Here is a 144,179-nt window from a genome sequence, read left to right as displayed (position 1 = left end):
CAAAGCTGTGTGTCGGCATTGTTCAACTATAATTGGTTACGCGGCTGGCAATACATCAAACTTGCACACTCATTTGAAAAGGCATCACCCGAACGTGAATATCACCGGTTGTCACAGTTTGCTTTCTCACTCACCTATTTTCTGCATTAACTTTCCTTAGTCACCTGGTAGTCACACCCTGTCTCTCTCTCACTCTGTTGCACCCATCAGCTCCATTAGTATTTAGGCCCACTTCACTTTCACCTCAGTGCCAGATCGTACTTTGCAGCATGCCAGTCTTTCCCGCATTACCCTTCAGATTGCTCTCCCGGTTTCGACCCTGCCTGTCCCTGACCAGCCTGCCTCGCCTGCTTCCTGACCCGTGCTGTACCTGCGACTCCCGTCCTGCTTTCTCCTGGAACCCTCGCCTGTCCCCGACCAGCCCTTTGCCTAATATCTGCCGTTTTGTCTCCTACCAGCCTATTGCCATCAATAAAGCTGATTACCGACTATCCCTGGTTTCCCGTGTTCTGCACTTTGGTCCTCAGCTCGATTGTGACAGAACGATCTGGCCAGAAATGGACCAAGCAAACACCGGGTCTCCTAGAGACCGCTTTGAAAGGGTTGAGGATGCCATCCAAAGACAGGAGGTCACGATAGCTACCTTAGCTACCGAGACCCACCAGACAACCTCAACCCAGGGACAAATGCTGGATTACCTTACCTCCCAGATGCAACAGATGGGCGCCACGGTACAACAGCTAACTGCTACCATGGTTGCTACCGCCCCTCCGCCCGCAGCTCCGATACCCGCTCCAGCCCCGGGCCCGACGGGATACGCTCCGGAGCCTCGTGTGGGAACGCCGGAACGCTACGCTGGTGAGCCGGAGGGATGCAGTCCTTTTCTCACAAACTGTTCCATATTGTTTTCACTGCAGCCCCACACCTTCGCCTCCGAGGCGGCTCGTGTAGCTTTCACCGTTAATCATCTGACGGGAAGAGCCCGGTTATGGGGAACTGCAGAGTGGGAGCAGCAGACGTCAGCCTGCGCCTCTTTTGCTGCATTTTCCGCGGAGATGCGGAAGGTGTTCGGTTCCGTTCGTCTGGGTCCCGACGCTGCCGGGGGTCTGCTGAGTTTGAGCCAGGGTTCCGGCACGGTGGTGGATTACGCTCTTGACTTCCGCACCAGCAGCCGCCGCAGCAGCTGGAACGAGCCGGCGCAGTGTGACGCATTTCTGAGAGGATTAGCGGATTATATGAGAGATGAGCTGGTTTCCTATGATCTCCCTGCTTCCTTGGATGGGTTGATTGAGCTCACCTCTCGGATTGACAGACGAATCCAGACCCGGAGAGGAGAGCAACAGACGCGAGCGGCGGGCCGCTGCTCGCGACAACAACTTCCGGTTTCTGGGAGATTTCGACTTCCGGTTTCGGCGGAGAATTCCCATTCCTACTCTGACTCACGGTACGGGGAGGCCGAGCCCATGCAAGTGGGTCATACCAGTCTTACCTCTGGGGAGAGGGAGTTACGTCGAAGAGGTAATCTTTGCCTTTACTGTGGTCAGGCTGGACATATGGTTTCCCGTTGTCCGGTAAAAGGCAGAGCTCATCAGTAATGGGGAGTATACTGGTGGGCCAAACCTCTGAGCTGATGCCCAATCTAAGACCCTTGTGCCATGCTCAACTCCTCCTGACAGGCAAATCTCAGGCTCTGGCTGTTTTTATCGACTCCGGATCAGATGTCAGCATCATTGACGAGGAGCTCGCACTACAGCTGGGCATCCAACAGGTTCGGTTGCTCCAGCCGGTACCGGCTAATGCTTTGGATGGTCACCTACTGGGAACAGTGACACACCAGACGACGCCGGTACATATGCTCATGTCGGGGAACCACCATGAGACAATCCAGTTTCATGTGCTACGGTCCCCCCAAATCCCTCTGATTTTGGGCTATCCGTGGCTCCGCCGCCACAACCCAAACATTGACTGGGCAACTGGGTCTATCTTAGGTTGGAGTTCCTCCTGTCATCAGGTTTGCCTCAAGCAGGCTTCCGCACCTCAACTATCTGTGGATATGAACCTGGTTCCGGATGTTACTGGGGTTCCGGCAGAATATTTGGACTTTAAGGAGGTTTTTAGCAAGGCTAAGGCGACATCTCTCCCACCTCATCGGCCCTATGACTGCGCCATTGAGCTACATCCAGGAGCAGTTCCACCCAAGGCCCGGTTGTACTCGCTTTCGGCACCAGAGAGGAAGTCCATGGAGACTTCAATGACTCTCTGGCTGCAGGAATTATTCGTCCTTCCACATCACCCGCAGGAGCAGGTTTTTTTTTTGTGGCGAAGAAGGACAAGACCCTGAGACCCTGCATTGACTATCAGGGCCTGAACGACGTCACGGTGAAGAATCGTTATCCCTTGCCACTCATCTCGTCAGCATTCGAGTTACTACAGGGGGCTACAATCTTCACTAAGCTGGATCTATGAAACGCGTATCACCTGGTACGAATCCGTGAGGGGGACGAATGGAAGACCGCCTTCAACACCTCTTCAGGACATTACGAGTACCTGGTGATGCCATTTGGACTTACCAATGCCCCTGCAGTTTTCCAAGCATTGGTGAACGACGTACTCCGGGACATGTTGGATCGTTATGTTTTTGTTTATCTGGATGACATTTTGATCTTTTCAAGGAACCTCAAGGAACACGTCCATCATGTCCAGACGGTCCTCCAGAGACTTCTGGAGAACTCGCTGTTCGTCAAGACGGAGAAGTGCGAGTTTCGCACTTCCTCGGTCGCCTTTCTCGGCTACATCGTGGGTCAAGGAAGTGTGGAGATGGATCCTTCTAAGGTTTATGCGGTTACTTCATGGCGGGTCCCTGATTCCCGGAAGGAGCTGCAGCGTTTCCTGGGATTCGCCAACTTTTACAGACGGTTCATCCGTGGCTACAGCACCGTGGCTGCCCCGCTCACCGCCCTGACCTCGTCCAAGGTGACGTTCCGATGGTCCCCTGCAGCCGAGGAGGCTTTTCAGGACCTCAAGGGCCGGTTTACATCGGCTCCTATCCTGCAGGTACCAGATCCTGCTGGTCAGTTGGTGGTGGAGGTGGATGCTTCTGACGTTGGGGTGGGGGCCATCCTGTCGCAACGTTCTGGGGAGAACCAGAGGCTCCATCCCTGTGCTTTCTTTTCGAGGAGATTGAGTCCGGCGGAGAGGAACTATGACGTGGGGAATCGGGAGCTTCTAGCAGTCAAGTTGGCGTTGGAGGAGTGGCGACACTGGCTTGAGGGGACAGAACAACCATTTCAGGTTTGGACCGACCATAAGAACCTGGAATACATCAGGTCGGCCCAAAGACTGAATCCCCGACAAGCCAGGTGGTCGTTATTTTTTACCCGGTTTAATTTTTTCCTCTCCTACCGCCCGGGCTCCCGCAACGTTAAGGCCGACGCTTTGTCCCGGCAGTTCGAGAGGGGGGGAGACAACTGGGGTATTCCGGACACTATTCTCCCTGCTCCTCGGGTGATCGGCGTCCTCACTTGGGAGATTGAGGAGAGGGTTAAGACCGCTTTGGTGGACCAACCCGGTCCGAGTTCTTGTCCTCTCAACCGTTTGTTTGTGCCTCAGGTTTTGAGGGCTGAGGTGCTTCAGTGGGCTCACAGATCCAGACTTTCCTGCCACCCTGGAATTCAACGTACCAAGGGGAGGGTTCTAGAACGGTTCTGGTGGGCCACGCTGGAGGCTGACACTCGGGAGTTTGTGAACGCCTGTCCTGTGTGCAATCGGCACAAACCATCTCATCAAGCGCCAGCGGGACTCCTTCATCCATTACCGGTTCCACGTCGCCCTTGGTCACATATTTCATTGGACTTTGTGACTGGTCTACCACCGTCCCACGGACATACTGCCATCTTGACGGTGGTAGATCGGTTTAGTAAGATGGCTCATTTCGTACCCCTGCCTAAGATCCCGTCAGCTAAGGAGACGGCAGAACTGATTCTTATCCACGTTTTTCGCATTCACGGACTGGCGACTGATGTGGTTTCTGACCGGGGGCCCCAGTTCACCTCTGTGTTTTGGAGGGAGTTTTGTGAACTGATCGGGGCGACGGTCAGTCTCACCTCCGGGTTCCACCCACAGGCCAATGGCCAGACCGAACGGAAGAATCAGGAGATGGAGACCACTCTCCGCTGCATGGCTTCCGATCATCCCACAACCTGGTCAAAACAACTCCTGTGGGTGGAGTATGCCCACAACACCCTCATCAGTTCCGCTACTGGTCTTTCCCCTTTTCAGTGTGCATACGGTTTTCAACCCCCATTGTTCTCTGCATTGGAGAAGGAGGTTACATGCCCGTCTGTCCAGGCTTTCATCAGACGCTGTCGGAGGACTTGGAGGCAGGCTCGAACAACTCTGCTTCAGTCTGCTAACCGGTACGCCACATCAGAGAACCGCCGACGCACCAAGGCACCTGTGTACCACGTAGGCCAGAGTGTGTGGCTTTCCACTCAGAACATTCCCCTTCGGGTGGAGTCTAAAAAGTTAGCACCCAGGTTTATTGGACCCTTCGAGATTGTCAAGGTCATTAACCCCGCAGCAGTTCGACTGAGTTTGCCCCGGAACATGAAGATCCATCCCACCTTCCACGTTTCCAGGATTAAACCGGTCCGGGAGAGTCCTATGATTCCCGCCGCCCCTCCACCACCACCCCCTAGGATGATCGATGGGGGCCCTACCTACACCCTTCGTCGTCTACTCCGTTCCCGTCGCAGAGGAAGAGGGGTTCAATATTTGGTGGACTGGGAGGGCTATGGTCCCGAGGAAAGGCAGTGGATTCCTGCTCGCCATATCCTCAACCCTCAACTCATCCGAGACTTCCACCTGCGTTACCCGGAGCAGCCTTCTAGGACCCACACTCAACCAGGCGTTAAGCCAGGGGGCATTCGTCCGCTACAGACCAGAGGCTTCGTCGAGGGGGAGGGGGAAGCGTCATCAGTCGAGGAGGACGAGGATTTCCAGGAGGGAGAAACCGAGAGAGCATTCTCAGATGAGTATTAGCCTTTCCCCATACCTCCACCTTCCACCATTTGTCTGTAAGGTTTTTGTCTATTCTTCTTAGATATATATATATATATATATATAGTTTGTTTTTGTTTTTTTCTCTTTTTCTCCTAGAAATGTTCTTAGACGTCAGGAGCCGTCCATTAAGGGGGGGGTTCTGTCACAGTTTGCTTTCTCACTCACCTATTTTCTGCATTAACTTTCCTTAGTCACCTGGTAGTCACACCCTGTCTCTCTCTCACTCTGTTGCACCCATCAGCTCCATTAGTATTTAGGCCCACTTCACTTTCACCTCAGTGCCAGATCGTACTTTGCAGCATGCCAGTCTTTCCCCACATTACCCCTTCAGATTGCTCTCCCGGTTTCGACCCTGCCTGTCCCTGACCAGCTTGCCTCGCCTGCTTCCTGACCCGTGCTGTACCTGCGACTCCCGTCCTGCTTTCTCCTGGAACCCTCGCCTGTCCCCGACCAGCCCTTTGCCTACTATCTGCCGTTTTGTCTCCTACCAGCCTATTGCCATCAATAAAGCTGATTACCGACTATCCCTGGTTTCCCGTGTTCTGCACTTTGGTCCTCAGCTCGATTGTGACACCGGTACCAAAAGACTGAAGTGCAAACCCAACTCCCACTAGCATTTAAGCCTCCACCACTCGCAAAAAGTTCGGACCGAGACAAAGCTATTACAAACGCCAAATATCCTTATGTTGCCATGTTAGCAAAGCGCTACCTGGCTGTATCTGCTACCTCTGTCCCTATAGCAAGAGGGTGTTCTCCACACAGGAGACATTGTTAGTGCCAGCAGATCTGCTCTTTCGGCAAGCAATGTGGACAAGTAAATTTTTCTTTAAAAAAACATGAAAATACAATGACAAGTAAGTCCTAATGTCAAACTGGCTGCTTAGGTACTAGTAAGAACTGTACTAGTACAGTACGGTTCAAATACAGATTATTTCAGTTCATCGAAATGCTGCACCTTAATGTTTATTTTATTATATTTTGTATTTATTTGAGTGAATATTCACAGTTTAATAATAATTAAAAACCCAAAACTAATAGTTTATGTTTTGTGAGTACTAGTACAGTAAACGTTCAAATACAGATTACATCAGTTCATCGAAAGGCTGCACCTTAACTGAGTGAATACATTATTCACAGTTTAATAATAATTAAAAAAAAAACTAAATATATTTATGTTTTGTGATAATGTTCTGCTGTACCGAAAACGTACCGAAACCGTGACCTAAAACCGAGGTACGTACCGAACCGAAATGTTTGTGAACCGTTACACCCCTAATAGGCGCCCATATTAAATGTCAGAATTTCCCTGTTGTAACGAGAATGCTACATGATTTTTCATCTACAACCATCACAAAAGGTCAAATTTGCCTAATAAGCCAAATGAATGTGTATGCATGTACAGTTGCTATATTTATGCTAGCGAGCAAATATGCACTGGCCTTGTGTACCTGTGTGCATTTGTGTTCAACTTATTCTGACCAGATACTACAGTCATTCAAGCTTTTTCTTCCATCCCTTGTCCTTTCTGTGATCCTGTTGGATTTATTAAGGTGAATTCAACCTGTTTTGTCATGTGTGTGTGTGTATGTGTGGTGTGGTGTGTGTGTGTGTGTGTGTGTGTGTGTGTGTGTGTGTGTGTGTGTGTGTGTGTTGTTGTGTGTTGTGTGTGTGTGTGTGTGTGTTGTGTGTGTGTGTGTGGTGTGTTGTGTGTGTGTGTGTGTGTGTGTGTGTGTGTGTTGGTGTGTGTGTGTGTGGTGTGTGTGTGTGTGGTGTGTGTGTGTGTGTGTGTGTGTGCCGCTCCTAAACCAGCTCAGTGGCCTTCCTCTGACCACACGCAGGAGACGTGATGTGACCATTTGATTTACTGTGACCCACTTAAACCGAACCCTCAGCTGCTGCGTCCTAACTTCACTTTACTAAATTCCTTCTTAATTGAACAGACAGCTCAGCAAGAGAAGAAACAACAACTTTCAAAAGGCATTTAGGCAGGTTGTTTATTTACACTAGAGGTATGCTTAGTCACTGGCTTAGTCATCATACACATGACTTCACCCCAATGACTTCTGCCCAGAGCAGCCTGAGCACTGGACTGGAATCACTCTAACAGTCAATGGCAGACTTATACATCTTATCTAAGCGATCAACAGTTTGTCTTCATCTGCTTATTTATTCTGCTAGTGAATGGCATTTGGAGAGATGAATGACCTGTGATTTTCAGACATAATTACGACATCCATCTGAGGTTTTCTGAGCTGTCCTTGGATATGCCAGTTCCTCCTCAATGATTGGCCACAGGAATCCCAGCTGTGAGATTACTGTTGGTCCAGTTATGGCAGCTTCTGCTTTCCAACTATCCCCACAGGCCGAAAGTGCTGATTCTTAGTGCTTTTACAGGAAAACTTATTCTCTCTTAATCGCAAAATGGTCTCCAGATGCCTTCTTTTTTTTTGCGCGAGTCAACCCCATTTTGATTAATGTGATCGGGGAGCGCTGAATTTGCTGGCAGCCTCAGAGGTGTCACCCAACACTGCTGAATTAATGAACACAGCTAATTGTTTGTTTATGATTTGAAATATTAATAACATTGAATAAATGAGGCCGTCAGTTGAAATCACCATATGGGACAAATATGCGCTGTGGTTGGTGTAGCTTCGTATCACCATTAACAGGAACAGCCTCGGCTACTCGGCATTGGGACGTTTAATAAATGAGGCTACATTAGTCGGACTTTGATGCAATTATATTACTCCCTTAAGAAAGAAAACGGTGTCCATTTATAATTAAAGAAGCATGCATTGTGTTTTCTGGGAAGTTTTGAGGGGTAAACACATGAAGGAGGAAGCTGCTGGAGATGGCAACGAAGATAGGGGCTTCTGTTAATGAGATGATGAAATATTCAACAACAGCTTGCTTCACATTGCACATGTTCCCTTTATCGTATGTATGTCGTAGAAAAACAAAGAGATATGCTACCAGAGTTACATTTCCATAGGGACCTTGAATACTAGAGAAAATGGCCTTGGCGATTGCCATTAAGTATGATTGCACTTGAAGTATCCTCAAGTTTCAAGCGGACAAGTATTCCCGACTCACTGATTAATGGACTATTATACAGTATGTTCTGCTCTAGAGCCACTTAGAGGACAGCTCAGGGTTTCCAGGCATTGGGATAATGAGTGCAGACACCGTACAGTGCTTGTGTACGAGCCCCGGAAATCCAAAGCAAGTGGTTTTGTTCAAATGTTGCTGTTTGGAGCCTCGTCAGGATTCCCTGCTCTCTGCCTCCCTAAAGCTGCAAGTTTAAAGAGGATGACGCTGAATCTGCAGCCTAAATCCCCTCTCCCTCATGGTGCAAACCCCAGGCAAAGTTTTGTTTACGCCGTGCTTTATCAGTGATCTGGAAAGCATTGTAAATCCTTTGCATCTCCTCTTTCATCTCCGTACAGCACCTTGATCCTCTATGCGTCATTAGCGCTGCGGCAATAATGAGAGAGCGGGGTGAAGAATTGCAACCTTCTGGTGGGATTGCTTTTGTACGGTGTGTGCGTGTGTTTGTGTGTGGATGGGGGTGTACAGGCACTACTCATTATAGGAAGACTTTATGTAAATCCAAAAGCCTCTGTTGTTGTTAATCTTGGTGAGGAAGCGATACCCAACATTTTATTGTGCAGCACACCGCCCTCAAAATGAAATAAGATGATGAACTTGATTATGGCTGATAGTGGGGAGCAAATAGCCAGGTCTGAATTATTCTCAAGCATCTAACCAGTAGCTTTATTATTGTATACTGCAGAATGGACAATCCTCTGGAGTAGCAAAACAAACCTATATATAGGTTTGCAGATGTATGGGGGGGAATACTTCCCATTTTCAATTATTCTCGTCTTTTTTCAAAACGTAAGTTTCCTCTCTGGACACATTCGAAATTCTCTAAAACCTGAAATGTATTCAGTTGTACTACTTTCATTTTTTTCTTATTTAAGTTCTCATTCATAACACTCCGTTCGATGTCTCACTATGGGATGCGCCTCAACGCGTATGCAAACAGAAGCATCAATCTCATTACGCCAATCCTGATTGGCTGGTGATCTTGACGTCTACTTCAGGGAATCCACCCACCCTTTAAGTAGCTTGCGCCATAACGCAGCGTCATTCAAACACCTCTTCTCGCTTCAGAGCACATCTCGATTTATCAGTAACCGGGCTAGCTTAACGGTCCACAGACTGAACCCAAAGCTAACATTCGGTCGACGGGCGCTTGCCTGTTACTTTTTTGCTTTACAAGAAGACTGAGCAATATTAACACACCAGTTAATATTGTAATCTGCCTCACCATTTCTTTCTGTCGAAATAACGGTAAGGTTTGATTTTTTCTTCAAGCTAGTAACATACCTGTTGCTAGTTTGTTCTTCCCTCCACACCGACACCACGGTAAAGAGGACGTTCTCTTTTCTCCCTCACACCAGAGGTAGTCAGGGACTCGGAGGCTCGGCTATGCGGCTGCGGGTTTAAGATTTCAGGCACAGACTCACACCAGGTCTGCTCGTCCTGCCTCGGGCTGGAACACGCCCGGGAGGCTATCGATAACCCCGGCTCGTGCGGGCATTGTACCCGCCTCACCATGAAGAGCCTCCGCCGACGGTTAGCACGCCAAGCTAGCTTGTCGGGACAGGACCCCCTCATGTCCGCTGATTCGCCGGCCGGCAATCAAGACATGGTGGCATCCGCCGCAGAGATTGAGCCCCGCGCTGTGTCAGACTGGGGCTCAACAACAGCGACAGCCGCTGAACCGGAGCCCCACGCCATTTCAGGCTGGGACCCGGTGGCGGCAAGAGCTGCGAGAGCGGAGCCCCGTGCTGTGTCAAGCTGGGGCTCCCAATTGGACCTCACCATGGTTCCACCCACGGAGGATGTCCTGGAGTTGGACTACATGGAGGACGAAGAGGATACCTCTGAGTTCCTCCTGTCTGACTCGGATGAGGATGACATCTTCGTTTCATCGGCTCAGGCTGCAAAGCCGGGAGCGATGTCCGCTCCCCCGGGCGAGAGCACACCAGCTTCGCCGTCCTAAGCATGGACTTGCAGGCCGTGTGTTAACGCGCTGCGTCCAGGCTGGACATCCCATGGCCTGAAGTGGCAAAGGAGAACTCCAGATCTCGCTACGAGGGGAAGAACTCGCCCCAAGCAGCGAGGACGAAGAGGCAGCTCCTTCCAGAGAGACCGTCCCTTTAGCAACAAGGCCCCAATCCAGGGTGCCTCCTCCCTGGACTGTGACGGTATGGAGAGGCTCGGCCTGCTCCGCATGCCGCCCATGGAACCGCTGGTGGCAGCCCACCTCCAACCGAGGCTGGCTTCGACACCGAGCAGGAACCCCATGCTATTATATGCAGCTGCAGAGTGAATGTATATACATCCAGGCTGCAGTCGAATAGTCCAGAGATCAGCTCCTAAGTTCTAACCCTATCGTCTATTCCTTGACCTCTGAGTGAAACGTCACGGGGTTAAGGGATAGTGGACAGGAGAATTCAAAAGGACTTAGGAGAAGAGACTGCGGTACTTTAGAGAATCCGAATGCACTTTCACTATCCGACGTGTTTATGATGCGCCAGCGGACGTCATTGTGTGCGTCTGCTGCTGTGGGGAAACTATGGAAACTACAGTTTTCTGTACAGCGGACTACAACATGGATGTTTAATAAGAACGAGGGACTGCTGTGAACTCATCTAGAGACTCTGCACCGTGCTCTGATGCTGCTGCTTTGCTTTATGAACGTAGACAACAGAGAAACATATTCTTCATGACCAAAGTTGGAATTGAAATAAAAAAGGAAAGTGAAACTTATGCTCGTCACCCTCTCCCTCCCATTTTTGTGAAACTGCTACATTCGAGTTGTGCGCTAACAGCAATAGAAATAAATGCGGGCAAAGACGTTTTAATATTACAATTTGAGAGCATACACAATGTTTAACCGATAGCAGCGTCCTTAGCAACCACATTGGCAACAATGAAAACGTTCAATCTACAAAATGTTCTGAAGTAATCTTCATAATAACTAGCAAACTAAGGATCATACAGATCCACTGCACAAATAATCTGAAATAACAACTCATATTTCTCGCTTAAAATGACATCAAAACGCATTTTTAAAACGTTTGTCTACAGGATGTGGGTGGGCACATTAGGAGGCATTGGGGGCATTCATTTAGCTATACTCTTTTTCATTCTATAAGCTGTCTACTGAGAGCTATTAAAACTCCATTAAATTAGCATAAGGACATGTTAATTTAGAAAATTAAGAATGGGGCTATTTGCGGCCAGCAGTAATAGGGGGTCTAATGTAGATTGGAATAATGAAAATACATCAAATAACTTGAAGCTAATCTAGGAGAGTATAATACGACACTTGCAAACCAAATGAGATCTGACACACCGCTTGACGTGCTTGACTATGGTGTCACGGCTCCTGAACCTGAACCTTTTGATCGCCCAAGATTTGCTTTGTTGGAGAATTTGACTGATAGCTTTTTAATACAATACTGACATTTAAACACTTGAGTCCCTATAGGCGCATTCACACCGCAGTACTTTTCCCACAAAGGTTCATGAGAACTTAGTTCATGAGAACTCTTTAATTCTCATGAACTAAGTACAGATCGCGTTCACACCGGAATAAGTCCCTGGGGGAGGATTAGGCAAATGAAGCCGCTGACGTCACTTCTTCTTCTTCTCCTTTGGGTTTACTGGCAGGCCGCAAACCACTTCACGGCGTATACTGCCCAAAGCTGCTGGGACTCCCAGCACAACTCCCTCATGTGTAAGCATCCCAGTCGTACCACCAGAATGGCTGACCCCATGAGCCCCAGCAACCGCAGACATGATCTGAAGAGAACATATTTGCGTGGCTGGAAATGAGCGAGGCAAGCCCTGAAGGCTTTCACTCTCTCTGCTGACAAGCGGGCTGTAAAGGGCACCGAATTCAGGCGTAGGCCCAGGAAGAGTACAGTCTGGGCTGGAGACAACATGCTCTTTTCTGTGTTTATTACAAAACCCAGGTCGAGCAGGTGTTTTACGAGGACATTCGTCTGCGTAATAGCCTCTTGCTCCGACTGTGCGAGAAGGAGCCAATCGTCCAGATAAGTTGCCAGGCGAATACCCTGTTGTCTCAACGGGGCTATCGCGGCTTCCGTACATCGTACAAACACTCGCGGGCTGAGAGACAGACCGAAGGGAAGTACTCTGTACTCGTAACAGACACCCTGAAAGGCGAACCTCAGATATTTCCTGTGTGGGTAATATACTGGGATGTGGAAATACGCATCTTTCAGGTCGACTGATGTGAACCAGTCGTTTTGGCGCACGAGACGCAACAGAGATGTGTGAGTGAGCATTCTGAATTTGTATCTTTTGAGATATTTGTTCAGAGCTCTCAAATCTAGTATAAGCCGAATTCCGTTCCCTCCCCGTTTGGGAACGAGGAAATACTTGGAATAAAAGCCGCTCTGACTCTGTTCGGCGGGTATTATCGATATAGCCTTCTTTTCTAGTAGCGAGAAAATCTCTTGCTCTAGAATATGGGCCGACTCTCCCCGGGCCTGTGAATACAGAATGCCCGAGAAGTGAGGGGGGGTGACAGCGAATTAGAGCCTGTAGCCCCGTGTTCAGAATCTGTGAGCATCCTCCACTTTTCGCTTCTCAAAGCGAGTGGAGATGTCACAGGTCTGTCGCCTGCCCTCAGTGTCTCTATTTGTTGTGTTATGGGGCCCTCTAGTGTCTGAACATGGTGGTACCCCAGGTTGACAACCCCGGCCGACACTGCGCATGCGCGTGGCGGTGGTGCCTTCACAATCCCGTCTATTGTCCGCCTTTTGAGAGAGGCCGTAGCCGCTCTCAAAAGAGGGGCAGACGACTTATTGTTTTTATTGTTTTTCTTTTCATTTTTATTGACTGCGCCCTTGGCTTCAAGCCTGGAAACGACAGTGGAAAATGATTTATTTTGAAACAACAATGATGACATGTGTTTGTGTGACTTAAACAAGCAGCGGAACTTGCTGTCTTTGATGTTAAGTCCATTTCCCTGATGGCACGAACTTGAGGATGACGTTCTGGCATCACTCGAGGCGGCGGGAAGATGGGGGCATGGTGGCAAGGCAAGGCAAGGCAAGGCAAGGCAAGTTTATTTATATAGCACTTTTCAACACAAGGCAATTCAAAGTGCTTTACAAAAAATGAAAGACATTAAGCATTAAAAAAGAAAAGCTAATAAAATAAACATTAAAAGAAAAAATACATGGATAAAAGTTACAGTTGATATGAGGTTTCCAGCTGATGTTGTGGTCTAAAACCACACCAAGGAACTTCATTTCATATACTCTTTCTATGTTTATGTTATCTAGTATTAATTCCACCTGTGGATTTGTTTTATGTTTGCCAAATAACATAATCTTTGTTTTGTTTATTTTTAATGATAATTTGTTTGTGTCAAACCAATTTTTTACTTTAATAATTTCTGCTATTATTACCTCCATTAGCTGTTTCAAATTGTTACCGGAACGAAAAATATTAGTGTCATCTGCAAATAAAATAAATTTCAATATATTTGATACTCTGCAAATGTCGTTGATGTATATTATGAACAGCTTTGGACCCAACACAGACCCCTGAGGTACTCCACAAGTTATGTTCATGTATTCTGATTAGGGCTGTCAAGTTAACGCGTTAATAATGCGTTAACGCCAAATAAAATTAACGCCACTAATTATTTTAACGCGATTAACGCATGTGTATTTTTCTTCCTCGGCCGCCCCGTAGTTTCAGAGCGCATCGAGTTTAAAATACCATCTACAAGCTGATGCTGACAGCCCCGCTCCTGCCGCCCGCTTGTGGCAGACCACACTTCCAGGCTCACCGGCAGGCACCGACTGGCCATCGGGAGGACCGGGAGGGTGCGTGTATGTGTGGCCCGAGCGAGCGAGAGAGAGACCTTACGTGCATTGTTGTTGTTAGCATCTGGTGCTAGCTAGCTGCGCTAACGGATATAAGGAGCTGTTTAAATGAAAACAGAGGAGCGCTCTATCCACACAACTGCGCCGAGCACTTGACTTTATGCAGGAAGCCAGACAGTGGGACATTGTAGGAGAAGTCAGCACACTCAGCTCGGATAGTGCAACATGATTGCAGCGTCCAGGCAGCTCCGGTTCGAGCATAATATGCCTTGAGTTGCACATAGATCCAACGATCCATCACACACACACACACACACACACACACACACACACACACACACACACACACACACACACACACACACACACACACACACACACACACACACACACACACACACACACACACACACACACACCATTTGTATTGTATTGAGGCGAATATTTGTAATGTTTAGAGGTTGTTGTGTTTAATATTCATGAGGATATTTGTCATTGTTCAAATGATAATAAACATTAGCATAAAGCATATTTTGATAAGAGTATTACAAACTTGAAAATGATTCCTCTAAGGTACATTTAGAACAGATAAAAAAATGTGCAATTAATTTGCGATTAATCGCGATTAACTATGGACAATCATGCGATTAATCGCGATTAAATATGTTAATCGACTGACAGCCCTAATTCTGATTTATGTTCACCAATTTCAACAAATTGTTGTCTGTTGCTTAAATAATCTCTCACCCAGTTTAATCCCACCCCTCTGATGCTATACCGTTCCAGTTTTGTCAGTAACATATTGTGATCTATGGTGTCAAATGCTTTTTGTAAGTCTATAAATATTCCCACTGCTTGTTTTTTATTGTCCATGCAGTTTTCTATTTCCTCACTTAATTCCATTAGTGCCATAGATGTTGATCTATCTTTCCTGAATCCATATTGACTGTCGTCCAAAAGCTGATGTGTTTCCATGAAATTGTCAAGTCTTTTTGAAAAAAGCTTTTCAAGGATCTTGGAAAACTGAGAGAGCAATGAAACAGGTCTGTAATTTGTGTAATGGTGTTTATCCCCAGTTTTATATAAATGGTATAACTTTTGCTATTTTCATTTTATTTGGGAATTTACCAGATTGGAAAGACAAGTTAAAGAGATGTGTCAATGGTTCTGCAATTTCTTCAATAATGTTTTTTACGATAATCATATCAATATTATTCCAATCGGTCGAGGATTTGCTTTTACATTTTCGCACAGTGTCTATGATTTATTTTTCTTCGACTGGTGTGAGGAAGAAAGAGCTATTGTTTTCATTCCAGAGGTCTGTATCTTCCCCTTTAGTTGTTTCTATGATTTTAAGTTTTTCTGCCAGATCTGGTCCCACATTTACAAATAATTCATTAAAACCATTAACCACATCTCCTGTATTATTAATAACATTATCTTTGTCGACACAAAACTCAGGGTAACCTGAACTTTTTGCTCCATTTCTAATGACACTATTTAATACTTTCCATAAACCTTTCATATTACTCTTATTATTCTCTAATATTTTATTTCAGTATTCTTTCTTACATATTCTCATAATATTGGTTAATTTATTCTTATATCTTTTATATTTATTTTCTGCTTCTGAAGTTCTATATTTTATGAATTGTCTATATAGTGTATTTTTCTTTTTGCAGGAATTGTTTAGGCCATTAGCGATCCATGCACTATGAGTTTGTTTGTGTCTCTCTCTGCATTGTTTCACAGGACACTTTTTGTCATAAAGTGATTTAAAAATGTTTAGAAATTCATCATAGGCCTTGTCAATAACATCTCTCTCATATACTACCCTCCAATTCTGATTTAGTAATTCATTCTTAAATGCAATTATGTTATCTTCAGTTCTCAATCTTTTGTATTTGAAATGGCTGGCGACTTTAGGTTTCTTAGAACTGCAGTGATAGACAATAAAAACAGGTAAATGATCACTGATGTCACTATATAATAGTCCGCCTACTGCATTGTTTTCCATAATGTTTGTGAATATGTTGTCTATTAATGTAGCAGAATGAGAAGTGATTCTACTAGGTCTGGTAATTTTAGGATACAAACCCATACTGTACAATGTATTGATTAAGTGTTCTGTCATTTTATGCTTATTTGGATTCAACAGGTCAATATTGTAATCCCCACAGATGAACATAATTTTGTGTAATGATTTAGTAAACATGTTTTCTACCCTATCTGTAAATGTGTCAATACAGGTTCCAGGAGCTCTGTATATACAGCTCACAATAACATTGTAGACTTTTCCATACACATTTCTACTGTAACACATTCAAACAAATCGTCAACAGCTGTTGTCATGCTCTCCACCACCTTATAGTTCATTCCTTTATCCACATAGATTGCCACACCCCCTCCACTCTTGTTCCTTCTGTTTGTATAATTCAGTTCATAGCCATCCATCTCAAAGTCCACACCTTTCTCACACTGATCCAGGTCTCTGATGATGTTGAATGGTTTCTTAAACTGACTTAGATATTCTTTAATGTTGAAGAAGTTGGCATATAGGCTTCTGCTATTGAAGTGGATAATTGATATGTTCTCTTCTGATTGACACGTTACATTAAATTGCTCTTCTGTGAAATAGTTGCAGCTGTTGTTGATATTGTTCAGTAAGTTGTTTTCCGGATCAATGTCATGACCATGTCCTGTGCTTTATGCTCTGTATATGCAAAAGTTTCTAGTCTTGATGGAGATATGTGTATATTATCTGGAATTGTCATGGTAGTGTTTTATTTTGTTACCATGTCTGACATCTGAGCCCTTAAGCCGTCTTCCCTGTTTTAGAAGTTCAGTTTTATGTTTTCTGTTGGCAAACCTTATTATTATTGCCCGTTTATCAGTTTTATTTCTCCGTGGTAGCGGGTGACAGGCCAAAAAATAAAGTAAGACTGATTTCTTACTTTATTTTTTACATCTCATTAAATAGATAAAGGTGTGCTCTCTCTCGCTCTCTCGCTCTCTCTCTCTGTATCGCTCGCTCACAGAGTCTGTGTGCTCCTCCGTGGCAATGACGGCTTACGTTAAAAAAAATATAATATGTCATGTCCCCCCTGTCCCCAGTGGAAATTACGCCATGCGTATGTGTGCGTCAAGTGCAATAAATATATATGCAAGTTGCAACACACACACACACACACACACAGTAAAACTCTGCCCCTCATGTGCTGTATAGGCTGGCATGAATAGGCTGTGTTCAATGGGACTGATGTGTTGTGTAGATTCTGCCAGAAGGAAAATCACGGTCAAACTCTTTATGAAGTGTTGAGTGTCAGGGAATAATTCTGTATACATGTTTGCCTTTTGCCCTCTGACGCAGATGCCCAACTTTGAGCAGCCGCTATCTCCCTTAAGGAGGGGCTGCCCAAGCATTTTGTTGTTGTTACCAGTTTATGACCGGGCAATTCTCGGCCAGAGATAGTTATTGTTGTGGGACACCTGGAACACATTCTTCTCGGGGTGTAGATGACCCCGAGCCATAAGCAAGGCAAGGCAAGTTTATTTATATAGCACTTTTCAACACAAGGCAATTCAAAGTGCTTTACAAAAAATGAAAGACATTAAGAAAATGGCATTTAAAATCAGTCATTAAAAAGAAAAGCTAATAAAATAAACATTAAAAGAAAAAATACATGGGTAAAAGTTACAGTGCAGTCTAAGATATGAATAGTTCAATTAAAAGCAGCGACAAAAAGAAAAGTCTTCAGCCTGGATTTAAAAGTAGTCAGAGTTGTAGCGGACCTGCAGGTTTCTGGGAGTTTGTTCCAGATATTTGGAGCATAATAACTGAACGCTGCTTCTCCATGTTTAGTTCTGACTCTGGGGACAGAAAGCTGACCAGTCCCTGAAGACCTGAGAGATCTGGATGGTTCATAATTTAGCAGGAGGTCAGAAATGTATTTTGGGCCTAAACCATTCAGTGCTTTATAAACCAGCAGCAGTATTTTGAAATCTATTCTTTGACACACAGGACGCCAGTGTAAAGACTTCAGAACAGGAGTGATGTGATCCACTTTCTTAGTGTTAGTGAGCACTCGAGCAGCGGCGTTCTGAATCAGCTGCAGCTTTCTAATAGATGTTTTAGTGAGACCTGTGAAGACACCATTGCAGTAGTCCAGTCTACTGAAGATAAAGGCATGGACAAGTTTTTCCATATCCTGCTGTGACATTAGTCTTTTAATCCTAGATATGTTCTTTAGGTGATAGTAGGCTGATTTAGTAACTGTTTTAATGTGACTGTTGACACTCAGGTCAGAGTCCATGACTACACCTAGATTTCTGGCTTTATCTGTTGTTTTGAACATTGCAGACTGAAGCTCAGCGCTAACTTTTATACGTTCTGCCTTGGCTCCAAAAACCATTACCTCAGTTTTATCTTTGTTTAATTGGAGAAAGTTCTGACACATCCAGTCATTGATTTGTTCAATGCACTTACTCAGTGTTTGAATTGGAGCATAGTCTCCTGGTGAAATTGTTACGTAAATGTGTGTGTCATCCGCATAGCCAGTGTTGGGAAAGTTCACTTTCTACATGAACTAGTTCAGTTCACAGTTCACACATTTTAAAATGAACTAGTTCAGTTCATAGTTCATAATTCAAAATGTTGAACTAAAGTTCATGGTTTCAAAAATGAACTAATTTATAGTTCATAGTTATTTTTTCAATACGTTGCTGCGAGCTATTATTTGTCTCCTGTACGATGTTAATGGGCCATTTCAATTTTTACAATATCCTCAGAGGGCCGTACAAGTTATTGACCTCTGCTTAAAAAAACTAAAATCACAACTCATTCATTTCATTCTGTGCAAAGAAAAAGCAACCTCTTAATCCAGATATCTCACCATGACTCGCGTATGCATGCACGTGCAGGGTGTTGCGTGACCACCAAAACAGAAAGATAATTTATGGACACAAGATGTGTGCAAATGTATTTAGTTTCCTATCCATGTGAACATGATTTAAGTGGGGGGGACCTAACCTCCTCTAGATGGGTCCGGGGGGCATGCTCCCCTGGGAAGATTTGTTGCACTTTGAGAGCAACATTAGGAGATCTATGGACACATCTCTCAACACCCAAACACAACTGTAAGCAGATTTTCTTTTAATTTATGGATATTTGACAAATCACTACCCTTTCAAACTGTATTCTTCTTTATTAATAACTGTCATATAGTATTTTATACCTGTTATATCATATAAAGATGTGCCTTTACCTCACTGGTTGTAGACAAAGCTTCTTATATTCGTTAGCATAGCTAGCTAACCAGATGCTAATGATAACAACACAGTTATTGACTGTATGACAGATGAGCAGATCGCCACTGGGCTTTCAACTAAAGACACAGACACGCAGAAACTGCGGCATGTGTATGGACTTATCGGTACTGCAATTTCTGAAGTACTTGAGTGGCGTTCTGGTGCTCTCCGTCAGAACTGCACCCCTGTCAGTCGAGACCTATATATACAGTCTATGGTCGAGACATATACCACGTGATGACACGTTAGGCTCGTGTTGTGTTGTGTTCAAGGACCCTGACCTTGGCCAGGAAAAACAGGCACTCGCTTGTTTAATTTTTTTGCGGTCTAGATTTCTTTCATTTTTTTATTTTTTGCGTGTGTTTATAAATTACCTCGAGGGTCGTACCAAATTGTCTCGCGGGCCGTATACGGCCGGAGGCCGGAGGTTCCCCACCCCTGCCGTAGAGTCTCACTCTGAGCGAGTGCTGCTGCAGCTGCTCTCGGCTTCGTCCATACTAATTCATTCATTCATTCAATGCTCGCCGGTTCCGCGGTTCCACATTGTTTGTTGTGAGGAGTCTGATATATTTAGTATATTTATATTTTAGTGCGACAGCCAGGGGTGACAGGTGCGTACGCGTCACAGGCAGCTTGCTGTTGCCAGATTGGGTGGTTTTCCGCATTATTTTGAAGCCTGTTTACGGTGTGTTTTAACTGGGTTTTCGGCTGAAAGGCATATGAAATCTGGCACACTTTTGAACGCCGTTATAATACAGTGCTGAAAATGAACGCAGTTTTGAACGCCGTTATACAGCGCTGAGAATGAACGCGTTCTCAATTACGTTCATCTAGCGGAAATACAGTACGTTCAGTTCACGTTCGCCCAAAATATGAACGCGTTCATGAACGATCGTTCATTGAACGCGTTCAGGTACATCACTGCGCATAGCTATGGTAACTTATGTTGTTGTTCTTCATGATCTGAGCCAGTGGTAGCATGGAGACGTTAAAGAGAAGAGGCCCCAAGATGGAGCCTTGAGGTACCCCACATGTCATATTTGTCAACTCAGATGTGTATTTACCTATAGAAACAAAGTTGTTTCTGTCCTTTAAGTAGGATTCAAACCAATCTAGCACTGTTTCCGAATGTCCCACCCAGTTTTTCAGTCGGTCTAGTAATATGCTGTGGTCAACAGTGTCAAACGCAGCACTGAGATCTAATAATACTAACACTGAAGTTCTGCCACTGTCTGTGTTTAAGTGGATTTCATTAAAGACCTTTACAAGAGCAGTCTCAGTGCTGTGGTTTGGACGAAAGCCTGACTGGAACACATCAAAACAGTTATTTAAATGAAATAAATTACTCAACTGTTGAAAAACAACTTTTTCAATGATTTTACCTAGAAATGGGAGGTTTGATATGGGCCTGTACTTGTTCATTACTGAAGCTTCTAGATTATTCTTTTTTAAGAGCGGTTTAATGACTGCAGTTTTCAGGGCCTGTGGAAAAATACCTGAGTGAAGAGATTTGTTTACTATATGAAGTAGATCTGAGGCCATGCAATGAAAAACATCTTTGAAAAATCCTATTGGAATAATATCAAGGCAGCAGGAGGAGGACTTCAGAAGTTGAATAATGTCCTCTAGGTTTTTATCATTAATCTGATGGAATTGTGTCATGGTGTTTGAATTGATGTTAAGTGGACACAGAGACAACACATTTGCTGTACCTGATGCAGAGGCACTGACTGCTTGTCTGATTTTCTGAATGTTGTCAGTGAAGAAGGAGGCAAATTCATTGCACGCCCTGGTGGATAGAAATTCAGAGGCAACTGACACTGGGGGGTTAGTTAGTCTGTCGACGGTAGCAAACAAGGCACGTGCGTTGTTTTTGGTAATGATGTCAGAGAAGAACGATTGTCGTGCGTTTTTCAATTCCAAATTATAAAGGCCAAGTCTCTCTTTATAGATTTCAAAGTGAACCTGGAGATTTGTTTTTCGCCACCTACGTTCTGCTTTTTCGACACTCTCTTTTTTCTGTTCTTACGGTCATGGCCTTTCTCCATGGAGATATTTTCTTCCCAATCACTTCCTTTACCTTAGTTGGAGCAATGGCATCTATAACATTTTTAATTTTTGAATTAAAATGATCTACTAGCTCATTTACTGAGATGTTAGCAGGGGCAAGTGTGGAAGAAATATTCTGAGTAAACATTTCCCTAGTATTTTCAGTTAAATATCGCTTTGTGGTTATCTCTTTTTGATTCAGTGTCCTCAGCTGTTTAATCTATCTATTGAAGAATGTTGATTATTACACTCTGAACTAGTTAAAACCTGGAGCTACAGGAGAGTTCTTCAGAATTGATTGTGGCATCTCAACCGACTGGTCAAACCGTGGCCTGTGACATGTCTTGTGAATTCTCCAGCCGACGCTCCAAATAAACCGTCAGTATTTGCCATCAAAGCTCCAGCTCTCCTCGTGTCTCTCTTGCGCCTTTCACACCAACACGTTTTCAGCTCCGGCTCGGAGCTGGAGCCTGAAAAGTACCGGTCTTTCCTGTTCACACCGCAGTGGCGCCGCCTCTTAGCTCCGGAATCCGGTTCACTTCCATCTCCAAAAAATTGTCGGTCTAGATGCAAGAGCTTCGGAGCTAAGAGGCGACGTCTCTCTTACGTCGAGGCGGGGGCAGGGGCAGATTCGCCGTTGAAGTAGATGCTGAAGACCACAAAGAAGTCTTGCATTTCGCATGTGATGTTTGTAAAGTTCCAAGTAAAGTCGTCCCTTGTAAAGTCGTCCCTTGTAAAGTCGTCCAATGCCTTCCATTTCGTTTCGTAAGAGGATAACCAAAGCGAACAGCGCTTCAATACAATCGGCCATTGTTGTTGTTGTCGATGTGAGGGATTTCCGCACGGTTTGGATTTTATGAAGCAGGCACGTAAACGGTGACGTCATGACGCAGCAGCGGCAGCTCTGGGCGGTGTGAACAGAGCGGGAGCAGAAAAGGGAAACCGGAGCTGAACCAGAAAAGCTCCCGCTCGGAGCTAGAAAGGGAAAAGCGCTGGTGTGAAAGCCGCATCTGAGTCCTGTTTCCAATTGCTACAGAAGTTTCCCCCACAGTGAGGTGCTGCTCCACATTGCTTTTCTTCCCGACTGCAACGCTGCTCTCGCAAATCAAGCAAGAACGTGATTGGTCGATATTCATTGTGGGGGGTGGGGGGGGAGGGGTGTTAGATAGATATAGAGTTGTAGTAAGTAGATAGAGTTCGCTATGATTGAGGTTTCGTTTATGCATAGGGTAGATTCTTTTAATTACATTTCCTTTCTTATTTGTGTATTCTTTACATTTTGGATTTGCTTGGTGAGCTACTTATTGAGGGCTTGCGAGCTACCGGTAGATAGTATAAGAAATGTGCAGAATTTGACAGTTTAATGGTGGAGGTACACACACATATTGATAGATGTCTTGTAATGCACTGTTGAGGAACCTGCAATCCAAGTTTTTCATTCATTGCATAACTACACCGTAGTTGTGTATATGATATGTCAATAAACCTTAGAAAATCTTGAAATCTTGAAAGGGATGTGCAAAATAGCTATTATATACATTTTTTAATTAACTATTAGTAGAGAATAACGAGTAATGAATATGCTTTATAGAGATCTGCAGATAAATGTTTAGTCTTCTCAAGCACCAACAATCAATAAACCTTTGAAAATCTTAAAAGGGATGTGCAAAATAGCCATAATATACAGTCTTTAATTAACTATTAGTAGAGAATAACGAGTAATGAATATACTTTATTACTCGTTTCCATTCATGTCAATTGCAGATACATGTTTAGTCTTCTCAAGCACCAACTATAAAATATCTCTCCTGATTGTTGGCACTTGACAATCACCTTCCCTGAATTTTACTCAGGTGTAACTAAAGTCTGATGTAAGGGTTGTTTATATTTCATATCATTAATCAGAATCTGCAAAGTAACTAAAATAAAATGTAGTGGAGTAAAAATACCAGGTTAACCTCTGAATTGTGGTGGAGTAGAATTACAAAGTAATAATAAATGGCATGTTTTACATGCAGCTGTATATTACTTGGGATCAATAAAGTATATCTTATCTTATCTTAAGAGGATCGATAACTACTGCCTTATTTGCAAAATGTACCTCCGAACCTTGACAAGTGCATGTTTCAAGGCTTATCAATTAACCATCCATAGGAATCCCGAACCCAATAAAAATACCCAATATTAGCGGTGTGTGTGTCTGCCCAAGGACAATTTAAGGTAAAACCTAATAGAGGTGTCATACATAATAACCTAATACAAGTAAATGTAACAACTACTACAGTGCAACAAAACAGGAATATTAAATGTGGTCTCTTAAACATAAGATCTCTAGCATCTAAAGCAATATTGGTAAATGATTTAATATCAGATTATAATATTGATATATGCTGTCTCACTGAAACTTGGTTGAGACATGAAGAATATGTCAGCATAAATGAGGCCACTCCACCCAGCCATATCAATACTCATATTGCTCGAGGCACGGGCCGAGGAGGTGGAGTTGCAGCAATCTTTGACTCAAGTTTACTTATCAATACTAAACCAAAATTAAATTATACCTCCTTTGAAAGTCTCATTTTTAGTCTTACGCATCCGACCTGGAAAACTTTGTTTATTATTTGTTACAGTGTACCGTGCACCAGGTCCTTATTCAGAATTCTTATCAGAATTCTCTGAGTTTTTTTCAACTTTGGTTCTTAAAACAGATAAAGTAATTATCGTAGGTGACTTTAATATTCATGTTGAAGATGATAAAAATAGCCTTACTGTTGCATTTAACTCTATATTAGATTATGTTGGTTTCTGTCAGAGTGTAAATAAACCAACCCACTACTATAATCACACTCTCGACCTTGTTCTGACTTATGGTATTGAAATTGAGCAACTATTAGTCGAACCGCATAATCCTGCTTTATCCGACCATTTCTTAGTAACTTTTGAAGTACTGTTACTAGACTACAAAGCATTAGTCAAAAGCTCCTGCAGCAGAAACCTATCTGTTAGTGCTATAGCCACATTTAAGGAAGAGATTCCACCAATACTTAACTCGATAGCATGTCTGCATGTAGGGGAGGAAACTTATACAAAATGTACACCACCCCAAATTGATCATGTTGTTGATAGTGCTACAGTTGCGCTGCAAATACAATTAGACTCTGTTGCTCCTTTGAAAAAGAAGAAAATAAAACAACATAGATTAGCTCCATGGCATAATGCTGAAACCCGCAAAATAAAGCAAAAGTCTAGACAACTTGAAAGGATATGGCGTTCCACTAAACTTGAAGAATCTCGTTTAATTTGACATATTACTCTCAATGAATATAAGAAAGCACTGCGTAAAGCTAGAGCAGCCTACTACTCTTCATTAATAGATGAGAATAAGAATAATGCAAGATTTCTTTTCAGCACTGTAGCCAGGCTGACAGAGAGCCACAGCTCCATTGAGCCTTCTATTCCCATAGCACTCAGTAGTAATGATTTTATGTGCTTTTTTAACGATAAAATTGTTACTCTTAGAAACAAAATTAATAACCTCTTGCCTTTGACCAGTATAGTGTTATCAACAGCTCCCGGAAACGTAAGTTCTAATATTACACTAGATAGTAAACTAGAATGCTTTTCAGCCATAAACCTTGAACAATTACATTCAATGATTCTCTCTTCTAAACCATCAACGTGCATGTTAGACCCAATTCCAACTAAGCTGTTGAAGGAAGTTTTTCCATTAATTAGCACTTCTTTATTAAATATTATGAATATGTCTTTATTATCAGGCTATGTTCCACAATCATTCAAAGTAGCAGTGATAAAACCGCTTCTTAAAAAGCACAACCTCGATCCAGAGGTTTTAGCCAACTATAGACCTATTTCTAATCTTCCGTTCCTCTCAAAAATTCTTGAGAAAGTGGTCGCAAAACAGTTGTGTGATTACTTAAAAAACAATGATTTATTTGAAGATTTTTAGTCTGGCTTTAGAACACATCATAGCACAGAGACAGCTCTGGTTAAAGTCACAAATGACATTCTAATAGCCTCAGACAAGGGACTTGTCTCTATTCTTGTTTTGCTCGATCTCAGTGCTGCATTTGATACTATCGACCATGATATCCTATTGCAAAGACTAGAGCACTTAGTTGGCATACAGGGAACTGCTTTAGGCTGGTTTAGGTCCTACTGTATGCAGACATGAGAAACATGGAGTAAGACCAGAGAGACAACCAAGAAGTGTGACGTGAAGGGGTGTCGGTTCATTCTGTTATGATCACTGTTAAGATCGCGGAAAAGGTTGGACCCAAATGCAGACTACAAAAAACGGAAAAAGGTTTGCAAACCAAAAGCAAGCTTTATTTAAAAGCTGATAACAAAAACATGGCATAAATCAAAACGGTGGCACAGGAAAAACAATAACACAAAAACTGACCGTGAGAACATGGAAGAAGACCGGAGAGAAAAACATGAAGCGTGACGTGACGTGACGGGAGGACAAACAAACAATGAACCGACAGTGGAACACAGGAAGAGACAAGACTAAATACAGGGAGGGGTAATCAAGGAACAAGAAACAGCTGGGTAAAGGAGGGAGAAACACAAGGGCAACAGGTGAACACAATCAGACAATTAGACACACCAGGGAAACTAACGATAGGGAGGAAAACACAGGAGAGGCTTCTCAATACTCAAATTTCCCCTCCTCGACTCCTCGACTCCTCGACTCCTCGGTCCTCCGGTAGTGACCCGGAAATGAATTTCAGCGCGCCATTTTGAAGGACGTCTCATTTCCCTAAATGCACACCGAGGACCGAGGATCGAGCGTCGAGGAGGCTCTCTGGAGGAGCTATAACCGAGGATACACTGATGGTTCCTCCACGGCTCCTCCGCGGATGCATTTCCGGGAACGGTGGAGGCGTGACGCACGGCCGGACTTATCTCAGCCAATGACAGCTCTGCATGCAACCCCTGGATATTATTTTAGAAACTGCTCTCATCGCAACGCGATGTTTACAGTGAGAACAGCTGTGAGGCCCGTGCAGAAAGCAGAGCAGTGTGTATAATATATATCACTCAGTATAACAGACCTACTCTCTTTATTTGCTTTAGTTTAGTAGATATCTACAAACAAAGAGTCGATATTTTTCTAAGACCATTTAGTGCTTCACATAATAAAATACACAATGGCTGTAGCCTGATTATGCGTTAGGAGCTGTAGGTGTGTGTGGTACAGTGTCGGTGCGTGTTGTACAGTGTGTGTGTTGTACAGTGTGTAGGTGCGTGTTGTACAGTGTGTAGGTGTGTGTTGTAAAGTGCGCAGATGCGGCGGACAGACGGGTCTCAGTTGGTTTGGTGTCCTCTGCTTACTTTTAATACTTGCAAATACAACTTTTGGCCCGTAATTTCAATTCCCCATTTCAGCGACCAGAGAGAGGGGGGGATATATCCAGTCTCTGATTGTGTTACGTTATTATGAGAGTGCTCTCATACTTTAAATTGCATATATTTATATAAATGTATTTGTGTGTGTGTGTCTGCATCTGTAGCCTGTTATTGTCTCATTATACCGCACTCTCAATGAATTAAAAGTACATATGTGGGGGAACAATGTTCAGCTGATCTAACAGAGATTATAAAATATGACAAAACACTCGACAGCTGATGCAGCTGTTGCCACGTAATAATGAACGGACGTCGCTTTAATATGACCGCTCAGAGGAGAGGAGTTCTCATTTCTTTAAACGTCTGCTGCTTCCCCTCCTCTCTCCTCGGTTCCCCTCCTCGGTCCTCCGCTCGCATCTCCTGTGGGCGGGTCTAAGTATCGAGGAGGGGAGTCGAGGAGGGGAGTCGAGGAGGGGAAATGTGAGTATTGAGAAGCCTCTAGGGCATGGGTCGGCAATAGGCGGCCCGCGGGCCATTGTTGGCCCGCCAGCAATAATATTTGGCCCGTAATTTTGAGAATCAAAAATAAAATAATATTTTGAGATTTTTTTTTTTTTTTTTACAACATAGGACCGAGAGTCGCACATCAGGGTTTCTGTTAGCCGGTAATTACCGGTTTTTATCTGGTAACATTCATTAAAAACCGGTAAATTCAAAACCTGTTGGTCAAAATGTCTAATTAGGGATGCTCCGATTGATCGGCCGCCGGATATTATCGGCCGATATTCACTCTTAATAGTTTGATCGGTGCTCTCTATAAAGGCCGAACAGGGGAGCTGGATCTGATCGATATGGACATAAACGCGAGTGAAGTATAACCGGACCGAGAGAGATCAGATCAGCTGCTGCATAATCACCTGAAGCCCCGCCCACTGTTTAGCGCGCTGCATGAGAAACTGACGGGCTGTCAGGAGAGAGAGAGAGGGAGAGGGGAAAAGAGAGGATCCGTTTCTCCCGTGTTATTATCCAAAGTTAATGTAAACGTTTGAATAATGTACTTCATCTACTACAATTAGTTTGTTTGAATGTAATAATTATGTTGTTTGTTGTTTGTGGAATCATTTATTGAAAAATGAATCTGAAGTTTTCGATCTGTAACGATTATAAACTGAAGCAATATAACAATTACTCCCATTAACTGAGTTTTAAACATCAGCATATCCTGTCATAGTCCGGTGATTACCTGCTAACAGAAACTTTGCTACACCATTCTTATTATTATTATTATTATTGAAACATGACCGGTAAGTTTCGAATTTGTCCGGTAAAATAAATTCTGTCCCGACATACATTCATAATGTCAGCGGAGGGAGGGGAAGCGGCGCAGTGGAAGAGCAGAGCGCGAGGGAGAGCTGTCATATTCCCTTTACAAGCTTCAAACATGTATTTATCGTGTGATTTTGGAAATAAAAGTTCCATATTCTGAAAGCCAAGACTTTGTTTATTTAAAATCAAACAAAACACCCGAAAAACAAGTTTTTTACGCTGTAATTGATTTATTTTGTCCTTTAATATTTTTTAAAGGTTTTCAACCTGAAAGAATCCTAATGTGTCCTTGAAAAGTTGAAATAAAGAAAAGGAAAAAGGATTCCAGTTGTCCATGCGTCCTCTGTTGTCCCTCAAGCCTCTCAAATGTGGGCAAACACTCAAATAAATGCCAAAAACCCAGAGAACTTGACAATACTTATCAGAATAAAAGTATGTTAAATAACACTGCTACCTAGTTAATAACTCTACTTTACTCAGTGGAGGCTCGTCCATTGAGGAAAGGGAGGACCATCCTCCCTACAATTTCAGAGAAAAATTTACTTTGAAGAGAACAATAAATACACCTCAATTTAAAAGATAAGTCTGTTAAAATACAGATAATAGCCCTGGCTTTGGGACTGAAATGGGGCGAGAGAGGACGAGCCTCCCTTTGGGCGGGTCTAGCCAGAGGCTCTGGATTGGGCGCCTATATCATCAGTGAACCAATCAGCGGATCTGACTGCGCATCAGAGTGTTGATGGGGAGGTTTATCAGCGATATCAGAGTTTTTTCTGAACCGGGGAACAGGGGCGCTGCGCCCTCTTACCAAAATCAATTCCTTGAATTAGGCTTTGATTATGTTCTGGCCCGCCATCTTGTGGCTCAGCAAAAAATTGGCCCACGGCCAAACTTACTTGCCTACCCCTGCTCTAGGGAGAAGGACCAGACAGGAAACAAGGAGGAAAACATGAAACGGGGAGAACAGAACAGCTAAATAAACCCAAACCTAGACATACAAAACTAAAAACTTGACATAACATAAAAATAATTTCATACATAATATTATTAATGACTTTATTTGGAAATTCAGTTCCTTTTAACATAAACACCCATATGAAAAAGATCGGTTTGCATTTTATTAATCAAATAAGTATGTGAACATAACCAATAACCTACCATAGCCAATAACAAATAAATGTAGCTTATTTTATTATTGTGGTTCATTTATATCTTATTTTACCAGTTAAGATTTATTTATTTATGCATAAACAAGGATAATTGTGTGTTATTGTTGAGTAAATAACAGTATGTTATTTAGAAAAGAATAACAAATTAGAAGGCAAAAAATTAGGGTTAACGCAAAAAAAAATTAACGCCACTAATTATTTTAACGCGATTAACGCATGTGTATTTTTTTTCCTCGGCCGCCCCGTAGTTTCAGAGGGTGTGTGTATGTGTTGCCCGAGCGAGCGAGAGACCTTACGTGCATTGTTGTTGTTAGCATCTGGTGCTAGCTAGCTGCGCTAACGGATATAAGGAGCTGTTTAAATGAAAACAGAGGAGCGCTCTATCCACACAACTGCGCCGAGCACTTGACTTTATGCAGGAAGCCAGACAGCGGGACATTGTACGAAAAGTCAGCACATTCAGCACGGATAGTGCGCAACATGATTGCAGCGTCCAATCAGCTCCCAGTCGAGCATATCCCTTGAGTTGCACATAGCTCCAACGATCCATCACACACACGATCCATCACACACACACACACACACACACACACACACACACACACACACACACACACACACACACACACACACACACACACACACACACACTTTGTATTGTATTATTGAATGAGAGAGGTTCCAGGTTGAATTGAGGCGAATATTTGTAATGTTCAGAGGTTGTTGTTTAATATTCATGAGAATATTTGTCATTGTTCAAATGATAACAAATGATAATAAACATTTGCATAAAGCATATTTGTCCACTCATATGTTGATAAGAGTATTAAAAACTTGAAAAGTATTCCTCTAAGGTACATTTAGAACAGATACAAAATGTGCGATTAATTTGTGATTAATCGCGATTAACTATGGACAATCATGCGATTAATCGCGATTAAATATTTGAATCGACTGACAGCCCTAAAAAAATATTATATATAACAGATTTCAGTATTCTGAGCCTCATTTATTTTCCTCACGGACGGCAATATAGTACGCCCCAAGTTGTGGACCAACGTAGTTATTATACGTTTAGATGTGCCTGGGTTGGGTTATTTTCATGTTTTTGCCACTTTGGGTAAAAGATAGGACTCGACAGCCTCCTTGTTGTGGTCAAGCAAGCACTATAAGCCTATGTTAGCTGTGGGAATCAGAAATCCTTCGTGAGTCACACACCAGAGAAATGTAGAGTGTTCAGCAAAGGGACAGTGCAAATTAAAGTGAGAAAATGTGAAGTGTTATAAGACATCGGTGTTATTTTAATCAGCTATCAGAGTTTCTGCAGTTTTTGCGGACCTTCGTATTCTAACCTTGCTATTAGTTAGTTAGTAGGATGCTTCTCTTTTTAAATAAACTATTAATTAGGATTATAATCATCCAGTAGCAGACGAAAGTAGAATATGTGTCTAAGCATTTAATGAAACATAGTGATCAATATCATGTTTACTGTTCCTTTGTATATTCTGTTCATCGTAAAAAGGTTTTAAAAGAAGTTCAGCTACAGTTAGTTTCCAGGGAAGGTGTCCCTCGTGGCTTTTTAAAGCAAGCTGTCTAAGCTGTTCTGACGTATCGTCAGCTATTATCCCTGATGCCTCCCATGGGGCCGTCCTCTCTATTCCCCTTCACTGAGTCCCTGCCTCCCGTCACGTGCATGCTTGTTAAACAGACACACATATTAGTCTAACTCATGTTCCCGGGTTGGAGGCCCACAAGCCGCCAACCCAAAGCTGCTGCTTATCACTCAGCCTCTGCCCCATGTGTGTGTAAGTAAATATGAGGTGTGTATAGCTGCTTGCATAACATGTTATGCTCCTGCTTTCCCGTTAGATAAAGGCAAATCAAAAATATGTATACTTTTCCCCTATTTCTAACATCCTACCTCCTAATGGCTAAGTTCTAGGTTTGTTTGGCTTGAACTGAACAGTTTGACCCAGAATCCTCTAGCAGAGGAGCACATATACAAATATAATTGATTACAAATAGAAATATCCTGGTGAAGAAGGAATCTTGTAAAACATTCAGATATACGGTTTAACATGTTATCGCAGCAAATATTCTAAATGGCCGCCAAGAGGAATGTCGTCTTTGATCAACACACTCTCACTCCCTAAGCGTCCAATAGCGACGTTTGGTCAGTGTCCGTGGCGTCCAATTGTGACGCTCCTAGGCTCCTTCAGCGTCATAAAGGGACGCAAATAGCTTTCAACTGATTGCAATGTATTCCCATCTGCGTCGGGATTTGACGCTCATGGAAGCACGGCATTCGTTTATGCCGGCTGCCCTTAAAGGCAATGTGAGCATCCATTCCCATTGGATAACGGAGAATTTTACACCCGGAAGTAAGTACTCCTCTTACTGTCGATTGATTTTACAGTGCTATCTGCACTACTCATCGACTAAAAAACACCAGATTATCCTTGTTAATTACACAACATTGATTGGTTTAAATTGTGTACAATGCTTTTGTATTTTTCCCCTTCGATTCAGAGAAACAAATATGTTTTCTGAGTAAAGGATGGCAGAAGACACTACACTACCCAGAATCCCCAGCTATCGTTTGGCCTACACCATGTGCTCTGTTTGACAAACCCCGTTTTTTTCACCATTCATTCCGATGGCTGGCGTCTATGTCACGTGATCTTCAAATGTCTCCCTGCAGAAAAAGAAAACATGGCCGAACTTCGTTTTATTCTAGTTGTAAAATGCCTATTTTAAAGTTAGTTTGGCCATTAAAATGCGTTTTGATGTCATTTGATGCGAGAAATATGAGTTGTTATTTCAGATTATGTGTGCAGTGGATGTACATGATCTTTAGTTTGCTAGTTATTACGAAGATTACTTCAGGAAATCGCGACGTTTTCATTGTTACCAAGGTGGTTGCTAGGGACGCTGCTATCGATATTATTTCTGTTATGTTGTGTAACTGTTTAATGGTGTTATCTTTATTGCTACCCCCTTCCCCGTCAATGTATAGTGTTGGTCCACAGCCTAAACATATTAGTTTAACAAAATCCGCATCTAAAGATAGCTTACGTTATTTCCCCCCTGTGCAATTCCAGTCTCAAATCTCAGAGCACATCGTCATTAACAAATACCGGAAACAGACCAAAATAATAATAATACTTTATTCCGAGTGTGCTTGCTTTTCTCTTTGAAAGTCATCACATAACGGCATTGTAATACACGGTTCGGCTGCATTACATATTACATATCTGCCGTAGTTCTGTATTTATAGAGCCCTGATGAGAAGACAAACATGAGGAACTGAAAACGTGACGTGGATCATAAATATATCAGCCATTAAACAACATCTTACATTTCTCTTCACACAATGCGTCTCCTTGCAGTATCAACACTAATTCGGCTCACTTTTATTTTTGATCCAATTGGTAGATAGGCTGTATTTACACCATAAAGGTGCACAGTTGATATAAAGGGACACCTGGTGGTTAAAGCATGTTATTGAATTTCAATATTTTTATTATTAGATATTAATACGATCCCTATAAAGTATATTCATTACTCGTTATTCTCTACTAATTGTTAATTAAAGACTGTATGTAATGACTATTTTGCACATCCCTTTCAAGATTTCAAGATTTTCTAAGGTTTATTGACATATCATATAGGCCTACACAACTGTGGTGTAGTTCTGCACTGAATGAAAAACTTGGGTTGCAGGTTCCTCAATAGTGCATTACAAGACATCTATCAATATTTGTGCATACCTCCAGCAATGTTAACTATGTTGAAGAACTTATTTTAACTGATATTATACATAATGTATTATACTCTTATAGATGTATGTAGATATTTCATCTCCGGCCTTGTCAGGTATTGAACAATCAATAAATAAAGAACACAGAATTGTTGAATATAAAACACAGAATTTATATGATTATACTAAATGATTTTCAAATAAACACAACTGCATATTTAACTGTTACACATGCTGATGTAACGCAAATGTTCCAACTTGGGATCAATAAAGTATATCTTATCTTAAGCTGATCGATGGCTACTGCCATATTTGCACAATGTGCCTCTGAACCTTGACAAGTGCATGTTTCAGGCTTATCAATTAATGTAATGTAATGTTATCACAGGGGTCACACACATAAGACCAGCTGTTAAATAAAGCTCTTCTGACCTTAGCTGGCATGTGGGTATATATATTAATGCTGCCCATTATGGGCACCAGCAATTTTCACCCATTTATTAATTATATGTTTTAAATGTGAGTGTTTCCTTTCCCCTAAACCTCCAGGGATGTACACAGTTTAATACTGGCAACTTCTTATTATGGGAAATACGAAAACGTCTTTTAAAACTACAACTCCCAGTAGAGACGTGCCATAGAGAACATGTTGCGAAACAGAATAGCCAGCATGTGTAGTTCTGGGGACGGGGTGGGGGAGGGGGGGACGCGGTGGACACGTTCAAATCCAGTTTTGGACAGTCTGCCGTGGTTCCATCCCATTTCAAGTGCTGTTCGAGAATCGGCTTAACCCTCGGAGCACACTCTCCAATCACAGAGCTTGAGGACTATCACGGGGTTTGTCAAGAGCACATGGTGTAGTCCAAACGATAGCTGGGGATTCTGGGTAGTGTAGTGTCTTCTGCCATCCTTTACTCCTGGGAATGGACGCTCACATTACCTTTAAGGGCAGCCGACATAAACGAATGCCGTGCTTCCATGAGCGTCAAATCCCGACGCAGATGGGAATACATTGCAATCAGTTGAAAGCTATTTGCGTCCCTTTATGACGCTGAAGGAGCCTAGGAGCGTCACAATTGGACGCCACGGACACTGACCAAACGTCGCTATTGGACGCTTAGGGAGTGAGAGTGTGTTGCTTTGATGCATACATCTCTGCTGGTCAAGCGGGGTTTGAAGGCAGTCGCGTCACTGAATCTACACACATACAAGTCCCTCAAAAGCGTTGAGGTGAAGCACATCAAAACTATTCGAAGTATCAAATAGAAACTTACCCCGGGGAAGCGGAGCAACCTGTTAAGCCTGGTAGCCCCCGGGGGCAGGGGCTCATAGCCGTGGGAACATGTTTCAAATGGGGGGTGCTGTGGGGATGACACCAGGGCCGGTTCTGACCAATTTGCTGCCCTAGGCAAGATTTTGGCTGGCAATGAAAAACCTCTACAAAAGACCAATACACTACAAAAAGAGAAACGTATTGACATGGTGGACAGCTTATATAAAAATAAAGATATAACATCAGTGCTTGGCAATAGGCACGGGTTTCACACATAGACTGTATTTATAAAAGGGTTTCACATAAGTGAAGACACCTCAAGAGAATATTCAGAGCGAGGGGACATGCACGTTCCTCTGAGCTGAGTTATTGACAGATTCGAATTTCGCGGATCAATAACTCATGAACATAATGTTGTAAAAATACAAACAACATGACTTTACAATCATAGCAAGGTAGACAACGAGCTACAGAGTCGTTTTTATCAGAACAGTTCGATACGCGCCGTCATCCGAGCTAAACATCAAGAATTGGTCACAATCTGCAGCTGGAGGAAGGAGAGGAGTGCTTAGGGACCGTCTACAAACTGCAACAAAGTATTGCGAGATCTCACAAAGGGGTTTTGCGATATCTCGCAAAGGTTTTGCGATATCTCGCAAAACATTTTATTTTTTCAAATAATTTATTTTTTCTTCTCCATGTCCCCTAGGGGGCTCCGTATAGATATATTTTTTTATAGGCGCCCCCCAGATTCCTTTTTTTTAGGCGCCGCTCAGATCAGGATTCATTTTTTTTTTTGAGAATATGAAAAATAAAACGTAGGGGCGCCCCAACACTGCACCACCCCTCTCTATGTTTTCTTTGGTTCTGTCCATTTGTGTTTCGCGTGTCGCGTGCGCTCACGTCTTGACCGAGAATTAGAACTTCACTGTCACAACATGAAGCGGGGCAACCCCAACAAAAAGCCGTCTGGGGCACATTGGAAAAGGCGAAGAAAGAGAGAGGAGGAAAAACTCCAGGAAAACAGAGGTATGTCTGATGACTGTTTGTGTTTATTGGCATTTTTCAAGCAACGGTATAAAGCTAGCTAGCTAACGTTAGCTAATGATAGCAGCTGATATATAGTATGATAGAAGCTAGCAGATGAGCTGCTTTACCATCTAGCTTGATAGCTCTTTTTACACCAACTGCACTGTGTGGTTTTTCTTGTATTCATTATATATATTTATTATTATTAAAGCTATCTATTTTGTTCCATCTGTAGCTTACAAATGGTAATGGACACAAAATAAGTCTGCTAAATCATTAACTAGCTAGGTTATCACTTAAAAAATATATTTTGCATATTTGGGCACAGGAAATTATGTCAGCTAGTCTGAACTGCTCAGTATTATTGCAGATAGATACCTACTACATTATTCTCTGTGTAATGTCCAGGTGCATTGTTAAAATATCTGGGTAATCCCACTCCCACCACTGCACAACCTGAGTCTACTGTATCACTGCCATAGCAGGTGAGTTCAGTCAAGTTTTTTGTGATATTGCCTGTTGAGTTTATTAGGGTTGTGGGTAGTTCATACACATGTTCACACCTGGAAGCTTCCCAGCACAGTACCACCGTTTTCTAGTTTATTATTGCACATTACAATAGCACCTATATTACTAATAATGTACATGTTAATGTAAAACACACACACACACACACACACACACACACACACACACACACACACACACACACACACACACACACACACACACACACACACACACACACACACACACACACACACACACACACACACACACACACACACACACACACACACAGTGGGTGTCTGACTGTATCCATGCATGTTTGACTGTCTGCAGGTGAAAACGTATCACTACTACCTGTCCCAAGTGAACCTGCTGCTACACAATCTGCAGGAGAGACATTGATCCCGAGTACCACAACACAGTCTGCAGCACGTGAGTCCAGTTTATTATTGCACATTACAATAGCACTTCTCTTACTAATAATGTACATGTTAATGTAAAACACACACACACACACACACACACACACACACACACACACACACACACACACACACACACACACACACACACACACACACACACACACACACACACACACACACACACACACACACACACACACACACACACACACACACACACACACACACACACACACACACACACACACACACACACATAGTGGGTGTCTAACTGTGTCCATGCTTGTTTGACTGTGCATGCAGGTGAAAACGTATATCGATACCAATCCCAAGTGAACCTGCTGCTACACAATCTGCAGGGGAAACATTGATCCCGAGTACCACAACACAGTCTGCAGCACATGATGCCACAAAGGCAGCAGCTGTTGACCCTGCCGACTGGCCATCCATGTCTGATAAGGTAAGAACAGAGTTTGTGAGCAGAGGACCCTATCAGGCAAAACCACACTTCATTTTTCCAAAAAGACAGGATGGGAGAAGCTGCCACCACCAATACTTTTATAGAAAACTGGTAAATGGGGAAAGAATCAAGAGAAGCTGGCTATTGTACTCACAGAAAAACGACAGCCTTTACTGTTTTTGCTGCAAGCTGTTCTCCCAGAAGGAATACAAATTAATCAGTGCAGGACTAAATTACTGGAAAAATTGCCACCAATTACTGAAAACACACGAGAACACTCCAGAACATACTAAACACATGGAATCATTGAAAGAGTTAGAGTTTCGATTACAAAAGGGGCAAACTATTGATAGGACTGAGATGGCGCTTACAGACATAGAAAGGAAGAGATGGTGTGAGGTGGTAACAAGGTTGGTTGCCATCATTCAATCATTAGCTGAGAGAAACTATAGGTTACTTACGTAACCCCAGGTCTCAGAGTAACATGAAGTGAGATGTCTCACTATGGGATGCGCCTCATCGCGGAGCAAACAGAAGCATCAATCTCATTACGCCAATCCTGATTGGCCGGTGATTCTTGACGTCAACGTCAGGGGAAATCACCCCCTATAAGTAGCCTGCGCCACGACGCATGCGTCATTCAAAATAAGCACCTCTTCTCGCTTCACCGTAGCAAGGAGGGCCATCTGGTGAGACATCTCACTTCATGTTACTCTGAGGACTGGGGTTACGTAAGTAACCTATAGTTCTCATTCATAACACTCCGTTCGATGTCTCACTATGGGATATTGTAGCTCCCGTATTGCCAGACGAGCTTATCTCGAAGATCACCGATCAACCAGAATTTAACAGGTGGAGTCCCGACTCAACAAGGTGCCCAGCACTGCTCGGGCCACGCTTGGAGCGGAGACGTCCAGCCTGTAAAAGCAGACAACAGTGAGCGGCGAAGACCCGCTTGCCGCTGCACAGATGTCTTGGATGGGAGACATCCTGGACAGAGCCCAGGATGCAGCCAGACCCTGATTTGAAAGAGCTCGCGGACCCGAAGGTGCCTGCAAACTCTGACTCACAAGGGTCTCAAAGCAATAGCCTCCACACGACAGTGGGAGAACCGTTGCTTAGTAACCGGCTTGCCCCCCTTTAAGGGTTAGCCCAGGACACCAGGAGTTGGTCATTATGACAAACACCCGTGATCTGTCCATACAGGTGCGTAAGCACGAACTGGACACAGCAAATCCCGCTGCTGTTCCCCGTAGGGACTCAGCGGCTGAGGAAATGTCACAATATCCATTGGGTACATGTACAGACAGTGCATGAAAACATTACTGGCTCGCCTGGCGGAAGTCAGGGTCAGTAACCGCACTATGTTAGAGAGACCTGGTGTAGGAATCTCTCGCACTCTGAATAGTGTTAACACCCTATGAGGGAGTCTCACTATATTCAGGTTGTACCACCCACGGGCCAGGCCCATAAGGCCAAGCGCTCTGGGTGTGGGTGAAAAAGCTCACCCCCCGCCTGGGACAGTATGCCCCTGTGGAGTGGGAGCTGCCATGGCTGCCCGCACAGCAGCTGATAAATCTCCGCCAGCCAGTACATAGCTGGCCAGTGCGGAGCTATCAGAATAAGTGTGTGGCGTTGTTCCCTCACTCTTGCCAGAGTCTGGGGAATCAGAGCCAGGGGTGGGAACGCGTACAGAAGGCCCGAAGGCCAAACGTGTGCGAGTGCGTCCACGCCTAACGGTGCGTTTAGGTCGCGCATCGAAAAGAACAGCTGACACTGAGCATTTTCTCTTGATGCGAACAGATCCACCGCGGCTCTGCCGTAACGCACCCACAGCTGACTCACAATCCTTGGATGTAAAGTCCAGTCTGCATAAAGTGGTGTACCTCTGGACAGCAGATCCGCCCGAGGTTCAACACACCCGGTACGTGCGTCGCTCTCAGAGAGAGGAGACGCCCGCTGCTCCATAGGATCAGTTTGCGTGCCAGCATGTGTAACTGGAGAGAACGCAAACCCCCCTGGCGGTTTATATACGATATTGTCGTCGTATTGTCTGTCCTCACGAGGACATGGTGTCCTCTGAGAAAAGGCAGGAAGTGCTTTAGGCTGAGGCACACCGCTAAAAGCTCCAGGTAATTTATGTGTGCCCGCTGGAGGTCTCTGCTCCAGAGACCCCTCGCCGAGCGGCCTTCATAAATACCTCCCCAGCCTGTCAGACATGTGTCCGTGGTGACCACCCTCCGTGAAAGGACAGCACCCATAGGCACGCCCCGTACTAGAAAAGTCGGGTGCAGCCAGTGGCGCAGTGCCATTACGCATTTCACAGTAACCATTACCCTCCGCGCGCCATGACGCGCGGGGTTTAGTTTTAGGGCGGCCACCCAGCGCTGAAACTCCCTCATGTGTAAGCGTCCTAGTCGTACGACCAGGATGGCTGACGCCATGAGCCCCATCAACCGCAGGCATGTTCTGAAGAGAACATGTTTGCGACGCTGGAATAAAGCGAGACAAGCTCTGAAAGCTTTCACTCTTTCCGCTGACAGGCGGGCTGTAAAGGGCACCGAGTTCAGGCGTAAACCCAGGAAGAGTATAGTCTGCGCGGGGCACAACATGCTCTTCTCTGTATTTATTATGAAACCCAGGTTGAGCAAGTGCTTTACGAGGACATTTGTCTGCGTAACAGCCTCCTGCTCCGACTGTGCGAGAAGCAGCCAGTCGTCCAGGTAGGTCGCCAGGCGAATACCCTGTTGTCTTAACGGGGCTATCGCGGCTTCCGTACATCGTACAAACACCCTCGGACTGAGAGACAGGCCGAAGGGGAGTACTCTGTATTCGTAACAGATCCCCTGAAATGCGAATCTCAGATATGTCCTGTGTGGGTAATATACTGGGACGTGGAAATACGCATCTTTCAGGTCGACTGATGTAAACCAATCATCTTGTCGCACGAGACGCAGCAGAGATGTGTGAGTGAGCATTCTGAATGTATATCTTTTTAGATATTTGTTCAGAACCCTCAAATCCAGTATTGGCCGGATTCCGTTCCCTCCTCGTTTGGGGACGAGGAAATACTTGGAATAAAACCCACTCTGACTCTGCTCGGCAGGTACAACAGATATAGCTCTCTTTTCTAGAAGTGAGAGGATCTCTCTCTCTAGAATATGGGCTGACTCTCCTCGGGCTTGTGAATACAGAATGCCCGAGAAGCGAGGGGGGGTGACAGCGAATTGGAGTCTGTAACCCCGTGTTACTGTCTTGAAAACCCAAGCAGATGTTGCGAGCATCTTCCACTGTGTGCTCCTTAGAGCCAGCGGAGATGTCACGTCTCTTACCCTCTGAGACTCTGTTTGTTGTGTCATGGGGCCCTCTAGTGTCTGAACACGGTGGTACCCCATTTCAACAGTCCCCACCGTTACTGCGCACGCACGTGGCGGTGGCTTCACGGACCCGTCAATAATCCGTCCTTTGAGAGATGCCGTAGCTGCTCTTGAAAGGGGAAGGATTGACGGGCCGCTCTTTACAGCTCTAGCCGGCACTGCGTGCGCACGTGGCGGTAGTGCCCTTAAAGCCCCAACCGGCACTGCGCATGCGCGTGGCGGTGGTGCCTTCACAGACCCGTTTATTATCCGCCTTTTGAGAGAGGCCGTAGCTGCTCTCAGAAGGGGATTTATGGTTAACGGACTGTTTATTGTCTTTCTTTTCATTTTTTTGAGCTGCGCCCTTGGCCGAGGCCTGGATGCGTCAGCGAAAAATGGTTTATTTAAACAATAATGATGTGACATGTGTTTTGTGCGGACTTGAGGATGGCGTTGAGGCATCTCTCGAGGCAGCGGGAACACAATTCGAGCCGGAGAAGGAACTTCCAGCTCTGTCACAGAGGGGAGAAGGAGGGGCTGTCATGCCGCTCGCTTCTTCCTTCTTGATTGCTGGCCGAAATTCTGGGTTGGCTGCGCCTGGGCTGCGGCCGGGACCGGAGATTTTCTAGACCAACTCGCCCTCGTCTCCTGCCTGGGCTGGGGACTCGGGGCGGACTGCGACCTCTGCTGATCTGGTACTCTAGATCCAGCAGGGTTCGGAGCAGCTTGGGCGAAGGGTCGCTGTTGCGGAGGCAGCGGCTGGACCCTTCGAGGGAGACAGAGGTGGAGGGCCTCGTCTTCCTTCTTTTTCGACTCGCACCTCCTCTGCATGGAAGCGAGAGCGGAGCCGAAAATTCCCTCGGGAACGATGGGCATATCCAGCACATCTTCTTTTTCCCGGTCTGGGAGGTTGGTGAGGTTGAGCCATCTAGCTCTTTCCTGCACCACCATGATCCCCATCACTTTGCCCGTGGCCTGGACGGCGCAGCGTTGGACACGGAGACAAATGTCTGTGACCGCTGCTATCTCGTCCAGAGTGGCCGGTCCAGAATCGCTCGACAGATCCTCACAGAGCTCCGCTTGGTACGCGGTTAGCATTGAGGAAACGTTCAGAGCTCTGGCGGACAATGCTGCGGCCTTGTAGGCCCGTTCCGTCATGGTCGACTGGAATCGGTCTGTTTTTGCTGGCAGTGTGGGGTTCCTGCTCGGTGACGGGCCCATCCTCGGTAGGAGGTGGGCTGCCACCAGCGGTTCCATAGGCGGTATGTGGAGCAGGCCGAGCCTCTCCATACCGTCACAGTCAAGGGAGGAGGCACCCTGGATTGGGGCCTTGTTGCTAAAGGGCCGGTCTCTCCACGGCCACGGGGTCGTCGATAGCCTCCTGGGCGTGTTCCAGCCCGAGGCAGGACGAGCAGACCTGGTGTGAGTCTGTGCCTACTATCTTCAACCCGCAGTCGCAGAACCGAGCCTTCGAGTCCCTGACTCCTCTGGTGTGAGGGAGAGAGGCGTCCATGGAGAGGACCCGCTCTTAACAGGTATGTCGAAAAAAGTGTCCCAAACTGTCCTTTATCCGGAGAAAAAGGTAGTGTGGGTCTTTTCCTCTCAAAGAATATTACCTGGTGTGGCAATATTCTTTTTTAAATCCTTTTATCCTCCGGGGAAGAAAAAAGAATAAAAAACGTCCTCGCTACCGTGGTGTCGGCAGTGAGGGAAAAAAGCACAAGCTAGCAACTGGTGTGTTGCTAGCTTGCAAGTCAAAATCTTACCTTACTTCCAGAGGAAGAAATCGGCGAGGTTGACTATGGTACTTCTTCTGAAAGAGAATAGGGTAGCCGGCTAACGCCCATCGACCGAAAATTAGCTTGGGTTCAGTCTGTGGACTGTTAAGCTAGCCCGGCTACCGTTCGAGATGTGCTCTGAAGCGAGAAGAGGTGTTTGAATGACGCATGCGTCGTGGCGCAGGCTACTTATAGGGGGTGATTTCCCCTGACGTTGACGTCAAGAATCACCGGCCAATCAGGATTGGCGTAATGAGATTGATGCTTCTGTTTGCTCCGCGATGAGGCGCATCCCATAGTGAGACATCGAACGGAGTGTTATGAATGAGAACATGGGCCTCACTCAACAAACCCAACAATGGCAACTTCCTTAAAGAAGTGGAGCTGATGGCAATGTTTGACCCTGTAATGAAAGAACACGTTGCTAAAGTCAAAAGGGGTGCAAGCCATACCACATATCTCGGAACAAATATTCAAAATGAACTCATTGAATGTATCGGTGAGAGAATCAGTGAAATTAAGAAGGCTAAATATTATTCCATCATTCTGGACTGCACACCTGACATTAGCCACACAGAGCAGTTATCAGTCATCTTAGGGATTGCTACAATGGAGGAGATGCCACAAGTTAAGGATCACTTCATGGGGTTCCTTGTTGCTGAGGAATCAACTGGCGAGAGTTTGTCATCCCTCATCCTGGACAGGCTCCAAGAACTGAACATCCCCTTTGAGGACTGTAGGGGACAGTCTTATGACAATGGTGCCAATATGCGAGGGAAAAACAAAGGAGTTCAGGCCAGGTTACTTGAACTAAACCCGAGGGCACTATTCGTGCCATGTGGCGCACACACTCTCAATCTGGTGTTAGCTGATGCAGCGAAAATCTCCCTAGATGCCACTGGATACTTTGGCTACCTCCAAAAGCTTTTTACATTGTTTTCAGCATCCACAAAGCGCTGGGACATTTTGAAGAGCCATGTCACCACTACCTTGAAATCATGGTCTGAAACCAGGTGGGAGAGCCAGGTCAACAGTGTGGAAGCTGTGCAATAGCCTTTCATTCAGAATTTCATAGCAAAATAAAAAATGATATTAAACTAATCTTTCAACATAGTTTAAAACAAAAATAAATATTAGGAAAAAGCCTGTCTGTCTGTCTGTCTGTCTGTCTGTGTGTGTGTGTGTGTGTGTGTTACGTTCCCTTGTAGAGCTAGGGATACCAAGGGAAGTAGCGACACACCAGATAGCCGGACGAGAGAAAAAGGAGAGGAAACGGAAGGCTGAAGGAGTTTAAGTGAGGTTTTTAATCCGTCAATACGTAAGGCGGCTCACCAGCCACATTACAACACCATGGTACCATAAACAACACAACTAGGCTGGGTTGTCCACAGAGACAGGCTGCACACATGCAGCCAGACGAGAAGGAGAGAAAGAAGGGGCCTCACTGCCGTCCTCCTCCGGTCCTATATGGAAGTCCTGATTGTCGATTAGGATCACCTGGGGAGAGGCTGCACCTGGGGACAATCAGAGGGAGAGAGGAAAACACACACACACACGACCACACACACACACTATGGCACGTAACACTTCCCCCCCATAAAACACACCTTATACTGCTCACCAGCAGCCAACACCGGAGCAACACATGGCACACACACACCACTCACTGAACACAGATCCACATCGCTCTGAGCTAGGTCCACACCCACCGCTTCAGAGACGGAAACACCCACACCCACAGCACCGTCACAGACGGATGCAGAACTTAACTGCACCTCACCACTCTGTCGCATCGCAACCGGGTGCCGGTCTTTTGGCTTTTCCAGAGCAGTTGCCACCTGCTCCTTCCGAGCTACACACTCTGCCTTTAGATGACCAGGATCAAGACAAAAGAAACACAATTTATTTTTCTTGGGTCCTGGAAGAGAAGCAGAATGAGCATGTGTGGCACGCCTGTTACGAGCTTTCCGGAAACCAAAACGATGAGGAGAATCGCTCTGAGCCAAAACACCACTGTGTGATAGCTCAAGCCCTTCCTCATCCGCCATAGTGGTGGCCTGCTTTCGCTTCCAAGCTGCACAGTCTGCTATCATATGACCTGGGTCAAGACAAAAAAAACAAGCTCTGTCTATCCTGGGACCTAACAATGGAACACTGGCACAGGGAACATCATTATCAGGAGCTCTCCGAGAAGTGTCCCGCTGAGGAGGATCCCGCTGAAACAAAACGCTCCTGTGTATCAGCGCACTCTCGTCTGCCAGAGTGGCAGCCTGCTGAAGGGTAGTCACTCTCTGCTCATTCAGGTAGACTACCGTACGCTCCGGTACACAGTTTTTGAACTCCTCTACCAGCATCAGCTCACATACTGAAGCGATGTCATCCGCTTTACATGCTCTACACCACCTGTCAAAGAGGACTTTCTTCTCCCTCGCGAAGTCCACGTATGTTTGGCCAGCAGCTTTCTTTATGCCGCGAAAACGCTGCCTGTAGGCCTCAGGCACAAGCTCATATGCCCTGAGAATAGCACCTTTCACCTTGTCATACTCCAAACTATCCTCGACAGAAAGAGAAGAGCAAGCCGCTTGAGCCTTGCCGACTAGCTTGCACTGTAATAGAATAGCCCACACGTCTTCTGGCCAGTGCAGGGCCGCAGCAATGCGCTCAAAGGCACCAAAATAGACTTCCACCTCTGATTCCCGAAACACGGACCAAATTAATATGCCTGCTCACATCAAAGGAGGCAGCAGGACCAGAAGGTGTAACTGCAGAATCACCCACCACAGCTGCTTGGAGCTCTAGCTGACGCATCCGGACAGCAGCGTCTGCCTCCAACTTCCTGATCTCCAGCTCCTGCTTCCTGATCTCCAGCTCCCTCCTGAGCTGAAACTCTCGCTCACGCTCACGCTCCTCCCTCTCACACTGGAGACGAGCCATACGTACTTTTACCCTGGCATCTACTTTAGACCCCGTAGGTGAGGATCCTGCCGAAAACGAGTCAAACTGAGGTGTGGTGAAAATGTTTGCCTGTTTCGTAGCACTCTGAACCACCGTGCCAGGAGATTCCACTAAAACAGGCCGCCTCAAAACCCCCTGTTCAACTAGTCCAGCTATCAAAGTAGCCTTGAGTTCACTTTTTACCAGAGCCGAGGAAACAGAAACATGATAATGGTCAGCAACTAACCGCAAATCAACCTTCCTGCACCCGTCTAGCTGACCCACAGTAGGACTGGCCACAAACTGCTCCAACACAAAAGCCATCTTTAGCAACGGCTACTTACAAATATTATTATATATTTATTTACAAACTTCCCCAGATCCTGCCTACCAAACTTTACCTAACTATCTTCTGGAGCGTGCCGGGCTCGAGGTGACTTTAAAGGCAAACATCAGCGGCCGAAACCCTGAATCGCCTGCCCCCAACAGGGAATAAATCCCCACCCAGGATTACCCCGAAAATAAAAAAGGCAAAATAAAAAATGAGTATCCGAAGGAAGGACTGATTCAGTCCAGCTAGACACTCCCCTGTCTAAACTGAGGAAGCTGTTCAACAGTAAATAATATCACAGCCAATTCTACACCTATATACACTACTGCTCACCACCAAACACAATAACACTAACCAACAACCAAATACTCACTCTTTGTCTCAAAGATTGGACGAGCCCCCATGTTACGTTCCCTTGTAGAGCTAGGGATACCAAGGGAAGTAGCGACACACCAGATAGCCGGACGAGAGAAAAAGGAGAGGAAACGGAAGGCTGAAGGAGTTTAAGTGAGGTTTTTAATCCGTCAATACGTAAGGCGGCTCACCAGCCACATTACAACACCATGGTACCATAAACAACACAACTAGGCTGGGTTGTCCACAGAGACAGGCTGCACACATGCAGCCAGACGAGAAGGAGAGAAAGAAGGGGCCTCACTGCCGTCCTCCTCCGGTCCTATATGGAAGTCCTGATTGTCGATTAGGATCACCTGGGGAGAGGCTGCACCTGGGGACAATCAGAGGGAGAGAGGAAAACACACACACACACGACCACACACACACTACGGCACGTAACAGTGTGTGTGTGTGTGTGTGTGTGTGTGTGTGTGTGTGTGTGTGTGTGTGTGTGTGTGTGTGTGTGTGTGTGTGTGTGTGTGTGTGTGTGTGTGTGTGTGTGTGTGTGTGTGTGTGTGTGTGTGTGTGTGTGTGTGTGAGAGGGTGTGTGTTAATTATTAAAGCTCAAATGTATTGCAATAACTTCCATGTTAAAAAATACTTTAAAAAGCTGAATATTTTTAAAAGTATAACATATTTTGAAAAAGTTGAAAGTTTCCCATCATGTGTTGAAAAGGCTGAATAGTTTGATATTTGAATGGTTCCTGCAGCTGAAATTAGGCTGAAGGAGTTAAATAAATATATTAAATGTAAGTAGTAGTGATTGAATGTTTACAAACACCTGTGTGTGTAAACCCAGAGATCAAAGGTTTCCATGGTGTCTGCTCTGATGATGTCACTCACGTGTGTGTGTGTGTGTGTGTGTGTGTGTGTGTGTGTGTGTGTGTGTGTGTGTGTGTGTGTGTGTGTGTGTGTGTGTGTGTGTGTGTGTGTGTGTGTGTGTGTGTGTGTGTGTGTGTGTGTGTGTGTGTGTGTGTGTGTGGCTCCCATCTGCCCAGCAACACCATGACAACCAACTGCAGCACTGAGTCCCATAAGAATGCATTGGGGATTATATCTGACAATTTTGCCACCTGTTCAAAAACTATGGCTCTTATCTAAAAATGACCAGACCGTGAGCATCAGGGAACCCCAATGAACTGAAATATGTTGTTTTTTTGGCTTTTGTGTGTAAAATGTGGAGATGGGAGCAGTTTGTCTAAAGTGTACTTCTCCCTGCTCTGAAGAAAGATCTGGAACAATTTAACAAGGGAATCAATTGGGAGCTAGCTGGACTTTTTCTCTCTTCATGCCCTCAAGAGGCATTTTGTTTAATATTTTTTCTTAATCTTTTTTTATTTTCCAACCCAGGAGAGGTTTTCCTACGTTTTTCATGAACAAATATGACTGAGGAGTGTAGGGTTTGGGAATTATGGCAAGTTTAAAATATTTTGGGGGGAGAATTTCAGGCACTGCTGCACTCTGTTTTGAGATCAAAGCACTCTAGACTTAACGAGCTGCTCCATCCACTCTAATGTTAAAATCTGAAAAGGCCTCTCTGCTAAGCTCCAAACTAATTCCAATATCTCAAAAAGTTTAAAATATATCAAAATTCTTTTATACACGTTTTATAGCTGAAGGTATTGTGATCATTTGAAAGTTGGAATGAAGTGTCTGGCTGAAATTATGTGGAAGGAGATGCATTTGGCGCAAAGTGTAGGAAAAGTGGATTTGAAGGCATCTCCCATTGACTTCAATGTTAAAAAAAAGAGTTTAAAAAGCTGAATAATTCAAAAAGTATGCAATATTTTGAAAAAGTTGAAGGTTTACCATCGATTCCTGAACAGGCTGAATAGTTTAATATTTAAATGGTTTCTGTAGCGCCAAAGTATTGGCTGAAATAAGTTTAAGTTTAAGGGGAAGAATAAAGATTTGAAGTACTATAGTGGAATGCTGTAAACAGCATTCACACTAAATATCGTTTAAAAACTGGAGAGATAAAAATATGAATACATAAATGAATGTTAACTAGGTCAAATAAGATATGAATGAACAACACAAATAAAATAAGTTACATTTATTGACTATGGTAGGTTATTGGTTATGTTCACATACTCATTTGATTATTAAAATGTTAACTGATCTTTTTCATATGAGTGTTTTAGAGTTGTACCCCCTAGCTCTAGTAGTAATTGTGTGCTCAAAGTGCACCAGATTGAAGCATTTTACTGGGCATGCTCCCCAGGGAAGATTATTTTAAAAATATTGAAGTTAAATGCATCAATCTGGTGCACTTTGAGAGCAACATTAGGAGATCTATGGATAGTCTACATCTCTCAGCATCCATATGAAACAGAACTGTAAACATATGTACTTTTTCTTTATGGATATTTTACTAATCACACCCCTTTTAAACTGTATTCTTGTGTTACTGTCCTATAGTATTTCATACCCGTTTTTTATTTATTCTCTTATTCTTTAATAACTATAATGATCATATAAAGGTATTCCTCGCAACTACTTGTTTACATAAATGGTGACGAAACCGTTTGAGACCCACTGAGATAACCTACACTAAAGTTAACTATCTAAACACTGAGAGAGTCCTTACCTCACGGAGCTGAGGTTATACGATCCTCTCAGTCTGACAGGAGAGGAATCTCCTCCACAGCTCTTTATATCCGTTAGCATAGCTAGCTAACCAGATGCTAACATCAACATTCCACATTACCGCTTGCGCACTCACAAAATGCGCTCATGCCACACACACACACACACACACACACACACACACACACACACACACACACACACACACACACACACACACACACACACACACACACACACACACACACACACACACACACACACACAACACACACACACACACACACACACACACACACAGAGCCGAGCTTGAATGAAACACAGAGACCCAGAAGTAGTCTACTTGTACTGTACTGTATATCCAACCCAGTCTCACAAAAAAACGTGTAATAACTACGTTGGTCCACAATGTAGGACGTAGTATTTCTACAAAAACGCCCATGAAATAGTAAGATCCCTACGTTTTTTTTCACCATTCATTTCCAATGGCTGGCATCTATGTCACGTGATCTTCAAATTTCTCCCTGCAGCAAAAAAAAACATGGCCGAACTTCGTTTTATTCTCGGTGTAAAATGCCTATTTTAAAGTTAGTTTGGCCATTAAAATGCGTTTTGATGTCATTTGATGCGAGAAATATGAGTTGTTATTTCAGATTATGTGTGCAGTGGATGCACATGATCTTTAGTTTGCTAGTTATTACGAAGATTACTTCAGGAAATTGTGTCTATACAACGTTTTCATTGTCACCAAGGTGGTTGCTAGGTATGCTGCTATCGATATTATTTCTGTTATGTTGTGTAACTGTTTAATGGTGTTATCTTTATTGCTACCCCCTTCCCCGTCAATGTATAGTGTTGGTCCACAGCGCAAACGTATTAGTTTAACAAAATCTGCATCTAAAATTGTGGCATACTGTAGATAGCCTACATTATTTTCCACTGTGCAATTCCAGTCTCACATCTCACATCACGTCGTCATAAACAAATACCGGAAACAGACCTAATAAACAATTATTAAGGGAATTATATTTGCAAAGTTACTTTGTTTCCAAAAAAAACGTCACTCCTGTCGGTTGGGGGGGGGGTTATCTCACAATGACGCTTGGGGCCCCCAGTTGGCCAGTTGGCCCTGTGTGGGGTTCCTCAAGGCTCCATCTTGGGGCCTCTTCTCTTTAACATCTACATGCTACCACTGGCTCAGATAATGAAAGACTACAAAATAAGTTACCATAGCTATGTGGATGACACCAACATTTACATAACCATTTCACCAGGTGACTATGCTCCAATTCAAACACTGAGTAAGTGCATTGAACAAATCAATGACTGGATGTGTCAGAACTTTCTCCAATTAAACAAAGATAAGACTGAGGTAATGGTTTTTGGAGCCAAGGCAGAATGTATAAAAGCTAGCGCTGAGCTTCAGTCTGCAATGTTCAAAACAACAGAAAAAGCCAGAAATCTAGGTGTAGTCATGGACTCTGACCTGAGTTTCAACAGTCACATTAAAACAGTTACTAAATCAGCCTACTATCACCTAAAGAACAAATCTAGGATTAAAAGACTAATGTCACTGCAGGATTTGGAAAAACTTGTCAATGCTTTTATCTTCAGTATACTCGACTACTGTAATGGTGTCTTCACAGGTCTCACTACAAAATCCAATCGAAACCTGCAGCTGATTCAGAACGCCGCTGTTCAAGTCCGTACCAACACTAAGGAAGTGGATCACATCAGTCCTGTTCTGAAGTCTTTACACTGGCTTCCTGTGTGTCAAATAATTGATTTCAAAATACTGTTGCTGGTTTATAAAGCATTGAATGGTTTAGGTCCAAAATACATTTCTGACCTACTGCTAAATTATGAGCCATCCATAACTCTCAGGTCTTCAGGGACTGGTCAGCTTTCTGTCCCCAGAGTCAGAACTAAACATTGTAAAGCAGCGTTCATTTATTATGCTCCGAATATCTGGAACAAACTCCCAGAAATATGCAGGTCTGCTGCAACTCTTACTACTTTAAAAAGGTATTTTCTTTACTTAATTATAGGGCTGTCAGTCGATTCAAATATTTAATCGCGATTAATCGCATGATTGTCCATAGTTAATCGCGATTAATCGCAAATTAATCGCACATTTTTGATCTGTTCTAAATGTACCTTAGAGGAATATTTTTCAAGTTTGTAATACTCTTATCAACATATGAGTGGACAAATATGCTTTATGCTAATGTTTATTATTATTTGAACAATGACAAATATTCTCATGAATATTAAACACAACAACCTCTGAACATTACAAATATTCGCCTCAATTCAACCTGGAACCTCTCATACAATAATACAATACAAATGGTGTGTGTGTGTGTGTGTGTGTGTGTGTGTGTGTGTGTGTGTGTGTGTGTGTGTGTGTGTGTGTGTGTGTGTGTGTGTGTGTGTGTGTGTGTGTGTGTGTGTGTGTGTGTGGTGTGTGTGTGTGTGTGTGTGTGTGTGTGTGTGTGTGTGTGTGTGTGTGTGTGTGTGTGTGTGTGTGTGTGTGTGTGTGTGTGTGTGATGGATCGTTGGAGCTATGTGCAGCTTAAGGCATATGCTCGAACGGGAGCTGCCTGGACGCTGCAATCATGTTGCGCGCACTATCCTTGCTGAGTGTGCTGACTTTTCTTGTGGACGTGCAGATTCTCTGTCCTCCATCAGGGGGTGCTACAGCACCCTCAGCACCCCTACTTCCCACGGCCATGCAGGGGCTCCCGCAACATCTTGCAAGAAACAGCGTCTGAGGACTTCTTAACATTTAACAAACTATGAATGTGTCATACCCACTTAACGGGAATAAACTCAGCTACCTGACGATATGAACAATTTTTACCGAAACAAAACACAAGTCTAACGCAGAGCCTCTGAATAAGCACTAAGCAAAAGAGTGCGAACGCACTTAGCACATAACTCACGGTAGACATATGTTATACTTCATCGGATCTACACAAACTATATATCATATGAAAGCTGAGATTCCACAGATTCCAATGGTATCATCATCACACTGTGCGAACAAAACTCACGGCAGCGAAAGCAAGGAAAGACAACACACAACTTCACTTTACGGAGCCAAAATGGCTAATCCGTTTTACCTTTGCTTTTTTCTGATCAAAAGTTGTGTTCAAGGGAATTAACACGCATATAACGCTGCTGAAGGTTAATCCAATGTCTCTGCGTAACTTTGAAATGATTACTGATAATCCATCATCCTATTTATGTCAATAAACTGAGTTTTCATATAGAGTGTATAGAGGCTTCTCAATACTCACATTTTCCCTCCTCGACTCCTCGGTCCTCCGGTAGTGACCCGGAAATGAATTTCAGCGCGCCATTTTGAAGGACATCTCATTTCTCTAAATGCACACCGAGGATCGAGCGTCGAGGAGGCTCTCTGGAGGAGCTCTAACCGAGGATACAGTGATGGTTCCTCCACGGCTGGATTTCCGGGAACGGTGGAGGCGTGACGCAAGGCCGGACTTATCTCAGCCAATGACAGCTCAGCATGCATCCCCTGGATATTATTTTAGAAACAGCTTTCATCGCGTTGCGATGTTTCCAGAGAGAACAGCTGTGAGGTCCGTGCAGAAAGCAGAGCAGTGTGTATAATATATATCACTCAGTATAACAGGCCTACTCTCTTTATTTGCTTTAGTGTAGTAGATAACTACAAACAAAGAGTCGATATTTTTCTAAGACCATTTAGTGCTTCACATAATAAAATACACAACGGCTGTAGCCTGATTATGCTTTAGGAGCTATAGGTGTGTGTGGTACACTGTGTAGGTGTGTGTTGTACAGTGTGTAGGTGTGTGTGGTACAGTGTGTGCGCAGATGCGGCGGACAGACAGGTCTCAGTTGGTTTGGTGTCCTCTGCTTACTTGTAATACTTGTAAATACAACTTTTGGCCCGTAATTTCAATTCCCCATTTCAGCGACCAGAGAGGGGGGGGGGATATATCCAGTCTCTGATTGTGTTACGTTATTATGAGAGTGCTCTCATACTTTAAATTGTATATATTTATATAAATATATTTGTGTGTGTGTGTCTGCATCTGTAGCCTGTTATTGTCTCATTATACCGCACTCTCAATGAATTCAAAGTAAATATGTGGGGGAACAATGTTCAGCTGATCTAACAGAGATTATAAAATACAGCGCTATGACAAAACACTCGACAGCCGATGCAGCTGTTGCCACATAATAATGAATGGACGTCGCTTTAATATGACCGCTCAGAGGAGAGGAGTTCTCATTTCTTTAAACGTCTGCTGCTTCCCCTCCTCTCTCCTCGGTTCCCCTCCTCGGGCCTCCGCTCGCATCTCCTGTGGGCGGGACTAAGGTTGCGTTCCAATAGTCCATTTAGCTAGGAACCTTCCTAACCAAGTGAAATGACCCGGAAGTACGTCAGTGGCAGCCATGTTAAGTGCCGTTCCAATTCTCCAAATGAAAGGAAAGGAGGTTTCAAACTTCCTTTATAACCTCCTTTAGCTTAGGAATCACTGGACCTCCCTTGACGAAAGGAGAGGAGAAAATTCTGCCCCACAATGCATTGCAGCAGCAGCATTTGCCGTCACTCAACAGTCGGCCGTTCACGGAAACAACCGATTATGACCGAGAAATTATATCATGAATGTTACGGTGCTTATTAAGCATTTTAAAACGTATGTGGTAAGTTGCCAAAATGCTTTGTTCTGAACGTTCATCAGTATTGTAATCAAAAAGAGAAATATGAACGTTAGTTTTTACTGAAATGATCAAATAAAGTCAACATTTCACAGTCTTTACTGAACTGTGTGGAGTTTGTTAAACTTTTAAAAGATGTTTGAATGGTGATATGCACAGTGATAGATGTTAAGGACTAACGTTTATAATAAATATATTTGTATTGATTTTAAGATATGTTCATAGTTCATACAATCATACGTATTGGGATCATTTGTATTAATGTGGAGCGGAGGGAGAGGGTGACGAGCATAAGTTTCACTTTCCTTTTTTATTTCAATTCCAACTTTGGTCATGAAGAATATGTTTCTCTGTTGTCCACGTTCACAAAGCAAAGCAACAGCATCAGAGCACGGTGCAGAGTCTCTAGATGAGTTTACAGTAGTCCCTCCTTCTTATTATACATCCGTGTTGTAGTCCGCTATAGAAAACTGTAGTTTCCATAGTTTCCCCACAGCAGCAGCAGACGCACATTCATGACGTCGGATAGTGAAAGTGCATTCGGAGTCCTTTTGAATTCTCCTATCCACTATCCCTTAACCCCGTGACGTTTCACTCAGAGGTCAAGGAATAGGAGATAGGGTTAGAACTTAGGAGCTGATTTTTGGATTATCGGAACGCAACCTAAGTCTCGAGGAGGGGAGTCGAGGAGGGGAAATTTAAGAATTGAGAAGCCTCTTATGAGAGCTGTAACCCAGCTTCCGGTTTTGGGCATGCTGGCTGCGCTTCACTCTCATTCACCAATGGTAATGTTTAGATGGATTTAGGAACTCCCTCTCGATTCTATTGGCTCTATTGGTTAAAAAGAGGTGTCAATCATCAAAATCGACAGATGGGTTCCAGAGTTCTGGCAAATACACCCAAATGACCCCATTTCCCCCCCTAAACCTCTCTAAAAAGGTCACATTTCACTTGTTTTGCATCAATCTTGATACAGGGTACTTATTATATTTTATGGTTTGGATTTCTAAAGCTTTTTGTCTACTATCCCATCATTTAAGGGTGGTTTTCACTATAAGTAATGTTTTTTTTTGGGACGGAAACTATAATTTACATTATTTTACTATGTTCAATCTGAATTTACTTTAAAATAAAAACATCTATATTGATTCTGACTTTTCTACATCCAACTCACAGGTTTATCATTGCTTTGAGAAAAAAGATTATTAATTTTGCCCTTAGAAGGGAAGATATGGTTATTTGTTCTGGGAATGTCATTTTCGAGCCTGAAACCTGAAAAACATGCTTAACAGGTTAACAAACCCAAAACCCAAAACATCAGTGAACTGAACTAACTCTGCAGAACTAACAGACTGAAAGTGTTCAAGGATCCAGGCCTGTGTAGTGGAGCAGCTGGTTATAGGAGCACAAACAGCATGCTCTTGGTAAACACCAGAAGCAGGCCATTACACAGCTATTAGTGAGAAAATAAACAGAGCAAGCCCCCCATTGTCACAATCAAATCAAATAATTGAACCTAAGGATTTTTTCACTAATGTCTCGGTTGTTTTCTAGTTACAGAAAGTTCACATGCTGGCCATTATTTAAAAATCCACTCTTGTTGTTTTTCAATCTCGGAACGCATTGGCTATTGGTTTAATGATGATAAGCCTTAAGGGGCATGAGGGTATGGGCCAACATTTTGTGGCAAGGGCGTCACTTTGTGAATAAAGTGGGGGGGGACGTGTCTCCTACATCCCAATAGTAAAAGAGACCTGCTGCATATGCTACTGAATCCAACACATTTTACCCAGTTTTGGGGGGTTGAATTGTATCCAGTTAATATCTGAGCCAACACTTTCTTTTTTGTGTGCCACTCATTGTTTACGACCAATAAGCCACTGAATAGCAGCAAATACATTGTTTCACAAGTACCAGCTATGCCGACTCATTTTATACTATGAAAAAAAGGCGCACCTTGTCACCTTTCCTTTTAGAAATATCCCCATGTATCTTTTCTTAGTGATTCATTCCTGACATAACTAAGAGGATTTTCAAAATGTTATGCTTTGAGAAAGTGGTGGGATATCAATGGTCATGCAGCTTGTCTAAGCTAAAAGAAAGAGAAAGTAGGCCGACTTCATTTAAGAACTTAGAAAAGGAGAATACAAAGGTAAAGCGGATAAAACACACAAGCACGATTTCAATCTAGACATAAAGATATTTCCGTAAAAATCTCTCAATTTAGGATCACTATAGTATATGGCAGGGGTAGGCAAGTAAGTTTGGCCGTGGGCCAATTTTTTGCTGAGCCACAAGATGGCGGGCCAGAACATAATCAAAGCCTAATTCAAGGAATTGATTTTGGTAAGAGGGCGCCGCGCCCCTGTTCCCCGGTTCAGAAAAAACTCTATCGCTGATAACCCTCCCCATCAACACTCTGATGCGCAGTCAGATCCGCTGTTTGGTTCACTGATGATATAGGCGCCCAATCCAGAGCCTCTGGCTAGACCCGCCCAAAGGGAGGCTCGTCCTCTCTAGCCCCATTTCAGTCCCAAAGCCAGGGCTATTATCTGTATTTTAACAGACTTATCTTTTAAATTGAGGTGTATTTATTGTTCTCTTCAAAGTGAATTTTTCTCTGAAATTGTAGGGAGGATGGTCCTCCCTTTCCTCAATGGACGAGCCTCCACTGAGTAAAGTAGAGTTATTAACAAGGTAGCAGTGTTATTTAACACTTTTATTCTGATAAGTATTGTCAAGTTCTCTGGGTTTTTGGCATTTATTTGAGTGTTTGCCCATTTGAGAGGCTTGAGGGACAACAGAGGATGCATGGACAACTGGAATCCTTTTTCCTTTTCTTTATATAAACTTTTCAAGGACACATTAGGATTCTTTCAGGTTGAAAACCTTTACAAAATATTAAAGGACAAAATAAATCAATTACAGCATGTTTTGCTTTGCAATTTAATATATTATAACCTAAATTAATCAGTAACCAAGTATTTTACTCAAACTCAATATGTAATAGTTAAATAAGTACTTTAATTGGCCTGGTTCCCCACAACCACACATTTGCCATATGTGACCCGCTCTATCGAAATCAGTCGGAAATCGCAACGGCTCATTTCAAAATAAACGTGGATTTGCGTAAAAAACTAGTTTTTCGGGTGTTTTGTTTGATTTTAAATAAACAAAGTCTTGTCTTTCAGAATATGGAACTTTTATTTCCAAAATCACACGATAAATACATGTTTGAAGCTTGTAAAGGGAAGATGACAGCTCTCCCTCGCGCTCTGCTCTTCCACAGCGCCGTTTCCCCTCCCTCCGCTGACATTATGAATGTCTATGTCGGGACAGAATTTATTTTACCGGACAAATTCGATTCTTACCGGTCATGTTTCAATAATAATAATAATAAGAATGGTGTAGCAAAGTTTCTGTTAGCAGGTAATCACCGGACTATGACAGGATATGCTGATGTTTAAAACTCAGTTAATGGGAGTAATTTTTATATTGCTTCAGTTTATAATCGTTACAGATCGAAAAGTTCAGATTCATTTTTCAATAAATGATTCCACAAACAACAAACAACATAATTATTACATTCAAACAAACTACTTGTCGTAGATGAAGTACATTATTCAAAAGTTTACATTAACTTTGGATGATAACACGAGAGAAACGGATCCTCTCTTTTCCCCTCTCCCTCTCTCTCTCTCCTGACAGCCCGTCAGTTTCTCATGCAGCGCGCTAAACAGTGGGCGGGGCTTCAGGTGATTATGCAGCAGCTGATCTGATTTCTCTCGGGTCCAGTTATACTTCACTCGCGTTTATGTCCATATTGATCAGATCCAGCTCTCCTGATCGGCCTTTATAGAGAGCACCGATCAAACTATTAAGAGTGAATATCGGCCGATAATGACTGGCGGCCGATCGATCGGAGCATCCCTAATTAGACATTTTGACCAACAGGTTTTGAATTTACCGGTTTTGAATTAATTTGACCAGATAAAAACCGGTAATTACCGGCTAACAGAAACCCAGATGTGCGACTCTCGGTCCTATGTTGTAAAAAAAAAAAATCTCAAAATAATATTTTATTTTTGATTCTCAAAATTACGGGCCAAATATTATTGCTGGCGGGCCAACAATGGCCCGCGGGCCGCCTGTTGCCGACCCATGGTATATGGAGTCTAATCTAAGCAAATCAATCCCATGTACATCATTGTACGACACAACCAGGGCCGTCCCTCCCTACAGGCAGATCATCATAAATGTTGATAATGTGAAATGTCATGATGACACGTCAGTCTTTGTGCCAGACCCGGCGCCAGAACGAATTTAAAGGGAGGGCATATGATTTTCATGGGAGGGCACACAAAACCGTCATGTGCTGCAGGCCTGCGGCACAATATCAATCAATCAATCAATGTTTATTTATATAGCCCAATATCACACATGTTAAATTTGTCTCAGTGGTCTTCACAGTTTGTACAGAATATCAGTATGACAATACGACACCCTCTGTCCTTAGACCCTCACATCGTACAAGGAAAAACTTCCGGAGAAAACCCACAGTTTAAAGGGAAAAATGGGAGAAACCTCAGGGAGAGCAACAGAGGAGGGATCCCTCTCCCAGGACGGACAGACGTGCAATAGATGCTGTGTGTAAATCGAAGAGATAATACATTTTACAGCATATAGACCGAATGTTAGGAAATTCATGTGTCTGTAATAAGAAGATGAATCCACGAGGATGTCAGCTACAATCCTGTGGAAGCCATCAGGGAAGCAGCATGACGAGACCCAAGGCAGGACCGCAGAGACAGGTTCAGCCATGACCCGAAGTCCACGACTTAATCCAGAACTCAGGATAGAGGATCCAAGACACAGGACTACAGCAAGAGGATCAGCCTCGACTCCGGATCCCGGCGTAGATATAGATACAAAACAAGAAAAATAAATTGGCTGGGTTAATCGGAACAAGAGAATACACAGACACAGACAGAGAGGGAAAAGGTCATTGGATAAAAGTTATTCTTGATAACCCTCTAGAAAGATCTCATGAACTTCCCCACTCAATCTATCAAGACCTGAGCAGTTCTATTAGATATAGGATAAGAAACAGACATTAATTTATTTGATGTAGGCTGCGATTTTTTTTGTAGTTACTATCTGACATCACATACATCGTAGCATAAAAGTTCACAGTTTATTTATAATTTAAAAAATAAAACATATTTTTTTTAAATGTTATAAATAATAAAAAACGTGTTTATTGGGGGAGGGCAGGAATGTCAAATGGGAGGGCCTGGCCATGGCGCCGGGCATGCTTTGTGCTAACCTAAGCTAACCTCATAGCTGAAGGCATATAGGCTACAGTCATTAGACAACATTTTGCTCATCTAGCTTTTAGCAACAAAATTATTAAACCACTTCCCGAAAAGCGTGAGCTTAGTCTGTATCCTTGCTCTGCCTCTTTCCTTTGTACACATAATCCTTATGGTTTTGGTGAAGCTCTCAAAAGGTCTAGAGATTTTAAATCTCAGATCTGCTCAACTGAACCTGTTACACAGGTCTCAGTGGGTCACTCAACCCCGCATTACAATATAGGCAGGGACACTCTGCTGATTGCGTGAAGTACAACAGCGTGACTTAGTCATCTTTCAGCTAAAAAGCACTCAAATACCGCATTTAAAATCTGAAGAACTCAGTGTGCATCTAGACCGGGTGACGACACTACCTATTGACGCAGCAACCACTGTATGTTATATTCTTGTTTAAATAGACTTCTCTGTTTCATTGATTCTACTCTGTATAATTGTTCTGTAGTTATTGTAGCTAAAACGGCGCTTTTGAGAGATTTTAAATCTCAGATCTGCTCAACTGAACACAGGTCTCAGTGGGTCACTCAACCCTGCATTACAATATAGGCAAGGACACTCTGCTGTCGCCCATCAGCTGTAGAGAGTTAACTAATTAGAGGGGCGTGGCCCCACAGCTGTGAGAACTCAACTATCAGGCGTCCATTTTAGGTAGCTCTTTCCTGGAGCTTCAGCTTCAGCATCAGACATTGGAGTCCTGCGGGAGTCACAAGGGTGGCATAGAGGAGGCAAATCCTCCTCTGATTGAGCTGAGTGATGGCGAGATGAAGGCTGAAGTCGAATAGTCCATTTAGCTTAGGATAGTGATGGCGAGATGAAGCCTTATGAAGCTTTGAAGCTTTCCAGCCAATTGGTTCGCAAAAGGGTTCATCTCATGAGGCTTCATCATGGGCTTCATTTGAACACAAGCCCCCCCTGTTGGTCAAAGTGTGTAAAACAGGCAGATTGGACATCTCAACAGTGTGCTCTGTCATACCAAGTCCCCAATGAGTAAAGCCTTAGAATAACTCTAAACAACGAACATAAAATCATATTTTCATGTTAACAATATTGTATTTATTACAGTTTAATGATTGTGATTGAAAATCCTAAGGAGGCTGGTAAACATTGCAAAGAGGGATTTGTATTCCTTAATAATATTCGTAAACTTAACCATGTTGTAGCCTGAGAAAGGCTAAACCATATCAAAGAATACATTTATTAACTACATTATCTCATTTAGCTGTAGCTTTTATAAACAACAAAAAATACGTATTGTTCAGTCGTTGAACCAGGGACCCTGCGGTCATGAGTCAACTGCTTTCAGGCTGAGCCACAGCACACACACTAAAGCTCCTTGAAAACACTGTAAGATATGTATTCCTGTATTTATTGATGTTTTTATTCTTACATTATAGCCTACTTATGACATGTTCCGACCTCTATATGAGTGAGGGTCTGAGCTCTCTTGATTCCATCGTGTCACCAGCGGGCCCGGGTACAGGAGGGGTAATATGGTTCTTAGTATTCATCCATGGGTATTATGAGCGTTGTGGTTCAACGGTTCAACCGATCTGAAGCGCTTCCTGAAGCAGTCACGTGGTATCGACAGGCAGCGAGGCTTCGTTTGTCATCGGTGACGTCACTGGCCCAAAACGATACAAGCCTCGGTACATACTTCACAAAAAGCTTCGGGGATTACTCGACACACGCTCCGAAGCCTCGGCGCAATACATAACATCACTAGCTTAGGAACCTTCCTAAAGGAGTGAAATGACCCGGAAGTCCCTCAGTGGCAGCCATGATAAGTGCCGTTCGAATTCTCTAGAATGATGAGAATGATAGGAAAGGAGGTTTCAAACTTCCTTTATAACCTCCTTTAGCTTAGGAACCACTGGACCTCCCTAACCGACAGGAGAAGCGAAAATGCTGCCCCACAATGCCTTGCAGCCGCAGCATTTGCCGTCACTCAACAGTCGGCCGTTCACGGAAACAACCGATTATGACGGAGAAATTATATCATGAAAGTTACGGTGCTTATTAAGCATTTTAAAACATAGGTGGTAAATTGCCAAAGTGCTTTGTTTTGAACGTTCATCAGTATTATAATCAAAAAGAGAAATATGAACGTTAGTTTTCACTGAAATTATCAAATAAAGTCAACATTTCAGTCTTCACTGAGCTGTGTGGAGTTTGTTCAACTTTTAAAGATGTTTGAATGGTGATATACACAGAGATAGATGTTAAGGACTAACGTTTATAATAAATACATCTGTATTGATTTTAAGATCTTTAGTTCATACAATCATACGTATTGGGATAATTTGTATTAATGTGGACCGGAGGGAGAGGGTGACGAGCATAAGTTTCACTTTCCTTTTTTATTTCAATTCCAACTTTGGTCCTGAAGAATATGTTTCTCTGTTGTCCACGTTCATAAAGCAAAGCAGCAGCATCAGAGCACGGTGCAGAGTCTCCAGATGAGTCCCTCGTTCTTATTAAACATCCATGTTGTAGTCCGCTGTATAGAAAACTGTAGTTTCCATAGTTTCCCCACAGCAGCAGACGCACACAATGACGTCCGCTGGCGCATCATAAACACGTCGGATAGTGAAAGTGCATTCGGATTCTCTAAAGTACCGCAGTCTCTTTTCCTAAGTCCTTTTGAATTCTCCTGTCCACTATCCCTTAACCCCGTGATGTTTCACTCAGAGGTCAAGGAATAGACGATAGGGTTAGAACTTAGGAGCTGATTTTTAAACTATCCGACTGCAGCCGAAGCCTTATGAAGCTTTGAAGCTTTCCAGCCAATTGGTTCGCAAAAGGGTTCATCTCATGAGGCTTCATCATGGGCTTCATTTGAACACAAACCCCCTGCTGGTCAAAGTGTGTAAAACAGGCAGATTGGACATCTCAACAGTGTGCTCTCTCATACCGAGTCCCCAATGAGTAAAGCCTTAGAATAACTCTAAACAACGAACATAAAATCATATTTTCATGTTAACAATATTGTATTTATTCCAGTTTAATGATTGTGATTGAAAAGCCTAAGGAGGCTGGTAAACATTGCAAAGAGGGATTTATATTCCTTAATAATATTCATAAACTTAACCATGTTGTAGCCTGAGAAAGGCTAAACCATATCAAAGAATAGATTTATTAACTACATTATCTAATTTAGCTGTAGCTTTTATAAACAACAACAAATACGTATTGTTCAGTCGTTGAACCAGGGACCCTACGGTCATGAGTCAACTGCTTTCCAGCTGAGCCACAGCACACACACTAAAGCTCCTTGAAAACACTGTAAGATATGTATTCCTGTATTTATTGATGTTTTTATTCCTACATTTATTTATGCTTGTATCTATTTATAGCCTACTTATGACATGTTCCGACCTCTATATGAGTGAGAGTCTGAGCTCTCTTGATTCCATCGTATCACCGGGCCCGGGTACAGGAGGGGTAATATGGTTCTTAGTATTCATCCATGGGTATTATGAGCGTTGTGGTTTAACGGTTCAACGGATCTGAATCGCTTCGTGAAGCAGTCACGTGGTATCGACAGGCAGCGAGGCTTCGTTTGTCATCAGTGACGTCACTGGCCCAAAACAATACAAGCCTCGGTACATGCTTCACAACAAGCTTCGGGGATTACTCGACACATGCTCCGAAGCCTCGGTGCAATACATAACATCACTACTAATTACCGCTGGTGTTTTCTTTTCTTTAGCTTTCTAGCCCCTCATGCTATAATCATGTGTATTTTCTCCATTCCTGTTCATGTGTCTTCTCGCAATTATCACTGGCCCCGTGTATCTCCTAATCGCTATAACCGCCCTGCTCTCGTCTATCCCACATGCTCCACTGAGATCCAACATCTAGTTTCAGGTGGCCTGTGGAACTGCCAGTCAGCTGTTCCTAAGGCTGACTTCATCTCTGGCTACGCCTCCCTGCAGACCCTGGATTTCCTTGCTCTCTCTGAGACCTGGATTACTCCATTCAACACATCCACCCCAGCAGCTCTCTCCACAGCATATTCCTTCTCCCACACACCCAGACCCACTGGCAGAGGAGGTGGCACTGGTCTCCTGCTCTCTCCCAAATGGAGCTTTTCCCTCTTCAAGCTACCTAACTTCACTCCTTCCACCTTTGAATTCCATGCCGTCACAGTAACCCATCCTATACAATTAACCACTGTTGTTCTCTACCGTCCACCAGGCGCCTTGGGGGACTTCTTGGAGGAATTAGATAATCTCCTCTCATACATCCCTGAAACTGGCCCTCCCGCTGTACTTCTCGGAGACTTCAACCTCCAGACGGGGAAGATAGAAGAACTAACATTTCTGTTAACCACCTTTGCTTTCTCACTGTCTCCATCCCCACCAACTCATAAAGCTGGCAATGTCCTTGATCTCATATTCTCAAGGAACTGCACTACTTCTAACCTCTCTGTAAACCCGCTCCAGACATCCGATCACTTCTTCATTTCATTCTCTCTACCTCTTTCCAAACATAACGAAATCTCTTCATCCTGCACCTGTCCGCCGTAACCTCCGTTCCCTCTCCCCCTCTACCTTTGCCCAGGGCCGGACTGGGACAATAAGTCAGGCCGGGAATTATACACCCAGCCAGGCCACTACCAGTTTTCTTGTGTGCCATTTTCCTGGATTTATTTGTCAATATTTACAGCGTTGCTGCCCATAGTGATAGCCCTAAACTTTAAATCTACTACCCCAGAATAAACATATGGACATGGGTTACTATTTTTTTTTTTTTAAAGTGCAAATCTATTTAGGAACATCCATGTGAACATATTTTAAGTGGAGGTGGACCTCAAATTTTCTAGGGGGGGTCTGGGGGCGTGCTGCCCCGTTTTTTTTTAAAATGTTGGACTTAAATTCATCACTCTGGTGCATTTTGAGGGGGAAATAAAGAGAGACTAATCCCATATGAAACAGAACTGTATACATTTAAATAATCATAAAATCATAAGAACATGGCCATAACCAATAACATACCATATCCAATATGAAAAAAACATTGAAACTTGTTTATTTATTTGTTTTTGGTTCATTTATAGTTGTGAGTGTGTCTGGGCACCTGAACCAGCCTCACCCGTCTCCCCCCTCTCCCCCCCTGCTCCTCTTTGAGGCAGCAGCAAAGACTAGTTTTAGCTCTCAACAAGTTTTTAAAGTTTATCTTACCTTTTTTCACCTAGTTAACATTTTTGTATCTATTATTCATGCATATTTTACTAATCACTCCCCCTTCAAATGGAAATATGTGTTTACATAAATGGTGACCAAACCGTTTGAGACCCACTGAGAACTTAGACTAAGTTAACTATCTAAACACTAGGAGAGTCCTTTACCTCACCTGAGCTGTAGTTATCAGTCTCTCAGTCTGACAGTAGAGAGCTCTCCTCCACCTTGTTGACAGCTCATTATATCCGTTAGCGCAGCTAGCTAGCACCAGACGCTAACAACAACACTACACGTAGCCGGTGCGCGCGCTTTCTCTCTCTCTCGCTCGCGCCACACATAACACACACCCTCCCGAGCTTGAATGACACACACAGAGACCAATCGAGGGCATTAGTGTATGATCTGTATGAAAGTGGCCATGTCGGCAGGCCACATCATGTAGACAGCCAGTCACCTTCTGTGAGGCAGAGTCAGACCAACATTTGCGCAGCGTTGCGTTCACAATACATACATAAAAAAAAAAGATTCCTCAGGCCAGCAGGCCACTTAACAGGCCAGGCCATCGGGAAACCTCCCGGTCCTCCCGATGGCCAGTCCGGGCCTGCCTTTGCCTCATCGGTGCTCTCAGCCCTCCCTTCCTCTGACTCGTTCCAACTTCTGCCTCCAAACTCTGCTGCAGAAACTCTCCTCTCTACTCTCTCATCCTCTCTGGACTCTCTCTGTCCTCTCACATCTCGGCAGGCTCGTCAGTCCCCTCCTGATCCCTGGCTAAATGACGCACTGCGTGCTAATAGAACCGTCCTTAGGGCAGCAGAGCAGAAACAGTGGAAATCCAAACACCATGACGACCTCCTAACCTATGAGGCTCTCCTCTCCTCTTTCTCTGCTTTGATCTCTCAGGCAAAAAGCACTTTCTTTCAAGAAAAGATCCAATCTTCCTATTCCAATCCCAAAAAACAATTGTCCACCCTCTTGGACCCCCCCAAAGCCCCTTCCCCCTCCTCCCTTTTGTCAAGCGACTTTGTTAACCACTTTGAAAAAAAGGTTGATGATATTCGCTCTTCTTTTTCCTTTCACCCACACATTAACCTCCTTCTCCCCGCTCTCTCCAAGTGAGGTTCTTACCCTCAAACCTCCTTCAGACTATCGCTCTTGATATTCTACCGTTTCTCACCCATTTCATCAACACTTCTCTAACTTCTGGTCACTTTCCAAACAGTCTCAAGGAGGCAAGAGTAAACCCTCTCCTAAAGAAACCCACTCTCAACCCGTCTGATGTTATAAACTACAGGCCTGTCTCTCTCCTCCCGTTCCTGTCTAAAACACTTGAACGCGCTGTCTTTAAACAACTCTCCTGTTATCTCCATCAGAACAACCTTCTGGATCCGCACCAGTCTGGTTTCAAGGCAGGCCACTCCACAGAAACTGCCCTCATTGCTGTCACTGAGGAACTGCACACGGCTAAAGCAGCCTCCCTCTCCTCTGTCATCATCCTGTTGGACCTGTCTGCTGCATTCGACACGGTGAACCATCAGATCCTCCTTCACACTCTCCAAGAACTTGGAGTTTCAGGCTCTGCACTTTCCCTCCTCACCTCATACCTCAAAGACCGTAACTACAGGGTAACTTGGAGAGGGTCGGAGTCCGACCCTTGTCAATTAACTACAGGGGTCCCTCAGGACTCTGTTCTTGGTCCCCTCCTCTTCTCCCTGTAAAAAAACTCGCTCGGATCAGTCATTAGCCTGCATGGTTTTTCATACCACTGCTACGCTGACGACACCCAATTAATGATGTACTTTCCCCGCTCAGAGACTCAGATTGTCGCACGCATCTCTGCTTGTCTAGCTGACATCTCTCAGTGGATGTCTGCTCATCACCTCAAGCTCAACCTTGACAAGACTGAACTGCTTTTCCTTCCGGGAAAAGATTGGCATCGGCACCTCTATTGTTTCCCCGACTCAGACTGCAAGGAATCTGGGTGTGATCCTAGATAACAACCTGTCCTTCACTGCAAACATCGCTGCTACAACCCGTTGCTGCAGATACACGCTTTACAACTTCAGGAGGATACGTCCCCAGCTGACCCAGAAAACAACGCAGGTTCTGGTCCAGGCTCTCGTCATCTCACGCCTAGACTACTGCAACTCCCTCCTGGCTGGTCTACCTGCATGTGCCATCCGACCTCTGCAGCTCATCCAGAATGCAGCGGCTCGTCTGGTCTTCAACCTTACTAAATTCTCCCACACTACGCCGCTCCTCCGCTCCCTTCACTGGCTTCCGGTAACTGCTAGAATCCACTTCAAGACACTGGTACTTGCGTACCATGCTGCGAATGGATCTGCCCCTTCCTACATCCAGGACATGCTTAAACTGTACACCCCAGCGCGTACACTAGGCTCTGCATCAGCCAAAAGACTCGCTGCACCCTCGCTGCGAGGGGGACCCAAGTTCCGGTCGATCGCGAGTGTGGTGCGGGTAGATCGCGGACCGTTAAAAAAGTAACAAAATAAATAAAAATAATAATGTTTGAAAAATACGTTTTTAGATGTCATCATATATCATCCACCACCCCGTTAGCAGGTGCCACTTGATTGACGTATATTTGAGACACCTCAATAATATAATACATTAACCGTGCTTTACGTGAACCTCATCATGACACAAGAGGGGACGGTAGGACTGTAATTTCCTGTGTTCAGTGAATGCAACAGAGGCAAGTCACCAGACCAATCAGAGAGTTGCATGGAAATACACGTGTGCTTGTGTCTTTCAAACTTGGCTCTGTGTGTGTGTGGCAATAGCACATTTAGTGTGATAGAGAGAGAGGGAGAGAGAGAGAGAAAGGGAGAGAGGGACCGATGGTCCGTGATGTTAGCATCTGGTTAGCTAGCTGCACTAACGGACATAAGGAGCTGTTTCCACAACAAGCTGGAAGAGAGTCCTCCCCTGTCAGACTGAGGGGCTCCGGTGAGCTAAAGGACTCTCTGAGTGTTTAGAACGGTTTTGTCACAAATTATTCAAAAGATTATTTCCGCGGCACACCTTCAGATGAACATTATAGTTATACAAACAATAAGAGAATAAATGAAAAACAGGTATGAAATACTATATGGCAGTAAAACAAGAATACAGTTTAAAAGGGGAGTGATTTGTAAAATATCCATAAAGAAAAAGAAAATCTGTTTACAGTTCTGTTTCTTATGGGTGCTGAGAGAGGTATCCATAGATCTCTTCATGTTGCTCTCAAAGTGCACCAGATTGATGCTTTCAACTTCAATATTTAAAAAAAAATCTTCCCGGGGGACCATCCCCCCGGACCCCCCTAGAGGAGGTGAGGTCCGCCCCCCACTCATAAAAAAATAGCACTTTACCTCTGCCTATATGCTGTGAGCTGATTATGGAGCCTTCATTGTAACAGTAATTCAGATGCAATTAGCCTATATAAAAGGCCTCAAATTGGAAGCACTGTCTGGGCCGTCTTTTTCACTCAATTTTGCAATAGGTAAATCTCGCCTTTCACCTAGGCCGAGGTCGGTGATCTTGGGCTTAAAAAGGTTGGTGACCACTGACTTATATGATTCTGTTTTCTTCAAGGTTTTGTCTTCCTGGTCGAATGTACTTATTGTAAGTCGCTTTGGATAAAAGCGTCAACTAAATGCAATGTAATGTAATGTCTGCTTAGATGATTTTTGGCCTCAATTAAAGGTAACTCCTTAGAGAAAGTAAAACTTGGTCTTAGTATTTTTTCTGGGATAATGCTTTCTTATGTAATATGCTAATGTAGGTTACATATTTACCCAAATCAATAACAAATAAAAAGAGTTTTAAATTAACTCTCAGAACAGAATTCAGTCTAGGACGATCTTTTATTTTTTAGCTAAAAGTTAAACCGAAAAATGTGTCCTGTAAACCAGAGCTGCTCCTAATAACAAACTCTCTCTTGCCTTTTATTATGCATGACCTTAGAGCAGGGGTGCCCAACCAATCGATTCCCAGTCGATCGCGAGATGTGTCTAAAAATAGAACAACAATATTCTGTTTTATCGTTAATGTCCTATAACATAATCTTCCTGTGCCAGAATGATGTGTCAGGGCGTGGCTTGTGGGCAGTGGGCACTAGTTCGCTGACATTGTGCGTGTCAACAGGAGTGGCAGACCGCACACACACAAGACCGCAATGGCAGAAGCACACTTTTTTTTTTTTTTTTCACTCTGAGTGGGAGGATGATTATTTTTTTATCTATTCCAATTCAAAGTCCATCTGTCTCATCTGCAATGCGAGCGTGGCTTTATCGAAGAAGGGTAATTTAGGAGCGGAATTTCAAAACAGTGCACAAACGCTACGAGACGGAATTCCCTCCTAATTCTGCCGTACGCTCCCAAAAGGTGAGGGACCTGAAAGGACAGCTAAATGCACAGCAGTCCATTTCCACCAGGCCCAACAACAAGAGCAAGGCTGCTACCATAGCATCTTATCGTCAGTCACGTTCTTGCGAAACACATGAAGTCTTTCAAAGACGGCAAAATTGTGTAAGAAGCATTCCTGGAGGCCCAGGCGACGCGCTTTTTGGGGACAGTAAAAATAACAGTAGCATTTCAACAGGTTTTTGATTCAAGTTAGTTACTGTATCGTTATTAATCAGCTGTAAGTTTTAGTTTGTTCGAACTTATTCATTATAATTATTGTACAAAATGGTATAAGAATGCAAACATTAAGATCTGTTCTGTTTACATTGATTATAGTCTATCAATTCAGGTTAAGAAACTAGTGTTGCTTGCATCCTATTTTAAAGGCATTTAATTTTATACTCGACTAAAATGCAACAAAAAAGGGTTTGATTCTATTAATTTTGTCTTTTTTATTGCACGTTGGCAGCAGATTCCTGAGTAGCTTCAGATCTGAGTTGTCTTATTAGTAAGCCTAATTTATACTTTTGTAGCAACACTATTTTTATATAATGGCAAAGAAAGGGTTCAGAGTATTTTCTTTTTTTCCTGTGTCATATGTGGCAGCACCAGTGGAGACTGGTCATTAGGGGCAGGCCCACCTAGTGTCAGCAGAAAGTATTACAAATAATGATTACAAAAAAATGCAAAAAATAAATAACAAAATATATAAAATATATTTTAAGATCATGGTTAATCATCTGATTCGTCTGTACATTGCTATTTTAGTCTGTGTTCTTCTAATTAGTGTCTACAGTGTGTGCCTATTGAGCTGTTTAGAGCCATGTGAGACAAAACCCGATCATGCCCCTCCCTCTCACTGTCTAAGTGAACGGTGACTATAAAAACTACACTGCGCATGCTCAGAGTATTTTCCTATTTAATGTGTGTGGAAAAAAAATGATGACCATAGGGGCATAGAGCTGCCATCCCCACCGTACGTCATCTCACATAATTCAGAGCTGATTGGCTGTAAATACGTGTGCCGCGAAAGGTGTGGTGTGTGAAGAGGAGACGAGAGACGCGTCCTAAAACCAGGAAGTAAGCTGCGCATGGCTTCCCTCCACAAAAAAGCAATGAGATTTCTCCTTGGGATTTTAGAAAATAACTCAAAATAAGATCTGTGGGAAACAAACCTGTTAGATAAATGCACGTTTTGTTCAGCCGGATAATATCCACATGTCTACCCTACTTTTCTAATTTTCTAATCATAAATCTATCGATTAGATTTATGATAGACTTTTGAAACTACAAGAATATAAGGAGGACTTTTACAAAAAAGTATTAGAGATTTTTGTCCAGAAGGACAGGCAAATGGACTTCATCTTCAAGTAAGACCGCAATTTTATTGAAAATGGGATCTTACTAAGAGAGAACAATTCAATATTTAAATGATAAAATTACATTTTTTGGGTATCCTTTTGTTGAACTGTCTGTTTAAAATTAATCGAAGCATCAGACAAAAAAAAGCTTTTGAAAATAATATTATATTTTCATTTAGGTCAAAATATAATATTTGTAAACCTGAAGAGTCAGTGCCAGTGCCTCACCAGCCATGAACCTCACTGCAGAAGCTTATAGACATCTACGTTTTTTGTGCCCCACCACTTTTGTACTTATAAAAACGTGCTGCCGCAGCACTGTTCAATGTTTCTTGAAAACATTACCCACTGTAGTATGTGACGTGTGAATAAACTCCAACTCTGTATCATCAACACTGTTGTGTAGCTTCAGTTAAATACTTGTATGTGTGTAGATTAGAAAGAGGGAAGATAAAGGATCTGCAGTATTTTATGAAGTATTAATCGTACGAAGGTCAGTTTTATACAAGTAGAAGTGTGTATTTACCTGGTAGTAGGCTCAGGGGCGCCGCCAGGGATTTTGGGCCCCATGAAAATATATCACATTGGGCCCCACCACCAGGCACAGGCCACTTTGTTTATAAAATTACCTCGAGGGCCGTACCAAATGGTCTAGCGGTCCGTATATGGCCCGGGGGCCGGAGGTTCCCCACCCCTGCTTTAATATAATAACATTAGTATTAATATCATAACCAAAATGTCGGTGATTAACATTTTGTTTACAGACTGATCACTCAATGCTTCAAACTGTCCATCATCCTAAATAGACTAAAAGCAGTTTTTTGTTTTTTATAGATCATTGGCTATGTGGGAAAATACTGTGTTTGAAATGTATAATTTAAATTAGATGTTAGCTTTTTGTTATATATATATATATATATATATATATATAATATATATATATATATATATAATATATATATATATATATTATATATATATATATATATTGTGAGAGAAACTTCTGCTCAGCAATGTTGATGGAAGGAATGGAGGCTGGAGTCCGCTTTATATCAAACACCTGAGTTTATTGAGAGCCACGGCCGGGAGCATTGGCAGGGTTCTCACACGACTTCATCATGTGATTCCCCAGCCAACACTGAAGATTACACAGAAACACAGCGCAAATCTACACAGATAATCAAGGAGGGGCCTCTATTTCCTGTTGGTCAGGACTCCCTGGAAGAAGAGATCTTGTATCTCAATGGGACATTCCTGGATAAATAAAGGATAAATAAAAAAAATAAAATAAAAAATATTTCGCGCGTCTTCTGATCGATAATTACAAACACCTGGATTCAGAGACAAAGACAGTCTGTTAAAGTCCTCTGGCAGTTAGTCACAGTCCCCCAACAGGAAAGCGGAACCTTTAACCCTTTAACCTTTAAACTCTTAAACCCCTGCTCTAAGTTATGGCAGACCTATGTGAAACACAAAATGCTTTTTGGTACAAACACTTAAACAAAATATTTCCCTCACAGATCCACGCTTTTATCAATTCATTGATAACCAATTAACATTAGTCTAAGAATATTTTCAGTCACTACTTGAATCAAATAAAACGTCCTCAGAGTTGGGTGGATTCCTCATTACATTAATTACATCAAAAACAGAATAAGATTGGAACAGCCAATCACAATGGTTGATACAGACAACCATAATAGAAAAATCATCTTTCTTCAGTGTTTGATTTCTTTTGTCAAAAAGCACAATAATAACACATATGCAATACAAAAATATAATAGTAAAATATATGTTTCAAAAACAAGATCTTTTATCATTTATCCCTCAGTTAATCTCATTCATCAAACACAAATTCAAATTCAGCTTACATCTTTAAAGATTTACTTCAAGGCAATTCATAATTAAAACACAATTAGAATGTAGGATTATAAGAAATCCAATTGAGGTATAAAATCAGAATCAATAGGGATTCAGTTAAAAATTCACAGTTAAGGTATAAATTCACAGTGATGAATCGATCAATCTGTAATCTGTAAAGGTACAGTGTCCTCAATCTTTAGCATTACTTTTCGTTTACTTCAATACACTTATTCAAGAGTAAGGCACTTTACTACATACATTTTATTCAAATACATTTGTTTAACATCTGAAAAGGAAAAGTTAGGCATTTTATTTCAACAACCTGAGGAAAGAAAAGTCAAAATATCTATTCGTGTGAAACCGTCAGGCAGGTAATTGTATTTACTGTATCAACAATGAGAGAGACTAGGCCCTCGTACTGTTAAGATTGCTCAGAGTCTGTGGGGAAAAGTTGTACCAATCCTCAGCCTCCTCGCTAATTCTGGATGCTATGTTCAGCTAACTAAACCAGCTTTCGTGAAAGGAATTGGACTAAACATGGGAGAATGCATAGATTCTGGTATATTTTGGCACAGCAAACAGTTGCTAATATTGTGTTCATGTGCGTAGTCTAACATTAAACTTGCTGCAGAATTAGTTTTAGTTCGTTTAAAAGGAGTGATTTAAGGCCTTTTTGAAAAATCTACATCACCTGCTGAGTATTTAAGTGGAGTGGATAGAACATTTGTTTTTCTATCTAAATGTAGCATGCAGTAGCACCTGGATTGGGAACCTGGTAATCTGGTTTCCTCGTTGTACATTTTACCTGGTAATGATTAAGGATAGTAACATTGTCTGTTATAATATTAGAAATATCTTATTGTTCAATACCTTATCAATCTGAAAATATCAATTAATTTATTTTGTTTAGTGTGAAAGTGTAATCTGATCTGACAAAATATATTTGTCACCACTATGTAACACATATCTGTTCATCGGAAATATAAAAACAATCATTAATTGTACATCTGTAATCATATGGTCATTCAATTCAAATGTTATCTTTGTACAAGAGCTCGAAGAATATGTCCTCCTGACTCGTTCTCCTCCTCTCTTTATGACACAGAATGTCTGGTGTGTGAAGGCATCCCGATACTGTAGATTAGCACTGAGGTGCTGATTGGCTCAAAACTCTTCTTCCCCAGAGCACCATATTTCAAACCCCCCAATTGCTCTGCTTTTTGTGGCTCATTCAGTGAGCACTTTATGATCTCCCAGTGAACCAGAGGCTCATCTGCCTGCATTCCTTCTGCTAAAATACGATAGGCCCCTCAGAATTATTTGGGAGCCTTCCTGACACATGCACATGCATACATGTAAGGTTTGTGTTAGTCATTTAACATGCAAGAATCATATACTCATCAGTCCAAAGCAGAGAAATTTTATTTTAAGTTAAATGTGAGCTAGTCCCTGTGGATATAACCCGTTCTCAATTATTCTAAATATTATATTAATTCACCATTTACCGTTTGATAAAAGATTAGTTTATCAGAAGTACATTTCCTCTTCCATAAACATAGGTTTAAGAAATGAATGTTTCAATATGAGATCAATTACTCAAATATAATTGACTCTCCCCTCCCTTTTCTTACATATGTCACATAATGTAATAACAACGTAGGAGTCTATTTAAACATGGTATCGTCTATAAGCTATTAATCGAGAAAACTCAGTATCAGCACGCAACTTGCAAATAACTCTTCTCTCTTTCCTATCCCTCTCTTATCCTCATCTCTCTATTCTCTCTTCCACATCTCTCTCTATTCTCTCTCTCTATTCTCTCTTTCTATTCTCTCCTCCACAGCTCTCTCTATTGTCTCTTACTTCAGTTAGATATGAAATAAAACATACGAGTCCATGTAAGCATGGTAGAGGTCATAATCCATCACTCGAGAAAACTCAGTATCAGCTGTGCGCAACTAACAAAAACAATTGTGAGAACCATATATTATGCAGGAAATGCACACCTTTGTTGAAAAAAAAAACAAACAAACAAAAACAAAGCATCTCTGATTTGGGAGGAACAGCTTCAACCCCCTTAACATCTGAGTCACCACTGAAGGCATAGCATGAATGATAGTGGGCGTCTGAGGGTGTCTTTACTGAGAAATGTCAAACAAATTCAAAACCTTACATTTGAAAACAGGTTTGCATTCCTCCACTTAAGGTGACGTTATCATTGGAAACAATAAGAACAAACTATTTTGATATAGAATCTATAAATTGAATCTTTAGAGCAGAACAGAATGGTTGTATTTTTAGCCTAAGCTCCGTGCAGCCTCATGGTCTATATAATGTGAATATATGTAGTAGACAGTAACAGGCCCCTGACAACAGGCCTATACTAAAAATGGTAGGGGCTTTTCACAGCTTGCCAACCTGCAGGCATCCTCTGCATAGCAGTATGGATAGCCTTAAAAAACAAACAAACCCACTCTGTGGTAACGAGAATCATATTTCTGACCCCTGTGCCCAAGTGAAGCCGTTTGACTCATCTGACTGACCCAAGGGTTTGGAGCTGGTGTGACAGGGAGGCTTCCAAGTGTTCAGAGCAGACGTCAAGCTTTCAGTTCATGGCTCGGTGGGGGGAGCAGACCCATGTGAGACAGTATCAACGGCTGTAAAGTTCAGTTTGAGGAATGTCATTCTCTCTGGGAGCAGGAAATGGTGTCCATTCTCGGACCAGACCATTAATGTCATGTAGCGCAGCCATAGCATCTCTGTGACTGCACTCAGCCGGTCTGTAGTAGGGCAGAGCTGGGTGACTTTTAGTGAAGCCGTCCGAAGCCATAGACAACAAACGGAACACAGGATCATCAATGTCTCTCTTTACCAGTGGCTCAATCATAAAAGAAATTAGTGGGGAAATGTGGAACACTAATCCATCATGTGAAATGTTGAGTTAATTTAAATAATTACTTATGGGATGAAATCAAATTATCATTAATATTAGAAACTAAAGTCAGTTAAAATAGGACTTGCACAGATCAGAATCTAATCAATACACCATTTTCCCAGCTCTGTAATGAAATGGATGACAAGCAGGTATGCAAACTTGTCACCTTTTGAATCCAAAATAGGTCGTTTGTGTGATTCATGTAGATCTGCAATACAAATATTATTTGGGGCATGGGCAAGGTTGCCAACTCTGGGTACCTGGCTGGATTGAGATTTCGATATCATGGGTTTAATTACACACATGCGCACGAAATGACTGCTATCGTGTCAGTAGCGGGACCTTAGCATATATGTAGGATATGTATATAATATATATATAAATGCACAATATTGGACACAGACTATAAAAGGGCACCCAGTTTCATTCACTAATGAAAGTCAAACACATGTTTGTTTCCACTGTTTTATTGTGTGCCTGTCATGATAAGCAATTAATTGACTTATCAGCTCCTGAGTATTTTTTTTTTTTTTTTGGGTAATCTATGGTAGGGCTAACTCATACAGTGGTGGGGCTCAAATCAGTATTTGAAATGTAATTACATATTGATTGATTGATTGAAAAGTTTATTAACAGCTTGTATATTGGGTACAGTACAGCTCAAAAAATACAATTGTCAAGGGGATGCAGACCAGAGAAAGACTTTCGTCTTGTTTACATCAGGGTCCCCCATTTCCAATTCATCATGTCATTTAAGACATATAAGACATATTTGACATACAGATGGCTATATCGCCCCCCTTGACGGTGAAACGCCACGCATGAGGTTTGGATTATTTCCCTGTCTCAATCCAAATGGAACTGTATGAAATAAAAAGGCACATTTGTGTGACAAAATTGACATGCTGAAAACCCAACCCCGCAGCGGCGCTGTCTGGGGGGATTTTTTTGAAATACTAACATAAAATACACATTCTCTCTTGAGATGAAAAATAAATCCATCGACAGTATTACTACACGACATATTTAAATGAAGCTGAACCTGCTGCTCCTCACAGAGGAAAAAGGCTGTGTGAACTACTTTACATTTGTGGATAAGGGTGGATATCCCCCACTGTCCTGTGTGTGAAAAATGGAAGACAGCCCACACCTATCAATCATCAAACCGTGGGGTCCTATTTCATTTTCAGCATGAAGCGAACTGAAAAACCTTTCCGGCTAACGTTAGCTTTAGTACTCTTGTTCTTGAGTAGAAGTACCAGAGTGTAGGAATACTACGTTACAGCAAGAGTACTGCATTAAAAATGTTACTCAAGTGAAAGTAGAAAAGTATTCTCATCAAAATATAGTGGAAATAGCGACAGTAAAGGTAGTCGTTGTGCAGATTGGTCCATTTCAGAATAATATATGATGTGTTTTATAATGATTGATCTGGTAGACCTGCAGCTAGTCTGAAGTACTTTGTAGACTGCAGGGTAGCTTGTGGATTCACTCCAGGTGGAACTAAAGTCTGATTTAACACTTGATTATATTTCACATAATTCATCCAGATCCGCAAAGTAACTGAAGGTATGAAATACATGTAGCGGAGTAGAAATACACCATGTACCTCTGAACTGTAGAAGTAGAAGAATAAAGTGGCAAAACATTTAAATACTCAACTAAAGTACAAGTATCTCAAAATAGTGCTCAAGTATAGTCCCTGTTGAGTTTATGAACTTAGTTACACCAGTGGCTATACAGATAGAAAGACTAAGCCTTACACAGAGGCATGAAAACACATCTATGAAAAATGCTCAACAATGCTGCCAGAACCACAAACTGACTGCTACAATTAAAATAAATGCCTCTATCCATCTCCATCAGATGTATATAGCACCTTTCAACGCAAGGCAATTGAAAGTGCCTTACAAAAAATGAAAGACATTAAGCATTAAAAGAAAAGCTAATAAAATAAGCATTAAAAGGACAAATACATGGATAAAAATTACAGTGCGGTCTAAGATATGACTAGTTCAATTAAAAGCATAATAACTGAACGCTGCTTCTCCATGTTTAGTTCTGACTCTGGGGACAGGAAGCTGACCAGTCCCTGAAGACCTGAGAGATCTGGATGGTTCATAGTTTAGCAGGAGGTCAGAAACGTATTTTGGGCCTAAACCATTCAGTGCTTTATAAACCAGCAGCAGTATTTAGAAATCTATTCTTTGACACACAGGAAGCCAGTGTAAAGACTTCAGAACAGGAGTGATGTGATCCACTTTCTTAGTGTTAGTGAGGACTCGAGCAGCGGCGTTCTGAATCAGCTGCAGCTTCCTAATAGATGTTTTAGTGAGACCTGTGAAGACACCTTTGCAGTAGTCCAGTCTACTGAAGATAAAAGCATGGACACGTGTCTCCAGATCCTGCTGTGACATTAGTCTTTTAATCCTAGATATGTTCTTTAGGTGATAGTAGGCTGATTTAGTAACTGTAAATCACTTACACGTGTGTGTGTGTGTGTGTGTGTGTGTGTGTGTGTGTGTGTGTGTGTGTGTGTGTGTGTGTGTGTGTGTGTGTGTGTGTGTGTGTGTGTGTGTGTGTGTGTGTGTGTGTGTGTGTGTGTGTGTTTGTTTGGTTGGGGGTAGCCAGATGTTCCTCTTTGTGCCTTTAGGCCATAAAACCCCCAATGGTCGCTCTGTGGTCTTGCTCAGATTCTCTGCCCCTCCAAAGGTCACGCCTGTGATTGACCTCGGGTGCAGGATTTTAGGAGCAGAGGAAAGGGGAGATTCCGTCCAAAATGCAAACCTCTCCATGACTTGTCTTTAAAACGTTCTTTAAGTCCTGTATTAAGTCTTCTGTTATGTAGCGGAAAATCCCATTTAAAAATGAAGAGCAAAATAGTTTAGTTTACTTGTCTGTCTGTTCGGATTTGGAAATGTTTATGATTTATTTTGTGTGCTCGTGAACGAGAGAAGGAGAAAAAAACATCTACCTTTGAACTGCAATTACTTATCTTAAAAATTGCAACATTATACTCCTTTAAAAAAATTGCTCAATTCATTTAAACACATTTATTATGTGCACAATAAAACCTCAACAAGTATATTGATCCTGGCTTAACCAGCGACTTTTACTCTATTGTTCATAAGCTCAGTATTTGACAACTATTAGGATTGTAGTAATGTCTGTATAGACCAATTGTACTAGAAATAATTTGAAACAGTTTAATAAAGAATGTTAAACTATATTTAAACTGTAATTGAACTTCAACGTATATCAATTATCTGATTCCAGTGGCCAGTTGGAAACAGACAATCAACAAGGTTTTCATTTTGCAGCAACAGCGCAAAAGTTTCAATTACTGTCTGACTACATTGCAGTTAGCTGACGCTTTTATCCAAAGCGACTTACATTAAGTACATTCGACTAGGAAGACACAACCTTGAAGAAAACAGAACCCTATAAGTACATCAGGCCTCACAGAGCCAAGCACCTCAAGTGCTTCTCAACTGGCTATAGATAAGCCAGTCCTCATGTCTGAGTCTGGTTCTGTCTTATCTTCTTTGTTTTGGAATGTGTTCAATACATTACGTTTTTTTATTATTCATTATTACCATATAATACATAGATTTAAGAATAAATGAAACAAATAATACAACATTGAGCTGTTTGAGCTTTTCATCTTTACATTATTGTTTCATTTCTCTCAAGTCATTTAATTTTGGTGAAATAACTGAAGTTTTAGTTCATTTGACCCTGGCTGTGGACTGATTCATTATGAGTTGTTACAACGCATGCACAAGACGGCGGGTAGACAAACAAACACGAAACAATTATACAAACAAACACTGCAGTTAGACAAACAAACATAAAAACTCTCAACAACTCAGCCTGACAAAAACTCTTCCAGCCTATTTTAATCCGAATTAGGGAGACTTTCAGAGGGGCCACTAATTATGAGAGCCCTCAATACTCATAATTCCCGTGTATCTGCAAACACAGCCAAATTCAGCAATTCATACAACATTCTCAAACCACACATTGAGCACTTTCTTTAGTTCAAAAGCGTCAATAATCGCGGATAATGCTGTATGCTCCTTTTTTCTACGTGCAGCTCTCCCCAGGGGGCGGAGAATCGGCACCTCAGCAGAAATGCTATTTATCCTCTGAAAACTCCTAAATTCGGCGATTTGTTTAAATACAAATCTTGCGACATTGCTTCTAATTCAGAAAATCCACTTTGCTGGTGCATCTCTCAAAAGTTTCTCTGAATATTTGTTTGTGTGTAATTGCCTGGTGAGTTAATTCCAAGAAGCACACACAGAGGAGATCGATGAAATTCGATATTCCTAGGTTATCATTAGCCCCAAATATTCTCATAGTTTTCACATAAGCCGTGTTTGCTCGTAGACACCTGTCCCAGCAACAAACACGGGGAAATCGGCCAGGACAATGTCCCCTTGACACCGATTCCTGAGGTTATAGATTAGCCTCCAGATGTAATGAGTAGAGAAACCCAAAAAAAATGCAGCAGCTCAGTTCTCTCAGGTAATTTTAATACACCGTTGATCTCAAACGCTGGCGAGTCAATCTCAAAATAGAAATGTACTCACCAATGTTTCAAAGATCTGAAGGTGCCTGTTCCGTGACGCCAATCTGTGAGAGAAACTTCCTGCTCAGCAATGTTGATGGAAGAAATGGAGGCTGGAGTCCGCTTTATATCAAACACTGAGTTTAATGAGAGCCAACGGCCGTGAGTGAGCTCAAAGCGTTTACACAACATGCCATGAGAAAACCCTCCAACTCACTGAAGCATTACACAGAAAACACAGACGATCTACCGGAGAATCCGGGAGGAGCCTCTATTTCGCGCGTCTTCTGATCGATAATCACAAAAACACCTGGATTCAGAGACAAAGACAGTCTGTTAAAGTCCTCTGGCAGTTAGTCACAGTCCCCCAACAGGAAAGCGGAACCTTTAACCCTTTAACCTTTAAACCTTTAAACCCCTGCTCTAAGTTATGGCAGACCTATGTGAAACACAAAATGCTTTTTGGTACAAACACTTAAACAAAATATTTCCCTCACATATATAATATATATATATATATATTGTATTCCAGTCTCCCTTCAGATATGTTAAGTGATATTCAACACAATGCTGCTCACCTCCTTCAGTTTGGAGAAAAGCTGGTTCAGGTTCAGCCTTATGGTGGGACAGGGCTGCTGAGCCTAAAGATGGATCTGTTGGACCTGGCACCAGGGGGAGGGACAACTGATTTAGTATGAATAGGCGCTAAAAATGTGCCTGCATTTATTAAAGGTAGGTAGGTAGGTAAGAATGGAGAAACCAGCTCGAGTGCGCTAGAATTTGAAAGTACACAACCGAACAAAATCTGCCCCTTCTTTCAGAGTTCCTTACAGAGCCCCTCCTCCAACACACACGAACGCGCACATGACCAATGAGGGCACGAGATAAGTTTGTGCACAGATGTAAGGCTGACAGGCAGGTAGGCCATCCAGTTATTTTAGCTGGGCCGGCTCAGATGATTGGTCGTGCTTTTTACAGTACTACGGCTTCCACAGATGAATTTTTTGTATGTATTTATTGTCAAAGCATTTAATATATTCATTGCTATCGGGATGTTAAGAGCATTCCATGGAATATAACAAAAATTGCTTCTGAAGTGAATTACCTACCATACCTTTAAATGTCAGCTAAAAGAGCAGTGAATTTGCTGTAAAGATATTAACAGTACTTAATGTCAGCTTAGTAAACAAAAAAACATTAGCTAACAGACTAATTTCCACCACTCATGGACCACACCCACCTTTTATTGTGAAAAACTGGGTGACATACAGTCACCCTTCAGTCCCTCTCTCTTGTCTTTCTCTCCTTTCTCTTCTTTTCTGTTCTCGATTTATCAGCTCCGGCTCGGAGCTAGAGCCTGAAAAGCGCCGTTTTTTCCTGTTCACACCGCAGCGGCGCCGGCTCTTAGATCCAGAATCGGGTTCACTTCCAGCTCCAAAAAATTGTCGGTCTAGAGGCAAGAGCTTCGGAGCTAAGAGGTGGCGTCGCTTACGTCTCTCTCGTCGAGGCGTGCAGGAAACTAAACCCACCTCCCCTGAACATGGGTCGACTGTTATGCCTGCCTACAAGCAGTAGTGCCTATAAACACACTTTATAAAGTCAGGCAACACTAACCAGGCTTCGTGTGATTCTGTTTATTTGTGCCTTACTTTGACCATCCGTTCACTGTTATCGATCATTGTGGAGAGGCAGACGTGTTGTTTTGTATTATTGCAGCTATCGGATGCAAGTAGTCAGTTTAGCTTCGGTTGCTATGCTAACATCACCCGTTTTATACCAGAGAAACTTTCATAACAGCGTTGTGATACCAAACAGTGTCAATTCAGACTGACACACATTCACTTAGGCTAAGGGAACTGGGGATATGCATCAGCTGCTTGTGTGAGTCGGACAGTGAATACTTTAGAGCGGCCGCTGCAGTGTGAGCTAACCGGGAGCTAACGGGAGAATAAACTCCCGTGGAAGAGCAGCGCTGCAGCGGTCGGTAAATGCTGCAGAAACACATTAATAAACAATGAACCACGGCACTCTGGAGCAAAGTATAAGGTTGGAGAAGTCGTTATTCAATTTATTCTGGCTTCGTGTGATTAAAAGCAACACGATCATCGACCCGACGCTGTTGTTGTTGTTGTGAGCTGCCGTTGGGGGGCAAATCAGCGATGTAAACGGTGACGTCATGACGCAGCAGGGGCAGCTCTGGGGCGCCAGTGGGCGGTGTGAACAGAGCGGGAGCTGAAAAGGGAAACCGGAGCTGAACCAGAAAAGCTCCCGCTCGGAGCTAGAAAGGGAAAAGCGCTGGTGTGAAAGCCGCATTAGAGCCTGACTTTGTTGGTCGTTGAAACATGGTACTACACACGTATGTAGGCTTGCATCCCTCCTCACATGCTTTCACTCTCTGCAAGTGCCGGTGCCGCACCTGGTTTGGAGGCAGGACCAAACCATTACACGTAAATAGAAGGGGTTGTACAGAGGCTTTGGGTAATTAACTTTTGGAAGAAAATAAGTTAAATGAATCGTAAGTTTAGTGAGTAATTTATCAATATAACGTTCTATTAATGTTAATTATTGAGGATTGATGAAAGGTTACTTACATTTTTTTTCTTAATGTTCTGAACATTTTGGGGCCCCTGTCAGTCACGGGCCCTTAGAATCGTCCTAACTTTTCACCCCCTTACGGCGCCCCTGAGTAGGCTGTTAGTAATCTCTATTTGGACTGGTAGATCTCGGCAGACTGGAACTTTAAAAGTAGCTCTCGGTTCAAAAAAGGTTGGGCACCCCTGCCTTAGAGATACACTGGACTGCTTCCAATAACACTTCACCACGTTTTGAACACCCAGATGCAGAATATTTTAAAAATATTTTAAAAATCAAACCAGATGCTCACCACGAGAATTACCCTTTTACTGGGATGTGATCCAGATTAAATATTTTTCTCTCACACCCCCTGCAGTCAATTAAAACACTCAAGTTGGAAGATTTCAGCATATTAAATATACTACTGCAGCAACTGCTTCGAGTGCTAAAACTATATACAGTGAAAATAACTCTTTAAATATGAGAGGCAGGGTTGTATAAGGGATTTTTAAAGTGATACTCTAACATTATAACTTGCCAATTCTATGCTCTTGTGATGTCTGATTGCTCCGTAAATACTTGCATTGCAGCCTGGAGATATCGCAGCTGTGTCCTAAAATTGGTCAATTAAATTGTAAAATCAATGTTTAAGCTCAAAGGCAGCCGATGGACGATGCTTGTAATGACGTCCTGAGCCTAATTATTAAGCTTTTCCAATCTGCTCTGTGCCACATATACTGATTAAATATTCACTTTTTATTTGTTTACTGTAACACTGCAGCATGATGCATCATTAATCTGAATGACAGTCATGGTGGTATGCTCAGCATCTCATCTAAAAATCAACAACCTCTTCATATTCATTCTGAACGATAGCATCAGAGCAAATTGTGTCTGGCTTTAATCTCAGGGGAAACATGTCAGGTGAATCTTGATGAAGCTACATCTTTGCTGCAAGCTCTTTAGATGCTCGTCTAATCAAAGCCGCAGCATGCCGCTCGCCTGAGGCTCCACTGTTGAAAGCCTTTAGGGGATTAAAGCTGATTTCCCTTTTGGTCAGAGTTACTCTTTTGAGGGTCCGACTCGCTCCGGCGCCGGGCCAGAGTACTATCCAGTTGTCACTGATACCCAGCTTACTGTTGTTTGATGCTGGGCATGTCTCTGCGGCGCCCCAGCTCATCTATCACAGTAACTGTGAATGGCGGACGGGGACTTGGAGGAACAGAGGCAGGCTGCTCCGACCCTCTCTTCTCACACTATATACTTAGTAATCTGTGCCGAGGCTATTCCCTCAATAGAGAATGGAGACCTTGTGTTCTGAGGCTTCAGATGGGCTAAAGCAACACCGCACACACCACCGAGACTCTCCAGTGGGATAAGGCTATGTTGTGAGGATATTGTGCTGCATACTGGAGTTTTGTGTAAAACAGATTCAAATATTACATGATTTTAATACATTATTGGAAACCCTTTCTATGATGTGTATAATGCATTGTTAACATACTTATAAAGCATAATATGCAGAAAGATTATATTTTAAAGTACTATAAATGTCTATAATACTTAAACAAATGACAATTACACATTTTATTTACAAATTCAAGTTTCTGTATGAAATATAAACAATATGTGTAACCCTTTCTATGACGTGTGTATAGGCATTACTATAGTTCAATGTTTAATTATCTATTTATAGAACTTGAAGTTGTATCTAAAAATCCTATTATTAGCATTCATTATCATGCAATTTATATTGACTTATAAAGTATCATATTACTTCATAGTTGCTGCTCACCGTTTTTCAAGCAAACATCGACAAGATGGACCTATAATCACATTTGAATGCATTATACAGTGTTATAATCAGATTATTATGTGGTATGACTATATTTGTCATGCATTATAGACATGGAAACTTAGGAAATGTTATAAATGTTTTGTTTTGTATATCTATATTTAATGTTAATATTTCTCTACATTTTTATGTTAAAATATTTGTTTTTAAATATTTGTTTAGAGTTCTTATATTTGTGGACCTTTTCTTACAATTTATGTTCATTAACTTTGTTTATGTATGCACCATATACACCAAGGCAAAATGCTCGTATGTGTAAACCTACTTGGCACTAAACATGATTCTGATTCTGATGAGCGATGGGCTAGAAGTCGTTTTTTCTGAGATTGTTGTGTGTTTTGGTCACTGGTTTGAATTTGCCAAATTTGGAAAAGGGGATTTCATGACATGCACTGACAGTTTGGCCACATTTAAATCAAAATTTGAGGGCAGTTGTGAGGTTGTCTTTTTATGTTGTCAGGCCAATGCCATTCAAATCTGATCATACCAACCCCCACACAGTTCAGAGTTAAAGCTAGGCACTAAAGGCAACATCATGGTTATTTTAATTGCCTGGTACATTTTGAATGTTGGGCTATAGTGGAAAATCAAATAGGTGTTTATTTATTTACGTTCTCTATTTGCATGACTACATTTATTTTGAAATCACCAAAAGTTAGCATTAGATTATTCCTCACACGCACAATTGACCGACACTTCTTAACACCAAATAATTGTCTGGGGAAGTGGGGACACAGGATGTTTCATATTCATACATATTAGTAAAATATGTATTCCCAATGTGTGATTTTGCAAAACATATCTATAAAGGCTGGAAAAAAGAGATGTTCTCATAGTCTGACACGGAAATCTCTACTTCTGTAGCACACCAGACGTCCACTTCCATTCCTATCTATATTCTGAAGGTTTTGGAGAGTTTTGTTCATAAATAATTCATAGGCTGATTTATAAAACAGGGTGAAATGTGTAATGGCTGTTGACGATATATTAGATTTATGGAGCGATAAAAAAAGATGTCCAACTCTAAAGATGTTTGACTTTAAAGTTGACATGTCATGCTTTTCCGGTTATTACCCGTCCCCTTGTGTGTTATGAAGGTTTTTATGCATGTAAACGGTGTGCAGAGTCAAAACCCTCAAAGTACACCCTGTATCGAATAAAACTCTAAAACAGAAAATACCTCCCCAAAACGCCTCGTTGGAGATACGTCACTGTCCATTTGATTCTTCCGGGTACATCATGATGTCATGTTGTCCCCGGAACGAAATGGACCAATCCGTGGAGCCGTTACGTTATGTCCGCGGAGCCGTTACGCTAAGCCCCCGCTGATTGGTCCAAATTGACCAATCCACGGACTTCCTCACACACTCAGTGCAGGCAGCTCTGCTGATTTCTCCTCCCTGGCTGCAGGCTGATAACAGACAGTTGGGATCGCGGCGAAATTCTCTCTGCAGACCCATTCTCACAGCGTTTATCAACCTTTTTCTTACTCAATATCAAGCCACACTTATTGTTTTTACTTCGGCTGTGACTTTGTGTGTGCTCAGGGTGAGTTTGGCTGTGTTTCGCTGTGTATCGCTAAACAAGGAAATCACACCTCCACGGAGCTCAGCGCGATTCACAACGTCCCGACTGGTCCCGACCAATCGGAGCACACTGGGCTCACAGGGAGGGGGGGGCAAGAGCTGCAACGAGCCGTTTAGTGGAGAGAGTGAATACACATACTTTACCTCTGTAAAGTATGTGTATTCACTCACTGTATGCTGTATGCGAAACCAATGTGAGTTTGGAAAATTGCACAGTATAAATCTATTCTAGTAGACCTCAACAATGGAACTATGATCAGTGGAAATGGCCATGACATGGGACCTTTAATAAGATACACTTTTTTACGGAAGAGGATTAGGGCCACATTTGACTTTCTTTATGAAATTTGCCCAAAAGGGATTTTCTTTGTTCATTCTGATATTAAAGTCTCCAAAAAGTTGTGAAATATGTGAGATTTAAAAACTTTTTCAGTAGATTGAATCGATAAAACTACACTGAAATTATGAAAACATCAAATTTAATTGCACATAGTGTATGTACAACAAAGCCTTGAACAACATACCACACACTTGACACAAATGGATCCAGCTGACAGAGGATACAGGCCTATCTGTGGCAAGAGGAAATAGTACAAAACATCAAAAGAATCGCCCTTAACTACACAGTTTGTTCGCCTCGTACTCCGTGTGGTTTGGTTGCCTGGCACTGAAAGCTTGCAGGGCCGTGAGTATCCTGGTCACGTCCGCGCTCGACAGTTTGAGCCTGTGGCGGAGCAGACAGGCGAACAGATCAAGGTGTGGGGCCCCTGGGGGCGAGAGCCGGTTAACCCTCAGGCGCAGCTCCACGAGCTGCAGCAGGGCAGAGTCCTGTGATCCCTGAGTGTACGGGTAGTCTATCTGCAGAATCAGGTCCTGTATCGCCTCGGGGTCAAAGTGCACGCTATATCCGAACAGCTGCATACTGTTCACTTTCATGTAGCCGATGTTATTCGACGGCTCGATGGCCTCCAGAGGCTCATAGTACACCGTGGTGTTCTTGCTGGCTCCCGCGGGGTCCCTGATGCGACTCCTCAGGTAGAAATGTACCGTTTCAAAAAAGCTCTTCCATCTGTTTCCAAGAGTTAAAGTCCAATTATAGCAGTCCAAGGGGATATCCAGTTTGGTTCGCTCCCAGTTAGGGTATCCGTGCTGACCTATAGGCATGGTCCAGCTTTCCGAATGACTGCCCCCGAAAGGATTCACAAACAGAGACAACGCCGGCTCCAGAGTGCTGTTTCTGGTGAGGCAAAACTGCAGCGCCAGTCCAAACAGCACATGGACGCGGTTGGACTTCACCCGGTTGCTCTTGAGAGTGAGCAGCATTCTTTTCCTCCACGACGGGTCGAACCAAGTGTTGACCCGCACGTCGTTGCTCACGAACACGCCGTGCAGAGCAATGCGGGGGTCGCGCCGCTGGAGCAGGAAGCGCAGCTCCAGATCCTGCAGGTCGCGGTCGCTTTCTAACCCCAGGTAGGGGTCTGTAGGGTCGGGCACGGCAGGGCGGCAGGCTCCCTGGTTGATGGTGAAGCCGAGGTTACAGCTGGAGCATCGGGTCCTGTTCTCCGCAGAGCAGGAGGTACAGAGGGTACCGTCGCCCACAGAGCAGGGAATGAGGCCCTGGCATGGGGGGTGGGGGCAGGAGCAGCTGCGGCTCTCATCACTGTAAACACCAAGCTGGTGGTTCTCGCTGCAGTATAAAATGGAGAGGGAGTATCTCAACCAGAAGTGCAGAGGCCTGAGGACGACATGCAATTTTGTCAAACACTTTAGGGACACAGCATGGATTAATTGGTTAATACAAAATACATCACATCGAGTCTTTCATGTTTTGTGATTATGTAAAAAGAGAAAATGTTTAGCCCCGAAAAGATTATCCTAAAAAATTGGTTGTTTTGATGTGCAGGAAAAACACTATCTTCGAAGAACTCCAACTCAGATGGTGTTCCAAAAGCAAAATAAGATCAAAATGAATGTTTTAATCACAAAAAAACAACACGAAACATGTCTTACCCAGTTACCTTAAACCACTATTGAATGAAATTTTTTTACAAGCATAAGGGGTGTGGTAAAGTCTTATAATTGGAGTCTGGACTAAGGGGGCAGTACCTGCGTTTAACTAGTGCGTTGATTGATAATGTAATTTAGTTAATTCCCCTGCCAGAAACAGCTATCAACATAGATTTCATGAGAGGCATACATCTGAGTGAAGTAAAGACCACCATGGAAACAGACTAGGTGGGAGTGCATCTGAGCAAAGAGCAGCCATAACATTAAAAAAAAAAAAAGCAATCACATAATTTGATACAAGCTGAGCCATTCTACCATACTGAATATTGGATAGAGTAATACAACTCCCAGCATGGAAAATAGAAATAAAAATATACAACTGTCAGCATGTAAACAGTCTAATATTTCCAGAGCAAGTAGTCAATAACACTAGTGGGCGGTCATATTCTATGATGATAGACATATTAGGTAAATGTTCAGGTTCATATTTATATGTTGTGCCTCTACTGTGACATGTCTCCATGCTTTAATGTTCAAAAAGCTCTTTACTTTTTAGAAATTCACAAAACCTATATAACACACTACAGGAAAGTGCTAAAAAGCTAAATAGGGCCCCTTTAAACGCACCCCCCACCAACTTTCACCTCACTCCACAACTACCTCAAGTGCTTTCTAATAAGTAGCGTCCTGCTCTGCTGCTTTCTCACAGTGCCTGGCGCATAAATCATTTTCATAATTAGAAGCTTTTGGGGAGCACCTTGTGTTAACAGGCTGTGGTATAAACCACCCCCACGTGTTCTCGTGTTGCCTCTTACCTCGCCCTATGCAGGACTATTTTGGGCTGTTTTCGGCACCTCTTGCTGAGGCTGAAGAGCTTGTTAACGGTGCGGCGGGCTTTGGCCAGGAGCTGGCTACTGGCGGCCTCCAGCTGCCGGTGGCGCTGCAGCAGGCTGCCGTCCGTCCTCCACATGTGTTCCACCACAGATGTGTTCACAGCGTAATGGGTTGGCAGTTTCCCAACAAGCTTTGGAACTCCTCTGGTAGAAGGAGGAAAAAAAGAACATGAATAAGTAAAACTCTGCCTGTGGCGATGCGCCGCGGGGTAACAATACCCCCGGAAAATAAACTGTCTACTCCTCATTGTTTGTCCCAGAAAAGCAAACAGCTCCAGAGGAGAAATAACAGCTGCAAAATGCCAGGAAAAGCAGATCATGTTGAATATGAAAGACACACACATACATCGCTTATAAAAATCCCTGCACATGCAGCAATGACATTTCTGCTGCTGTCTTTGCAAAACGAGTTAACAGTCACATGTGATCTGGATGAGTGCTGCAGAATGCCGTTTTTATAAGCGATGTATGTGTGTCTTTCATTTTAAACATGATCGCTGGTAGATAGCCACAGAAGATGTAACACAGTTTAATCTGGGCGAATCACAGTTTACCTGAGAGGATCACAGTTTAACACAGCTGAAGACTTCTCCACGCTGCTTTCAAACTGTGAGTAAACAACGTGCGCTTCACTGGGAGGCTGTCTGAAGGTGTACACAGGTCTCAGATGGACTTGGTATCACATTAAGAACGATATTCAGTGATAATTCGGGCAACAATAGCTGGTTTAAATGATTTATTGGAGCTCGCAATGTTTTGAACAGACATCCCCAGTCAACTCGTTTTTCTTTTTGTAGTCCTCGCTGTTCGCGTCCGGATATCGCCATCGTAACCACAACCTCACACACTGGTACTGAATGTGCATCAAAGTGTTCCTATCCAGCCAAATATACCAAAAGATGTATGTAAACGACAGAAGAAGCGATCGAAATGTGTATTTCAGTCGAAGGCCACGCCTCCACATCTGTCAACCAGTTGATCGGGGAACCACTTAAACCGGAACACCGGCCCGAACCGAGAGATTTACAGGCTCATGTATGCAGCGAACATTTCAAATTTCCGGACGACTACTCTGAGAGTATGATCAAACATAACATGGGATTTATGGAACAACCATTACTTAATGGAGATGCAGTACCATCGGTCTTTCTGGTGTCATCACCGACCAGGACACCAGTTCGGCCAGTTGAGAAATCGCCCTCTGCAAGTGTGAAGCGACGGAGGAGCAGAAGTAGTGCTCGGGGTAAGAATAAGGTATGTTATAGCGCATTTCCATTGCAGCGGCTAGCCCCGTTTTAACGTCCAGGCCAGGACAGTTTTTGGTGGCCTTTCCATATAGCGTAGTACCGGCTAGTGTGTATTTCCCCCCAGTTTTTTCCGGCCCCATAACATCGTGATTCTATGGCCAGGGACAACGAAGCTGAGTATGCTAAACTAGAGAGGGAATCGCTAGCAAGGGTGGTACTACATGCATACATATAGTATCTTATATCATCTTCCCATTATACACACATGCATTTCCAAACATCTGGACTACCTATGTTGCAAATGTATTATCTTTTCAATTTACACACGGCATCTATTGCACGTCTGTCCGTCCTGGGAGAGGGATCCCTCCTCTGTTGCTCTCCCTGAGGTTTCTCCCATGTTCCCTTAAACTGTGGGTTTTCTCCAGAAGTTTTTCCTTGTACGATGTGAGGGTCTAAGGACAGAGGGTGTCGTATTGTCATACTGATATGTATGGCTGAATTCCCCCATCCAATCTCTTCACATTGGTCAAAACTTCTTCCTCTGCTGACGAGTCCGAACTCAAATACTCCGCCATGTTTCCGTGTGTTGACAAAGTGAACGCATGGATGACGTCACGACCATCACGTGACTACTGAAAATGGCGGCGGCCAGACGGAATATACAGGTTTTGATAAAAAAGAGCTATAAAATCATTATTTACCGGGGAATATCGCTAATTTCTTCAGGGTATGGTTTAAACATAATGTTTCACTAAATACTGAAGTTTTGATTAATTATCTAATGAGTGGACCATTCCTTTAAGAGAGCTGCTATGCTAAAAACCGTTCGGAGTAAGGAGGAGGACTTTAAAAAGGCTTAGAGTTTCTTAAGCAGAGGAAAAAATAGCATTTAAAGGCAAAGGGGGAATATTCTACAACTGAATGACAGTGAGTTAATGAAACGCTACAGATGAAATTATTACATTTAAATGCAAATCAACGCTGCTACTTATATACGCCAGCAATCGCGGAAATTGATATAAGCCGAGACGTTTTCCTATAGTTAATATTGGATAGATTAAGTCATCAAATTACCAGCATGTAAAAGAGAAATTAGGCAAATAAATATAACAACTGTCAGCATGTAAATAGTTTGCAAAGCAAGTAGTCCATAACGTTATGCTCATTTTCAGGTTCATAATTGTATTTTGTGTCTCTACTGTGACATGTCTCCATGCTTTAATGTTCAAAAAGCTCTTTATTTGCTACATATATTGGTTAGCTGGCCGGCTCTGTTATGATTGGTCGAGCGCTTAGAGATGCCTGTGCCCTTAGCCTTTCACAATGTGTGGGATCGCCAGCCAATAGGAGTGCAATTGTTACATACTGTAGTGATGTCACTATGTCACAAAAGTAAACGAAGGAGTGCAATGGAGGCGTTTTTGCCCGAGTGTGTGAGAGAAACTCCCTCTGGAAGGAATACAGGGATTTCAGCCTTTACAGACCATACATGTAACCTTACAAAACCTATATAACACTCTACAAGAAAGGGACACCCCCAAAAAGCATAATAGGGCCGCTTTAGTTTCACTGTCCATTATATGCTGATTATTATAGAAGGCGTCAAACCTAGCAGCAATCAGCGTTGCTGCAAATATATGCTTCATTTTTTGTGTAAAGGCCAGTCGGGCCACTCACTCTCTGGGAAAGTATGTTAAGGGTAGTTATATTGTACTACTGTCTCGATATCGACACAGTCATACAATGTTAGGTGCTCGGACGCAGGCCAGACTTTTCGTAACTGCTGGTTCATTTATGGGTGTAGAAGCCTTTTTAAAGTGCACAGAGCTGAGGGAGATTACTATAGGAGCTGTGAATGAGGCAAGTACAGTGTGCTTCGTATAGCAGGCCTTCAAATCAATGCCACACAATCAATAATAGAGTTACACAGTGGCGGTGAGTTACATTCAGCAACCATGATGAAAAGCTCAGTGGTGCTCTAACTGCAATGCAGCTATACACGGAGGAGTAGCACAACATGTTGCATTATTGTTTCATATCTTTATATCATTATTATTCTCCCTTGGTTCATCTTTTTGATAGAATGTATGTAGAGGTAGCCTTAATTAGTATAATCAGCAACATTTACTTTGATTATTTAGCATGAAAGTAACCAATGCAGAGACATTTTAAATGTACTGTTTTGTTTTATAGCAAATCATTACATTCTAAAATAAATGTGTTTCTCCCTTGTTTCTCTTCTACTTTGTAGATGTATTAATAACGTTGTAAGACAAATGTAGTGAAATAAAAAGTACAGTCTTTCCCTTAGATGTGCAATTCAGTAATATACTTGAGCAAATATACTGATTGACTGTCCACTACAGGAGGATGTATGTGACCTCTCATGTGACCTGCTAGTTAGCATACCAGCTGGTTAGCAACAACATTTGCAGCTCTTCTTTAATGATTAACATTTTACATCTTTGGGTGAGGTTTGAGTAATATGCTTTTTTCCCCCTTTTAAATATACTGAAAAAACAATAAATGATTTGCTAAATATTAATTCTATTAGTATGTGAAGGGACTTTTTGTATAACTTTTGGCAAGAAAGCAGGTTATCCACAACTTTATATTGTGATTCCCAAGAGCACTTTGGTAGGAATAGACTTGTGAAACGATCAGTGGAGTTGATAAGTATAATCTTACATTGACTGAAAGGTCTCATGATTCAGCGTCTGGTAGCTGTCACAGTTTGACTGCCAAGAATGCACTTAGAACAAAAACCAGACATGTGTTTTTGTTCTAGTAAACTCTTATTTCCAAGTTTATATGTATAATCTTTTATCAAAATATAGCCTTTACTGCAAAGTCAAGCGTTCTTAAAAGCCGGAAAGCCAATGTTCCACCTGGGGTTCATTGAAAGCACTATCCAAGCTGACATTTTCAGGGCCAATTTTGGTATGTCTTAGTAATTTAAAACCCCTGACTCACCGGATTCTTCAAACTCCTGGTAAGTAACCCTCTGATTGTCTCTGATGCGCAGCAGGTTGCTTTCCAAATATTGCAGGTCAGAGAGAGGACAGTTACACTGGGAGAAGTCCGCGCTGCACTCACACCAGCAGTCGCTGCTTTGGCACACAAAATGGCCCTCAGATTTACAGCCGATGTAGTTGAGAGCCGCCTGAATGAAGCTGCTCTGCAAGTAGCCCGGGAGGATGACCTGCAGCCCTGTGGAAGGTAGAGGACTGGATGAAAATGTGCGACGGTCATGTTCAAAATAAACAATGTCAACATTGTTATTCTTGTCATGTCAAATTAAAGAAAAAAGTGATATTCTGAATCTATACTTTAGTTTTTTCAGTCCCAAAGTCCATGGAAAGACCAAAAAAACAACAAGTGAATTGATCTTACTGTCAAGTAGCCAAAACCTACGTACCCATATTACATAGAACTCCATAGAGTTGTGCAGGAATGAGTCCTGAAACCCGGAAATAAGTTAGCATTTTGCCACTTCTGGTACCCTTGACTCAAAGTCAACAGTTTTTGAAATTTGTTTTTTGTTAGATGCCTTAATATTGATCTGTGCCTAACAAAAACTTATAATAGTTTCATGTTTTGTTCTACGACTTAAAGTAGTCTCATCTCTCCAATAAAAATGTAACTGTTGCACTTGGCTTGACAAAATTATATATTTTTCATTATATTATAAACATTATAAACTACAGCAATGTCTCTTTCCGGATCGATATTCCACAGACCTTGTAGTGAGCATTTACAACTAGGAACTATTTTATTATTCCGTATCAAGGCTTGTGATTATGTGAGATGAAAATATTAATGGCTACCTACTTGGCTGGATTGTACCATTAGCTAGCTCACGATAGAGCTCGTCGTTCGATGCTAATATAACTGTTTCAATTCTAGAACGTTTGAACCTAGATACTTCAGAGCAGTTTATTACAGATAAACAAAGTGAATTAAACCGTTGTCATGTCTCCCTATTTAGCTAACTTTTACGTTAGAGTCACTTAAAAACTGCTCCGTTCTCCCAAGCTAACATAATAGCTAATAGCTTAGCATGGATTTGGAATGGGTCATCGTACGGTAAAGTAAGTGACAGATAAGGTGTGTTGTAGTAGTGGTCACAATATGCCTGTTAAATTGGCACAAATGTTCCCCATCTTCAAATATGAACCTTTTTATCAATACATCAGCATTTTATAATTTAAAGAATATATTTGGCAAACACCTGGGAGAAAGTGTATACCTCTTTGGTGGTCTGGATCCCACTTTGAAAATCAATTCAATAACCCAGCATGAATAAATAAGTCCAAAGGAAGAGCTCAGACTCAACAGTGCACTGCTTTGGGTCCTCAGCAGTACTGCAGCCAAGTGTGAAGTCGATCGGATGAACATTTGTCAAGGAAATCGAATGACAGTCAGACAGAAACTCCTTCCATTTGAGTTAGATAGATGAGCCAAATAATTGCACTGGGTTAAATGTTCTGTCGCACACACACACACACACACACACACACACACACACACACACACACACACACACACACACACACACACACACACACACACACACACACACACACACACACACACACACACACACACACACACACACACACACACACACACACACACACACACACACACACACACACACACACACACACACACACACACACACACACACACACACACACACACACACACACACACACACACACACACACACACACACACACACACACACACACACACACTAATTCATCAAATGTGTATTAATCCACAGCTGAAAATGGTCTCAGGGAAATGCACTACTTACTCCTCTTTGAGTAATGTTAAAAAATAGAAATTAGTTTGTATTTAGGACATTCCTGAGCTTTTTGTAAAACAAGAGAACAACATATTTCCTGTTTGTAAGGATTAGTGTCTTAAATAATTGTATTGTGGTTGCCTTAGGCTAAAGAAGATAGAAAATAATTGAGAAAAGGATTCACACTGTTGGTTTTGGGTGTTTCATGGGATGTGTTGACTAAAATATAGATTCATGCTGGATGTATTATTTATTGCAGTTATCAAATGACAATTCATATATTTGACTATTGCCGATGTCACCATTGCCATCTAAGGAGGTTTTACCTTGCAGTTGAACCTTGTTTTCTGGACTGTGGACGAGAACAGAGCTGACTGTGTCCAGATTGTCATAGTTGCTGCATCCGAGCGGCCCGGTTCTGGTTTCTGTCACCTGCAAGGAAATTAATGGAATGTGAATGATTGTATTGTATCTTATCTTTGTCTTTTCTTCAAGTCATCCCCACAGCAGCATTCTTTGTTTTTTGGATCTAAATATGGTGGTATGGACTGGAAACTACCTCTGTTGTTATCCTAACATGGCTACGAGTCATTCCTGTAACATTATTGAAGCCGTTAAGGATTTGTAAGACATTTTCTTTTTTCCCCCAATTCCAGTCAGTTATTATTTGTGGTGCGTGTGTTTGGAAGCCCCCCCTAAAAACTGAGAACATCACAGTGGATATTTGAAGGGCATTTTCAACCTATTGTTTGCTGTGGTCCTAATCAGGGACCAATTTATTACAAAGTTGCACATTGCCTCAAATTTGGTTTGTGTTCACAGTTCCTCTGTTCTCATTCATAACACTCCGTTCGATGTCTCACTATGGGATGCGCCTCATCGCGGAGCAAACAGAAGCATCAATCTCATTACGCCAATCCTGATTGGCTGGTGATCTTGACGTCAACGTCAGGGGAAATCACCCCCTATAAGTAGCCTGCGCCACGACGCATGCGTCATTCAAACACCTCTTCTCGCTTCAGAGCACATCTCTACAGTAGCCGGGCAAGCTTCACTGTCCACAGACTGAACCCAAATACCCATTTCGGTCGACGGGCGCTCGCCGGTAGGGTTGGGTATCGTTTGAATTTCCACGATTCCGATTCCACTTTTCGATTCCGGTTCTTAACGGTTCTCAATTCCGATTCTTTGAGGGGCAGGGTAAAAAAAATGATTAACTTCTTGTTGAGAAAAACAAGCATATCTGCCTTCTCAGACATACCAGGAAGAAATGTTTGAACATTTTACAGCAAAATGCTTCAATCTGGTGCACTTTAAGCAGAATTACTAGAGACTAGATCTAGGGGGTACATAAACACCCATATGAAAAAGATCGGTTTACATTTGAATAATTAAATAAGTATGTGAGCATAACCAATAACCCATAGCCAATAACAAATACATGTAACGTATTTTATGTTTGTTGTTCATTCATATCTTATTTTACTATTTTATTTATGCATATTTTGTTATCTCTCCAGTTTAAAACGATATGTCTGGTTTACTGTCCTATAGTATACATTGGAATTATTTCAAACCTGTTTCATCCCAATAATTATAAAGGAGTGCCTTGGAAATATGTGTTTGCATAAATTGTGATCAAAACGTTTGAGACCCACTGAGATAACTTAGACTAAAGTGAACTATCTAAACACTCAGAGTCCTTTACCTCACTGAGCTGTAGTCATCAGCCTCTCAGTCTGACTGGAGAGGACTCTCCCTCCACATCATTGGAGAAACATCTTCTTCTTCCATTAGAGCAGCTAGCACCAGATGCTAATAACAACAGCGCCGGTTCCAGTGCACCCTCCCTTTCTCCCTCGCTCACTCGCACTTTGGCTGTGAGCTGCGGGCGCCAGATAAGCCAACATCCCCCATTTTCATCACTTGCAGCGCCCATCGTACAGGGCGAATGAAACGTGTAACCGGGGTGAAAAGGGTGTTACATTTACTTAATTATGAATGTTGTTACATCAAGGCCGAAAATTAGGATGAGCACCAACGGTCAAAACATTTGTTTTCCCTCCCAGAGCTGTCAGCGCAGCGCCTCCACAGATCTGGCGCCCCAGGCGAGGCGAACATCTATAACGCCAGTGCGACGGGGCGGCCCTGGTCTCAGGTTACACTGTAGAAAGTGTAGGGACAACGCTACATTTCCTCAGGCATCGAAAAGTGGAACCGAAATTCACATTTCTAAATGATGCCGTTGGAATCGAAATGTTGGAACCGGTTCCGAACCGGAACCGGTTCTCGGTACCCAACCCTACTCGCCGGCTACTCCTTCTGCTTCGCAGGAAGACGGTAGTACTAACGCCAGTTAGTATTAAAATCGACCTCGCCCTTCTCTTCCCCGGAAAGTGAGGTAGGTCCGATTTTTTAAGCTAGCTGCACACCTGTTGCTAGCTCGCTCCCTCTCTACCGACACCACGGTAGCGAGGACGTTTTTTCTTTTCTCTCCTCCACGGAGGGGAAAAGGATTAAAAAGGAGCATACTGCCACACCATTCAGTATTCTCCGGGAATAAAAGACCCACACCGTCCTTTTTCTCCGGATTAAGGACAAGGTGGTAATACCTTTTTCTCCCGTCCCACCTGTCGAGAGCGGGCCCTCTCCACGCCACGAGGCGACCAAGATGGACGCCCCTCTCCCTCACACCAGAGGAGTCAGGGACTCGGTGGCTCGACTCGGTGGCTCGACTCTGCGGCTGCGGGTTAAAGATCTCAGGCACAGACACACACCAGGTCTGTTCGTCCTGCCTCGGGCTGGAACACGCCCGAGGCGCGATCGACAACCCCGGCTCATGCGGACATTGTGTCCGCTTCACCGTTAAGAGCCTCCGCCGACGGTTAGCAAGACAAGCTAGCCTGTCGGAACAGGACCCCCCCCATGTCCATGGACCCGCCGACCGGCAGTCAAGACACGGGGGCGTCCGCCACAGAGAGTGAACCCCTCTCCGTGTCGGTCTGGGGCTCATTATCAGCGATGGCCACAGAACCGGAATCCCGCGCCCTGGCAGGCCGGGACCCGGTGACGACAAGACACGCGGGAACGGATTCCCGCGCTTTACCAAGCTGGGGCTCCCGGTTAGACCTCACCATGGTCTCACCCGCGGAGGATGTCCTCGAGCTGGACTACGAGGAGGACGCCCTGGCGTTCCTCCTGTCCGAATCGGATGAACAGGAAGAGGACACCTTCATGTCACCGGCTCAGGCTGCAAAGCCTGAGGCAAGTGCTGCTCCCCCGGGCGATAGCGCACCAGCTTCGCCCGGTCTGAGCATGGACCTGCAGGCCGTGTGCAAACGCGCTGCGGTCAGACTCAACGTTCCGTGGCCTGAAATGGCCAAGGAGACCTCCAGGTCCCGCTACGAGGGAAAACATCTTCCCCAAGCAGCGGGCAAAAAGAGGCAACTCCTCCCGGTCTTCCCGGAAATGTTGGATGAAGTGTCGGTCTCGTGGAGAGACCGGCCCTTCAGCAACAAGGTCCCAATCCAAGGTGCCAATTGTGGAAATTGATGTGAGATATTGTACCGAAGAAGTGTGTTACATTTGAAATGGCAGAAAGTCTTGTTGCAATTTCCAGATATTAAAAGAGGTCCCTTTGAGTTTCTCTGGTAATTATCAATAGTAGCAGTTAAGTGAATACTGTTCAAACAATACCTGTGTTTGTGTTTTATATTGATTTCTCTGTTTTATCCTTTCATAAATGTGAGGACTAAAATGGCTATAAACAAAGGGCTGTTTAGAGTAAACTGGGTTTTATTGCCCTGTGGGGGAGGTGGAGATATGCAGGACAGGGTGCTTGGTGGGGAAAGAGTATATTCTGCTTAAGATCTCAAGCAGGTCATGTTTCAGGGAAGTCTACATATCTTGAATAGTATATGTGTGGGTTTATACATTCCTGTGTGTTAATAGTTGAAGGAACAAAAAGTAAATTTTTCCTCTCAAATATAGAGAGGTTTTTTTATAGATTCCTGAAACAATGTTCCCTTTTTCTTAAAAGTAGATTAGCGCAATAGTCTTTTTCTTTGACTTTTTAACTGTTTATCAAAAGAGTGTTTTAAGCTATTTGTGAAGAAGGAAGATGCAGAATTAATGGTGATTTCTGTTTTGAGTGAAAAGATTATCCCTTAGAGTGTTTTTCTGGGTTAAACCATCGATAGGCTTTGCAAATTGGGAGGGACATTTTCCCTGATGTTAATGAGGTGCATCCTGCAGGCCTTCCCAACACCTGTGGCTTTCATAGCTGCCCGCGCTGATTCCCTGTGAGACAGCGTTTTGGTATCTCCCAAATGAAACTCCATCCCTTTCTGTTGGTTTTGGGGCATGCAACTTGTTGTTCCCTCTCTCTTCTCGCGCGGCTCGGACCGGAAGGTCGGGGCAGCTCGTGAACAAGGCCAGGAGTAGGCATACTCCTGACATTACGCATATGATATGGCTTTGTATGGTAATGTATTATATGGTATTGCATTATTACCTTTTATGATTAAAACAGATTTTTGTTTAACCCTCGTCCAGGTTGTTTTGAGTGTTCCTTCTTTTAAAGCAAGCTCATAGGAACGGCGCGGAGAAAAGTAGTACCAACTCCTTCACTCCTCCCTAGACTGCGACGGAATGGAGAAGCTCGGCCTGCTCCGCATGCCGCCCATGGAACCGCTGGTAGCGGCTCACCTTCTACCAAAGGTGGGCCCGTCACCAAGCAGGAACCCCACGCTGCCAGCAAAGTCCTACAAAGCTGCAGCGTTGTCCGCCAGGGCCCTGAATGTGTCCTCGCTGCTAACCGCCTACCAAGAGGAGCTCTGCGAGGACCTGTCGGGTAACCCGGGGGCAGCCACTCTGGACGAGATGGCAGCGGTCACGGACATTTGTCTCCGTGTACAACGCTGCGCCGTCCAGGCCACGGGCAAGGTAATGGGGATCATGGTGGTGCAGGAAAGAGCGAGATGGCTCAACCTCACCAACCTCCCTGACCGGGAAAAGGAGTATGTGCTGGATATGCCCATCGTTCCCGAGGGAATTTTCGGCTCCGCTCTTGCCTCCATGCAAAGGAGGTGTGAGACGAAAAAGAGGGAGGACGAGGCACTCCACCTCTGCCTCCCTCGAAGGGTCCAGCCGCTGCTTTCGCAGCAGCAGTCCTTCGCCCAGGCTGCCTCGAACTCTGCTCGGTTTAAAGCACCGAAGACGCAGAGGCCGCAGCCCACCCCGAGTCCCCAGCCCAGGCTGGAGACAAGGGCAAGCTGGCCTAGAAATTCTCCGGTTCCGGCTGCAGCTCAGGCTCAGCCAACGCAGAATTTCGGCCAGCAGTTGAGAAAGAAGAAGCGAGCGGCCGCCTCAAGAGATGCCTAAACACCATCCTCAAGTCCGCACAAACACATGTCACACATTGGTTGATTCTTTTGTTATAAAACATTTGCAGCTGACGCATCGAGGCTTCAGGCCGAGGGCGCAGCTCAAAATAATGAAACGAAAATCAATAAAGCCAATAAACAGCCCGTCAATTGTTCCCCTTCTGAGAGCAGCTACGGCATCTCTCAAAAGGCGGATTACTGACAGGTCTGTGAAGGCACCACCGCCACGCGCACGCGCAGTGCCGGCTGGGGCTTTAAGGGCACCACCGTCACGCGCATGCGCAGTGCCGGCTGGGGTCGTAAAGGCTCCACCGTCACACGCATGCGTTGTGCCGGCTGGAGCTGTAAGGGCACCTCCGTCACGCGCATGCGCAGTGCCGGCTGGAGCTGTAAGCGTGACATCTCAGCTGGCTCTAAGGAGCATACAGCAGGAGATGCTCACGACATCTGCCTGGGCTTCTCAAAACAGTTACACATTATCTGTTTTCACAAGCCCAGAGAGAGTCAACCCATATTCTGGAGAGAGAGGTTCTCTCTCTCCTAGAAAGAGGGGTTTTATCTATAATGCCCGCCGAGCAGAGTCAGATTACGCAGACAAATGTCCTCGTAAAGCACCCGCTCAACATGGGTCTCATAATAAAACTAAACCCCGCGCGCCACGGCGTGCGGAGAGTATTGGTTATTATGTAATGCGTAGTGGCACTACACCCGACTTTTCTAGTACGGGACGCGCCTACGGGTGCTGTCCTTTCACGGAAGGTGGTCACCACGGACGCATGTCAGACAGGCTGATAGGGTATTTACGAAGGTCGCCCGGTGAGAGATCTCTAGAGCAGAGACCTCCAGCGGGCACACGTAAATCACCCGGAGCTTTTAGCGGTGGTCCCCACCCTAAAACGCTTCCTGCCTTCTCTCAGAGGACACCATGTCCTCGTGAGGACAGACAACACGATGTCGTGTATGAACCGCCAAGGGAGGCGGGGGGGGGCGATCCTTCACCCACGCCCAGAGCGCGGGGCACTATGGGCCTGACCCGTGAGTGGTACAATCTGAATACAGTGGGACTCCCTCAGAAGGTGATAAACACTATTCAGAGTGCGAGAGCTTCCTCCACCAGGTCTCTCTATGACTGTAAGTGGAGGGTGTTTGAGGAGTGGTGCCTTCAAGAAGGAAACATCTCTTTTCAATGTCCTGTCGGGGTTATTTTATCATTTCTACAGGACTTGATCGATAAACACAGAGCTTTCTACACGATCAAGGTGTACCTGGCTGCTATTGCTGCATGCCATGTGGGCTTTGAGGGAAAGGCGGCTAGCCAACATCCTTTGGTCTGCCGTTTTATGAAGGGAGCTCGCAGGCTCCTCCCTAGTCTCCAGGTCGCTGGTGCCCTTATGGGACCTGGCAGTGGTTTTAAATGGGCTCAGAATGACCCCATTTGAACCCCTGGAAGGAGCTGACATGAAACATCTGTCACTCAAGACAGTGCTGTTACTGGCCCTGGCATCCCCCAAGCGGGTCAGCGATATTCATGCACTGTCTGTACATCCCTCATGCACTCAGTTCGCCCCAGGGCAAACGAGAGTGTTGTTGAAGCCCAACCCTGCCTTTACACCAAAGGTGGTTGGTTCGTGTACCCCGATTGACATTGAGGCATTTCCTCCGCCGCTGGTTTCCTCCGGGGAGCAGCAGCAGGATCTGTTGTGTCCAGTCCGGGCTTTACACACATATATGGACAGATCAAAAGAGCTTTGTGTTAATGACCAACTCTTCGTGTCCTGGGCTAACCCTCACAAGGGCAAGCCCGTTACTAAGCAACGGCTCTCCCACTGGATTGTGGAGGCAATTGCTTTGGCCTATACGAGTCAGAGTTTGCAAGCACCTTCGGGTCTGCGGCTCACTCGACTCGGGGCCTGGCTACATCCTGGGCTTTGTTCAAGGGTGTTTCCATCCAAGACATCTGTGCAGCGGCGAGCTGGTCCTCGCCGCTCACTTTTGTCCGCTTTTACAGGCTAGACGTCTCCGCTCCAAGCGTGGCCCGAGCAGTGCTGGGCACCTTGTTGAGTCGGGACTCCACCTGTTAAATTCTGGTTGATCGGTGATTTTCGAGATAAGCTCGTCTGGCAATACGGGAGCTACAATTTCCCATAGTGAGACATCGAACGGAGTGTTATGAATGAGAACTATAGGTTACTTACGTAACCCCACACCTCAGAGTAACATGAAGTGAGATGTCTCACCAGACGGCCCTCGTTGCTCTGGTGAAGCGAGAAGAGGTGCTTATTTTGAATGACGCATGCGTCGTGGCGCAGGCTACTTATAGGGGGTGAATTCATTGTGAGACATCCCATTGTGAGACATCTCACTTCATGTTACTCTGAGGGCTGGGGTTACGTAACTAACCTATAGTTCTCGAAGGAACTGTTCACTAATTAGTTTGAATTCCCATGTAGGGAGAAAGAAAACGCGACAGGAGCTGGTAAAAAAAGTGCACTACTTCCTTCAGTTGGGTCAGAACTGGGTTGAATCATGTTTTTACTTGCATTTAACCAAACGAAGAAACCACACAATGAGACTTTTGACACCAATTTCACATATTGAAAAATTGCATTTGGTTATTAAAAAAAAAAAAGAAATCTGAAGGGATTCATGAAAGGCATTTTATGCCTCAAATTAATTTGGAATGCAGTGAGTCACTTGAGTAACATTGAAAAGGACTTCAATTAGAAAGCTTTTTTCTGATTTGAGAGAAAAAAATCTACTTTCCTCAGTCTTAAAAATGATTCACTTCTCGGCTAATTTCTAACTGTAATTAATCCTGATTTTGAACCTTCAAACTCTGCCACTCTGAAACAGAAAAACACATAACTTACTTGGTATTAGCATAAGTTTATTCCACCAATCCGTCCTATTTCTCACAAAATGCTCGATACTGTGTGTGTTTTTAATTAAATGCCATGTATCATAGGTGCAGCTTTACATCCCTCATAAAATGTAGCATTCATCTGCCTCTTTCGCTCCCTTTCTCTCGCTCTGATCTTCAATCTGCCTGAGCTCCAAACGCTCTGCAAAGTGGCAAATGAATGGAAGTGGGCTGGCTGGAAATTAATGGAATGATATTTCTAATCCATCAACCTGATGCATAACCGTAGGAACACGTTCTCAGTTCAGGGGGGAGGGCACTTGTCTTCATCATTGGCCACTCACTTTAGCATCTATGTTTGCCCCTCAGACTGATTAATGTGTACACACTAATGGCCACTTCAGATGATAAAACGGATGATTGGTGTTTTATCGTACAGGACGCAGCACTTCTCCCTCGTTCTGCTTCTTCACCCTCCTTTTCAAAGCTTGGTACATTGGGAGGCAATGGCCTTGTGTTTTGTAACATGTTTTCTACTGAGTTAAAAACTTCAGCCAATTAGCCCCTAATAGGTCATTAGAAAAGACGAGATTGACCGTCTTACTATAAAAGTTCAACAAACGTATTGAACAGCATCTGATGCAAATCATATCGTACCAGTTCCTTCTCCACACATGAGTTTTACATGCCAATAAACTGCATGGCAAAGAGAGACAAAAACAGGAGATATATTTGGTGCACCCCTGCAGCTACAACAGGTGCATCTCCTGGTGTCAAGCCAATTCTGTAAATATGCATTTGTTCTTAATCCTACCTGATTTAATACGTTATGGATGCTAATTCCCTGGGCTCTAATTAAAGGATGTGTAAGCACACGGTATCTTAAGTATCAACAGATCACCATGTCTACAACTAAAAAATCCTGTTCATCCAAAAATACAACATTGTCATGGATAAGGCAGCAAGAGTTAGCTTGATTTAAAAATAAATTCTCCAACCTAAATACACAGCCAAATAGATTTTTTTCCAAAAAATTGCCGAAATTATCTAGCATCACTATACCTCCAAAAGCTTCCTTATCTCTCCTTTCAAGGCCACGCCCCCAAAATTGTAATTGTATCATATTAAACATAACATAGTTGCGATGCTGTCAGTCCATTTTCATCTTCTTTTAAAAGCCTTCAAATTAAGCCAATATGAATCCTGACAAGGAAGCGCAATGTGTTCGTAATCAACAGTTTTAGGAAGAGTTTAGGGTAAACATTTAATCTTTTCAGTGATTAAAAGGTGTGGTTGGTAACTTTTAGTTTGTTTGTAAAGCTTTCACTTAATGCTGATAGTGATAAAAGAGAGAGATCACTTTTGAAAAAGTAATGTTTCTCTTCCCTCGAGCGCTCGGTATTGCATTTGCATGATTCCTACATGCTTGAAGGAAAACAACCAATCAGAGTTAAGAAGTCCCTAATGCAGTGTCAGTCCCTGTTTTTAAACTCAGATACAACTCGGCAGAGCTAATCAAATATTATTTGAGAGTTAAGAAGTCCCTAATGCAGTGTCAGTCCCTGTTTTTAAACTCAGTTACAACTCGGCAGAGCTAATCAAATATTATTTGAGAGTTAAGAAGTCCCGAATGCAGTGTCAGTCCCTGTTTTTAAACTCAGATACAACTCGGCAGAGCTAATCAAATATTATTTGTTTTGTCAGTTTTTGTATTTTGCCATGAAATGAGAATGTTTGTGACTTGGATGCCATGTTAAAATATTTAAGCCTAACTATTTAAGTCCCACCCACCAGCCTGTACACCCCAGTTCTGGTTGACTTCCACGTACCCGGATGGCGGTGGATGCGATCTGGAGGTGGTGCAGCCTGCGCAGTGTGCTCTCTCTGTCCGTGAAGTAGGAGGCGGCCAGCTGGTGGAGGGCCTCCAGGGTCACTGTCCCCGACGTGTTGGAGTTCCTGTTGCTGTTACGGCTGCCATCGCCCCCCGCCGACGAAGACTCCAGGCTGAGCTTCCTTTTGTCCACAAATATTGTCAAAGACTCCTCCCCTGGTGACAGTGAGATAGAAGGAAGGGGAGCTTCATTAGCTTTGACAGAGCGGCACTAATCACCTTTCATCTGTATCTTTTTAGATTGGGTATAAAGGCGCAGCAGTGATTAAGTGCTGTTAAGAACTGATCGTTTGGATGATTGGAGGAAAAGGCACAGACAAGGTCTCTGCATCTTTTTCAATGTCAATGTTTATTTATATAGCCCAATATCACAAATGTTACATTTGTCTCAGTGGACTTCACAGTTTGTACAGAATATCAGTATGACAATACGACACCCTCTGTCCTTAGACCCTCACATCGTACAAGGAAAAAACTTCCAGAGAAAACCCACAGTTTAAAGCGGAACATGGGAGAAACCTCAGGGAGAGCAGCAGAGGAGGGATCCCTCTCCCAGGACGGACAGACGTGCAATAGATGCCGTGTGTAAATTGAAAAGATAATACATTTTACAGCGTAGGTAGACCAAATGTTTGGAAATGCATGTATGGGCTCAGAACAGTCTCATAATACACACATGCACACAGAAGGATTCACACTTGTATTTCATGATCTGCAAAAGGACTCACACTTGTATTTCCGGATCCACACTTGTGTTTTTCAATGCACACACAAATGTGTTCCGTTTCATATGCATGTAAATACAATCCAAATACAGAAAAAAGTTTTACATATGTATTTTTGATCCTCACATATTTGTTTTCCGTTTAAATCCCCTGAACCTGCAAACACAAACAGCTTTCTGTGCATGGATCGTTGTGCGTGGGTTTTTTGAGACTCCCCTGACGGTCAGCCGATACTTGTAATTGTTTCTATCTATAGCCAATCAGATGTCTCCTCAATTATAAGCCAATCACATGAGCGCGCCCCCACGAGGGTATGATTTCTTTGTTTGACCTTCAGTGATGTACCTGAACGCGTTCAATGAACGATCGTTCATGAACGCGTTCATATTTTGGGCGAACGTGAACTGAACGTACTGTATTTCCGCTAGATGAACGTAATTGAGAACGCGTTCATTCTCAGCGCTGTATAATGGCGTTCAAAAGTGCGTTCATTCTCAGCACTGTATTATAACGGCGTTCAAAAGTGTGCCAGATTTCATATGCCTTTCAGCCGAAAACCCAGTTAAAACACACCGTAAACAGGCTTCAAAATGCCTGTGACGCGTACGCGCCTGTCACCCCTGGCTGTCGCACTAAAATATAAATATACTAAATATATCAGACTCCTCACAACAAACAATGTGGAACCGCGGAACCGGCGAGCATTGAATGAATGAATGAATGAATGAATTAGTATGGACGAAGCCGAGAGCAGCTGCAGCAGCACTCGCTCAGAGTGAGACTCTACGGCAGGGGTGGGGAACCTCCGGCCTCTGTCCGTATACGGCCCGCGAGACAATTTGGTACGGCCCTCGAGGTAATTTATAAACACACGCAAAGAATAAAAAAATGAAAGAAATCTAGACCGCAACAAAATTAAACAAGCTAGTGCCTGTTTTTCCTGGCCAAGGTCAGGGTCCTTGAACACAACACGAGCCTAACGTGTCATCACGTGGTATATGTCTCGACTGACAGGGGTGCAGTTCTGACGGAGAGCACCAGAACGCCACTCCAGAACTTCAGAAATTGCAGTACCGATAAGTCCATACACATGCCGCAGTTTCTGCGTGTCTGTGTCTTTAGTTGAAAGCCCAGTGGCGATCTGTTCATCTGTCATACAGTCAATAACTGTGTTGTTATCATTAGCATCTGGTTAGCTAGCTATGCTAACGAATATAAGAAGCGTTGTCTACAACCAGGGAGGTAAAGGCACATCTTTATATGATCATTATAGTTATAAAAAAAACAAGAGAATAAAGTAAACAGGTATAAAATACTATATGACAGTTATTAATAAAGAAGAATACAGTTTCAAAGGGGAGTGATTTGTCAAATATCCATAAATTAAAAGAAAATCTGCTGACAGTTGTGTTTGGGTGTTGAGAGATGTGTCCATAGATCTCCTAATGTTGCTCTCATAGTGCAAACAATCTTGCCAGGGGAGCATGCCCCCCGGACCCCCCTAGAGGAGGTTAGGTCCCCCCCACTTAAACCATGTTCACATGGATAGGAAACTAAATACATTTGCACACATCTTGTGTCCATATCTTTCTGTGTTGGTGGTCACGCCACACCCTGCACGTGCATGCATACGCGAGTCATGGTGAGATATCTGGATTAAGAGGTTGCTTTTTCTTTGCACAGAATGAAATGAATGGGCTGTGATTTTAGTTTTTTTAAGCAGAGGTCAATAACTTGTACGGCCCTCTGAGGATATTGTAAACATTTAAATGGCCCATTAACATCGTACAGGAGACGAATAATAGCTTGCAGCAACGTATTGAAAAAAGAACTATGAACTATAAATTAGTTCATTTTTGAAACCATGAACTTTAGTTCAACATTTTGAATTATGAACTATGAACTGAACTAGTTCATTTTAAAATGTGTGAACTGTGAACTGAACTAGTTCATGTAGAAAGTGAACTTTCCCAACACTGTTGACCTTTTTAGAGAGATTTAGCAAAAAAAAAACACTTCTGGGGTCATTTGGGTGGATTTGACCTATCTCTGGCCCCCTTGCTCGATTTTGCTGATTGACATCTCTTTCTAACCGTCAGAGCCAATGGAATCGAGGGGAACTTCCACATACTCCTTATTTGGTAATGTGTGCGTGTGAGACTGACACATAGCCAAAACCGGAAGCTGCGATAACTCTGGTGGCTACCATTAGCAGCTAACTTTTACTCTCCGATTTTTACATACAAATGGAATTATGGATTATAAATTAAAAAAATTATTCTACAGAAACATTATCAACCTATGGATTAAACGATTCAGCCGCGTTTTTTCTCATTTTAATGCCATTGAACACGTCTTTTGATCAGATTGACAGCTAAGGTGAGACGATCTCCCGTAAAAGCTACGTAAAGGTACGTGTTGTGATGTCTGTGTTTGCTTCCCCTTTGGCGAGTTCAGATCACCCAGTGATGATACTATACCTAAATAATCTGTGGAACCTCAACGTCGTGAAAACAAAGAGTACCCTCCGAGGGGGACCTTGTGGTAGGTAAAATGGCGCCTGCCCATTAAGGGCTTTGTAGGCGAGAAGAAGAATTGTAAATGCTATCCTGTGTTCTATAGGGAGCCAGTGTAAGGCAGCCAAAACTGGAGTAATGTGGTCCCTTTTCCTAACTCTGGTTAGTACACGAGCTGCAGCATTTTGAATCAGCTGAAGCGACTTGACTGACTTCTTGGTACACCCTGATAATAAAGAGTTACAATAATCCAGCTTTGAAGTGACAAATGCATGGACTAGTTTCTCTGCATCGTTTTGAGTCAAGATATGCTTGAGTTTTGCAATGTTACGTCGATGGCGGTCCTTGAGATTGATTTTATGTGGGCGTTAAAAGATAAATCCGGATCTTTTAACGCCCACATAAAAGATGGGCGTTAAAAGATGCTCGAGATGTGTTGTGGTCGTCATGACGACGAGCCACGCCAGAGCCCTCGCCGCCGCTGCCCATGTGGCAACCCAAGGTGGGCCTAGAGCGAAAGGGCTGTGAGGAGGCCTCCACACGCTGCATTTTACTCCGACTCTCATCATGAGGCGCGTACACGCTCAGAGGATGGGTGGAGGTATGTGCAGTGATATCCACATGAGGCGTTACCATGGCGCTCATGGGCTTATTGTGACCGTGTATGTGGCGTATCTCGGACAGAGGAATGCCGCGAGGTCTGTGGTTTAATAACCGAAAAGTCATAACCATCAGGCCTCTGCAGCGAACCCTGCTGCCTACTAATCAACAGATTGGAGGCAGCTGGTGTAGTTACTGTGCTCCGCAGTTTATTAATCGATAGATTAAATTGCGCAGGCTTTTGTAACGAACCCTGCTGGCTATTAACCGATAGGTCATAGGCAGCCGGTTCACCCAGGGTGGAGGATATGTGAAACACATTTGCAACTGATGACTCAGACAACATGTTGGGAAATAATCTTGTTTTATTTCCCTCACACTCCCCCCCAAACCGTCAGGGCCGGCTCGGTTTTCTCGGTGGCTTTCGTGAAGCAGACGCCGAACGGGAGTACCTCACTCCCTTCTTACCCCCCTTCTCTGGGGGGGCGGAGGCGCGGGACGGTGCCCCAGCCGCCGCTGACGGACGAGTCTGCCGCCTCGGCTGCTGTTGCTGCGAGTGTCTCTCTGTCCTTGGGGGCGGCCAACATAGGGCGCCGTCCGGCGATCAAGTTGGCCTGCCTAACCCCGAAGAACGCCGTTAAGCTCGGTTCCAGAGCGGGGGTGGTTGGAAAACCCTCCTCTGTGAATCCCTCCACCTTAGTGAAGGGGAAAAAGGTGGCCACCGGAGCCCTCAGGGTCCTCGGGTTTGCCGCTGCCCCTTCCTGGTATCTCCTAATGGCGGGGAAGCGCGGCCAGATCGGGTCACTCCTGCCCGTCTGAACCCGGGAAAACACTCCGGCCATGTCATCCAGAGCCACCCTCTCCCGTCCTCGGGGAACGGGAAGACCTCTGCATGTTGCTGCTTTGCTGATTATTTCCGGCAGCTCCAGCATAATGCCACCCAACGCCGGTAGCGCCGTGGCTACGGAGAAAGGGACCGCGTGCTCGGCCCCCACCCCTGTATCTCGCTCCGACCCCGTCTCCCCCGTCCGGGGAAGAGGGGGGAGGGGAGAGCCGCATGGCGAGCCATGGAGGGAGACGGGGTAGAAGTCGTCCGACTCCTGCCCCCCACTCATCTCTAGAAACAGGCTGCCCCTGTTCTGGATGGGCCTCCTCACCCGCAGCAGCTAGAGCATCCGCCCTTTGCTTCCTGTCGGATGATGGGAGACGAACACAATGTGAACATGCGACCTGCTGGCTGAGAGCCGCGTCCGCGTGCTCTGGCCCCAGGCAGGATTCGCATATTGGGTGCAAATCATAGCTCATGATGTATCCCGTTTTGCACGAGGGACACTTGCGGACACTATCATTGCTCATGATTTGATCTTCCTGTGCTTCAGTACTGCTGGTTGCTGAAGAAAAGAGGGAGCAGATTGCCGGGCTGCCTTCCTATTTATACCGGAAGGAGGCCCGAGGGTGTGGACTACAAGTGTTTCAGTGCTGCGCGGGGGCGCAGAGGGATAACCCAATAGCGATAGCCTTAGAGGGCGAAGCCATATACGAAATAGAACTTGACGTCACAGCAGGCATAACAACAGCCGGTATTGTGTGTGTGAGTGTTTTCCCCAGGAAACAAACACAATACACACAAAACGCAAAAATACACAAACACACACACACACACACACACACACACACACACACACACACACACACACACACACACACACACGCATGGGCCTAATTTCCACTGGGGACATGTCCCCCCCACTTTTCAAAATCCAATTTGTGTCCCCCCCACTTTTTAAATGTGTATTATTATTTGTTTAGGCAAGCAGTCATCGTCACGGAGGAGTGTCTGTGTGTGTGTGGCAGGAGCGCATCTTGTGAGAGAGAGACAGAAAGAGAGAGAGAGACAGGGAGAGAGAGACATAGTGAGTTATGGGGGTTGTTGTTAGCATTTGGTGCTAGCTCGGAGCTAACGGAGATTAGTAGCTATTTCAACAATAAGGAGAGGGAGAGCTCTTTCCTGTCGGACTTTGAGAGACTGAGAGAGAGAGAAAGAGAGAGAGAGACAGAGAGAGAGACTGGGAGAGTTGGGGGTTGTTGTTAGCATCTGGTGCTAGCTTGGAGCTAACAGAGATTAGAAGCTGTTTCAGCAATAAGGAGAGGGAGAGCTCTTTCCTGTCGGATTTTGAGAGACTGAGAGAGAGAGAGAAAGAGAGAGAGACAGAGAGAGAGGCTGAGAGAGTTGGGGGTTGTTGTTAGCATCTGGTGCTAGCTCGGAGCTAACGGAGATTAGAAGCTGTTTCAACAATAAGGAGAGGGAGAGTCCTCTCCTGTCGGACTGAGAGAGATAACGTCAGCTCAGGGAGGTAAAGGACTCGCTGAGCGATTAGGTTGTAAACTTTAGTCTAAGTTATCTCAGTGGGTCTCAAACGGTTTGGTCATCTATGTAAACAAATATTTCCATCTATGTAATATTAGTTGTGTATAAAATAAGTTAAGAAATCCTTCCAATGTGTACTATAGGTCAGTACAAAAATAAAAAACACAGTTTAAAAGGGGAATGATTAGTCAAATATGCATAAATAAAAAGAAATAATGCAGACTAGGTAAAATAAAGATAGGAGAGAGGAGTTTATCAATGATTTGTTATTGGTTGTGAGGATATTCTAATGGTTTTTTGATTATTGAAATACGTACATTGAAGTGTATTTTGCATGATAGGTCCCATTTAATATTTGGAGTACAAAAACAATCCTGATATCATTAGAAAGCTAGGAATCTCCTCTTTCCAACAGTGTATACAACTCAAAATGTGTCTTCGCGTCAATGCGACTGATTTCGAAGGAGCAGGTCACATATACTGTGAACAAAATAGGTCCAAGCACTGAGCCCTGTGGCACTCCATGGCTCACTTTGGTTTGCATGGAAGATTCATCGTTGACACACACAAACTGACACCGTTCAGATAGATAGGACCTAAGCCAGCCTAAAGCAGTTCCCTTTATGCCAACTAAGTGCTCTAGTCTTTGCAATAGGATATCATGGTTGATGGTATCAAATGCAGCACTGAGAATAGAGACAAGTCCTTTGTCTGAGGCTATGAGAAGGTCATTTGTGACTTCAACCAGAGCTGTCTCTGTGCTATGATGTGTTCTTTTAAACTCCCCTGGAACAGAGAGCTAAACCAATGATCAACTTCCCCTAATCATTCTAATAATCCTAATTATTGGCCGAAATGACATTAATAATACAATTATCTTGGAGACATTCCACACTTGGAAAGAGCTGAAACTGTTTAAACTATAATATGGTATGCAAAAAGCAGACAGTAAAACTAAACTATGAATAAAGGAACACACAAAACACATACAGTACATACAGTTTACCATACATTTACCATAAATACTGGTATTTATGGAAAAATTGTGTGGTGAGAGTGTGCACACCTTAGGTCTACTTAAAAGGGGCCAATTATGCCAATTATCTTTGCCGTTTTCCCTTTCCTGTAGCGTGTTATAAAGATTTTTGTGAATACAAATGTTCTGCAAAGGTCAATCCCAACGTTTATGCCAGAGGGTCTCCTACAAACTCCCCCCTTCCTGAAACACCTCCATTGGACTCCTTTGTTTTCTCTAGTAACATAGTGACATCACTGTGTAACACTCTCTCTTCTATTGGCTAGCTCTCACATTTTACTTGATTTGTTGAGGGATATCACTAAGCAGTTGACCAATCACAACAGAGCCGACCAGCTAACCAATCAGAGCAGACTGGACTCTGGTTTCAGACAGAGGATGAAAAGAGGTGCTGCAACACAGGCAGTATGAGAAAAATAAAGAGCTTTTTGAACATTAAAGCATGCTGTAAACATGTCACAGTAGAGACACAAAACACAAATATGAACCTGAAAATTAGCATAATATGGCCCCTTTGAAGAAATGTCTCCTTTTTATTTACACTCAAGCCATTATTTCGCCAGTAATGTTCTTCTAAATTTGTCCTAAACTGTGAAGAACTTTCTGAAGTCTGGTACAGCTTTAAATGAATCATTGATCATTCCTCATGACTTTTAATAATGAAGATTGAGATGGTTTACAGGTTTGTGTGATGAATTAGCAATATGGAAGCTATAAATAGCCACAGCTGGGCGGAATGACATATGTTGGAGAACCTTGGCGATGAAATTGCAATACTTATTTTTCTCATTGACAGGTCTAATGACCAGGGGAGCGGGCAGTATTGATTTGCAAACAGTTGTTGAAGATTGCCAAACTACACATTATGTACATTACTCACTTGACAATATATAAAACATTTTCATTATTTAATAACTTATAAACACACTTTCCGTCATTTTGTGATAAATGATGACATATTGAAGTGGTTGTTACAAGATGCGAGAGCTGCAATATTTTAATGAAAATGTTGTAATACATGCATTTTTAGAGGCCATAATGGATGTCCTCAGCTCTACACTGTCTATATTATAAGGACAAATAAGAAATACTGTGCCAAAATATATTTTACTGCACCTTTTTTAATTTTTAATTTTGGTTCAGTGTGATTCATGCTTAAATACATGAAGTAAACTTTGTAGCTATGATGTTATATATTTTTTTTTTATTGAAGACATACATTTTGGTTTAGTATTAAAAAATGCAAGTAACGATTTCATTTTTTGGAAAAAAACATGCAACTTCTAAAGAAAGATTATAACCACTGCAGAATGTGATAAAATACATTTTAAAATATGGAAAGGTGTATTACATATTGTGTTCAGACTGTTGATTAAAGCAAACAAAAGATTATGGAAAAATTCAAGTATACAATGAAGTGAACAAATATTACATTTGTTGTAGTTTTGACATAATGTCTTGTTATTAATAATTACTTTGTTACATGGCTAGCTGTGGGAATGGAAAGGAGTCCTATTGTATGTGTATGCTTTATAAATGAGACTACTTTTTTTGTCTTTGTCAGGGCAAAATGTATGTGAGTTTTGTGTGTCTAGCCCCGGGACTTTTTTGATGAAGTGATGTAACTTACTTTTTTTGGTGTTATTGCTGACCTTTTTTCTCAAACTGCCTCAGTGCTTCTATTGTCAACTTACAATGTGTGCCCCGGAGAAAGTGTGTGAAATTGCTATATTCAGCTGAGGGTTATTACTGTACATTTGCAGGTAGAAGCAATAGCATAGCTTATACACTGTGACCTACCTCACTAACTGGTCAGTAATAAGCCCGATTATTTTTTAATAAAAGGATGAGTTACTGGGAAACACGGCAAATCATTTCGAATGCAATAGACAAATTGTGTTGAGTGCAGTTTAAAGGAGTGAGTGTGCAATCAGTGAGGGCACTTAGCACACTTTAACATTACATCTACTGTTAACTCTAACAGCACGGCAAGGCCATTTTGTATATACAGGCTTCATTGGCCAATTTCAAAAACTGGTCCCTTGCCACACTTAGAGGAGATCCAGTTGGTAACTTTGAGATTGTGTCTGTTAATGCCTCACACCAAAGGGTTCAATTGGGCAGATACTATGTTCGGATTAGCAACCACTCATGACAGAAACATCCCTGTGATTGTCATGATGGGCTAATCTACTCCAAATTCTGTCCAATTATCTTCCTATAGAGAAGTGCAAAAGGCAATGGGATTTTATTATTGGATTTTGAAATACGGTTCTTTGGCTATCACACATGTATGATTCTTACACCTTTTTCAGATGGAAAAATCACATTTGAACTCCACTTTTATTATTTTTAAGCGTAAATGCAAACAAACTACATCACGGTCACATGGCACCAAGCTAAAGGCAGCTAATGTTCGGTGCCATGACATATGGAAGTCTCATTTAGTGAATTTAGCAAGGCAATTTTTGAAAGACACACTGAAGCTTCGGATATTCATAAGTGGGGTATTTACTGACATATTTTATGAAAATCTCTTAAACTTGTTTTAACTACAAACCTAATACAGGTATCTACCCAAAATCACGTTTTAAACAATTATTGGCATTGAGATTAGGTCAATTATTTAATCACCATCGAAAGTGACACAAGTTATTTGTGTAACATTGGTTTTTAAACTGTTATGAACTCAGATAATTATCGCTGTCTTCAGGGTAGTGAAGCAGAAAGCCTGCAGAAACAGTGCCACTCTGCCATTGCAACTCAAACTGTGTGTGTTCTTGCCATACAAGCTGTTGAAATTATCACTGGCAAAATACCTCCACTAATTTGATCCATGCCCCTCTTTATAAATGCAGTGATAATGGCAAAGCAAGGGACCTATAAGCCTTAAAGCAATTAATACATCAGCTCAGTACAATTCACCTGTGTTTCTGATTGCGATAGTTGCCATATTTGGGTTTGTTTTATTACTGTGAACCATATATTATACCGGTGTTTCTGAGTAGTTGTGAGTTGGTTGTGTGACGTAGCTACAATATATCATGCATGGCAGGTTTACTGCTCAGTACCATAGCTCAGGATCCAGAACCGCAGTGTTGAATGTGAAGTTGTTTCTAGAAGTGGGTCTTAAGAAATCTGCTTGCAGCGATATCACAGGAGAAGCATGTGGCCCGTTCCAAGACTATCTATTTTTTGGACCGGCTTCTGGGAAGTTACATATCAATCTCAAAGGCTTCCCAGTTTGACCACAAGAATAAATACAGTAAAAACGCCATTGCAAATGTGCACGGGTTCTCCAAACTAATTGATTGAATCACAATCTAAAGTGACACGAGTTATTTCTGTTGTGTAAGATTGTTTTTTTCAGTAAAACTGTTACAAACTGCACGACAGAAACTAAACGTATTCAAGTTACTTTAATGATATGCCACAGCTATTGTTGTATTTAGTGAAAAATCCCTGCCATGGTTAAATGTAAGCAACGTTGACTTTAGGTTTCTTGACTCTTTCCAACAATCAATGTGTTTTTTGTAGCCATGGCTACCACTGTTTTATACCTTTCACCAAGTAGTTTTGGAGCCGTAACCAACCAAACCTCGATTATAACAGTGTCAGAGCAGAAAATAGTCTCATAAAAAGATATTCTAGTACAAAGACCCCATTCGCTTTGTTTTGACAATATTTGTCAGTACTTTCGTGAACTGAGACAAAGTGAGTTTACGGAAATTAGAAAACATTCCAAAACTTGCATCAGACATCTATCTTGGTTGTTTCAAGTTTCCCCACCCACACCCTAAGCTCTATCAGTAGGGTCTTACAGTCTTGTATCAGAGTTTTACTCTGCATGGCACTCTGCTAAGTCTAAAGTCAGAATAGGCGATTTGTTTTGTCTGTTGTTTAGATGGATTTCTGCCTGAGATGTTTGAGAACTGGTATGAAATATTAAAACTACAGTATAAATAATAGTTGTGTCTGATCTTTTGAGACACTCACGGCCAAACCGTATGTTTACTGTTGATTTTTTGATGGTTATTGTATGTGTGGGAAAAACATAAAAGCGCATCGAACATCAAAATAATCCTGGATTTCATCGCCAATAGCTGTTTTCAACTGAATTTGCATTTGGATAGTTCCATCACATTTGTGTTATTTTTTTTTCATACAGCAAACACTTTCCAACTCAATCTTCTTCAAATAAATTATAATATCTAATGCTGATTTATTAAAAGAGATAAGCCCATTGCATACAAATCGTGTTCCTCCATTCATTTTCACGGCCAAACAGAAATATCAAATCTGCCTTTCACTGTCTTCTCCAATTAATTTTTTGTACACTAAACCAGGGTGATTTCATGTCTCTTGAGAGCCAAAAAAAAAATGATCCAGAAATATTATTATATGTTTTGTTGTTTAGAAGGCAACAGACGGTAAAATCGGTGCCCCATGTGCTGAAAAAATAAATAAATCAAGTTTGAAGCCATGTGAAACAGGCTTGCTTTGAAGCTCTGCGTTCTCAACCGTACCTCCGAGAGTGGCGGAGAGGAGGAGGTGGGTGCCATATTTCTTGATTAGACTCTCAGTAATGGTCTGGATGGTGGGCCGCCTCCCCAGCTGGCGGATGGTGTGCATGAAGTCGGGGTCGAGGGGCAGAGCCAGGCCCCTGCTGCCACTCAAACCATCCCGCTTCTCCATCGCCAGGCTGTTGACCTTCCATCGACCGAACTCCCTGGAAACAGAGCAGCACACACACACACACACACACACACACACACACACACACACACACACACACACACACACACACACACACACACACACACACACACACACACACACACACACACACACACACACACACACACACACACACACACACACACACACACACCACACACACACACACACACACACACACACACACACACACACACACACACACACACACACACACACACACACACACACACACACACCACACACACACACACACACACACACACACACACACACACACACACACACACACACACACACACACACACACACACACACACACACACACACACACACACTTTGAGACTGGAGACATTTGCTCTCTTGGTTTGGCCTTTAGTGATGTATAAGGCCCCAGGCGGCTGTTTAACAAGCTGTACGCAAAGCAAAGCATTAGGTGAATGTGTACTATATATAATACTGGACTGACCTTACACACATGTACATGAATCATTAACACACGATGAAGATGTAATGTAACCCCCGGGGAGCTCTATATGCCTCTGATGTATAAAAAACCCACTTATTTCTGCAATTTATTTTCTATTTTTAACAATCAGGTTGTGGTTGGTTATTTAGCCATTGTTAGCTTTTAACTTGAACTATTCCCAATTGGAATAACTTCCATGAAATTGATTGGAACTGAAGTGTATTGTTGATTTTTAAGCTTAACAACTTTTTTTCAACAATGTATAGTACATTTTCTATTTGTTCTGCTAATGCACTTAGCTTGACATTTCAACCAGTTATCCAGCACTTGATTTTTAATTAATTTTTTAAGTCTGTTTTCTTGCTAGCCTATGACACGTTAGCACATTTCTGCATATTTGTATTTCGAAAAATGTGACATATTGTTATAGTATTTTCCTTTTTTTCAAATTATATTGTCTTTATTGTGGGCCTGAAATTGTAAATAAAGTTGTTATAATTTTCCTTCGTTCTGCATTCAAAAACTAAAACGGGAGATTGTTGTTGACTTCATGAGAACCCACACCCCCACCCACCGACCATCAATGGTGCTGCTGTGGAGCAGGTGAGCAGCACCAGATTGCTGGGGCTGAACATCACTGAGGACCTCTCCTGGAGAAACAACACCACGTCAATCACCAAGGAAGCCCAGCAAACTGAAGAGAGCAGGAGTCCCCACTCCCATCATGCACTCCTTCTACCGAAGCGCCATCGAGAACATCCTCAGTACCGCCTCCAACCGTAAGACCCTGCAGCGCATAGTGACCACAGCTGAGAGGATCATCGGTGCCTCACTCCCAACACTCCTGGACTCATTTAACACCCGCCTCACCCCCAAAGCACTCAGCACTGTGGGTGACCCCACCCATCCCTCCACTTGCCCACTTGCAGCCTGAGCTCAACCAGGCTAAAGAACATTTTTTTCCACCAGGCTGTCAGGAGGCTGAACTATCTCCCCTTCCTCCAGGCTCTCCCCCCTACCCTCACTTTTGTCTTCTCTACAAGTGGCTTCAACACTGTTCGCACTACCTGTAGATATTGCACTTTTCAATTTCATTCATTGTCATATAATAATCAACTTTTTCTGTCTACCAGACTTTTGTTTTTATTCTTATTTTTTATATTCGTATGTATATATATATATATATATATTTTAATCTTTGGGACAGTGAGGAAACAGCATTTCTTCCTGTTTGTACAACACTCAGAGATATTGACAATGAAGTTTACTTTGACTTTGAATATCGATGGAAGTGTCTTGAAAGATAAACGGGAATAACAACAGTTTTGCAATAATTATTTAGTTTAGTTACACCATATCTTCTCATCTATCTCTCGTCCAGACTAATGAGTCTATTTTTAAAAATGTCAAATCATTTTAAATGACTGCTTTAGTTATTAAGACCACTCATGTTGAGGTGTTGTCAAATGTATGTGCTAATTGTCCCTCCTCAAGACAACTATGCCTGTGTATGTTAAAACATATTCTACCTCCTATTTCTTTTCAAATCTGCGTAGCTACTCTGCAACATTTCCACGCACCCCACTTGTTTGGAATCTCTATCATCTGTCACTGTTGTCTGAACAAGCTTTTCACAGCTTTAAATAACTCCTGCGCCCATACGCTGCGACTCCCGACTCCCACAGCAACAGAGAGGCGTCAAAACCAAAATAAAGTCACACATTATCAGCTGCCATCATTTGTTATCCTTTGCCCCCTCGACACAATTCTGCTGAACTCACAAGCCTTCTGGGAGATACCGCTGCGCTCTCTTTATCTTTTTCTCTTCCTCCCTCCTTCCCTCTATGGCAGGGAAAGGCAACTTGGATGGTGGTGGGGGCCACATAATTAATGTACTGGCCACCAGGGGGCCGCAGATTCACTTGCAACACACACACACATTCCATGTATTGCAGGGCCGTATTCATGGAGTCAACATTGGGGGGGACCAAAAATTCAATACAAATTTGAATACTAATTTCCTGCCATTCTAAAGGAAAATACATAAAAAATCACTAACACATTGGATACTTTAAAACCTGTTAAACCCCATGCCCCTGCCCGTGGGGGCAAAACACAACAATCGTCACGAAACTGTGTCTCAGACATGGGTGTAGGAAGCATCCTCAATGTGGGTGGGACAATTTGACGGGGGGTGTGGGAGGGTGGGGGGGTCCGGGGGCATGCTCCCCCGGGAAGATTTTTATTTTTTTTTAAATGTTGAAGTTAAAAGCATCAATCTGGTGCACTTTGAGAGCAACATTAGGGACTAAATCTATGGATACATCTCAACAACACCCATGTGAAACAGAACTGAACAGATTTACTTTTTCTTTATGCATATTTTACAAATCACTCCCTTTTTAAACTGTAGTATGAGTTGGAAGGATTTCATACCTGTTATTCTGTTATTCTCTTATTTTGTATAACTATAATGATCATATAAAGGTGTGGCTTGGAAATACTTGTTTTGCATCAATCTTGATACAGGGTACTTATTATTTGTTATAGTTTGGATTCCTAAAGCTTTTAGTCTACTATCCCATCATTCAAGGGTGGTTTTCACAATAAGTAATGGTTTATTTTTTGCACGGACACTATCATTTACATTCTTTTACTATGTTCAATCTGAATTTACTTTAAAAACATCTATATTGATATCTATATTATATACTGACACTAGCCCGCCAAACCCTGGCTAACAACTGAAACCAGCTAGCCCACAGCTAGTTAGCTACTATTCCTGAAAAGTTCGGTTTTAACATCAGAACTACAAGTTACTTACACAAAGAAGCTAAACCGGAGGGTTCATTAACATTACCATTACGAAATAAAATAATATAGATTACTTTAGGGCTAACTAGAAAAGATACCAGAAATGATGGAGGGCAAATTGAAACATGACTGATCTGCTTGGAGCATCAAGCTAACTGAAGGTGAACTCAGACGTGCAACAGCGAAATACACCCGCGGGTACAAAATAAGGAACCAATTTACATATGAAAAGAAATATCATTTTGGTGAAGCTCACAATAACAGAAAATATAGATTTTTAAGTATACAAATAACCAAAATAAAGAAGTCATAGAATAGCAATTTTATTTAAATTAAAAAATCCAAACTTTTTTTTTTTTTACTATTTATTGGGGGGGGACATTTTGAGTGTATCTGAATATTGGGGGGGATGTCCCCCCCCCAATGTATATGGTGAATACGGCCCTGATGTATTGTATGTAATTATTAACAAATATACTAAGTCTGACATCTTCATTGACATTTTATAATCTTTCGGAGAATATCCTCTAATAAGCTCACTAAACAAATATCAGTTCACAGAAATGTTATTTAATTTTTACAAGTGTCATGTTTGTATTGAACAGGTCATTTAACAGTTGAATAAAACGATTTTAAACTATTGGAAAGCACGGAAAATGTGTGTGCATTGAGATTAACCATTAAGATGACATAAACATGAAGTCATGAACACTAACCCAGACATTAGTTGTCTAACTTGAACCGAAGACACTTGTAGCATGTCTCTGCTGATGCACAATAAGGGGAATCACCTGTCAACCCGCACTTCCTCAGCGCCACTCCCCCTCCCGCCGCTGACATTATGAATGTAAGGCGTATAGTAATCATAATAACACGGCAGGGTCCGTGACAGTTTGTTTTCATCTGATTTCAAATAAACAAAGTCTTGGTTTTTAGAATATTAAAGGTGGGGTAGGTAATTTTGGAGACCAGCTCGAGTGCCCTAGAATTTGAAAATACACAGCCGGAAAAAATCTGCCACTTCCTTACAGAGCCCCTCCTCCAACACAAACGAACGCGCACATGACCAATGAGGGCACGAGATAAGTGTGTGCCCAGATGGAAGGCTGACAGGCAGGTAGGCCATCCAGTTATTTTAGCCGGGCCGGCTCAAATGATTGGTCATGCTTTTTACAGCACTACGGCTTCCACAGATGACATTTTTTTATGGATTTTGTGTCAAAGCACTTCAGATATTCATTGCTATCGGGATGGTAAGAGCATTTAAACTTGTTTCGCCAAATTCAGATGATAAATACAACTTTTTAAGCTTGTAAAGGCATAATTACAAGCGGTAACTTAACCTCACAGCAGGCATTAAAACAGCCGGTGTTTCTTGTGAAACGCGTCACAGATTATTTCACGGTATTTGGCTGCCTAACTAAATCATGTACGCGCTCGCGACGTAACTAGGAGTCTAGTGGACGCCGGCGGTATCAGTACTACAAGTAAAAAAATAAAAACTATAATAATTTTTTTTTAATTAATTAATTACGTTGTTTATAAATTCATCTGAGGGCCGCAAAAAGAGGCTGCCATTTGCCCATCCCTGCTCTATGGCATCACTCTTTCTCTTTCCCTCTCTCATAGCATCGGTCTACCTCTCCCACCATGCTGCCTAAGGCTCTGTGTACCTTTTCTCTTTCTGGGACGCAATCAAATCGCTGCCTAGAGAAAAAGGATCGGCATTGAAATAATTGGGAACCGGGATAGTGTGGAGAGTGTCATTACAGCCAATCTTCACCATGAGGGGACAGGGTGAGTGTACGTCAGGGTTGAGCCTGAAGCTACTGCATCAGCATGCACATAAGGAGCGATGCTTACTGCAGGAACATATAGGCTTTTTACAGGCTTAATGTATGCAGTAATCAATCAATAGTGATGAAAAAACAATTCCTAGGAGGGAAAACATTATGCAAGGAGCCTTGAGGAATGAATTGACATCTTAATCACTAACTGCTTCATGACTGACAGCAATGTAATGCTAATGGTGATGGTTCAGTTATTACAGAGGTCAGAGACGGGCATAATAGCAGTTTAGCCTCCAGGCTATTTTTGAGCACATATAAAATACTGAGCATCTACAACCCTGTAGGGACTGGTCAAACATATTTATGAATTATTATAAGAATAAATGCCTTCTGTTTTCCCACAATGTATCGGTAAAAAAACAGATAGCATCTCTGCAAGAGGCCCAAAAAGGCGAATTAACTGTCAGTTATTTTGTTACAGCAGTTTTCTAAAACCGAAATTGAGTCTCACATTGAGGTCGTTTTTAAAATCCTTAATCCTTAATCCTAAAAACAGCTTTTGGGTTAGAAATGCCGGCAGGGATTTGACAGGGTGCAGGATCGACTGCTCGGGGGTGAAACACCCGTGAGCGGTGAGACGTCAGCGAGCCGATACAGAGGGCCTTCCTTCAGCCCAATCTGTCCGTTGCTCGGTCACTTTCAATGATTTCCACTAACTACTGTATGTAAGGATGTTGGAAAAGAAGAAGCCTCATGTCAGGGGACATTTGGGATATTTATGCAGCAGCTTTATTGGAAAAAATGCAACTAACTTCGAGATAAACACCACAGCCTGAAAGATTCCTGAGAGAAGATAACGGTTGATTTATGCACCTACAGATATAGCAGATTATAGCGTTTCTTCTTCAGTAGAAACGTTGGCCTTGAGACTTTGATAAGACACCTAAAATATAATGAAAACTGAACCAACTTAATATCATCTTTCTATGGGACCACTCCAGCTACAATGCCAAATTGGGCAAGGGGCATAAAAGTGGGCCACCAAATGGTCCCTTTGCAACCCCTTACTTCTGGTGCCTTTCCTCTGACCTCACCTGTCTTCAATCTCAGTCTTCATTTGATGACTATATATATCTGTAGAGATCTGTAAAACTAAATTGATCTGGGGGGCAAAAAGTCGAGGGACCAGAGCCACCCTCGACCCATTGTTCGCATCACGACCATTTTTGAACTCATACCCTGTTTCGTGACTGCATTTTGCATGGTTGCAACGCTGTCTATGTAACAACATTTGTCCACTGACACATGGGCAGAAATATAACACCTGACAAAGTAATGAAAACTTCCTTTATGGTTGTTCTAGCTACAGTAGGTCTCCAGACACACATCACTCTATGATGACACACACAAGACTCTCAGGGTGAAAACAATACAAGTGTTATGGCTGGTAATAAACTCAAGAACAGACTTCACAAGAATGTCTTCTCCTCAGCAAGAGGGACCTGTTACTAGACCAAGTTTCAAAATACCAATGGACACAGACTTTCAAGAAACCATAAACGTTTATATGTAAAATACCTAATTAAGACCAGACCCATATTATACATGTAGCATGTGCGTAACCCAGAGTCCTGCACGGGTCTGATTTTCAAGACCCGCTCCCGCCCCGCACCCGCGCATATTGCCAATTAGTTCCGCAACCCGACCCGACCCGTCGGCACAAGATCCGCAACCGACCCGAAACTGCATATATATGAGCACTGAAAATGTGCAATTATTAACACACGCGGTTGCATATTTGTCTCAAAAAGCGTGGGATGTTGGTTATTTTGTCCATCTAGGACGACACCAAAAGCCTCCCAGACGTTGGATTTTGCTCTTGAGGAAGTGTTATTGAAAATGCTGTATTCTCCGCTGGAGAGCTTCACCTCAGCCATTTTGAAGGTGGCGCGCACAGCAGCAGATTGATGCAATGCAGAGGTTATGATTATGCGCGGTCCCGCGGGGGAGAGGTCTGAGGATTTTAAACATTAAACTAATTTATTATTATTTTAATATATTTATTATGTAATACCCGCGACCCGACCCGCATCATCTTTGTTTACCCAGAACCGAACCCGGAAAAAAGCATTATACCACCCGCGAATCACCTTTTTTGCGGGTCACCCGTCGGGTACCCGCAGGACTCTGGCGTAACCTACTTCAAACGCACAATATACCTGCTTTTTTAAATACGACTATTGGCTAAAACCAAGTAGCTTTTATCTTTTAAAGACCTGGAAAGGGTTATTAACGCCTTTGTTACCTCGAGACTGGATTACTGCAATGTATGTGGGTATGGATCAGGCCTCAATTAGACGCCTCCAGCTAGTTCAGAACGCAGCTGCACGTCTTCTCACTGGCCATAAAAAGCGTGACCATATCACCCCAATTCTGGCATCACTGCACTGGCTTCCAGTTCGGTTCAGAATAGATTTTAAACTCCTTTTATTTGTTTTTAAAGCCCTAAATGGGCTGGCTCCTGCCTATATAGCCAAACTCCTCCATCACTACACCCCAGGCAGAGCCTTACGGAGCGTCCACACTACAGCTTCAAAAATAGCTTGGAGCTGGGCGTGTCTGGAGTTTGGGGATTTTATTCAAGCAACACGGCCAACAACCAATCACATGAATCTCCCGCCCCCGACATACAAAGCAAAAAACCCCGGGGATTGTATGGGAGCAATATATATATAAACTCCCCAAACAGGCGAAAACCTACCAGTTTCACCCACTGTCTCTGCCACCTCCCTCCATGCCTGGTTCCTCCGGTTTGTATCCCGGGAGGTGAAGAGGGTCTGGTAATACAAAACCGGGTGATTTGCTACGGCGATAGTTAGTTTCTCCTCCGACTTTTTTTGAAATATAGAAATGAACGGCGGGATATCTCTCCCATCTTAGACGCGGTTTGATTGGCTACGGCTTCAGCTGTCAGATTTTGGGAAACGGGATTTGATTGGCTGGCGCTGGCTACTCTGTCGCCTGACGGCCCGTCCACACAGCGGCGTGCGTTGACGCTTCCCCATTCACTTTGAATGGGGTGACTTCACTTTTAGCCGAAATGCATCGTGGGAAGCGACGTGGAGCGTAGCTGGCGTGGCTCGCTGCAAAAGTTGAGCAATGTTCAACTTTTGATGCCTCGGCGAGGCGTCAGCCAATCGAATCATATGCCAGTACAAGCTCTAGCCAATCAAACCGCTGCTTGTGTGTCAGGGGCGGGAGATTCATGTGATTGGTTGTCGAGTTTCAGAAACGCCCGCCGGCAAGCGTCAGCGCACGCCGCTGTGTGGACGGGCCGTGAGACGCCTGAGACGGACCGCTCTGCTACCCACAATTCAATTCGGCGAAAAAGCGCGGCTACGTGACGTCACCCCATTGAAAGTAAATGGGCAGATTGGAGCTTTCGACGCTGTCGACGCTGTAGTGTAGACGGGCCGTTAAGGTCGGCTGATCAGCTGCTGCTGGTAGTGCCTAAGACCAGGCTTAAAACCTGAGGGCATCGAGCTTTCGCAGCGGCTGGCCCTAGGATCTGGAATACTTTGCCCCTCCATGTGAGGTCGGCCCAGACCCTGGGGGTTTTTAAATCAACACTTAAAACTCACTTTTTCTCTGGCTTTTGTTTAATTATTTATTTATTTAGTTATCCTCAGAATTGATACTATTTTTTAGGGATGCTCAGATCGCCAATTTCGCGGCCGATACCGATCGCCGATCCGATCGGGTGGGCGGGGCCTAAATGGAAGATTTAAACATCACTTTCAATCTTCCATTTAAAGTGATGTTTAAAACTCAGTTAATGAGGCTCATTCACTGGCGCTTCCACAAACAACAATCAACTTAATTATTACATTCAAATGATGTACATTATTCAAGTTTACATTCACTTTGGATAATAACACGGGAGAAATTAGCGGAAGCGCTCTCTTTTCCTCTCTCCCTCTCCTGACAGCCTGTCAGTATCTCATGCAGCTCATTGATCCAGTAATGAGTGACCCGACAATGAAGAATACATATATTTATAATAACTAGTTCAGCTCGTTCCAGAGGTAGATGAAATAGCTAAGTGTGTTAGGTCTAACTCTTACGGTACGTCCACACAGCAGCTTTTCAAAAATCTTGGAGCTCGGCGTGTCTGAAAGCTTGGGGATTTTTTGCGAGCAACGCGACCAACAACCAATCACATGAATCTCCCACCCCCGACATACAAAGCAAAAAACGCAGGGGATTTTATGCGAGCAATATATATATATATATATATTAGTGCTGTCAAAATTATCGCGTTAACGGCGGTAATTAATTTTTTGAATTAATTGCGTTAAAATATTTAACGCATTTAACGCATGTGCAGAATGGCCCGCCCCATACGTGCCACCAGTGGCAGCGTCAGGGTATGGCTGGGGTAGGCTACACCCATACCAAGAAATGGCTTAGCCCCACCATGAAAAATGATGTTAAAGTAAGCAAAATAAAGTCTGCCAACTCGCGGAGTAAATTGCACAGACAGCAGTTAGTAAGATTGATTTCAGTAGCCACGGTTTTAAAAACTTTTGTCACGTAGTGATCGTCTTCTCAATAGAACATCTTTGATAACGGCGTGGTGTTGTTGCAGGAAGTCCCGACGGAGAATACTCTTGCTGTAGTACAGGGCAGAGCCGATATAATAGTAATAATATGGCTCTGGTACAGGGGTGCACATAACTGGTACGCAGGTTATGTGCGTAATCTGAAATGTGTACCGTCACTTGTGTCACAAAGCGCATTGGCGTACCGACGTACTTGTGAAGCTTTTCCAGAATGCGGTTAGATCACCGGACGACAGAGTCGGTCTCCGTGTGCACAGACAGGGCTGCTGTTAACGTTGGTCTGTACAACGGAACTGTGCCAAAACTACGCCAACCGGCTGCGGAGGGAGACTCCCCCCACCCTTAACTGGAGAACTGCGCTAAAACAGCTGATCACAACGTTCACGCTCTGTGGTCACGAAGTACCATTTAATATTATTAAATGTTATTAATATTATTGGGGTTTTATGGGGTTTCAGTTTTTTATGATTAGTAGGTTGGGGGCGGGGAGACCTTAGAGAAGGTTCTGACTGGACTGACTGGTTGCTACGTCTGGTTGCTTGGAGCTGAGTTGGTATAACCCTGAATTAGATTAGAACATTTTAGAAATATGAGGAATAACCTCTTGGTTTTATAAACCGTTTTGTAATTACTTCTTCATCTATTTTTGGATCTCTGCTGGGTTTTCTTTTAAAACCTTAAACCCCCCCTTGGGCTTGGTCCCTCCCCTCTCCCTCTGCGGATCTAAGGTCCGGTAGAGGGGGATGGGGCACAGAGTCACTTATCCAGGCGGGGGAGTGCATCTGACGAAGAGATAGGTTGTTGTGCTCTCTATCTCTGTTTCTTATGCTACATTTTCACCCTGGACTAGAGGGAAAGCGTTCTTGGACGCCTTTTCAGCTCTGTTTCTTACTATATTCTTCCTACCCCGTTTACCTTGAACTATTCTAGGAAAGTGTGTTGACGTTGACACGTTGGGCCTTTCCTCCTGTACTTGTTTGTTTCCCAGTTCTTTCCTTGAACTGAATCTAGGAGATGGCATTTAGGCCTCTCTACTTCCTTCTTTTGATTAGTTTAGTTTTTCACCCCCTTTCCCTTGAACTAATTTATACGGGAGAGTGCATTTACGTAGTTACGTTGTGCCTCTTGGCGTATACTTTGACTTTCTGTCTCTTTGGAGCGTGCTAGTACGTTGGAAACGTTGGGCTTTTTCACTGTTGTCCCTCTTCACCAGTATCCCATGTCCCCTCTTCATAATTTGGGTCTTCATAATTTCCACCCTATTCTAAGGGGAAGAATGATGGTGCCTTTTCTTTTCAATTTCTGGCTTTGTGTTTCTTCACCTCTTACTCGTTTAATATTTAGGAGAGTACATTTACGTAGTCACGTTCTGCCTCTCTTCCTCTGTTTCTGGCTATTCTTTTCATACCCTTGTTTACATAAAAATAGAAATACTATTCTAAAAAGGAGCTGACACATGGTGTCTCTTCACTTGTACACTTGAGGGGTCAGAGTTCATATGGTGAGGGATTCCATGAGCCTTTCCTTTACCTTGGACTTCTAATAGAACTGCTCAGGTCTTGATAGATTGAGTGGGGAAGTTCATGAGATCTTTCTAGAGGGTTATCAAGAATAACTTTTATCCAATGACCTTTTCCCTCTCTGTCTGTGTCTGTGTATTCTCTTGTTCCGATTAACCCAGCCAAATATTTGTTGTTGTTTTGTATCTATATTTACGCCAGGATCCGGAGTCGAGGCTGATCCTCTTGCTGTAATCCTGTGTCTTGGATCCTCTATCCCGAGTTCTGGATTAAGTCGTGGACGTTTCGGGTTGTGGCTGAACAACACACTCTCACTCCCTAAGCGTCCAATAGCGACGTTTGGTCAGTGTCCGTGGCGTCCAATTGTGACGCTCCTAGGCTCCTTCAGCGTCATAAAGGGACGCAAATAGCTTTCAACTGATTGCAATGTATTCCCATCTGCGTCGGGATTTGACGCTCATGGAAGCACGGCATTCGTTTATGTCGGCTGCCCTTAAAGGTAATGTGAGCGTCCATTCCCAGGAGTAAAGGATGGCAGAAGACACTACACTACCCAGAATCCCCAGCTATCGTTTGGACTACACCATGTGCTCTTGACAAACCCCGTGATAGTCCTCAAGCTCTGTGATTGGAGAGTGTGCTCCGAGGGTTAAGCCGATTCTCGAACAGCACTTGAAATGGGATGGAACCACGGCAGACTGTCCAAAACTGGATTTGAATGGGTCCACCGCGACGCCACGGACACTGACCAAACGTCGCTATTGGACGCTTAGGGAGTGAGAGTGTGTTGGGCTGAACCTGTCTCTGCGGTCCTGCCTAGGGTCTCGTCATGCTGCTTCCCTGATGGCTTCCTCAGGATTGTAGCTGACATCCTCGTGGATTAATCTTCTTATTACAGACACATGCATTTCCTAACATTCGGTCTATGCTGTAAAATGTATTATCTCTTCGATTTACCCACGGCATCTATTGCACGTCTGTCCATCCTGGGAGAGGGATCCCTCCTCTGTTGCTCTCCCTGAGGTTTCACCTATTTTTTCCCCTTAAACTGTGGGTCTTCTCTGGAAGTTTTTCCTTGTACGATGTGAGGGTCTAAGGACGTCGTTTTTCTCATACTGATATTCTGAACAATCTGTGTTGTTGTATTTTGTAGGCTAATTTTATTATATGTACAGCACTTTGGCTCGACCAAAAATCGTTTTTAAATGTGCTATATAAATAAAACTTGATTTGATTTGATACACATCAATTTTCTGCCACAAGGGGTCTCTCAAACAATATAACAACAAAATATGTGGTTTGGTGCCATTGTATCGTAGCATGAATGGGATCATGGGAGTTAGCAGTCAGCTTCACTTGTTTAGAATTCCACTGTTTAAAAAAATGTCTGAGGTTTTTAGGTGCAGAATTCCCAGAGGTATATTCCAGAGGTGTTTTGAACATAGTTAACGTTAGCTTTGCGTGTTTCTCTGATAATGTAAGATCCGTTAGATACATTTTCAAACCAAACCCAATTATCCACAGAGGTGCCCTCCACTCAAAAACATTAACAAATATAAATGGCAGAAACAACAAATTAATCAGTTTAACATAAAAATGATATTTTTTTTTTATTTCCGACAATGTTCGGCTACCACTAACGTTTTCTTAGCTTGGTTTTCCAAGAACTATTAAAAAAATCCAAGGACTAACATTCCTTTGTTCTTAAATATATACAAATGGCTGATGTTAAAAGTGTATTGTAAAAATGTGGCTGAAAACAATATACACATTACATTTTTGACAGCTTCTCGCAGAAGACCACAACTCTAAAGGTCCCTACACACCAATATGACACCAAAGAACACATCCCGACGGACCCTTTGTGTCGCCTCACGTTTCCTGCGTCTTGGCCAGCAGTCGCACTGGAACACACCGCAAAGACTTCAGCCGACGGCCAAGTAGCACGTACGCACTGCGCATGCGTGAGTGGCAATAACTCTCCTTACCAGCAGGCAGCGCTAGTGTGTATTCGTCATTCAAAAGAGACAACAACCGGAAGACAGGCGGCGTGATACACCGAGACTGCGTGATATAAACAAACAACAAATAGCGTGTGCGTTCCATTTTCACTCTACAGCGAGAAGCTCATGGGGCATTCCCAAACCTGTGTCGAGAGCTGGAGTTAAATTAAATCTCAGATTTGCCTTCTTAATCGTTTGTTTGGGTCCCTCACTTCCGTTTCGCTTCTCATGCACTAATTCGCTAAGCTGAACAGCCAATCAGAGTGATTTCTTTAACCGACGGCCTTTAACCGACGGCCTTTTATCTATCGACGCCGAAAATCGGCCCGGTGTGTAGGGGCCTTAACACATGCCGAAGGGGAATACGACGACCATTATAGGTGATTAAATAGCATGCACCGTTAGCTTGATTAAATTATAGTTCTACTTGGGCGAAACATTGTTTTGAAAATTTGGGATTATGTGAGTATACAACTCAACAAAATGGGCTAGTTGTTTTTTAGACATTTAAATGGAGGAATGTTATAGCTTTAAACCCTGACTGAAATGCAGCAATTAACATAATGGACTCCTACAGTAAGAGTTGCAGTATATTGCCACTTCAAACTGCTTGTGAGGAACATTTAGATAAAGGCAGCAGCAGTGGAGTGTGGCTCAGGGACACTGCAGGAAGTCACTGAGAGGAAGTAATTATCCACACACTGTCAAAGGTATTAACTCCTACTCTATAATCAAATGTCACACCCTGAAGCAAAAAGCGCAAGAAAGGCATAAATCAATATTTGGTGCTGTTCTCAGCTCTCGTCAGCAAAGGGCACTCTTTGCATCGCAACAGTAGCTTTTCAGATTTGATCATTTACTTGAAAATACGGTGCAGGTGTTTGATACCTGTGAGGCCAAATTCTAGAGTGTCCAGGTTTTAATTCTAAACTCCACAGCTGCTGCTTCCACTGATTAGTTCATTTCTGGCTCAAAGTCAATAGCAGATATTTCTGGAGGTATTTCAGCTGGAATGAATGGCTGCAAACATTCAAACCCCCAAAAGGTAACACCAATACACAAAGCATTTACTGAAGGTCAAGTTCTAATAGTGTGAAAATATTCAAGTAAAAGTTTGGCATTCAAAATGTTACTTTAGTACAAAAGTATAAGCATCGAAATACACTTAACATACCAAAACTAAAAGTTTTGCAGAATAATATATATTTTATTGATAAAATTATACTTAGTGATCCATTTTTATTATGAACATAATTTTGCAACTTGTAAAGATGGAGCTAACTTTAATGCACGGAAATAATTCACTTTAATTAAATGTATTATGTCAACAGATTACGCACATTTGTATTAGCTTGGTTGAAAGAAATAGTATCAAGTTTAAATAAAAAAAATATTAAGTTGAATTTAACATTACTGCTTTCGACTAACGTAATACAGTAATATGAAATGTGTTAACTTAAAGGTGGGGTAGGTCAATTTGAGAAACCGGCTCGAGATACACTTTTTGTTATATTCCATGGAATGCTCTTAGCATCCCGATAGCAATGAATATCTTAAGTGCTTTGACAAAAAATACATAAAAAAATGTCACCTGTGGAAGCCGTAGTAGGCTACTGTAAAAAGCACGACCAATCATTTTAGCCGGCCCGGCTAAAATAACTGGATGGCCTACCTCCTGCCTGTCAGCCTTCCATCTGGGCACAAACTTATCTCGTGCCCTCATTGGTCATGTGCGCGTTCGTGCAGGGCCGGCCCTGACCAATTTGCCGCCCTAGGCAAAATTTTAGCTGGCGTCCCCCCTCAAAATGCAGACACTCACTATGATTCGCGCATGCACGGTTGTGGCATGACCACCAAAACAAAGATATTGACACAAGATGTGTGCAACTGTATTTAGTTTCTTATCCATTTGAACATGATTTAAGTGGGGGGGGGACCTCACCTCCTCTAGGAGGGTCCGGAGGTTGCACCCCCGGGAAGACTTTTTTTTTAATAGTGAAGTTAAAAGCATCAATCTGGTGCACTTTGAGAGCAACATTAGGAGATCTATGGATACATATATCAACACCCATATGAAACAGAACTGTAAGCAGATTTTCTTTTTCTTTATTGATATTTTACAAATCACTCCCCTTTCAAACTGTATTCTTGTTTATTAATAACAACTTTTTGTACTGTCAGTATTTTATACCTGTTTTTCACCTATTCTCTTATTTTTGTGTAACTATAATGATCATATAAAGGTGTGCCTTTACCTCACTGAGCTGAGGTTATCAGAGCCTCTCAGTCTGTCAGGAGAGAGCTCTCTAAAGCTCTCCCCCCGCGGCCGCTTACACAGTAAATTCCAATGTTAATAAAAGCACACAGAAGCTGTGTAGGTTTTTTGGGAGTTTGATTTATTTTAAATGAATACAAATACAAAATTAAAACCTATAATTGCACACTAAAACCATTATTTGAAAAAAAGAACAATTTCACATAAACCTCTGGTTTTTACTGGGACTGGGGCAGTTCAACTTGATTTTGGGGGGGGGTGTGCCATAGTTTATGGGCGCTGTACGCAATATAGGCGTAGTTCTGTTAGTATAAGATAATAAGATGGTCTTTGATATTCCAAAATCGGGAAATTGTGTTGTTATGAAATACAATTTAAAAACATTTTTTAATTTCTAACTTCTTTTTTTTCTTTTCTTTTTTTTCGGCGCCCCCTATGGGTTGATGCGCCCTTAGCATTCGCCAATACTGCCTATGCCGAGGGCCGGCCCTGCCTTCGTGTATGTTGGAGGAGGGGCTCTGTAAGGACGTGGCAGATTTGTTCCCGTTGTGTTTTTTCAAAATCTAGCGCACTCGAGCCGGTTTCTCCAAAATTACCTACCCCAGCTTTAATACATTTAATGTAAGTCAACATATCAATTTTGTCAGTGTGACAGTCATGTCACATGTGTCTTCATCTATTAAGATACAGTAGATCATAATTCAATTGTGGTTATATTTTGTGTTAATAGTTTGAAGACTTGAGTAAATGTAGCCTACTTAGTTTCTTTGCACCACTGCATAAAGCCCACTCATTCCACCTCACCTGTAGATCTTGTATCGGGTGCTGAAGCCCTGCTGGTACCTCTCCGCAGCCTCCGTGAACTCCACCGCCTGCTGGAAGGGCCCTTTATCGGACAGCAGCCAGCCCAGGGACCCGGGGCCACCGTCTCCTGGCCCAGCGGCGACCCCGGAGCTCCAGCAGAAGCAGAGCCAGAGGCTGAGAGCCCCCCCCCATAGCAGAGACAACCGCTTAGTCCTCTGACAGCTCATGCTTCACCCAGCGACACCTCATCCTCTCCGGACTGCAAGAGGACACACAGTTCACACATTTTAGTGGTGAATAAAAAAGTAGTGCTTCGCGCACATTTGGAGAATCCCTTTTATATCCAGTAGGCTATTTATAGTAGTTAGTGTGATCTTCTTTATTATAACACACGTAGGCTACCCGATTTTTCATAAAAGATTAAATGCGCTCTCAGGAATTTGGTGAGAGCCCCGAATAAAACCTCTCCAGCCCAGTGATCCGATCCAATGCTCTCATCCGTGATGTTTCCAAGCTACTCCAACTTGGTCTCTGCTCGCGCTCAACTTTATTTTGGGTGACGATCCTCCTGCATCCGTGCACGCACACGCTCCTTAAACACAAAGGAGTTCATGCTGGTGATGTCCGTGCCCAGGATATGGCAACATGCAAAATATAGATATCCCCATCCTGTGAAGAATCCGTTCGGAACATACGATGCCTAAAGTTGCGGTTTTTCCTGTGGATTCTCGTCAGTGTTGCGAGCTGTTATCCCTCCCCCTCCGCGCAGAGAGCTGCTGGATGAATGGCCGTCTACACTACAGCGTCGAAAGCTCCAAGCAGCTCCAAGCTGCCCATTCACTTTCAATGGGGTGACGTCACGTAGCCGCGCTTTTTCGCCGAACTGAATTGTGGGTAGCAGAGCGAGGCGTCTCAGGCGACCAGAAGTTGAACAATGTTCAACTTCTGGTCGCCTGGACGCCGGAGTAGCCAGCGCCAGCCAATCAAATCCCGTTTCCCAAAATCTGACAGCTGAAGCGCCAGCCAATCAAACCGCGTCTAAGCTGGGAGAGATATCCCGCCGTTCATTTCTATATTTCAAAAAAAGTCGGAGGAGAAACTAACTATCACCGTAGCAATCACCCGGTTTTGTATGACCAGACCCTCTTCACCTACCGGGACACAAACCGGAGGAACCAGCATGGAGGGAGGTGGCAGAGGCAGTGGGGGGAACTGGTAGGTTTTCGCCTGTTTGGGGAGTTTATATATATATTGCTCGCATAAAATCCCCGGGGGTTTTTGCTTTGTATGTCGGGGGCGGGAGATTCATGTGATTGGTTGTTGGTCGTGTTGCTTGAATAAAATCCCCAAGCTCCAGACACGCCCAGCTCCAAGCTATTTTTGGAGCTGTAGTGTGGACGCTGCGCTGAGGCCAGCTGGGGCTGAGCTGCTGCTCCACACAGAGAGCTCTTTCTTCCCCTGCTTTTTTTTTACAAGTGAGATAGCAAGAGGGCGAGCAAGTGCATCATAATGAGGGTGAAATATACAGTGTGTGTTTACAACACAGGTGGGAAGTAACTAAGTACAATGGCTCGCCTCTAGTATACTACTGCACTTAAGTAAAATGTGTAAGAACTCGTGTAATCTCTTTACTTGATTATTTCCATGTTATGCTACTTCATAACTCGACTACATTTAAAAGGGAAATAATGTAATTTTACTCTACATTTAGCCTACTTAACAGCAGTAGCTGTCGATTGATTTGACAGTGATATCTCCACTACTCATCAACTCAAAAACACCATATTATCTTTGTTAATTAAACAACATTGATAGGTTTAAATTGTGTAAAATGCTCTTGTTTTCTCTGAAATGTGGAGCGCCAAAGAGACTACACTACCCACAATCCCCAGCTATTGTTGTGACGACACATGTCCGCTTTGCGACAAACCTTGTCATAAGTAAACAAGCTCTGTGATTGGATGAAATATAAATTCATAAAAATAAATCCAACCCTGTCTCCTAAAAATTACGTTCCCACAGAACTAAACTGCATTCTCAATTACGTTTAGCTAAAAACGTATTTTCTCCTATACGTTACGTTTGTTATGAACGTATCCTAAATACGTTTATTTTCTATATCTTTGCCATTTATTGTCTTGCTTATAATAATAATAATAATAATAATAATAATAGTCATTTATAAATATCATTTTAGAGCACACATTTGAAATCGAGAATCGGGCTCGATATATGGTTAAATTAAAATCAGTAGGCGAGGCTGTAATTTCGCCAGCTGTTACTCTCATGAGCGAGGCAGAACATAATAGTTTTAACATGACAAAAAGCGGCTGTGTCATTTATTGCACCTCAAACATTAAAACAAATCCAGAGTTATGTGTTTCTATACTTCCTCGAGGAAGAAAGGACAGTAAAAGAAGAGCTCTGTGGCTTCAGGTTTGATCGCCGTTCAAATGACAGCGTTGGTTTCCCCAAAAGTGGGCAGGCTGTAAAGTGATGTAGATTTTACTCATCTATTATTCAAAACCATTCTATTTATTCTAATGTAAATTATATGCCAGTGTTTTAACTTTTTATTTAGCGATTTGTTGTTGCATGTTTAACTGGGAATATTTTCATGTTGAACCGGAAGTACGTCACTTCACTTTGTCTTCTTCGTCCCTTTTACGTTCCAGACAATGCATGGCTCAGCGTAACAGACTGAACAGCGACCCCAGGTGTGTCTACATTGGAATTACATCTTCATTACTGAAGAAAAAATACTTTACCTGTGTTTGTTAACTGGGTTTTTAATGCAGTTGTCTTTTCTTAATGGTTACAATATTGCTATGAGTTATATCTGAAGCAAATTATGTTTCTGAAGATGTGTAGTCAATTCCACCCTTCAATGTAGCATAAATGTGAACTCTCATTACAACAACAATACCGGAAACAGACGTAGGAAAGATCCTCAGCTCGCTGATTGGATGTTTTAGCCGCAATGCACGTAGGGATATGGTGTTTATGCGATGTGAAATCCGAAAACATTTTTTAAAAAAAAATAATACTTTATTCTGAGTGTTCTTGCTTTTCTCTTTGGAAGTCATCACATAACGGCATTGTAATACACGGTTCAGCTGCATTAAATATTACATATCTGCCGTAGTTATCTATTTATAGAGCCCTGATGAGAAGACTTCTGGACAAACTGGAAGAACTGCCGCCAAAACTGAATATGTGACGTGGATCATAAATATATCAACAATTAAACAACATCTTACATTTTCTTTTCACAAAATACGTCTCCTTGCAGTATCAATAGTAATTCGGCTGACTTTTATATTTGATCAAATTGGTAGATAGGTTATATTTACACCATAACGGTGCACAGCTGATAGAAAAAATATTGTAGTTTTTAAAGATATTACTGATTTTCTTTGCATATAAGAATGGAAATACTGAGTTGAGAGAATAGTCAGGGTATTTGGGTGATGGGAGACACATCTATGGATTCAGAATTGCAATAGCTGACCATTAAATGACGGATATACCTTTCTGTCTGTGTTTAGTCTTCTCAAGTACCAACTATCAAATATCTCTCCTGATTGTTGGCACTTGACAATCACCTTTCCCTGAATTTTACTCAGGTGTAACTAAAGTCTGCTTTAAGGGTTGTTTATATTTCACATCATTAATCAGAATCTGCAAAGTAACTAAAATAAATGTAAGGCAAGGCAAGGCAAGTTTATTTATATAGCACTTTTCAACACAAGGCAATTAAAAAAAATGAAAGAGATTAAGAAAAAGGCATTTAAAATCAGTCATTAAAAAGAAAAGCTAATAAAATAAACATTAAAAGAAAGAATACATGGATAAAAGTTACAGTGCAGTCTAAGATATGAATAGTTCAATTAAACATTAAAAGAAAAAATACATGGATAAAAGTTACAGTGCAGTCTAAGATATGAATAGTTCAATTAAAAGCAGCGACAAAAAGAAAAGTCTTCAGCCTGGATTTAAAAGTAGTCAGAGTTGCAGCGGACCTGCAGGTTTCTGGGAGTTTGTTCCAGATATTTGGAGCATAATAACTGAACGCTGCTTCTCCATGTTCAGTTCTGACTCTGGGGACAGAAAGCTGACCAGTCCCTGAAGACCTGAGAGATCTGGATGGTTCATAATTTAACAGGAGGTCAGAAATGTATTTTGGGCCTAAACCATTCAGTGCTTTATAAACCAGCAGGAGTATTTTGAAATATATTCTTTGACACACAGGAAGCCAGTGTAAAGACTTCAGAACAGGATTGATGTGATCCACTTTCTTAGTGTTAGTGAGCACTCGAGCAGCGGCGTTCTGAATCAGCTGCAGCTTCCTAATAGATCTTTTAGTGAGACCTGTGAAGACACCATTGCAGTAGTCGAGTCTACTGAAGATAAAAGCATGGACAAGTTTTCCAAATCCTGCTGTGACATTAGTCTTTTAATCCTAGATATATTCTTTAGGTGATAGTACAATACAATACAATATAACTTTATTTATAAAGCACTTTAAACCTCCAGACCAAAGTGCTGTACAGGCAAATAGATAAAACACAGCTCAGCTCACACACCATAAAACAAGTACAAGTAAAACAAAAAACAATTTAAATGCAAAAAAAGCAACACTCTAAAAGATGTTGAAACGCCAAATGTTAAAACGCTAAGGAGAAGAGGTGGGTTTTAAGAAGCGATTTAAAAGCAGGCAGTGTGGAGGCCTGTCTGATCTCCAGGGGCAGAGCGTTCCACAGTTTGGGAGCCGCTACAGGGAAGCAACGGTCCCCTCTGAGCTTTGACCTGGTTTTAGGCACATTCAGGAGCAGGTAGTAGGCTGAATTAGTAACTGTTTTAATGTGACTGTTGAAACTCAGGTCAGAGTCCATGACTACACCTAGATTTCTGGCTTTATCTGTTGTTTTGAACATTGCAGACTGAAGCTCAGCGCTAACTTTTATACGTTCTGACTTGGCTCCAAAAATCATTACCTCAGTTTTATCTTTGTTTAATTGGAGAAAGTTCTGACACATCCAGTCATTGATTTGTTCAATGCACTTACTCAGTGTTTGAATTGGAGCATAGTCTCCTGGTGAAATTGTTACGTAAATGTGTGTGTCATCCGCATAGCTATGGTAACTTATTTTGTTGTTTTTCATTATCTGAGCCAGTGGTAGCATGTAGATGTTAAAGAGAAGAAGCCCCAAGATGGAGCCTTGAGGAACCCCACATGTCATATTTGTCAACTCAGATGTGTATTTACCTATAGAAACAAAGTTGTTTCTGTCCTTTAAATAGGATTCAAACCAATTTAGAACTGTTTCCACCCAATTTTCCAGTCGGTCTAGTAATATGTTGTGGTCAACAGTGTCAAACTCAGCACTGAGATCTAATAATACTAACACTGAAGTTATGCCACTGTCTGTGTTTAAGTGGATGTCATTAAAGACCTTTACAAGAGCAGTCTCAGTGCTGTGGTTTGGACGAAAGCCTGACTGGAACACATCGAAACAGTTATTTAAACGCAAGAAATTACTCAACTGTTGAAAAACAACTTTTTCAATGATTTTACCAAGAAATGGGAGGTTTGATATGGGCCTGTAATTGTTCATTACTGAAGCATCTAGATTATAATTTTTTAAGAGCGGTTTAATGACTGCAGTTTTCAGGGCCTGTGGAAAAATACCTGAGTGAAGAGAATTCTTTACTATATGAAGTAGATCTGAGGCCATGCAAGGCAAAACATCTTTGAAAAATCCTGTTGGAATAATATCAAGGCAGCAGGAGGAGGACTTCAGAAGTTGAATAATGTCCTCTAGGTTTCTATCATTAATCTGATAGAGTTGTGTCATGATGTTTGAATTTATGTTAAGTGGACACAGAGACAACACATTTGCTGTTCCTGATGCAGAGGCACTGACTGCTTGTCTGATTTTCTGAATGTTGTCAGTGAAAAAGGAGGCAACATTATTGCAGGCCCTGATGGATAGAAATTCAGAGGCTACTGACACTGGGGGGTTAGTTAGTCTGTCGACGGTAGCAAACAAGGCACGTGCGTTGTTTTTGGTAATGATGTCAGAGAAGAACGATTGTCGTGCGTTTTTCAATTCCAAATTATAAAGGCCAAGTCTATCTTTATAGATTTCAAAGTGAACCTGGAGATTTGTTTTTCGCCATCTGCGTTCAGCTTTTCGAAATTCTCTTTTTTCTGTTTTCACGGTCATGGCCTTTCTCCATGGAGATATTTTCTTGCCAGACACTTCCTTTACCTTAGTTGGAGCAATGGCATCTATAACATTTTTAATTTTTGAATTAAAATGAACTACTAGCTCATTTACTGAGATGTTAGCAGGGGCAAGTGTGGAAGAAAAATTCTGAGTTAACATTTCCCTAGTATTTTCAGTTAAATATCGCTTTGTGGTTATCTCTTTTTGAACATTTTTGTGAACAGAAATAGAGCTCTCAAAGAAAACACAGGAATGGTCAGAGAGTGCAACATCAGTCACCACAACCTTGTAGATATTCAGACCCTTTGAGATAATTAAGTCCAGAGTGTGCCCCTTATTGTGCGTGGGCTCCGTCACATGCTGAGTCAGTCCATAGTTATCAAGAACACAAAACAGTTCTCTAGCCCCTCTGTCCTGGGGGTTGTCAACATGGATGTTAAAATCACCAACAATGACTAGACGGTCAAAGTCAATACACACTATAGACAGCAGTTCAGTAAAGTCATCAAAAAAGCTTGCACAGTATTTGGGTGGTCTATAGATATTTAGGAACAGAGCTCGAGAGGAGCATTTCAGCTGAAGGGCCACATATTCAAAAGAATCAAAGTTTCCATACGATGTCTTCCTGCATTGAAGGGAATCATTGAACAGAATAGCAACTCCACCCCCTTTCTTATGCATTCTTTCCTGACTCATAAAACTAAAGTTGGGAGGGGTTGATTAGATAAGAACAGCTGCACTGTTATTTTGTTCAATCCAAGTTTCTGTTAAAAACATGTAGTGGAGTAAAAGTACAAGCGAATTTTCACCCATTTAGTAATTACATGTTTTACATTTGTACACACCAATTTGTTTCTTATCGCCTAAACCTCCAGGGCTGTACACAGTTTAATACTGTCAACTTCTAATTTTGGGAAAAATGAAAACATCTTTTAAAACTACAATTCCCAGTAAAGACGTGCCATAGAGAACATGTTGCGAAACACAATAGCCAGCATGTGTAGTTCTGGGGGGGTGTTCGAGTCTAGTTTTGAATAGTCTGCCGTTGTTTCGTTCCATTTCAAACAGCTGTTTGACGCTCGGCATAACCTTGGTGCACTGCCACCCCAACATCCAATCCCAGAGTTTGAAAATTAATCACAGGGTTTGTCAACGGGACTGTAGTCCCAAATGATAGGTGGGGATTATGGGTAGTGTAGTGTCTTCTGCCATCCTAAACTCTGATTTTTTTTCCGGATATCATATCGCATTAACACCATATCCCAACGTGCATTGCGGCTAAAACATCCAATCAGCGAACATGAAAACATTCCCAGTTAAACATGCAAAAACAAATCGCTAAATAAAAAGATAAAACACTGGCATGTAATTTACGTTAGAATAAATAGAATGGTTTTGAATAATAGATGAGAGTAAAATCTACGTCACTTTACAGCCCCGTCCACTTTTTGGGAAACCAACGCTGTTATTTGAATGGCGGTCAAGCCTGAAGCCACAGAGCTCTTCTTTTACTGTCCTTTTTTCTTAAAGGAAGTACAATTAAGAAAAAGATGGGCCCCTTGCTGGCTCTGGGCCCCGGTGCGTTGCACCGGCTGCACCGCCACTGGCTGGTGATGATGGTGATGATGATCATCTACCATTTTACCTAATTTATCCTCATTATTTGCCATCATAGTGTGTTGCACTCAGTGCGAACGTGGGACATTAAAAGTGTTAAAAGGAGCTTGATAATAGGCTAATTATCTCCCAGCAGTGTTTTTTTTTCTTCTTCTCCTTTTTTGTATTGTCCTGTGCCTGGAAGCCTTCAGCTTGCAAGACTAAATGTTCCCAATCAACCTCTCCTATGGTGACATGCACATTGCTGGATTGAGACTAAATACAGCCCATTATCATAGAACATGTTTTTCGGATGATACAATTCAACTTCAGGAGAGCATCTTCATTTTTGCCAACTCCAGGCATCGTAAATTGTTTTTCACTTGAGGCGGTACAGGGAAAATGAACGTTTTTTTCATGCACTATATAATTTAGAATGTGATCTTTCATACTCATGCAAAGAAAATGTGTTTTTTCATGTCTGATTTCTCCTTAATTCACAAAAATGTAGCATTTGATATTTCTTCGTTTGCATATTTAACCTTAGATGCACGAGTGACTGGACCCATACAGTCTTCCATAAGTGGGTAAAAAAGGACCGGTATTAGAATAATATGTGTTTTTATGCCATTTTTGTCATTTTGGTTAAGAAAAATCACTTGTGTAATATTTAGTTATTATTATAGCAGCTGGGCTTATATTTTGGGTCATTTTTCACTATTTATAATTTTAGACTTTTTTTAACATTTTGAAAAAAAACGTTTTGAACATATTGATGCAAAGATCTCCGCTATTCTGAGACACTCACAGTATTCCAGTCCCTTTATCAAAACTCATCTATTCTCCTCTTGTCTACTCGTGGGGATTGTCCACAGTACTGAATGTATTTAATTCGCTTTGGATAAAAGGGTCTAACAAATTACATGTAATAGCCCACCCCCCATCAATCCATGCCGGTTGATCAAGTTTGATAGTCCTATACCCCACACCCTAACCTTCCCTTATATTGTAAAGCAATTTTGAGTCCTTGAAAAGCCCTATACAAATATAATGTATTATTATTATTATACTGACAGGTATCAGATCTTGCTGTGTAAAATAATCTTCCTGAGAGTTGTCACTTGTGATGTAGTCTGTGTAGTCTACAGTGAATGTATTCCTGACAGCAACAGGTGATAAGAATCAAAGGTTCCCATACTGTAGGATTCCATCGAAAATGCATGCGGGTCATTTTTGACCCACTTACTGTATGGAAGCTTGGGGTAGTAATACAAAAACTACAATTTCTTAAAATGTATACAATTTTAATAAAAAATGTGAATGGCATGATATCCAAAACGTGTGTTTTGAGAAATAGCAATATGAAATGATGAAAAATGTAATTACAAAGATACTTCAAGAAAACCACCTCACCGGGTCAAAAAATAACCACGTATGCATCTAAGAGTTAAACCATTTATACCAGGGAAGTTCCACCATTCCCTATTTACCTTTCTTGTAAAATCTATGGAACTATACATACACATATCTCTAAAGGCGTTTTTTAAATGAATTGTTCTCTTCTTCTGAGCCATACATCTTTACTTCAGTAGCACTTATAAACACCAAACATTTATTTTTCCATTCCTATCTATATTCTGAAGGTTTTTACAAAGAGTTTGTCCATATATTATTCATAATGTAATTTATAAACCATTTTTTCCTCCAGAAACATGGCAAAGATAGTTTTTATGGCTGTTGACACTTTTTTCTGACCCATCAAAAATTCCTGCTTAAAATCTTTGGTTGTTATTACATTTTCCAGATTTCAGTTTGAAAAATATGCAAATATGCACCTATTCAATAAGATAATGCCTTATTTGTATATTTTAAACATCAGATTTCTTAAGACATGTAATATAAAGAAATAATTGTCTTAATTCAACTTGGGAAGAATCATGGTGATATCTATTAGTTTAATGTTTTACCCTATTTGCATATAGAGTGGTGCAGGAAATACGTATGTACCCGGAAGTAAGCTGCGCATGGGCTCCCTCCACAAAAAGCAATGGGATTTCTCCATAGGATTTTGGAAAATAGCTCGAAATAAGATCTGTTGAAAACGAACCTGTTTGATAAATGCACGTTTTGTTCAGCCGGTTAATCTCCACATGTCTACCCTACTTTTATAATTTTCGAATCAGAAATCTAATCGCCAGAAGCAAAATGCTAAAGTTATGCTATAAACGAACTACAGCAAGGTCGCACAACTTCAACGTCACGCCAACTTGATAGATATTAAAAAATACAGATTCAAAATGTTACAAATTGAAGCGTTTGTTTTAACAGTTTGCAAGAGCGCAAAGGAAATTACGTTTAAGGAAATGTAGCTATCACAAGCCTTCAAATGATGGTAGCTGCAACAAAATGTGTGTTTGTTTGTCTATCCTGATGGGGTCAACAACCTGAAATATCTAAGTAAATTCTGCTTTAAATTGTATTAAAAAATAGTTTGAGATGTTCTAAGTGATTTCCATGTTCACATATATAAATGTGGTATTTGAAATTATGCCTATATACCCTTAACAAAGGGTGTACCCCATTACACTGCTCCCAATCATTGGTCCTCACTGTGTGGTAAAAACAGGAATGTATGTTTGGTGATGGGGGTCAGCAGGTAAAGCAAATTAATCTCTAATTAGACTCCTGTGCTCTCAGGGGACTGCAACAATGAGGAAAAGCTACATTCCTGGGCCAGAAGTTGTTTGATGTTGAGGCAATTATACTTTATGTTTGCCAGGAGAGTCCTTTGTCCCACTCTTGCAAGTCATCTCATCATTATGCTTGTCATTCACACGGAAAAGCCGATTGACAAAGGCCTCCCTGTGTTAAATGGGCTGCAAGGGGATGTCAGTTATTGTCACGATCTGTCTGTGTTGTGCTTTGTCTTGTCTTTTTCTGTCTTTGGTTTCATGTTTTATTTTGAATGTGTGTTCACCCCCTGTCTTGCCTGTTGCTCTCTGTCTGATGTCCCTCCTACCTGATTACCCGATTGTGTTCACCTGGTGTCCCTGTGTTTTCTCCTCCCTCCTCACCTGTGTCTTGTTTGTGTGATTAGTCTTGTGTGTATTTGAGTTCTGGTTTTTCTGTCTGTCATTGTTGGTTCATTGTTTGTCGTTGACTGTGTTCATGAGGTAGTGTTCTGGTTGTTCCTTAAACCTTGAAATAAAGGTATTTGTTTCTGTTTATTCTGCATGTGGGTCCTGCCTGCTTCACTCACCCTAACAGTTATCCATGACGGGGTTGAATCAATACCGCGCTTCCATTGATTCCATTTTGCTTTAATGTTATTTGGCAAGCGCCCGCCGGGATGCCAGGGAACATCTTCTTTCTTTTCCTTTTTCAACCTCAAATTAAGACAGTCAATAACCAGGAATCACATCCTCAAAGCCTAAATAGCCATAGTCACCATCAGTGCTGCTGACCGTCTCAATCAACTGAATCACTTTGGAATGTAAAAGCACAGGGACAGTTTTTCTTGTAATCCTCCAACAGGAGAATCTGCCTCCCTAAGGTGGTCTTGGCATTGGGGACATCTATACTGATAAAAGAAGGCTGCTTGTGCAACAATAGAAACACATTAAATATTCCAACTTGTAATTTGTGTAGAGAAAGGAAAGGAGAAATGAAGGAGGCTAAATTAGCTTTTCCCGACGGGCTGCAGACTGTTATAGTCTCTTGGAATCTGGGTCTTTGTTGTCTGCTATAATTGAAAAGTTCCAGCCCCCCGTTTTTCTATTCCTTTCTTGGCTTTCCCTTACGCTCTCTCTATCCTAGTTTCCAATGACTTCCCTTACTTCCCCTTCCGCCACACAAACCGGCACTCTTTCCTTTTTTCTCTCAGCGAGTTTCTCTGTCTCTTTGAATTCTCTGTCTCGTTTGAGTCATTTCCCCCCCCCCCCCCCTCCTCGGCCGCCTGCTGAGCTTTAGGACGAATGTAGTTGATTTTGATCATTTGCGTCCCAATTTTCTGTCTGAATCAACCGGCGAAGAGCAAAGGGCAGAGAAACTCAAAAACGTCCAGGAAGATGATGTGAGAGGGCTTGACGTGGCAATGGTGTCAATTCGCCCGAACACTAACGCCTCCAGAACACCAACATGCAATGTGCCAAACTAATCACAAGTCAAGAATGACACACTAGAAAGTCAGCGGAACGAGATACAGCTGCACTTTCTGACATGAAGGCTCTGGCATAAAACATGCCTGTGTGTCTGTTGAAATGACAGAAAAATGACTAATTTTTCTCAAGAGCTTTAGCTTCTCCTGAAAGAAGTCCTCACACGTCTTTCTGTTTCAACTGATAACACGCCGCAGCTCCCACCCCATACTACAAATGTGTTTTTACCGAGTAATTACTGCTCCTTGCTCCTTTTATTGTGAAAGAATGAATGGCGGTTGATGAGCACAGTGTGAAACAGATCGTGGACACACTGTGTGCCGTGT

The 144,179-nt window shown here is 42.8% G+C and overlaps 1 pseudogene; it reads right to left on the bottom strand.

The window, feature by feature from the left end:
* Positions 1 to 84,568: 84,568 nt before the first annotated feature.
* LOC117462819 (BMP/retinoic acid-inducible neural-specific protein 3-like) lies at positions 84,569 to 133,266 on the bottom strand (annotated as a pseudogene).
* Positions 133,267 to 144,179: the final 10,913 nt, after the last annotated feature.

The sequence above is a fragment of the Pseudochaenichthys georgianus genome, chromosome 17 (assembly GCF_902827115.2).
Source record: "Pseudochaenichthys georgianus chromosome 17, fPseGeo1.2, whole genome shotgun sequence".
Taxonomy (NCBI): domain Eukaryota; kingdom Metazoa; phylum Chordata; class Actinopteri; order Perciformes; family Channichthyidae; genus Pseudochaenichthys; species Pseudochaenichthys georgianus.
Note: the sequence above shows the minus strand (reverse complement) of the source record. Positions and strands in the feature narration are given on the sequence as shown.